Genomic DNA, 120,783 nt, shown 5'->3' with positions numbered 1-120,783 from the left:
ACTCTCTCACTTTGTCCCAGCTTACCCTTCCCCCTCCCAGTGTCCTCAAGTCCATTCTCTAGTAGGTCTGTGTCTTTATTCCCATCTTGCCCCAGGTTCTTCATGACCTTTTTTTTGATTCCATATATATGTGTTAGCATATGGTATTTTTCTCTTTCTGACTTACTTCACTCTGTACGACAGACTCTAGGTACATCCACCTCACTACAAATAACTCAATTTCGTTCCTTTTTACGGCTGAGTAATATTCCATTGTATACATGTGCTACATCTTCTTTATCCATTCATCTGTCCATGGACACTTAGGTTGCTTCCATGTCCTGGCTATTGTAAATAGATCTGCAATGAACATTGTGGTACATGACTAAAAATATGGAACGCTTCACGAATTTGCGTGTGATCCTTGCACAGGGGTCATGGTAATCTTCTCTGCATCGTTCCAATTTTAGTATATGTGCTGCCGAAGCGAGCACAAAAATGAATTATTTTTTAAAAAGAGAGCACACACACATAGTAAAAATGAGAAAGGTATAAAAGTACACAGTAAAGTTTACCTGCCATTCCTGTCCTTGAGCCATCAAGTCTGCCTCCCTGAAGGCAGCTACTCTTATGGGTTTCCTGGGTATCTTTCCAGAGACATTATAAAGTTATTTTTTATTTTCATATGTTGGCTTCAGTTAAGAATCTTTACTTCTGTAACTCTCTTTTTTTTTTTTTTTTTTTTTTGCGGTATGCGGGCCTCTCACTGTTGTGGCCTCTCCCGTTGCGGAGCACAGGCTCCGGGTGCGTAGGCTCAGCGGCCATGGCTCACGGGCCCAGCCGCTCCGCGGCATGTGAGATCTTCCCGGATCGGGGCACGAACCCGTGTCCCCTGCATTGGCAGGCGGACTCTCAACCACTGCGCCACCAGGGAAGCCCCTGTCACTATCTTTTTTTGACAGATCCTTCAATATTTCCTTAAGAGCAAAGGTGCTAAGGTTAGAGGGGGGAAAGAACGATCCACTGTGAGAGTGTTAGAACTTGAAAGGATCTCAGAGATCATCCTGCCCTCTGCTATTCCAAGTGTGGCTCCTGGATTAACAGGGACTTCACCTGGGGGCTTGTCAGAAATGCAGAATCTCAGACCTCACCTAGACATCCTGACGCAGATGTTTTATCTTCACCAAATCACCAGGTGATTCGTGTGCAGTTTTAAGTTTGAGAATCATTGCTCTGATCTGACATCCTCCTTCTCAAATCAAGGAAGTGTGGGTCAACAAGGAGCCAGTAGAGAGCTGATACGACAAATCAGGTCTCTTAACAGCCTTGTCAAGTGCATTTTCTGAAATGCCTAAATTCTGGCCAGATAATCTGGTGCAGTGTTTTAATGCATTTTATTCACTATGAGCTTTGGAGTCAGACACAGCACGGTTCAAATGCTAGCTTTACCAATGGAACAGAGTAGGAGCTCAATAATGGTGATTATACTTCCTGTTATTACCATTATTTTTAAAAAATAAAGAATTTTTCAGAGCAGTTTTAGGTTCACAGCCAAACTAAGCAGAGTTCCCATTTACTCCCGTCCCCCACTATCGCTATTCGCACACATTAACAAGTGAATTACTAGCATTTGTCATTGCACTTTGCACTTGATTAAAACCGCAAAGCAATGTTTCGACAGCCTTTAACGAATCATTTACAGATTCTATGTCTGACTTAACAGAAAGACTTTTTAAAAAAATTTTAAATATATCCTGTTCTTGTCTCAGAATGCTGTTTTACTCTGGCAGTCAGGGAGGGATTTTATCAGGCAGCCTAATAAAATGCAGGGACTAAAACATAGGGAGGCTAAGGTCCTGGCAGGTTCCGTTTTCTTTCCACTGGATCTTATGTTGGAACAGAGCAGCAGGTTCTGAGGAAAAGATGTTGGGAGGTAGGAGCTAAATCGGAAACTAGGCCTTTTTATCAGAGAGCTCAGCTGGTGTCCAAAATCCCAGCCTGAGCCGGGAGCTGGGAAATCAGAACGAATGGTTGCAGGTACTTTCTGGAACTTGGGGTTTGGCGCCTTGGAAGCTCAGGTTCCGAAGAACCTCAAGGGAAAAGTGCCGATTTTGCCCTGCACGACAGAACTTAGCGTGAGGCTGGAAGGAAAAGGGAGAAGCAGGAGGAGAGCTGCACATCTGAGAACGACTCTGGTAGCTAGCCGCGCAGAGCTCACCTATGGGCTGACTAATTTCTGTCCTCGTTCGGAGCTTCTAGAGCTTGTAAACTCTTACCTTCCAGCCTTTCTCCTTTACTTTTGAGCAGTTAGCTTTCTTCTTCCCACTTAAAGCCTACGACTTGTGACGTTAAAAAAAAAAAAAAAGCACTTCCGGAGGGACGTTTCCTGGAGACCAGAAGTAACTGGGCTGTCTCCTGTCGCTCCTTTATACGCAGTTTTCGCGATGCCTTGTGGGAGTTGTAGGCCAGGGGCCGAGGAGATTGGGCGGTTTTTCTGGTCCTGAGGTTAGGGCCCTGACGCTGCGCGTCTTGAGGTGCAAAGAACTTCAGCGATGTTAAAAAGTTCTATGAGATTTCTATGCTATATTTTGTACTATGTATTTTTAAAGTTTTTTTTTAAAACCAGCATTTGTAAGTTAAATTATATTTGCTCTTTTAAAAAGCATACCAACAAAGCATAAAGAAGAAAACAAAAGTGGTGAGATGACTATATCGACTTCGTACAAACAGTTCAGAAAGATGTTAGCTGAAGTTAAAAGCCTTTCTTCTGTACCTGCCCAGCTCCCTCTCTGAAAAAGAATCCACATATATGATTTTTAAAGAAAAAAATCAGGTGCAAATGTACATACAGTTGACCCTTGAACAAAACGGATTTGAAATGCAGGGGTCCACTTTTGCAGGGATTTTTTTCCAATAAATATATGAATTATGAAAAAGTGCCCAGAAGAGATAATGCTATCATACTCTTCTCAACCTTCCTTTTTCCTGTGATAATCCATCATAGAGATCTCTCCATACTGCACAAAAACAGTTATCTTACTCTTTTTTTAATGGCTTTATAGTAGTAGTTCATAACACAAATACCGTACTTTATTCATCCACTGATCTCTTCTTCTCCATCCCATTGAGGGACATTTTGGTTGTTTCCAATTTTTTTCTGTTGCAAAGAATTTTGCAATGACCTCCTTGAACATATTTTGGTGTACATCACAGGGTAAATTTGTAGAGAAAAATTGTCCAGTCAACAAGGTACAAGTTTTATAAAAGTTGATAAATACCACCAAATTGCTAAATTGTACCAATTTACACTCATATCCGACAATGTATGAAGGTGTTTACTTTCTCACTTCTGCTCTAGCACCGGGTATTATCAAACTTTAGACATTTTGCTTATCTGAGAGGTGAACAATTTATCTTCCTTTGAGTGATTAGCAGTTTCATAATTATGACTGAGGTTGCACTTATATGTTTATGGTTATTTATGTTTCTGAAAGTAGTCATATTCTTGACCCAATTTTCTGTTGGGTTAATTTTTTTTTTAAATAAATTTATTTATTTATTTTTGGCTGCATTGGGTCTTCGTTGCTGCACTCAGGCTTTCCCTAGCTGTGGCGAGTGGGGGCTACTCTTAGTTGTGGTGCATGGCTTCTCATTGTGGTGGATTCTATTGTTGCAGAGCACGAGCTCTAGGTGCACAGGCTTCAGTAGTTGTGGTACGTGGGCTCTAGAGAGCAGGCTCAGTCGTTGTGGAACATGGGCTTAGTTGCTCCACGGTATGTGGGATCTTCCAGGACCAGGGCTCGAACCCGTGCCCCTTCATTGGCAGGTGGATTCTTTTATTTTTGGCAGGTGGATTCTTAACCACTGTGCCACAGAGGAAGTCCTGTTAATCTTTTACTTACTGATTTGTTTGCACTTTTTTTAAACTGGGGAAGTCAGCCTTTTGTCTGTTACGGGAATTGTGAAATTGTTTTCCTTGTACATTATTTATCTCCTGATTTTGCTTTTGTATTTTTATGCCACACACATGTGCTTAATTTTTTTTTAGAGAAAATCCTTTCTTTATTATTATTATTTTTAAAATATTTATTTATTTATTTGGCTGTGTCAGGTCTTAGTTGCGGCACACGGGATCTTTTGTTGCGGCGCACGGTCTCTCTGGTTGTGGCGCATGGGCTCTAGAGTGTGTGGTCTTAGTTGCTCCTTGGCATGTGGGATATTAATACGACCAGGGATCGAGCCCACGTCCCCTGCATTGGAAGGGGGATTCTTAACCACTGAATCACCAGGGAAGTCCTTTTTCTTTTTCTTTTAAGGTAAGAAGTGGATTTATTTAGACAGAAACACTCCACAGAGAGAGTGTAGGCCATCTCAGAAGGTGAGAGGCCCACATGTGCTTAATTTTTGCATAGTCATGTTTATTAATTTTTTTCTATGGCTTCTGAGTTATTTGGTTATCTGTAATTTATTTTGATATAAGGAGGAATGGCTGTAGCTTTATCATTTATCATTTCTTCAAAATACTAGACAGTGGTCCCAACATGATTTTTATTACCTTTACCATAAGAGGGAAAAACCCAGTGAACATTAAAAATACACCCTATCATAAGGTGCTGCAACAAGTTTAAATTTTTTAAATTAATTAATTAATTATTTATTTTTGGCTGCGTTGGGCCTTCGTTTCTGCGCGTGGGCTTTCTCTAGTTGTGGGGAGCGGGGGCTTCTCTTGTTGCAGAGCACGGGCTCTAGGTGCGTGGGCTTCAGTAGTTGTAGCACGCGGGTTTCAGTAGTTGTGGCTCGTGGGCTCTAGAGCACAGGCTCAGTAGTCGTGGTGCATGGGCTTAGTTGTTCTGAGGCATGTGGTATCTTCCTGGACCAGGGATCAAACCCGTGTCCCCTGCATTGCCAGGCGTATTCTTAACCACTGCACCACCAGGGAAGTCCTGCAGCAAGTTTAAAGGTTAGTTTTGGGGAAAAGAGTAGAAATAAATAAGTGCACTCTACTTTTCTCAAAACACGTGCTTACCTGTATTAAATAATACTCCAAAAAGGTGCTAATATTTATTAAAATAAGTAATGAAGACTTTTCTAATCAATATACAACTTAAAAAAGAGAATAAATTGTGAAAATGATTTAAAAAATTAAAATGATTGAAGAATTCCCAAATTGAGGAAGTGTTATGTATGTTCAAATATAAAGCAAAGTTTTTCCCCAGATCATCCTTTAGAAAAAATGTAGATGCCTCATACTTGTAACCTTACAAAGTTTCTCATACAATGGAAGAATAGCACTATTCTTAATACAGTTTTTCATAATATAGTATTTTAAATATGTATAAGTAAATTTAAAAAGTTGAATATTACATGTCGTTTGATCATTTTATATATAACTAAATAATGAAATTTAAGTATTACATGTAGGCATTTGACTATTTTATATATAATATATATACTATATTCATATGTAATATGTACAAATATGGCCCTAAACTCATTTTTTGTTTTTGTTTTTGCATTGTCTCATTGGTGAAACTTAGACTTGGCTTTTATTCAGGCCTGGATGATGTATTCTTGCCATTTTGTTATTGTTTGATCAAGGCTTTAGTGCGGATACAGCGGTGCAATATATTAACCTTAAAAGAAGTTCTGAAGTAGAAACATCATTTAGAAAAATGGTGAAAAATACAAGAAAAAATAGCTAAATGTTTTACCATATTTGCCTCTAGGCAGAGGGAGGTATGAGGCAAGTCTTCCACTTTTTTGTTAAAAACTTGGAATACTATGTCCTTTAAAAAACCCAAAACTCATGAGGATGTACAACACTGATGTAAATAAAAATTAATTTGAAAACAAGAATGTGAAGTTTGTGTTAGTTTTTATAATAAGAAAAACATGAAGATGTTTGGTTGGGCACTTCCTTTTAAGATTTTCTTTTTCTCTGATTATAAAATCACACTGTAAGCATTTTCATCAAGGGCTTATCAAATTCAACGTTTTATGTAAATATATATAAATATATTTAAATATATATAATTAAGTTATATGTAACATACAATAATACATTAGTTTCAAGTGTAAAACATAGTGATTCAATTTTTTTTTTTTTCCTGCACCACATGGCTTGCGGCATCTCAGTTCCTCAACCAGGGATTGAACCTGGGCCAAGGCACTGAAAGCACTGAATTCTAACCACTAGACCACCAGGGAACTCCCATGATTCGATATACATATATATATTTTTAAATGCCAGGTGCTACTATTTTTTTTTAATATTTATTTACTTATTTTTATTTGGTTGCGCCGAGTCTTAGTTGCAGCACGTGTGTTCCTTAGTTGCGGCTTGGGGGCTCCTTAGTTGTGGCAGGCAAACTATCAGTTGTGGCATGCATGTGGGATCTAGTTCCTTGACCAGGGATCAAACCTAGGCTCCCTGCATTGGGAGAACGGAGTCCTACCTACTGCACCACCAGAGAAGTCCCTCGATATTTTTATACATTATAAAATAATCACCACAATAAGTCAAGTTACCATCCATTACCATGCAAAGTTGTTACAATTTATATTTTTATTTGGGGGATGTGATCTTGTAAGTAAGCCAGTCAGTACTATTATTAAAAAATAACAAAACCTCAAAGGCTTAAAACAAGTTGAGAAGGAGATTTTTACTGAATTCTGATAGTGACAATAAATATGGAGATATCAAAATGAGGAAACTAATCAGTAATGCTGTGTAAACCTGTAACATCACAATATAAAGGACACCTTCAACTGGGTGCTTATTGAATTGGGGACACTAAGGAGGGAGGAGCCATTCAGAGCCAAGGTGTCAGATATGTAAGCCACAGTTTAGTAAATAATATGATAGATAATACAATATGATGCAGGTGTAGTCTATTACTAGAATTGCCTAATTCCAGATTTTTGAGGAAAGGAACAAAACCTTTAGTCGATTTTATTCTGTCACATACATTATGCCTACATGGAATAATAACATTGGTAAACCTCAGTTACAAGATGTAGGGGGAGCAAAGGAAATTATCAGAATTCTTTATTTTTTTAAAGAAGCAAAAACTACAGGTACTTTGTGAGTATATATTCAATAGGCTCTCAGTAAATCTCTACTGACTTACACATGTTAAGTTTCTTTTCTAAAACATGTGCCAACATGAGTGAAAGACCATAAGAACAAGAGGATTCAGTGCAGTATTCTCTGTAAGAGCTGATGATTGGAAGTGTCTGACACTAAGGAACTGAGATATACACACACACACACACACACACACACACACACATATATATATGTAAATATATTTGTAAATGCAATGACTGCAAAAATGAAACTCTGTTAGCAGTGGTTACCTCAGTTACCTTGGGAAGAAAACTGGGGGCTGGAAGACCAAGGGTGGAGGGACACTTACCTTTCATGCCTACCATTTTGTACCCTTAAAATTTTGTTCTGACTACAGTCCTGAAGCCTGTGGGGAAAAATCCACATTCACAGAAATGTAGACAAGATGAAAAGGCAGAGGGCTATGTACCAGGTGAAGGAACGAGATAAAACCGCAGAAAAACAACTAAATGAAGTGGAGATAGGCAGTCTTCCAGAAAAAGAATTCAGAATAATGATAGTGAAGATGATCTAGGACCTCGGAAAAAGAATGGAGGCAAAGACCGAGAAGACGCAAGAAATGTTTAACAAAGACCTAGAAGAATTAAAGAACAAACAAACAGAGATGAACAATACAATAACTGAAATGAAAACTACACTAGAAGGAATCAATAGAAGAAAAACTGAGGCAGAAGAACGGATAAGTGACCTGGAAGACAGAATGGTGGAATTCACTGCTGCAGAACAGACTAAAGAAAAAAGAATAAAAAGAAATGAAGACAGCCTAAGAGACCTCTGGGACAACATTAAACGCAACAACATTCGCATTACAGGGGTCCCAGGAGGAGAAGAGAGAAAGGACTAGAGAAAATATTTGAAGAGATTATAGTCGAAAATTTCCCTAACATGGGAAAGGATATAGCCACCCAAGTCCGGGAAGCACAGCGAGACCCATACAGGAAAAATCCAAAGAGAAACATGCCGAGACACATAATAATCAAATTGGCAAAAATTAAAGACAAGGAAAAATTATTAAAAGCAGCAAGGGAAAAATGACAAATAACATACAAGGGAATTCCCATAAGGTTAACAGCTGATTTCTCAGCAGAAACTCTACAAGCCAGAAGGGAGTGGCATGATATACTTAAAGTGATGAAAGGAAAGAACCTACAACCAAGATTACTCTACCTGGCAAGAATCTCATTCAGATTCGATGGAGAAATCAAAAGCTTTACAGACAAGCAAAAGACGAGAATTCAGCACCGCCAAACCAGCTCTACAGCAAATGCTAAAGGAATTTCTCTAAGTGGGACACACAAGAAAGGAAAAGGGGGCTTCCCTGGTGGTGCAGTGGTTGAGAGTCCACCTGCCGATGCAGGGGACACGGGTTTGTGCCCCAGTCTGGGAGGATCCCGCGTGCCGTGGAGCGGCTGGGCCCGTGAGCCATGGCTGCTGAGCCTGCGCGTCTGGAGCAGGAGAGGCCACAACAGTGAGAGGCCCGCATACCGCAAAAAAAAAAAAAAAAGAAAGGAAAAGGACCTACAAAAACAAACCCAAAACAATTAAGAAAATGGTCATAGGAACATACATATCGATAATTACCTTAAACGTGAATGGATTAAATGCTCCAACCAAAAGACACAGGTTTGCTGAATGGATACAAAAACAAGACCCATATATATGCTGTCTACAAGAGACCCACTTTAGACCTAGAGACACATACAGACTGAAAGTGAGGGAATGGAAAAAGATATTCCATGCAAATGTAAATCAAAAGAAAGCTGGAGTAGCAATATTCATATCAGATAAAATAGACTTTAAAATAAAGAATGCTACAAGAGACAAGAAAGGACACTATGTAATGATCAAGGGATCAATCCAAGAAGAAGATATAACAATTATAAATATATATGCACCCAACATAGGTGCACCTCAATACATAAGGCAACTGCTAGCAGCTATAAAAGAGAAAATCGACAGTAACACAATAAGAGTGGGGGACTTTAACACCACACTTACACCAATGAAGAGATCATCCAAAATGAAAATAAATAAGGAAGCACAAGCTTTAAATGACACAATAGACCAGATATATTTAATTGATATTTATAGGACATTCCATCCAAAACCAGCAGATTACACTTTCTTCTCAAGTGCACATGGAACACTCTCCAGGATAGATCACATCTTGGGGCACAAATCAAGCCTCAGTAAATTTAACAAAATTGAAATCATATCAAGCATCTTTTCTGACCACAATGCTATGAGATTAGAAATGAATTACAGGGAAAAAAAACGTAAAAAACACAAACACATGGAGGCTAAACAATACGTTGCTAAATAACCAAGAGATCACTGAAGAAATCAAAGAGGAAATCAAAAAATACATAGAGACAAATGACAATGAAAACACGATGATCCAAAACCTATGGAATGCAGCAAAAGCAGTTCTAAGAGGGAAGTTTATAGCTATACAAGCCTACCTCAAGAAACAAGAAAAATCTCAATTAAACAATTTAACCTTACACCTAAAGGAACTAGAGAAAGAAGAACAAGCAAAACCCAAAGTTAGCAGAAGGAAAGAAATCATAAAGATCAGAGCAGAAATAAATGAAATATAAACAAAGAAAACAATAGCAAAGATCAATAAAACTAAAAGCTGGTTCTTGGAGAAGATAAACAAAATTGATAAACCATTAGCCAGACCCGTCAAGAAAAAGAGGGAGAGAACTCAAATCAATAAAATTAGAAATGAAAAAGGAGAAGTTACAACAGACACTGCAGAAATACAGACCATCCTAAGATACTACTACAAACAACTCTATGCCAATAAAATGGACAACCAGGAAGAAATGGACAAATTCTTAGAAAGGTATAACCTTCCAAGACTGAACCAGGAAGAAACAGAAAATATGAACAGACCAATCACAAGGAATGAAATTGAAACTGTGATTAAAAATCTTCCAACAAACAAAAGTCCAGGACCAGATGGATTCACAGGTGAATTCTATCAAACATTTAGAGAAGAGTTAACACTCAGCCTTCTGAAACTCTTCCAAAAAATTATGGAGGAAGGAACACTCCCAAACTCATTCTATGAGGCCACCATCACCCTGATACCAAAACCAGACAAAGACACTACAAAAAAAAATTGCAGACCAATATCACTGATGAATATAGATGCAAAAATCCTCAACAAAATACTAGCAAACAGAATCCAACAACACATTAAAAGGATCATACACCATGATCAAGTGGGATTTATCCCAGGGATGCAAGGATTCTTCAATATACGCAAATCAATCAATGTGATACACCATATTAACAAATTGAAGAATGAAAACCATATGATCATCTCAGTAGATGCAGAAAAAGCTTTTGACAAAATTCAACACCCATTTATGATAAAAACTCTCCAGAAAGTAGGCATAGAGGGAACCTACCTCAACATAATAAAGGCCATATATGACAAACCCACAGCAAACATCATTCTCAATGGTGAAAAACTGAAAGCATTTCCTCTAAGATTAGGAGGAAGACAAGGATGTCCACTCTTGCCACTATTATTCAACATAGTTTTGGAAGTCCTAGCCACAGCAATCAGAGAAGCAAAAGAAATAAAAGGAATACAAATCGGAAAAGAAGAAGTAACATGTCACTCTTTGCAGATGACATGATACTACACGTAGAGAATCCTAAAGATGCCACCAGAAAACTACTAGAGCTAATCAATGAATTTGGTAAAGTTGCAGGATACAAAATTAATGCACAGAAATCTCTTGCATTCCTATACACTAATGATGACAAATTTGAAAGAGAAATTAAGGAAACACTCCCATTTACCACTGCAAAAAAAAAAAGAATAAAATACCTAGGAATAAAAAAACCTAGGGAGACAAATGATCTGTATGCAGAAAACTATAAGACAGTGATGAAAGAAATGAAAGATGATACAAACAGATGGAGAGATATACCATATTCTTGGATTGGAAGAATCAATATTGTGGAAATGACTATACTACCCAAAGCAATCTACAGATTCAATGCAATCCCTATCAAATTACCAATGGCATTTTTTACGGAACTAGAACAAAAAATCTTAAAATTTGTATGGAGACACAAAAGACCCCGAGTAGCCAAAGAAGTCTTGAGGGAAAAAAACAGAGCTGGAGGAATCAGACTCCCTGACTTCAGGCTATAGTATAAAGCTACAGTAATCAAGACAATATGGTCCTGGCACAAAAACAGAAACATAGATCAATGGCACAAGATAGAAAGCCCAGAGATAAACTCATGCACCTATGGTCAACTAATCTATGACAAAGGAGGCAGGGATATACAATGGAGAAAAGACAGTCTCTTCAATAAGTGGTGCTGGGAAAACTGGACAGCTACATGTAAAAGAATGAAATTAGAACACTCCCTAACACCATACGCAAAAATAAACTCAAAATGGATTAGAGACCTAAATGTTAGACCGGACACTATAAAACTCTTGGAGGAAAACATAGGAAGAACACTCTTTGACATAGATCACAGCAAGATCTTTTTTGATCCACCTCCTAGAGTAATGGAAATAAAAACAAAAATAAACAAATGGGCCCTAATGAAACTTCAAAGCTTTTGCACAGCAAAGGAAACCATAAACAAGACGAAAAGACAACCCTCAGAATGGGAGAAAATATTTGCCAACGAATCAATGCACAAAGGATTAATCTCCAAAATACATAAACAGCTCATGCAGCTCAATATTAAAAAAACAAACAACCCAATCCAAAAATGGGCAGAAGATGTAAACAGAGATTTCTCCAAAGAAGACATACAGATGGCCAAGAAGCACATGAAAAGCTGCTCAACATCACTAATTATTAGAGAAATGCAAATCAAAACTACAAAGAGGTATCACCTCACGCCAGTTAGAATGGGCATCATCAGGGCTTCGCTGGTGGCGCAGTGGTTGAGAGTCTGCCTGCCGATGCAGGGGACACGGGTTCATGCCCCGGTCCGGGAAGATCCCACATCCCACGGAGCGGCTAGGCCCGTAAGCCATGGCCACTGAGCCTGCGCGTCTGGAGCCTGTGCTCCTCAACGGGAGAGGCCACAACAGTGAGAAGCCCGCGTACTGCAAAAAAAAAAAAAAAAAAAAAAAAAAGAATGGGCATCATCAGAAAATCTACAAATGCTGGAGAGCGTGTGGAGAAAAGGGAACCCTCTTACACTGTTGGTGGGAATGTAAATTGATACAGCCACTATGGAGAACAGTATGGAGGTTCCTTAAAAAACTAAAAATAGAATTACCATATGATCCAGCAATCCCACTATGAGCATATACCCAGAGGAAACCATAATTCAAAAAGACACATGCACCCCAATATTCATTTCAGCACTATTTACAATAGCCAGGTCATGGAAGCAACCTAAATGTCCATTGACAGACGAATGGATAAAGAAGAAGTGGTACATGTATACAATGGAATATTATTCAGCCATAAAAAGGAACGAAATTGGGTCATTTGTTGAGTCCTGAATGGATCTAGAGACTGTCATACAGAGTGAAGTAAGTCAGAAAGAGAAAAACGAATATCGTATATTAACGCATATATATGTGGAACTTAGAAAAATGGTACAGATGAACTGGTTTTTAGGGCAGAAATTGAGACACAGATGTAGAGAACAAACGTATGGACACCAAGGGGGGAAGGCGGTGGGGTGGTGGGTATGGTGGTGTGATGAACTGGGAGATTGGGATTGACATTTATACACTGATGTGTATAAAATGGAAGACTAATAAGAACGTGCTGTATAAAAAAATAAATAAAATAAAATTCAAAAATTCAAAAAAAAAAAAAGAGCGACAGTATAACATGGGAAGTCTACTCAACACTCTGTAATAACCTAAATGGGAAGAGGATCTGTAGATGAATAGATATGTATATGTACAAATGAATCAGATTGTATATTCCTAGAACAAGCAATATTGTAATCAAATTACTCTGATAAAAAATTAAAAATAAAAAAAGCGAAAAATAAGTCATGAGACATAAAAAAAAAAAAGAATTACACGTGTATTAGTCAGGGTTCTCCAGAGAAACCGAACCAATAAGATTTGTGTGTGGATAGAGACAGAGATAGAGATAGAGATAGAGAGAGAGAGAGAGAGAGAGAGAGAAAACAAAAAAATTTTTTTGTTCTATGTGAATGTAGTGCAAATTAAAAAATAAAATTTTAAATAAAATTCAAATTCAGGGTTAAACCACATTTGTCATTGTTTTCCAGCTATTCCTTCCTTCAAATGCACACAGCCACCAGATTTAATCTTCATAAAACTTCACTTTTAACATGTCAGATGCTTGAGAAACTACAGCAGTTCCCTGTTACCTCCACACTCGCTCAGTGTTCTTGGCCTGATCATCAAGGCTCTCAACATTCTGGCCCAGGGCTCATCTTCAACACTAGTCTTAAAGGCTTTTCAACACATTCTGCTGTAAAGTTGTTTTCCTCACCTTTCCCTGAACATGCTATGGACATTTTCAACTCTCTTCGACAGCTTTTGCATTTTGCCCCTTCCTCCTTTTTTCCATGTAATTTGTGAATGCATCTATGAATTTCTTTTAAATTTTCCCTCAAAACCACACAATTTAGCATTTGATTATGTAATGTGCTAAAGCTTAATTTGAGTTAATCTTATGTTCTCAACGAAATTAATTTTCTGGTATGTGAGGTGTGGTGATTAAAGCATAGTCCTATTCAAGGAATAAGGAGCAGGGTTCAGCATCGTTTCCATTGCACTGTGATTCCTGTAAGCAAGGGATCACTCAGAAGAGACAACAATTGGACCTGCAAGTGGCCAAGACCCCTGTGAGAGGGGAAGCTCTGCGATGGCAGGATTCATTTCGTTCTTCTTTGTTCAACCCACTGCACAGTGTTAGCTGCTTCGAAGGGTGAATAAATTGGCTTATTACATGCAGTAGAGCATGCAACAAACCAAAGCAACTGAAGAACAAATTCTTGAATAGTGCCCTCTGAATTGTCATCTCTACTAAGTCAGTAAATAGCCATGTGATGTTTGGTGTTTTGTAGTTTTTACTGACTTATTTTTTTATATCTTTATTGGATTATAATTGCTTTACAGTGTTGTTAGTTTCTGCTTTATAACAAAGTGAATCAGCTGTATGTATACATATATCCCCATATACCCTCCCTCTTGCGTCTCTCTCCCACCCTCCCTATCCCACCCCTCTAGGTGATCACAAAGCATCAAGCTGATCTCCCTGTGCTATGCAGCAGCTTCCCACTAGCCGTCCATTTTACATTTGGTAGTGTATACATGAACTGACTTGTTTTTTATTGCTTTTTTCTTATTACTCGAATATTATATGTTTATCTTAGCAAATGTAGATGAGCAAAAAGAATGAAATATAAACATAGGTGACCCTGTTACCTAGTGACAATTGGTCTCTTTTGGTGTATATGCTTCTGCATATTTTATAAATATACATACCATATACAGATGGTCCCTGACTTACAATGGTTTAGGATTTTTCAAGTTAACAATGGTGTAAAAGAGATACGCGTACAGTAGAAACCGTACTTTGAACTTTGAATTTGGATCTTTTCCCAGGCTAGCGACATGTGGTATGATACTCAATAAGTATTTAATAAGTTACATGAAATATTCAACACTTTATTATAAAATAGGCTTCTGTTAGGTGATTTTTCCCAACTGTAGGCTAATGTAAGTGTTTTGAGCATATTTAAGGTAGGCTAGGCTAAGTTATGGTGTTCAGCAATTTAGGTGGGTTAAACGCATTTTTGACTTAGGAGGGGTTTATTGTGTTGTAACCCCACGGTAAGGGGTCAAGGAAGATCTGTATATAAAACAGGACTCATACCATACTTCTAAAACTTAACTTCTATATTTTTTTCCTTTTTAAATTATACCCAATAATGTGCATAAGTCTCAACACTCAGTGAACGTTTACAATGATGCATATTGTTTGTAACCTTTTTATCCATCTGACAATGTGTGAACGTTTCCCAGGCATTAAATATTTTTCTATATCATTTAAGATGACTACACGGTGTACTACTGTGGATCATTATTTAAATGATTGTTGGACATTTAATTTTCCTAAAAAATTTTCATTATTGTAACTGTGTTTTGGTAAAGATAACCAGCTGTATCTTTGTACACATTCTTGATTACAATCTTTGCGTAAATTCCTAGGTATGGAATTGCCTAGACAATATTATGTAAAATTCTGACTTTTGAAATGCCAATTTCCATTTCACAAAGGATGTACCAATTTCTTCTGCTGCCAGTAGATTTTTCTTTTAAATATTCATTTATTTATTTGTCTGTGCCTGTTCTTAGTTGCAGCACATGTGATCTTCGTTTCGGCATGCGGGATCTTAGTTGAGGAATGTGGGATCTAGCTCCCTGACCAGGGATCAGACCCAGGCTCCCTGCATTGGGAGTGTGGAGACTTAGTCACTGAACCACCAGGGAAGTCCCCTGTTGCCAGCAGATGTTGAATGTGTCTAGGACTCTTTACTAACTTTAATATGCAGAAGGTGAGAACAATATTGGTCTAGGAAAAGAGCCTTCCATTGCATTTAATAAAACATGAGTGGCTGCTTTACCAAAATTCCTTTCTTAGTCATCTTTTCTCTTTGTTCTTTAGAGCAACATCAAAGCATTGTCCTGCCTGTTCTCAGGATAGAGAGTAATGGCAGCAAACTTTTTTTTCTGGGCAAGGTTGTCTAGTGTTCGAGGGATATAACTTTTCTTTTTGATTGTGGTAAAGTATATATAACATAAAATGTACCATTTTAAGCGTACAGTTCAATGGCATTAAGAACATTCACACTGTTGTGCAACCATCATCCCCATCCAACTCCAGGACTTCTTTCATCTTCCCAAACTGAAACTCCATACCCATTAAACAGTAACTCCCCATTTGTCCCTCCCCCCAGCCTCCTGGTAACCTCTCTTTTTCTTTTTGTCTCTATGAATTTGACTACTCTAGGTATCTCATATAAGTGAAACCATACAGAATTTGTCTTTTGTGATTGGTTTATTTCACTTAGCATGTCTTCAAGGTTCATCCATGTAGCATGTGTCAGAATTTCCTTCCCTTTTAAGGCTGAATAATATCCCATTGTATGTATATACCACATTTTGTTTATCCTTCTGTTAATGGACACTTGGGTTGCTTCTACGTCTTGGCTATCGTGAATAGTGATGCTATGATCATGGGTGTACAAATATCTGTTTGAGTTCCTTTTTTCAATTCTTTTGGGTATACCAGAAGTGGAATTGCTGGATCATATGGTAATTCTATGTTTAATTTGTTGAGGAATCACCACTGTTTTTCACAGCTGTAACTTCATATCCTTTTAAGACCATTTGTTAGTTATTTTGGTCAGGATTTTGTGATGCCCAAATGGGCCTCCAAATACCTCAAGGGTTGTGAAATTTCCAAAACAAAATTTGTACTTCGTTTTAAAATTCCACACCAAACTTTCAGCAAGAAATGATATATAATGAAGGATTAGTAAAAATGGGACTTCAGTGATTTCTCTTTAGAAATAAACCTTAAAAAATGTATATTGGTGAGCTCAATGAAAAAGTATTTTTTTAAGGCAATAGTTTATGGAGGCATTTAAAGGGTTAAGGCAGTTAAAATGTATCCCTGACCACTCACTTTCTTCTCTAAATCCTGCATTTATTAGGGCCACAGTGAGCTGAAATACAGGCACCCTGGACCCACCCTAGGCCAGACACACTCCTGAGTGTGGAGACAGCCAGCCCAGGAGAAATGGCCCAGTGATCAGACCCCAGTCATCATACAGTTCTCCTTCTCACTGGCATATTTTATTTCCTTTGTGACACAAATCACTATTTTAAATAATCCTCTTTGTTTGCATGTGTCTTGTCTGCCTCCCTCTGTCAGAATGTAAGCTCCCTAAAAACAGAGACTTGTTTACCACACCTTTTTCTACAATTGTGCTGAACATAAAATAGGTCCTCAATAAATATTTATTGAATGAATAGATTTTCAAATGAATACAAATTTGCCTTCTTAGTCTATTTCTTTCTACTCTTAAACTATTTAAAAACTTATGAAATACTGTAAAAACACTCAGAAAAGCGCCTACTACTCATATTTAACAAACCCTAAGATTTTACCATAATGCTTCAATTCTTTTTCTATCCTTTAAAAAAAATGGAAAAAGATAAAAATATATAGGAGATGAAGAGATGGCCAATTTGGGGAGTGTGTAAAAATGGACAGTCTTTGTCGACTCATGAGAGGAATGGTTCATCTACGTCGCTTACATAAATTCAAACTACAGATCCCAGGCAGCACTGCAACAGTTCTGCTCGTGGGCTATTCTTTTCTCTTGTATAAACAGCCAATGAAAGGTAGAGTTTACAAAGGTCTAGGATGACATCTGGTGTGTTGACTGTGGCCAGACTTAAATCTAGTTATTGTCGTTTGGAACGCGCAGCTGTAAACCAGACCTCATAAGGCTTTTCCTGTTAATTCGCAGCTCATTGTGCCTCTTGTTTCAGAGGGAAGAAAAGCTGATTTAGTAATCTAAATGGACGCGATACTGAATTACAGGTCGGAAGATACTGAAGATTACTACACGTTACTGGGATGTGATGAACTGTCTTCGGTAAGGCAGTGAATAATGCCGTTCTTTTTCACAACAGTATTTCAAGTTTTTATTTAAGGTTTTAATTTGGAACTTGCGTTGCCTAAAAATCTAATCTTGTATTATTTTAAAGCACTTTTGGCTCAGAGAAAGTTAAGGACTTAAATATGTGCTGGGTCTTTACTTGAATAATGTCCTTTTTCAGTTTTATGGAAGCTTCTGATTGAATATGTGTATTCTGTCACATGGCCATAGACTATTTCAAATATACTAAAAATACATATTTGAAATTTAATTGTAATTGCTATTGGCAGTGTTTCATAGTATACATAAGCTATTTCATTATGGTAATTTACACTGTAATTTAGATGAGATGTAATTTTCTAGTAATTAGTGATTTTAAAATTTTTTATTAAAATATGTAGTTTTATGTGAGCAGTTAAATTATATAAACCAAGAAACATCGTTTTATGTTAATATTTCAAATTGTGTGAGAGAAATTACTTCTTTAAAGTCTGGCTTCTGAAACAAAATGTGTGAAAACTCTGTAATTGTTCACTTGATCTATAATGGAACAATGTTTTTAAAAGTCCCCATAGATAATTATAAAGGTTGTAAAAGTTTTTTAAATTATGGAAAGCTCATTTATAATTCTACCTCCCAAGGGTAACACTATTAATGTCTGGTATATTAATCATCAGTCTTTTTCCTATATATGTATTTTTGAAGACAAGTTCGCTTTTTATCTGTTAACATTATAACAAGGATTTCTCCAGGCTACTAAAGATTCTTCACATATATGTTAATGATTGCATATTTCATTTTACTATTGTACCACAATTGGTTATTCTCTTATTGTTAAACATTTCATTTATTTACAGTTTTTTAATATTTTAAGTATTGAGATGAATATGAAATATATTTCAATTATATTATTAAATATGTTCATATTATTTTATATTTATATAACAAGTATTAAAATATTTATTTTATTTTATTACTAAAATATAGCTATTAATATTAAAATATTTTAAAGCAAATTATTTTTCTATTCATCTTTGCTTCATAAGGCTGGAGTTAAGTAATAAAATGTACTTCATTTTGTTTGGAGAATAGAATAATATTGGACACAAAGGATTATCTCTAATTTCGTCACCCTGAGGAAGTTATCTTAGGTACCTTGTAGTTAAACACACTTAGAGCAACTGAGAAAGCTTATTATGTGTTATTCATACTTTGGATTATACTCTTGCCAGATAATTTTTGAAGGAATTATTTGAATCAAAGGAACATAATTTAATTTGAAAAGTTTCACGATTTGGATTTATGAAAAATATTGTCATGCTAGGTTATAAAGTAAAGGTTGTAATATCCCCTTAATAAATCTCTTGACCCTTTAGTCAGTCTTTTGTAGTTTTGTTATTGTCTTTTCAATCTTTCTACGAAGAAAGATTAGTCTTGAATAGACTACGGTGTATACCGTAGCATATATTAAAAGGAGAATAAAAGCATTGTCTTGACATTCCTTCTTCTGGATGTATTTTACTAATTCTGTCAATGGCATAGCATGTGTAGGTAACAGTCATTTATTTAAAATGCAATGACCTGTCACAATTTTGTCGATTCTTTTTATATATATCTTCCCCCCCGCCCCGCCTTTTTGTTTTGTTTTGTTTTGGCCACACCGCTCAGTTTGCGGGATCTTAGTTCCCTGATCAGGGATCAAACCTGTGGCCCCTGCAGTGGAAGGGTGGAGTCCTGACCACTGGACTGCCAGGGAATTCCCCTCTCCCCTCTTTTTATATGTATCCTTCTCACTGAAAAATATTTTAATGCCTTTTTTTGAGTATTACTATGACATTTCCTTTACTTAAATTGTGTTGCATGGATTTTCTTTACTTCAAATATTCCTTGATCTGATGCTCTAAAAAATTAACCAGAACTGTTCCTATCCAAGAGCAATTTAGCAGTTATAATTTCAAAGCAGCTTGATATTTTGATTCCACTTACAACAGTTGAGTTAGATACACACATAATTCTTTGCTTTAGTATACAGTTGTTACACTTTAAAGTGTGTGTTGGAAATTAATTAAATGACATATATGAGGCCACGGGAGGATTTCCATGCTGTTGAGTAGGAAACAAATACCCCCTGTTCAAAAACATTTACTGAAATTTGAGCCCAAATCAGTTAGCTTTTTCTCCCTATGTCAGATTTTACATAGACACATGCTATGAAATCTTCTGAAGTCCTTATTGATGCATATACCACACACTACCGGTGTAAGGCATCCTCTTGGGTGTGGATCTTAACTGATTTTTTAATATCTGGTCAACATTTCAGTAGTAATAAGACTTTCTCATTTCAAGATTTCATGGACTTGAAAACTGAGCATAAACTCAATAAATAGAAACACCTATTTTTTTTCTAGTTCTCTTTCTTATTGACTTCAGACCACCTGGGTTTAAATCTTAACAATTTATTGGCTATGTGACCTTGGGAAAATTATTTAACTTTTCTATGGCTGGGTTTCCTAATATGCAAATGGGGATAATAATAGTACTCACCTCATGGAGGTGTTGTTGGGATCAAATGAGACATGATACATAAGGTGCTTAGAATAGTGCCTGGCATATAGTAAGTTGTCGTGGTTGAGGGAGTTGTTTTGGCCTCACGGTAACACTGTACACTTGGAACTTCATAAATTCATTCTATTCTTTTAAAATCACTTAATTAATTTATTTTTGGCTGCGTTGGGTCTTCGTTGCTGCGCATGGGCTCTCTCTAGTTGCTGCAGGAGGGGGCTACTCTTCCTTGTGGTGCACGAGCTTCTCATTGCAGTGGCTTCTCTTGTTGTGGAGCACGGGCTCTAGGTGTGCAGGCTTCAGTAGTTGTAGCTCGCGGGCTATAGAGCACAAGCTCAGTAGTTGTGGTGCACGGGCTTAGTTGCTCCGTGGGATGTGGGATCTTCCAGGGCTCGAACCTGTGTCCCCTGCATTGGCAGGTGGATTCTTAACCACTGCACCACCAGGGAAGTCCCCATTCTATTCTATAATTCACATTATTTTAAAAATATTTTATTTTGAAATGATTTTTAATAGAAGTTTTTGAAGAGGAATTTTAGGTTCATAGCAAAATGGAAGGCAAGATACAGAGGTTTCCCATATACCTGCCCCCTCCACTGATGCATAGCTTCTCCCATTATCCACATTCCCACCAGAGTTACAACTGATGAACCTACATTGACACATCATTATCACCCAAAGTCTATAGTTTACATTATGGTTCACTCTTGGGTTTGTACTTTCTGTGGGTTTGGACAAGTGTACAATGACATTTATCCACCTTATCATAGTGTATCATAGAGAGTAGTTTCTCTGCTCTAAAAATCTTCTGTGTTCCATCTATGTTGGAATAATTTTTGGCTTACAGAAAAGTTGCAAACATAATAGAGTTCTTGTATACACTTCACCCAGCTTCCTTAATGTTAACATCATATTTAATGGTAGTACCATTATCAAAATCAGAAAATTAACATTGGTACAATAGTATTAACTCAACCAGTGGTCATCAAGCATTTTTTGTAAAGGACCAGATAGACAGGGTCAGCACTAGGGTGAGGCAAGCAGAGTGCTTATGATACAAAAATTTAAGGAGGCACTAATTCTCAGGGTTTCTGCAAGTGCAGAGACCTGAGAGAGAGTGAGTACTTCCTTAAACCCAGGTGTCCTGCTTGTCTCTCTTTTTTTTGGCGTGTGCGGCGAGCGGGATCTTAGCTCCCTGACCAGGGATCGAACCCGTGTCCTCTGCATTGGGAACGCAGAGTCTTAACTGCTGGACCGCCACGGAAGTCCCTGCGTGTGTCATCTTGGTGCTGATGCTGAGATGGCAAATATTTTAGATTTTGCAGGATTTATGGTCTCTGACACAACCACTCAATTCGGCCATTGTGAGAAAGTAGCTAAAGATAACATGTAAATGAATGACCATGGCTGTCTTCCAATAAAACTTTATTTTAAAAACAGGTGGGGGCTTCCCTGGTGGTGCAGTGGTTGAGAGTCCGCCTGCCGATGACGTGGGTTCGTGCCCCAATCTGGGAAGATCTCAATAAATCTTAGCAATTATTATCATTATCTTTATTTTACATATTCACATGTTACATAATTCCTTTTGAGAAAACATTAAGGTTTTATATCGTACATAATACTTTGTAGCTTATCTTTTCTCATAGAATGCATTATATAAAATTTTTCAGATTATTGTCTTCTACTAAAAGATGATTTTTTTAATGACTGCAAAGTATCCCATCTTAAAGCTATATTACAATTAACTGTAACAAATATCCTATTACGAGGCACATAGGTTTTTGTTTAAAATGTATAACTTTTTAATTTAATTAATTACTTAATGAATTTATTTTTGGCTGCACTGGGTCTTTGTTGCTGCGTGTGGGCTTTCTCTAGTTGCGGCAAACGGGGGCTACTCTTTGTTGCGGTGCGCAGGTTTCTCATTGCGGTGGCTTCTCTTGTTGCAGAGCATGGGCTCTAGGTGCACAGGTTTCCGTATTTGTGGCACGTGGGTTCAGTAGTTGTGGCTCGCCGGCTCTAGAGTGCAGGCTCAGTAGTTGTGGCGCATGGGCTTAGTTGCTCCGTGGCATGTGGGATCTTCCTGGACCAGGGCACGAACCTGTGTCCCCTGCATTGGCAGGTGGATTCTTTTTTTTTTTTTTTTTTGCGGTACGCGGGCCTTTCACTGTTGTGGCCTCTCCTGTTGCAGAGCACAGGCTCTGGACGCGCAGGCTCAGCGGCCATGGCTCACAGGCCTAGCCGCTCCGCGGCATGTGGGATCTTCCCAGACCGGGGCACGAACCCGTGTCCCCTGCATCGGCAGGCGGACTCTCAACCACTGAGCCACCAGGGAAGCCCTGACAGGTGTATTCTTAACCACTGCGTCACCAGGGAAGCCCTAAAGTGTATAACTTTTAATTCATTGAACTTTCTTATAACTAAATCCATTTCCTACCTCTGATTATCCTCTTAGCCAAATTCCTAGAATTGAAATTGTTGAATCAAAGAGTATGAAAAGGGCTTCCCTGGTGGCGCAGTGGTTGAGAGTCTGCCTGCCGATGCAGGGGACACGGGTTCGTGCCCCGGTCTGGGAGGATCCCACATGCCGCGGAGCGGCTGGGCCCGTGAGCCATGGCCGCTGGGCCTGCGCGTCCGGAGCCTGTCCTCCGCAACGGGAGGGGCCACAGCAGTGAGAGGCCCGCGTAACGCATAAAAAAAAAAAAAAAAAAAAAAAAGAGTATGAAAAAATTACAGGATTAAAAATTTTTTTTTAATTTATTTTGTTGGCCATGCTACCTGTCTTGTGGGATCTTAGTTCCCTGTCCTGGGATCGAACCTGGGCCCTCGGCAGTGAAAGCGTGGAGTCCTAACCACTGGACCACCAGGGAATTCCCAAGGATTTTTATATATGTGTATATCCCAATTGATTTCCAGAAAATCTGCACCATTTACGTCCTCACCAGGAAAGCATGAGAGAGTTCATTTCTTTGCACCCTCAGTGACACTGGTCATGATCATCCCGTGGATGTTTTGATTTATTTAATTATGAGTAAAGTTGAACCTTTTTTTATGTTTATTGGCCGATAGGGTAGACAGCTTTCCAGACCATTGGATATTGGGTCTGGAAGGCAAGATTCAGTGGACCTTGACATGGAGGGCCTCACTTGTCCATGGGCCACACTTGGCACCAGGCACGTGGGGTGGTGATGCCAGGAGATAAATAGAACATGCCCAAGACAAACTAAGCCTCTTTACTGGTTAGTTTACCCAGAACCAGCCGTACATAGGAGATTTGTGATAAACTTTGTGACAGTAAAACTATGAAAAGTAATGAAAGACAGATATGGATTATTCTTAATTTTTAAAGATGGGATAGGAATTAAAAAATAAAACAACAACAAAAACTCCAAACTTTCTACCTTTGATAGATAGGTATAATTTTATCCATTTGTGTTGTTAAATTCCCCCAAAATATATACATAAATATGTATATAAGTGTGTAAAAATGTGTCTTGAAGGATTCTGTTATCTTAGGGGAAAAGAAGTAAAGGTTTTTAAAAAAAAACCTGTATTGATAGAAATTTTTTCAAAGAGAGTTCGTGAGTATTCACAAATTACTTGTTAATTAAAAATGCTTACTACTAGGGTTTCCCTGGTGGCGCAGTGGTTGAGAGTCCACCTGCCGATGCAGGGGACACGGGTTCGTGCCCCAGTCTGGAAAGATCCCACATGCCGTGGAGTGGCTGGGCCCGTGAGCCATGGCCACTGAGCCTGCGCGTCTGGAGCCTGTGCTCCACAACGGGAGAGGCCACGACAGTGAGAGACCCGTGTACTGCAAAAAAAAAAAAAAAAAAAAATGCTTACTACTAGATTCTTTAAAATATTTAATATTTAAATTTTAAAAACAAGTCCCAGTCTCAATTTTCTTCATTCTATTAGCAGGTTATGGTGACTAAGGGGTAAAGGGAGCACCCAGGAAGAGGAAACATAATTAATTACAGTTCTTACTAGGAAATCTATCTCTTCCTGTTATTCCAAGTGTTTCCCAGTACATGCTTAACATGGAAACGAGTAGAGATATCAGTCTGGGCTTTAAACATACTCATATCTAATACAGCCTGTCTTTGATTGTAAAAGTGAAGATATTTTAACGAGAATTGATTAAGGATGACGTGGAGCTGATAAAAATGTTTCTCCCATGAATCTTCTGACAATACTGAGCTGAACTGCTTGAGAATTCATTTCTCAAACAAGAGGCAATTTGCTTTCATTAATTCATGTATAGTAAATATAGTATTTGATAATAGGTCCCTAAGTCTGAAGAATTTGGCCACGTAAAACAGTGGTTACAATTATTGGATTTGAATTCCATCTGCTTAGTTAACAAAAAACTCAGCTTTTATAGTAATAAGCTAAATGAGTTCAAGTTACTTAACCACTGACATTTAATAATAGCTACTATTATTGAGTTCTTACTGTGATTGGGCTTTGTGTTAAGTGCTCGACTTATTCATGAAACGTAAAGATGAGAGAACCTAGGCACATAGAAATTACACAACTTGCCTAAAGTCTCAGGGCAGAACTGGGATTTAAAACAAAGTAATCAGAATCCAAGAGCCACATAACCACTGTTGTACCCTGCTGTTGACATTGCAATTATAATTAATGAAGCCAAGTCTTGATAATTCATGATAATAAGGATTAGATGGGTGAGTGAAATCAAATAAAATCATAAATGGCTCTCAAACCTCATTTTAGTTTGGGTTGAAGTTTCTGTTTTCCCAATCAAAATCTCTAACCAAACTTTATTGGTAACAGAATTATCAGGTTTATCCTTTTTTTTTGAATTGTGAAAAATTTTTCCTTCCAATTTTATTGAGATATAATTGACATATAGCACTGTATGAGTTTGAAGTGTACAGCATAATCATTTGACTTACATACATCATGAAATGATTACCACAGAAAGCTTATTAAACATCCATCATCTACATAAATATGAAATAAAGAAATAGAAATTTTTTTTCCTTCTGATGAGAACTCTTAGGATTTACTTTCTTAACACTACTTAACATACAGTAGTGTTAATTATATTTATCATGTTGTACATTGCATCTCTAGTACTTATTTATTTTATAACTGGAAGTTTGTACCTTTTAAAAATTTATTTATTTATTTATTTTTGTGGTACGCAGGCCTCTCACTGTTGTGGCCTCTCCTGTTGCGGAGCACAGGCTCCGGACATGCAGGCTCAGTGGCCATGGCTCACGGGCCCAGCTGCTCCGCGGCATGTGGGATCCTCCCGGACCGGGGCACGAACCCGTGTCCCCTGCATTGGCAGGAGGACTCTCAACCACTGCGCCACCAGGGGAGCCCTGGATTCCTTATTTTAAACATTGATTTTTGTTTTAGGCTGAACAAATCCTGGCAGAATTTAAGGTCAGGGCCCTGGAATGTCACCCTGACAAGCATCCTGAAAACTCCAAAGCTGGTAAGTATTTAATAATGGCTGTTTCTCATGAAAATGTAGAGCATAGAGATCTAAAAAGGCTTTAATAGTAACTTCATTTTCTTTTATCTATTTACACTCAAAATTATTCTTTCATTCAATGCCAAAGAATGATTTTGCACTATCAGATGGAAGGAGAGGAGGGAATTGGGTAGGGTTTTTTTCTAACAGTAGTCATTTGATACTCATTTATCTTTCTGCTATAATGTTCTGCTTCATGGTTTCAAATCTGTCCAGTTTATGCTTTATTTCACCATTTCTCAAATGTTGACATGACTTAAATATGTTTGTAACCAGGTGGCTGTCTTGATGAGAACCTTGCTGTGTTTTCTTCATTTTGAAGACCTGAATAGGTCCATATATATTATATAATAATATATTCGTACATTTGTTTTTTCTTTATCATAATTTACATTTCATGATCATAAATTTATGCATAAATGCTTTTGTGTATCTCAGCTTGAAAAAATACAAGCAAACCAATAATCCTTCCTTAACCTGTCGCCCTCCTGCTCCTTCCCTATCTCTTGCCTTCCCTTTAGAGCCAAACTTCCTGAAAGAGAAGTCCACAGTTGGTATCTCTACTTCCCTTTTGCCATTTTCAATTTATCCCAGTCTGACTTCCTCCTCACCTTTTTAGGAAACAGTTCTTGTAATAGTCACCAAGGACTTCCTGGCTGCCAAATTCAATGGTCCACATTGTAGTCCTTACCTTCCCTGAGCTTGCATCAGAATTTGGCACTACTGACCATGCTCACCTTCTTTTTTTTTTTGCGGTACGCAGGCCTCACACTATTGTGGCCTCTCCCATTGCGGAGCACAGGCTCCGGGCGTGCAGGCCCAGCGCCCATGGCTCACGGGCCCAGCCACTCCGAGGCATGTGGGATCTTCCTGGACCGGGGCACGAACCCGTGTCCCCTGCATTGGCAGGCAGACTCTCAGCCACTGCGCCTCTAGGAAAGCCCCATGCTCACCTTCTTGACACTCCTTTTTCTTAGCTACCAGCATACGTACACCCTTATGCTTTTCCTACTTCTTGGGCTGCTCTTTCTGTCTCCTTTGTGACTTCCTTCCCTTCTGTCCTAAGGTTCCCTTCTAAACTCTCTTCTGGGTTTACTCCCCATTTTTTCTCTGGAGTTTTGTCCAAGTCTGTGGTTTCAATCATCAGCTATTTGTTGATGGCTCTCCAATCTATCCTTAACTCAGTTCTCATTCCTCAGTTTCAGACTGTAGCTTCAACTGCTTCTTGGAAATCTCCTTTTGGAGACAATTCAGAGTCACTCTGTCAAAAACTGGACTCGTTATTCATCCTCCTCTCACCTCTTAAAATCATGCCCATTTTTCTATGTTTCCCCATCTCAATAAACGGCACCACCATTCATTCAGTTGGTCAGGCTGCAGTAGGTAAGCCACTATCATTTCATGCCTGAATCCTTACAGGACTCCTTTAATTGCTTCACACTGCAAATAGTGGTCTTTCTTTCTAGTTATGGAAAGAAATAAAAGATTTAATATGTACAAAACAGTACAAAGAATACCATAACAAATGCCCATGTATGTATCACACAGCTTAAAACTTTACCAGTGCAGTTGAAATCTCTTGTGTATTCCTACCCTGATTTTACCCTCAGGGTAGATAATACTATCTTAAATTTGATGACTATGTTTACTATATGTGTATACTATAGGTATGTGTATAGTATGTGTATACATATGATTTTTCTATAAGGAAAATATTATGATTAAGACCTGTCTATAACTCCATATTTCACAAATGGTAAGACCTAACCCCTCTTCATTAAAAAAATTTTTTACCTTATCGTATATCTCTTAATTAATTTTCTATAGAAATCATCGATCCCTTTGATTTGTATAAACAAGTCATTTTCCAATGTATGAAGTCATCTTTTGTTAGATACTTAACTATTATTTCTGCTCATTTGACCCTCCTCCTTTTTCTTGGCCACGACACATGGCTTTCAGGATCTTAGTTCCCTGACCAGGGATTGAAGCCAGGCCCCCTGCAGTGGAAGCATGGACTCCTAATCACTGGGCCACCAGGGAAGTCCCTCCCCTTTTTCATTAAGGCAATATGAACAAATCATAAGTGTAAACCTGATAAATTTTTGTCCACATATAACCAGTTTAACCACTGCCCAGATGAAGATGTAGAACATTTCCACCACCCCAGGGAAAGTCCCTTTTCATGTCCTGTTCAATGTCAGCACCCTCTCCCATTTTTGGATCTTATCATCATTGATTAGTTTTGCCTAGTTTTGAATTTCATGTAAATGGAATCATACAGTATGCATTCTTTTGCGTGCAGCTTCTTTCGCTTTACCTTATGTCTGTGATATTTACCCGTATTGTACATGTAGCGACAGCTCATTCTTTGCCATTGCTGGGCCTTTAGGTACAAGCCCCTTCATGCTGTGTTCCCCCCACTTATCTCTCTATCCTCATTTTCTCTCCACCACCATGCTTACAACCCCATGTTTCAGCCACTCAAAACTACCTTGGTTCCTTGATGTGCCCTGCTCTCCACTCTTTAGACCTTTATACCTATTGCTTTCTCTGCCTGGAACATCCCCAAGGCCTGCCCACCTCCCTGCCCTGCTTTTGATTGGTTGCGTCTTACTCCTGAGTCAGGTCTCAGCCTAGCCATCACTTCCTCTGGGATTTATGTGTGCCCCAGCTACCCAGAGCACCCTACGTATATGTCAGGTGGCCAACTGTGTATCATATTGTCCTCTTGTTGACAATTTGCTTATTAGTCGTACTGGAAGCTCAGTGAGCCTGGCTTCCTGCTTGTCTCATTCAAAGTGGTATGCCTTGCACCTAGCACAGCACCTGCAGTGGAGGACAGCTACTTTGTGCACATAATTTCTTGAATGAGTGAAAGAATGAATTCGTGAACATTTCTGTAGGAGACATATGAATTACCTCTCTAAACTAGAGTTAATATTAAGATAGATGTCCTAGCATAAAAGTATAAAAATTTGATAAACACTTAAAAAACCCACCACCACAGATTATTCTTTAACTGGGTTCCTCTCCAGTGAAGCATGGCTTTGAGTTGTTTTTCTGTCCCCAGCCAACAATTTCTATTCAAGATGCATGATGAATCACTGTGCAATCATTGCCATTCTAGTTGCCATAGTGTTGGGAGTTTTCATGTATGTGCTACCGCAAGACTTCTTGTTTAGAGAAACGCTGGACTGTGTAAATATTGTTTAAAATGAAAAGGTACACAGACATCAATATCTTCCCTTGTAAGGCTTGCAGTAGATAGATGATTCAACCTTTGGGTAGAAATTGCTTTGAAATCTGTTTAAGCATCCATTTACTTAATTTGGATTAATATGGCTTTCTGAAAATTTAAGTGGTTCTTTACACACTTGGAGAAGGGTTAAGGTTACTGATAAAAATATTTTAAAATGTGAAACAAAAATTCACCCTGATGCTGATTTTAGCTTGACTGAAATCCAGAATATATTGGACAGATTTTGAAACATATTTCATTAAGGTGAAAGGCTAAGCCTTTAGAACAACTGCAGGTAGAAGAAATTAAACTTGTATATACACTTTTTTGGTTTGCTAAATGTAGTCTCAACCGCTGCCACTGAAATGACTGATTTGGTAGCATGACAGAGTAGTAGATATGAACACAGGTTTGTCTGTCTAGATTGCTCCTAGCTCCCACTTATGAGCTAGTTGATTTTGGTCAACCTCTTTGAGCCTCAACATACTCCTAGGTAGAATGGGTAGACTAATAGCATATTATTACTTCATGTGTCTGCTGTGAGGATTAAATGATGTATCTTTCATGTAGGAAGAACTCAATGAATGTTGGCAATTACGAGTCAGTGGACTTTCTTTTCTTGTTTTTATGCAGCATTCCAAGATAAAAATTTAACAAAATGGGATAGTTTTCTCTTTGTAAGTAAACATCAGATTGTTCTCACTCTCATTAAAAAAAAATCTAAATCTAAGGCTTTTAGAGATCTTTGCTCTGCAGTTGTGGGTGATGTATGCAGGACTGGTTGTGCTATAGAAATTGTGTCACTGAGATCAAAAGCCTCTGGCTGGTACTCATGCCAGTCCTATGTGCACATAACAGTAATGGTTTCAGGCCAATGCTTTATTAACTTCTCTTTGAGCCTGAAGAAAGGGATTTCAAACTAAATTAAGGACCCGTGAAATGGTATTTTTGTTATTGATTTGCAGGCTTCAAAGACATTTGAATATTTGAAGAAGGGGAACTCTTTGTCTCTTACTGACTGAAATATTTCGATGTTTCAATGTTTTCGTACGTTAAAATCTCTTTATTGCTTTTTCCCCCTTGGAATAAAAATAACATACAGTGTTAAATAATGTTGTAAGTGAAAGTCTGCTCTTATCTCTTTTTGCTAGAGAACCACTATTAACAGTTGGTGTATTTTCCTCCAGATTGTTTTCAAAGCATGTCCTGATATCATATTATTATTATTATTATTTCTCAAGTAATTGTAAGTGGTCTACATTTAAATTGTGGCTATACTAATAATAATACAAATTATACTATGAAATATGAATTAAAAGAACCTCGTATTTTCAAAGTAGACCTAGGAGTTAAATCAGAATGTCTCTTAAAGGTTCCATCATCATTTGCTTGTATAAGCTTATAAAATGAGATCTCTCTTCCCAGAACTGGTATATGTTTATCTTGTATGATTCATTTGATTAGTGGATATATTAAAGGACAAATATAAATCCAAACTCACTTTTATTAAATGTGGTGAAGGCTATGGAACAAGGAAAAGGCCACCTAACAGGAAAGGTAAGGTCTCTTTTGCTTTCTGCTTATCAACTGCTGTTGAGGGATTGATATTAGAATAATTCTTTCATTCCGGAAACTCTGGAAAATGAGGCCAAGAATAATGTGCAAACAGAAGGTAAATCATAGATAAAAATGTAAACCTTTAAAGCCTCTGCACTAGTAGTAACTGGCATGTGCATCCATGGTGATAATTTAATGAGCTTTTTATCCTGTTGGAAAAAGTGACACGTCATTTATACATCGGGACATTTACACTGTCGTCAGCAACAGGAAGGATTTTACTCACTGGAGCTAGCAGCTATTGCAAGATGTTTTTTATGTGTTTGTTTTCCTCAGCTTTTTTTTTTTTTTTTTTTGCGGTACGCAGGCCTCTCACTGCTGTGGCCTCTCCCATTGCGGAGCACAGGCTCCGGCCGCGCAGGCTCAGTGGCCATGGCTCACGGGCCCAGCCGCTCCACGGCATGTGGGATCTTCCCGGAACGGGGCACGAACCCGCGACCCCTGAATCGGCAGGTGGACTCTCAACCACTGTGCCACCGGGGAAGTCCCTTCCTTAGCTTTTAATAACCCCATCTTTAGGGTCTTCCCTTTAATCTATTAATTGCTACTACCTCCAGCAGTGATATTAAATATTCAATGACCTATTACGTACCTGTGCTGCCCAGCTTTGGACAGGGTCCTGGAGGTGCCCTGCCATGGTTGGCAGTACCTCTGGCTGCTGGAGGAATACTTGAAGTGGTGGTGTTTGGGGGATTAAAGCTCAGGAACAGCAGCTCTGTACCAACTGAGGTACAGAAGTATTTCAGTAGTTTCACAATTGGTATGGTGGTACCATCAGTATTGACTGTACATTTGCCCTAACATCTTCTGTACCAGAGGATATTGACTACTTCCCGTGAGGTATTTTTAAGCACCATCAGGATAATTTTAATTATTTTTCCCAGTTATACTATTAAACGTGCCTAATTCACAAAATGTTTTAAGGGCATGTGTCATTTCTTTGGTGCTTAGAGCTCAGGGAATAGCATTATATGAATATCTTTATATTCACATCCAAATTGGAAGCATTCACTCATTCATTCATTGAACAAATACTTTTTGAGCACCTACGACACTGCTCTAGTACAAGGGATGCAGCAGAAACAAGACAAAGTCTCTGCCTTCATGGGGTTTGTATCCTCATGGAGGAGATAGATCATAAACAAATAACTATATATAATGTCAGGGGGTACTATGAAGAAAAGTAAAGCAGGGCAACGGAGATAAAGGAATGGGGCTGATGGAGTGGGCAGTTATTTTATGTAGCATGGTCAGAGAAAACTCCATCGACAAGACAACATCTGACCAGACATTTGGAGGAAGTAAGTCATGTGAGTGCTTGGGGTGAAAGTCTTCTTGGTAGAAAGGACAGCAAGTGCCAAGTCCTGGGGCTGGAGTGTGTCTGGTGTACTCAAGGAACATCAGGGAACCTACTATGGCTGTAGCAAGGGAGATGGGAAAAATAGGAGAAATAGGAGGGGACTTTCCTGGTGGTCCAGTGGTTAAGAATCTGCCTTCCAATGCAGGGCACGCAGGTTAGATCCCTGGTTGGGGAACTAAGATCCCACATGCTGTGGGGCAACTAAGCCCACGTGCCACAACCACTGAGCCCGTGCACCACAACTAGAGAGCCTGAGTGCCACAACTACTGAGCCCATGTCCCACAACTAGAGAGAAGCCTGAGCACTGCAATGAAGAGCCCGTGTGCTGCAATGAAAGATCCCGCATGCCGCAACTAAGACCCGACACAGCCGAAAATAAATAAATATAAAAAAAACTGAGGTCAGAGAAGGAAGAGAGGGGCAGAGGGCAGGCAGAGCATGTCAGACCTAGTAGCCACGGTAAGAATTTTCAATTTAATTCTAAGAGAAATTAAAAGTCAAAATGGAAGTAATTTTGAGCAGAAGAGTGACATTATGTGACTTTTTTTTTTTTTTTTGGGCCATGTGGCTTGTGGGATCAGCTTCTGGGATCTTAGTTCCCCGACCAGGGATTGAATCCACACCCCCTGCAGTGAAAGTAGAGTCCTAACCACTGGACCGCCAGGGAATTCCCTATGTGACTTATTTTTAAAAAGATCACTCTGACTGCTGTGTAGAACACAGACTGAGGCAAAGGCAGGGAGATCAGTTGAGAAGCTAGTATAATAATCCAGCCAAGAGAGGATGGTGGCTTGGACCAGAGTGATGGCAGTGGAGGCGGGGACAAGAGGTCAGGTCTCGGATACATTTGAAAGTAGAGCCAACAGGATTTTCTAATGAATTAGAAATGAAATGTAAGAGAAAGAGAAGAGTCAAGGATGACTCCAAGTGTTTAGAAAACTAGTACAGTATGTCCTGACTCCCCATGCAGAACCAGTCTTGCTTCTATATTTCTCTTTATCACACTGTATTGAAATGATTTGCTTATATGTCTGCTTCCTTACTAGACTCTGAGTTTCTCAAGGGTACAACGTGGATCTTAGTGATGAACAAGGAAGATTTTTATTATCCCTGGAGATTAAGGAGAAAGTGGAGATTAGAGGGCCATATGCATTGCAGGAAAATGGAAGGGGCAGGAAGGTAGTCAAGTGTAGCCTTCCCAGCTGGGGAGCCTGGCAGGCTTGGGTTTGAATTGTGGCTCCATCACTTGTAGCTTAGGGACTTGAGGCAAGTTATATGAACCTCCTTCAGCCTTAGACTATGTAAAATGTGAATAATACTAATAATATCCACCTCATAAAATGGTTGTGAACACAAAAGAAACTCTGTATTCATTAGCAATCACTTCCCATTTCCCCCTGCCCAGCCCCTGGCAATCACGAATCTAATTACCGTATAGATTTGTCTATTCTGCCTATTTCATATAAATGGCATCACACAGTAAGTGGCCTTTTGTGACTATCTATCTTCTTTCATTTAGCATAATGTTTTCAAGGTTCATCCATGTTGTAGCATATACCACATTTTGTTTATCCACCTGTTGGCTGACAGACATTTGAGTTGTTTCCACTTTTTAGCTAGTATGAATAAAGCTGCTATGGGCATTCATATACAAGTTTTTATATGTGTGGACTTATGTTTTCAGTTCTCTTGAGTATATACTTAGGGTTGAAATTCTTGGGTCAAATGGTAATTCTATGTTTAACATTTTGAGGAACTACCAAACTGTAGTTCAAAGGAGGAACATTGTTTTACATTCCCACCTGTATGAGGCTTCCAATTTTTCCACATTCTCACCGACACTTGTTATTATCTATCTTTCTTTTTTTTTTTTTTTTTCGGTACGCGGGCCTCTCACTGTTGTGGCCTCTCCCATTGCGGAGCGCAGGCTCCAGACGCGCAGGCTCAGAGGCCACGGCTCACGGGCCCAGCCGCTCCGCGGCATGTGGGATCTTCCTGGACTGAGGCACGAACCCGTGTCCCCTGCATCGGCAGGCGGACTCTCAACCACTGTGCCACCAGGGAAGCCCATATTTTATTTTTTTGATGCTATTGTAAATGGAATTGTTTCCTTAATTTCATTTTCAGATTGTTCATTGCTAATGTATAGAAACACAATTGAGTTTTGTATATTGGTCTTGTATCCTGCTCTATAGAAAGTTTTAACTTCACTGAGGAGCAGAAGACATATTGGAAGTGTTTCCAACAGGTCTTGAAAAGTTCCTATTATATGCCATCTGGTCAAATAGATCAGTGACAAAGCTACTATTTATCAACCACCTACCATGTTATTTCCTGTGTTTAAAAACTCCCAGGAGCTTCCCATTGCTCTTACAAGAAAAAACAGACCAGAATCCTTAGCATAACCTCTAAGGTCCTGGGTGACCGGCCCTTGTCTACTCTACAGGCCCACTCCTCATTGTTCTTCCCCTGACCCGTGTCTTCCTGCCAAATTGGCATCCTCTGCTTCCTCTAAATAAACATGCTTTTTTTTTTTTTGCCTTAGAGTCTTCATTTACACTGTTCCTCTAGCCTGTTCATTACCCTCTATCACACTACCAACTAGAAAAGGTAGTTTTCTTCCTAGTAGACAAGATTGTAATTTTCCCAATGTTTATAAACGTCTATCCCGTGAGGTAGATTATGTCTATTGTTCACATCTGTGTCATCAGCACCTGGGAGAGCACCTGGCACATCACTGGAGCTCAGTAAAGGGAGTGGATAAACGGTGAGCCAGGTACATTACGTACAAAATCTCACTTGTCCTTATGATGCACTTTACAAATGAGGAAACTAAAGCTTGATGAAGTGAACTGGCCCAAGGTTACACAGCTGGTAAATAACAGAGACATATTTCAGTGAGATCAGTTGGATTGTATGGGAGTTTAAAAATAACTCCTCCGGGAAAGTAGTGCTCATTTTAAAATTTGTTTTCTAGTGGAGACTTTTCAGAAACTGCAGAAGGCAAAGGAGATTTTGACTAATGGAGCAAGTCGAGCCCGCTATGACCACTGGCGAAGGAGCCAGATATCGATGCCATTCCAGCAGTGGGAAGCTTTCAGTGACTCGGTGAAAACGGTAGGTTTCTCTCTGGGATTAACTGAATTTATGAAGCTCAGGCTGCCCCTGGATTAGACTCACATAGTAGCTTAAAGAGTCGGCAGACAAGAGGAGAGAGAAGAAGACCAAGAGGCTGGTAGTATCTAGATATAACACAGTGTCCACAAAATCCTGTGAAGGGAAAGTCAGTACATCAGGGCCAGAAGAGCCTCTGACTACATTTGTCAGTCTCTTTGGCTGTTTGATTCAGTATATGTATATGCTCCCCGTTATCATTTACTGTTTTATACATTCTGATAACTGTGCTTCTCAAGTTGCTCATATAATACTGCCGAACCTTGAACCATTGCAAATTCATATTCTCCATCTTTTTAGTTCATATGAGCCTGTTCTCTTCTCAAGGCTTAATAAATTCAATAAAAAATAGGACCTGGGCTTCCCTGGTGGTGCAGTGGTTGGGAGTCCGCCTGCCGATGCAGGGGACACGGGTTCGTGCCCCGGTCTGGGAAGATCCCACATGCCGCTGAGCGGCTGAGCCCGTGAGCCATGGCCGCTGAGCCTGCGCGTCCAGAGCCTGTGCTCCACAACAGGAGAGGCCACGACAGTGAGAGGCCCGCGTACCGAAAAAAAAGAAAAGACCTAATTAATCAAAGAAAGCTGTAAGTTATTTGTAAATTATTCCCATTATTAATTCTGGTGAAAGAATTGTTGGATAGATGCAGAGAGACTTTTTAAACCATTGTGTTATTTTCCTTCATGGCATTAGAAAAGCTAAATACAAAATAATCTCTGTAATTACTGTGTTATGTATTTATTTTGTTCTTCCATGGGCCTTTGTAGATTGTAGAGAAAATATAATTTTAAAGGTTTTTACATTCTTTTTTGTGTGTGTGTGTGGTACGCGGGCCTCTCACTGCCGTGGCCTCTCCTACTGCAGAGCACAGACTCCGAACGCGCAGGCTCAGCGGCCATGGCTCACGGGCCCAGCCGCTCCGAGGCATGTGGGATCTTCCCGGACCGGGGCACGAACCCGCGTCCCCTGCATCGGAAGGCGGACTCTCAACCTCTGTGCCACCAGGGAAGCCCAGTTTTTACATTCTTAGACATGATTTATTTTCTGGCTTTTTTTTTTTACAGGGACATTTTTCAATAACATGAGACATAGAATGCATAAGTTACCTTATAAGGAAGTCTTAAGGGACATACTAGAATTAGTGTATAAAGTGATTCACATCTCTTGAATTATAGCTCTTCAAGGTTACATTTAGATTCCTTCTGGATAGTTTTTATTTTAAGGAGACTTGAGCAAATTGTTTTGTCACTGATAAAAAACCTGCAACAATGAGTGAGGGTCTTTGAAGTAATGGGGAAGAACAATGAAAAACTCTCAAAGAATGTAGTTAAAGCCACTCTACATAACATGTAAACTGTTTTCTTAATCTCATTTTGGAATGCAGTGTATATTCAAATGGTTTAAGGTGGATTAAGTATTTATGAAGGACTAACCATAAGATGGTTGAATATATACACAAAATAACTAGAGAGAATCTCTAAAAAAATAGTGACAGCTTCACATACACAAAAGTAAGATTTTTTTCTTTTACATTGTGTATATCCAAAATTCCTTGTTAACACTGACTATTTAAACGTTGTTCTGCCACCTCTACATAACTATTTCTAGTCTCTTGAGTGCTACACACTGTAACTGCTACTGAATTAGTGACCCTTGTTATTTTAATGCCTTTTGATTTATAGTTTATTTTGCTTGATGATCCACTGAACTCTATTACTTAACTTTAACTGCTAATATCAAGTTAGCTGTGGATTTTTCAAAAACTCTTCTCCAAGCCCCTGCTCTAATTTATATTGCAGACCTCTTTCCATTAAATACTAATGTCCTGTCTCCAAACACATCGTTTCTGCTTAGAATTTAGCTTAACTATGAACTCTTTGAGGTCTTACAATAATTACATATCAGATCTTACTGGCTGCATCATTAGTCTTGTCAGCAAACTTGAAATATTATGCTGGGCTAGCATTTGGTTCAGGATTTATTTTTATTAGTGGTACAAAAATGATGAGATGCATATCCTCCTATTTTAAATCAGCAGTGATATTTTTCCTTGCGCAGTCTTCTTTGGGCTCAACCTTGTCGTTTCTGACTTACTTTTGTTCTATTCCTCAGTGAACTTTGAAACCGCTATACCAAATTTCATGTGTTTTGTACCTCATTCGATAGATTTTCTGAAACTTCCGTTCATTCCTTTCCGTTCTAATCCTCACATTGACTTCTGCATGTGAAAACCTCACCTCTCTCTATAACATTTTAGTTGTTTTTTTGTGTGTGTGCATTTCATTTGTCCATCCTTTCACACTCACTACTCTAGAGAAATTAATAACAATTGCCATACCTAGTATTGCTCATCACCTATTAGATCACCATCTTTTTGTAGATAAACATCACCATTAGGGTGTTTGGATTAGGTATATTACATAGGTCATTCTGACAATAAAATGGTTATAATTTAGGATTATAGGTGAAATTTTAGGTGATGTTTATCTAAAACACATCTGCATGTTCTCTTGCCCTAAAAGTGCAGGACAAATCACAATGTACTTTGCAGCGTCACACAGGTTCATATTACAGGAATCTCCTTGGGAGAATTCCTCAAATGAACCATAGCTTCAGGTGGACACATTTCTATCATCCAAGAGTGATGAAACTCTAACTGGTATTTTTTTTTCCTCACACAAGTCCCTGTCACTTCACTAGCTATTAAGTTTTCTTTTCCATTTTAGAAGTTCCTCCTGATAGTCTAATTTGTAAAAATATTTTAAGAATTCATTCAGGTCAGTGAATATGCTGGAAATTTAAGTCTAGATATGTGATGTTGGTTTAAAAAAAGGGACTATGAAGTGAGGACTTCAGTAACTGTGGCCTTTGGGATCTTGGAATAACTTGAAAACAGACACCTTTCCAGCTTAAAGAATCTTAGCGAAATCATCGTTGTCTTGCTAAATGGTTTTACCCCAAGGGATCCAGGGTATGAATGGCTCTCCCTCTTGCTCCAAAATATATGGCTTTAGGATGGTTGTGGGAAAATGGTTGCAGTCAAAATAAAATTCTGAGAAAAAATTCTCATAAGCCGTTAAAAATGTCCCATGCTGTACCAATTGCTACAAATGCTTTCAAAGTGTTTACTATAGGTCAGTCATTAACCCTCACCACCCATCTAAGGCAGACTGTAGGCACTTTTATTCCAAAAGAAAAGTACTGAGGCAAGAGTTGAGGGCTTCCCTGCTGGTACGGTGGTTTAGAGAACGCCTGCTGATGCAGGGGACACGGGTTCGTGCCCCGGTCCAGGAAGATCCCACGTGCCGTGAAGCGGTTGCGCCCGTGAGCCATGGCCGCTGAGCCTGTGCTCCGCAACGGGAGAGGTCACAACAGTGAGAGGCTCGCGTACCGCAAAAAAAAAAAAAAAAAAAAAAAAAGAGTTGATACATTGTATACAGGCCACCTAGCTGACCTGTGATACATACATCCAACGTTTTCAGCTCTTGATACATTGTATACAGGCCACCTAGCTGACCTGTGATACACACATCTAACGTTTTCAGCTCTTTTCACTAACTTTCTCAATATCTTTCCCCCTCCACAAACGAAGCCACTGGCCAGCCTCCTCTATTCCGCTCACATGCAAAAAACCCAAGAAACTAAGCAAACAAAACAACAAACCAAACCAAGCAGATTATATTTTACACTAGCTGAGGCCATTGCCTCTTTTTAAAATTAACATTTTTACTTTGATATAAAACCTACAGAAAAAAAAATGCTTAAAACCTGCATTTACAGTTTAGCAAGTGGCTGTGAAGTGTATACTCTGTATACACCACCCCTCACCCCAACACACATATTACTGGCACCGAGAAGCTCCCTCCTTATATTGATATATTTTGGCAACCATACCTCAATCTAATTTTTAAACTCTAGTTGTACATATGTATAATCTTGTCATAGAAAATTTAGAACACACCAAAAAATAAAAAGAAAGAAAAGAAAAAATAACTTCACAATGCTGCCATGCAAAGATAACCCCATTTGTATTTTGGTACATTTCCTTCCAGTGTTTTCTGTCCTTCATTTGTTAGTGTGAGAGCCGGTTACACTGAATGGTGGCAGTAACTGCTTTATGGGGTCTTTTTTTGGGGAAGAGGATTCAGGATGACGCTCCTTTGCAGTTGGGGAGAGATAGGTTGAATGTGGGAAGAAGTGAGTTTTCAGGTTGGATTAGGGCAGAAGGCTTGAATATACTTAAGGTTTTAGGCTGTGTACAGGCTATATTGCCCTCCAGTCTGTATATTTTATGTATATGTATCTATCTATATATTTATCTATCTATATTTGAATATATATATATATATATATATATAGATGAATATATTTGAATATATATCTTTCCAGCTTTTAATTTAGTTGAGATCATGCTATTTGTGATCATATTGGCTATTATTTATAAACACGTCATTAACATTTCCCAATTCTCTTAAAAAACGATGATGAACAGATTTATTTAAAAGAGTCCAAGAAGGCATTTCACCCCTTTGTACTTTCTTTGCACCCCTTTCTTCATGGTGAGGTACTCCTCCTGGCTCCCGCCTGTGTGCACAGTGTTAATGCTCCTGAGACAGCTGGTAAGAAATTGTGGTATCTCTCTAAGCTCTTTAAGGTGCTAGTGATCTCTGCCCCTTCCCCGCCACCCCCCACTTCCCACCTCCCTCCACTCCACGTAGCGAACTTGGCCAAATACACACATAATGGGCCACCGCCTGCCTACGTTGATTTGTTTAAACTAGCAAATAAAGTGGTGCTCTGGGGAGAAGCTGGCAACCACAGTATTTTGAGATAGTTCAGACCTCAGTGCGCTAAAGATGAAAAGCCCGATGCCCCTTGCAACATGGGGCACGTGTGTAGCAGAGGCAGTGGCCCCTGCCATGGTTTGTGGCACAGTTTTGTTTTTTTTTTTTTGTGGCAGTTTTTAAATGTCACAACTTCTGAGCTTATTCGCTAAGCCTTGGACTTTAGAAAAATCAATGTTTTATTTGGTTTGGTTTCTTTGCTTTGCTTTTATTCTGTTTTTTTTTTGCAGCACAGGAAAAGAATATCCTGGATATTAGGAGGATAATATATTCTGGGTTTTAAAGTTGCCCAAATATGTGGCTTATGGGTTCTTCTTGGGCTTCTGAGCAACAGAGGTAGTATGTTACTGTTCAGCAGTGCTTCAGAAATAGCATCCCACAATATCCAGATGAGGTTTCAAGAAACAGTTATGTTTATTATTTTGGTTGATGTCAGGGCTAATTATTCTACTTGAAATATTCTTGACACAGCAAACTCTCACTCTTTCTTACTCTGTATTCATCTATTTGTCTTTTCATTTATCTACCCATCCATCCAATTTTAAACATTTTAATAGGAAACACAGGGAGTTTCCTGACGGTCCAGTGGTTACGAGTGGTGCTTTCACTGTTGTGGCCCAGGTTCAATCCCTGGTCAGGGAACTAAGATTCTGCAAGCTGCACAGTGCAGCCAAAAAAAAAAAAAGACAAAGGAAATACATATACAGGACACACATGAAAAAGGTACAAAAGGATGTACGGGGAAAAGTAATTGTCTTGTGCTTTTGCTCCATTTTGAAGATCCATTTTTCATTTTTTCCTCACTCCTGACACTACCATCAGAAGCCAGAGCTAGGCTGGAAAAATTACACCATTAAGTTACTTGGCAAAGGACCACCACCCAAGTATATTGGACGCAGTTCTAGGATGTCAGGTTTCTGGGGGGTGTTTTCAAGTGTTTTGGATCTTGTGTTTGTCTAAAAATATAAAAGTTTTACCAGAAGTTAGTGGGCAATGCCCAACACTTGATTTATGGTCCCTGATTTTTTAAAATTGTAAATTAAAAAAATATAATAAAACAACACTTTTGTTAAAAAAATCAAAATAGTACAATAGGATATGTAATAAAAAGTGAGTCCATCCTTATTCCAGACTCCAGTTCTACTCCCCTCTCTCAGAAAGCCACCATTGCAGTTTCTTGTGTTTCCTTCCGGAAACCTTCCATACAGTATACACATACACATTCATATTATTATTAAAAAATGGAAAGATATTTAGAAAGTTCTCATTATTTTGATGATAACTGGACTTTAAGTGAATCCACTTAAAATTAGGACAAATATTTCACAGTAAATATTGATTGACTTTCTGCTTTGTGCCATGAGTTCTCTTAAAGAGAAGATGTATAACCCAGAATTCTAATATTTGCCAACTCTTCATTGATCATGGCTGGATGGAAGGTCACAATAGTAGAGTGGGGATAGTAGTTACAACAGTAGTTAGGTTTAATCTCTGGCATGGCTCAAGGTACACAGCCCAATTGTCTGTTTCTTGAGAGTAAAATACACAGAAAACTTACCATTTTAACCATTTTAAAGTGTACATTTCAGTGGCATTAAGTACCTTCCCAATGTTGTTTACCCATCATCACTATCTAGTTCCAGAACTTTTTCACCACCCCAAAAGGAAACCCTGTACCTGTTAGCAATCACTCCCTATTCCCCTCTCTCCAGCTTCTGGTAATCACTAATCTGCTTTCTATCTGTATGGATCTGTCTATTCTGGAATTATACAATATGTGCATTTTATTTCTGGCTTCTCTTACTAAAGCATAATGTTTTCAAGGTTTATCCACTTTGTAGTACTTTCCTCCTTTTTTATGGCCAAATAATATTCCATTGTATGAATATGCCACATTTTTGTTTATTCATTCACAAATTGATGGACATTTGGACTGTTTCCACCTTTTGGCTCTTGTGACTAGTGCTGCTATGAACACTTGTGTTTAAGTTTTTCTTTGAACACTTGTTTTCAATTCTTTTGTGTCTAGGAATTGAATTGCTGGGTCATATGGTAATTTTATGCCTAATTTTCTAAGAAAACCTCTCATTCTTTGAATCTCTCTGATGCTGGTCCCTTTGCTTTCTACCAGGATATGGATTTCTCCTTATATCATTAGTTTTCCAAATCAGTGAGGATTAATTGATTAACATCTGAATTAATTGATTAATATCTGGCTAATAGTCAAGTCTAACATTTTGTTAATCAGCACTATAATAGTAGGTTAGGTGTTACCACATATTGAACTTCAAATATAGAAACTATATAATATTGATTTTATATTATACATCTGCTTTCAATTAATGTAGTCAATGCACTGGGCTGCCAGAGGTAAAAAAGATCTGATGTTGGAAGAATCTGACCAGACTCATACTGATAAAATTGAAAATGAGGAACGGAATGAGCAAAAAGAGATAAAGAATGACGAGTTCGGTCCAACCACAGACAAAATGGAGCAAAAAGAATCCAAATCCATGGAGAAGTCATTCTCCTCACAAAATCCAGATTCTCCAGGTAAGTCATGTCATGTAGCTTTGCAGAACAGAGAAGGTGTGAAATTAAAAGGCTCGTTTTATATTGTATTTATTCTCAACCTTTCCAGCTACATAGTAGTGCCAAATATAAGGGTTGGTTTAGCACCTTAAAAGATACTTACCTAGCATTGACACAGAAACTAGAAGATATATTCCTTAATACATTCCTTGCAAGGGAAAACTTGAGACATTTCTGGGATCGTCATCTGCTTTACTAAAACAGTACTAGCTAACACGTGTTGGGAATTTACTATGTGTAGTTCTTTACATACATTACTTTACATCTATTATCTTGTTTAATATTAATTTTACATATATTAATTTATTTAATCCTCATTACAAGTTTGTGAAGTTGGTACCAATATTATAAATTTATTTATTTGTTTTTATTTTTGGCCGTGTTGGGTCTTCGTTGCTGTGCGTGGGCCCTCTCCAGTTGTGACCAGTGGTGGCCACTCTTCGTTGTGGTGAGCGGGCCCCTCACTGCGGTGGCCTCTCTTGTTGCGGAGCACGGGCTCCAGGCGTGCAGGCCTCAGCAGGTTCTGGAGCGCAGGCTCAGTAGCCATAGCGCACGGGCCCAGTTGCTCCATGGCATGTGGGATTTTCCCGGGCCAGGGATCAAACCCATGTCCCCTGCACTGGCAGGCAGACTCCCAACCGCTGCACCAGCAGGGAAGCCCAGGTTGGTACCAATATTATTCTCATTGTATAGATGAAAAAACTGAAGCCTAGAGAGGTTGAAAAATTTTCTCAAGGTTATCCAGCTTGTATGTGGCAGGGAAGGGGTCTGAACTGAGGCAGTTTGGTTGCAGAATCTGCATTCTAAGGCATTGCACTATCCTGAGAAGATACCTTACCTGTAAGTAGATTTATAGACATCTGACCCATGTATATATCCACTGAAGCAGGGAATTACAGAGGTTAAACTCTCGGCTCCCCAGCTATACTACCTGGGTTCATATCCTAGCTCTACCATTTATTATCTGTATTACCTGGTAAAAGTTACTTAACTTCTCTACACTTCAGTTTTCTCATCTACAAAATAGAGATCAGAATGGTACCTTCTCATAAAGTTACCAAGAGGATTAAATGAGACGATCCATGCAAAATGCTTAGCACAGTGATTTGCCTACAGCAGGCCCTGGATAACTGTTAGCTATTGTTATCATTTCTTTGTCTATCTGGCCATCCCACTGTATTTATCTTGTACAGGTGTGTTATGTACACACACGTTAACTGTCCTCCAAATTCTTGATTCTCATGGTTGTGATACAACACCCCACTAGAATTTAGCCTTTAAGTAAAAGGTTCCTGAATGTTCTCGAACACTTCTTACAAAAAAGAAGATAATTCGATAGTTTGTGGTGAACTATTGTCTTTCTAGAGACAGTCACTTCAAAACTCTCTTTGGGGAGAACTTTTACATGCTCACTACTTGTTGGGAATAAAGATTCTTAGAGCTTCATTCAGGTGCCTCTGCTGGTTACCCAAGAGATCCTTTCATAGAGCCTGCAGTTGACTGCATCAGCCGCATAACTGGCAGTGGTTATAATATAACAAACCAATCAAAGCAGAAGCTCGAATGTCCCAAAAACAGTGTTTTAGGCAAACATACACATACAAACACCCACCCACAGGCATTCACAGGCAAACACGTGAATATTTCTCCATTTAGCCTTGGAATGTTCAGATGTGGGCTTCCGGAACCCTTGGGGCCTCCCTGTGACTATATGTTTCAGATTCAGGCCTATTCTGAGTTCACCAGAGTTGAGGGGGTTGATCACGTCAGATTCTCACACTGAGGCCCCACTTAAATCCCTTTCATAAGATTCTATAAAATTTTCTCTTTCTTTTCAAAAAAAGTTATTTAGATATTTAAAAACCCCAAAGTAATATGAGCTTATCATTAAAAATTCAAAGAATCACATATAGATAACAATTTAGTGTCTACCCTAGTCTCATCCTTCTCTGCTTCTACTTCCTGAAGTAACCAATGCAGATGCCCAGGTGTGTCTCCTTCCATAGCCTTTGTTTGTCTATGCTACCAAAGGCATGTATAAGCATACGTTCGTTTGTGAGGGCTTTACAAATAAAGAATGGGGTTATACTGTGCACATTCCTCTCTGTTATACAGTAGCTAAGAGCACAGACTCTGGAACCAGAGCCTAGCTTTTCCCACTGATGAGTTGTGTGACCTTGGGCAAGTGAGATAACCTCTCTGTATTTGCATTTTCTTATCTCTATATATTGGTTAAAATGTTTGTGTCTACCTCTACCTTGTAAAGTCTTTTTTTTTTTGGCTGGGCTGGATCTTTGTTGCTGTGCGTGGGCTTTCTCTGGTTGCGGTGCGCGGGCTTCTCATTGCGGTGGCTTCTCTTGTTGCAGAGCACGGCCTCTAGGCATGCTGGCTTCAGTAGTTGTGGTGTGCGGGCTTCAGTAGTTGTGGCTCATGGGCTCTAGAGCGCAGGCTCAGTAGTTGTGGCGCACGGGATTAGTTGCTTGGCGGCATGTGGGGTCTTCCTGGACCAGGGATCGAACCCGTGTGCCCTGCATTGGCAGGCGGATTCTTAACCACTGCGCCACCAGGGAAGCCTTTTTTTTTTTTTTTTTTTGTAAGGTCTTTTTGAGAAGTAAATAACGTATGTAAAATATTTAGACCTGGTACATGGCCATTGCTTTTTTTTTTTTTGCGGTATGCAGGCCTTTCACTGTTGTGGCCTCTCCCGTTGTGGAGCACAGGCTCCAGACGCGCAGGCTCAGCAGCCATGGCTCACGGGCCCAGCCTCTCCATGGCACGTGAGATCTTCCCAGATCGGGGCACGAACCCGTGTCCCCTGCATCGACAGGCGGACTCTCAACCACTGTGGCACCAGGGAAGCCAGGCCATTGCTTTTTTAATGTTAGCTTTTATTACTATGGGACTCCTCCTTAGACCCTTATATTTAGAATGAACTCATTAGAATGAACAGCTGATAAATATTCCACAGTGTAGATATATTGTAATTTACTCAGAACAAATTGTGATGCCAGTTTTGATACCCTCACATTGTGAAATGTATTCTCTTACTGTGGCTGAGGAATGAAGCAGAGGGGGTGAGAGGAGGGAGGATCACTGTTTTGAAAGCTGTTGTTGGAGAATAAGAATTACGCAATTTTGCTGAAAGCTGCATTTACCAGTATTTTCTTAATGTTGTTTAAGAGATTATTGGCTGTTTTGAGTAGTGCCTTAAAGTTGGGGTTTCATATGTCAAAGCACAGTTGCCTGATTATTTATAATTTCATTTGACTGCAGTGTAAATTTTTATAACATCAGCATTTAAGAAATATTATTCATGTCAGCTTTACCAAGCCCTGAGTGGCTTCCCACATAACTTTTCAGCATTTTTGTTAATTTACTCAAGCAGTGCTTGATATTTACTTTGAAGTTTGCCTTTTGATGCCTCTTCTGTGATTAGCTTCTATTAAATAGTCCCCATGATTTTCTGATTCATTGCAACCAGGAAAATAAGGAGAACAGCATCTGAAAACCCATGTGCGAGACAATCTTACTTTTACTTTCTTTTCATTTAAATATGCAATAAATGTGCCTTCTGATGAATATAATTCTAGAATCAAACATCCTGGAGTAAAAAAAAAAACAAATGTAGCAGATGCTGTTGATGTGCTAACATATCCTCTGGGCATTGCCAACCCTACGGCTCCCACCAGAGTGCTTTCTCTGGCAGTGGGTCCGGCTTGGCAGCAGTGAGCGGGCAGTTAAGTACCAGGGAGTAAACACGCTGTGGGTGTAGCCATCAGATGATAATGAATGGGAGTGGGAGGCTAAATTCCCCAGCGCCTTCAAGTGGAATAACTCAACTGGAATAACTCTCAGGGGTCTTTACAAACTTGGTTCCTTTCCCTACCAGGGTCTCCTGGGATCAACTCCCCAAGTTAGCCACTTGAATTCAAGTTCTTGTCTGGGGTCTACTTCTAGGGGGACCCAAACTCGAAAACATCTTTTCAAACTACAGAAATAACATGTATTTAGTGTAGAAATGTGAGAAACTATGGTCAAGCAAAAGGAAGAAAATACAATAACTTGTAGTCTTACCACTTAGGGAAATATGTATTATTGTTATTTTGGTATATTTTAAGATATGTTAGTGTACCTAAAATGAAAAGGATATTACTGTACATATTTTGTGTGTGTGTTTCAATTACAGGTTGTCAGAAACAATTTCCTTTTTGCTTTTTCCCCAAATGGCAATTCTTTAGATTTTTTTCTCCGATAGTTCTAAAGAAAGTGCAGATCCTATTTTCCTGGGATAATCACTGTCAACTATTCTGTGTATATTTTTCCTACCACATATGTAGATAATATTTCAAATATTGATGGAGGCATATTTAATATATTATTTTGTAACCTGCTTTTTCATTAGCAATATTATAAAAGTAAAAAATGATACAAGGCATACTTGTTCATTGCAGAAAAATAAGAAAATACAGATAAACAAAAAAAGAGTATAAAAAATGAAAATCATATCTATTCCAACTCTTCAGGAATAGTTACTGTTAACATTTAGGGGTAACTACTTAGAGACTTAAAAAAATTTTATATAAATACCCATGTAAATATGAATTTATGAATGAGATCATGCTGTCTAAACTGTTTCGTAACTACCAGTTACTTAGCAATATGTTACGAACATTTTTCTATGATGATAAATATTAAAACATTGTTAATGACTGTATCAAAGCCTTTTAACCAATTTTCTATTACTGAGATTTAGACTCTTTCTTTACATTTACAAATGGTATCATAATAAACATCCTTAGAGTTAAGCCCTTGAGCACATCATGATTATTTCATTAGGATAAATTTCTAGAAGTAGAATTATTGGCTTAAAGGTTTATACATTTCAATGAGTTTGATAAATATTGCCAAATTGCCTGCTAGAAGTTTTGCCAGTTTACACTTCCTCCAGTAGAGAATGAAAATGACCTTTTCTCTAATTTTCCACAAAGTTGTTTATTAGAATTAAAAAAAAATCTTACTACTGTGGAATAAATTATTTGTATTTCCAGGGATCCTTTCCATTGACCTTCTACTTTTGACAGCTGTTTGAAAGTAGTTTCTAATTTGCTTGCAGATAAATTGTCAAAATTCCCACCACTGGAAGTATCTATAAATATCTTTTTATTAATAAGCATTTAAACACGTAAGGCCCTCTCATCCATATAAACCAATTCCTGTTCATAAGGATTCAATAGTCTGCTTATCCATTTCTGTAAGATATTAATAATTCACACCAAAGACTTACCCTTACATTTCACTTATTGCAATGAAATCTAATCAACAAGCTGTTTTACTATTATAAATAAGCTTGACTTTTCCTACCTCTGATTTTAAAATATTCTCTTCTCTCTTCTATAGGTTTTTCAGATGTGAACTTTTGGCACCTTCGTTTCCGCTGGTCTGGGGATGCTCCTTCAGAACTCCTGAGGAAATTCAGAAACTATGAAATATGAAATGTCCTTGCTCCACAGGGGGGAGAGGGGGAGGGAGAGAGAGGGGGGAGGGAGAGAGAGAGGGAGGGAGGGGAGAGAGACAAAGAGAGAGAGAGAGAGAGAGAGAGAGAGATCATTCCCTGCGCTGCCAACATACAGCCTTTGTTCAAATCTTAAAAATGTCATGTTTGTGAATTGCTGAGTACCAATTAATTCCTCCATCCTTGATCCTGTTCTCTCAATATGTTTTCTAAACAAGAAAAATTTCAGCCTAGCTTCTTTCAATATTTGAGTAAATTACAGCTCTTAGATCCAGAGTAGATTGTATTATGTGCGTTTTCCTGTTAATGTTATTTATAGAAATCCATTAAAAATCGATCTCTGTATTTAAATATTTCATTGATATACCATGATCTTTATGAGTGCTAGATGTACAAGAAATGTTTTCTGACTCTGGATTTAAAATGAAATGTGAAATTACTTGTCTAAACTCCATTGAATGAAATAAATAATTTTCCCAAACTTCATAATGAATTTATAATTCAACTGTATTTTGAAAATAATTTGAATAAGTATTTCTACTTCAATCTTAATAATTATAAATTTAAAAGCTTATTATTCATTTGAGAAAATGTTTTTACAAGATTTCTTTTATTATATAGCAGGTGATAAACTTATAAACTATGTTCTAACTATTAAAATGGGCCTGTTACGTAACACATCCATTTTAGGTTGGAATTACTAGGTTTGCCATGTGTAGTCTATGGTTATTTTTTGTTTGGAAACAAGTGAATGAAAAATTAAGAAGAAAGATGATTTTAGACCAGGGGTTCCTTGGTCAAAACAGAGTTTTCACTGGTCTATAGCAAAATGAAAAAAATACAAATATAGGAAGTTTTTTTAAAAAATAAATCTATTTATTTATTTATTTATTGGCTGCGTTGGGTCTTCGCTGCTGTGCGTGGGTTTTCTCTAGTTGTGGTGAGCGTGGGCTACTCTGTCGTGGTGCGTGGCTTCTCATTGTGGTGGCTTCTTTTGTTGCAGTGCACGGGCTTTAGGAGTGCAGGCATCAGTAGTTGTGGCGTATGGGCTTAGTTGCTCCACGGCATGTGGGATCTTCCCAAACCAGGGCTCGAACTCGTGTCCCCTGCACTGGCAGGCGGATTCTCAACCACTGCGCCACCAGGGAAGTCCCAGGAAGTTTCTTTAAAAAGCAAAATTATTCAAAAATTATGTCCTTCCTACCTTTGTGGTTTAAAATGTGTTTTTTTAAAAAAATTATTTATTTTTGGCTGTGTTGGGTCTTTGTTGCTGTGCGCGGGCTTTCTTTAGTTGCAGTGAGCGGTGGCTACACTTTGTTGTGGTGCACAGGCTTCTCATTGCGGTGGCCTCTCTTGTTGCGGAGCACAGGCTCTAGGCACGTGGGCTTCAGAAGTTGTGGCTTGTGGGCTCAGTAGTTGTGGCTCATGGGCTCTAGAGCATAGGCTCAGTAGTTGTGGCACATGGGCTTAGTTGCTCCGCGGCATGTGGGATCTTCCCGGACCAGGGCTCGAACTCGTGTCCCCTGCAGTGGCAGTCAGATTCTTAACCTCTGCACCACCAGGGAAGTCCCTTTTTTTAAAAAAAAAAAAACTATTTATTTATTTTTGGCTTTGTCGGGTCTTCATTGCTGCGTGCGGGCTTTCTCTAGTTGCAGCAAGCAGGGGCTACTCTTCAACGCAGTGCATGTGCTTCTCATTGCAGTGGTTTCTCTTGTTGCAGAGCACACGCTCTAGGTGCGCGGGCTTCAGTAGTTGTGGCACATGGGCTCAGTAGCTGTGGCTCACGGGCTTAGTTGCCCCGCGGCATGTGGGATCCTCCTGGACCGGGCTCAAACCTGTGTTCCCTGCACTGGCAGGCAGATTCTTAACCACTTCGCCACCAGGGAAGTCCCCCAAAATGTGCTTCCTTTTATGAAATAGTATCATAGTAGATTGTAGTGGTTTGTTGGGCTGCCATAGCAAAATACCACAGACTGGGTGCCTTAAACAATATTTCTCATGGTTCTGGAGGCTAGAAGTCCAAGATCAAGGTGTGTGCATATTTGGTTTCTTTTGAGGCCTCTCTCCTTGCTTTGCAGATGGCCACTTTTTCCTCACAAAGTCCTTTCTTCTTATAAGGACATCAGTCACATTGGATTAGGCCCCCACCCTAAAAGCCTCCTTTAACTTCATCTCTTTAAAGACCTTATCTCCAAATAAGGTTACATTCTGAGGTACTGGGAGTTGGGACTTCAATAAATGAATTTTGGGGGAACACAATTCAGTCCATAAAATAGATGAAAACTTTTTTTTTAACAAATACAACCCTGTATTGGTTCCCTTAATATTATTATTATTATTGTTATTATTTTGCGGTATGCGGGCCTCTCACTGTTGTGGCCTCTCCCGTTGAGGAGCACAGGCTCCAGACACGCAGGCTCAGCGGCCATGGCTCACGGGCCAAGGCGCTCTGCGGCATGTGGGATCTTCCCGGACCGGGGCATGAACCCGTGTCCCCTGCATCGGCAGGCGGACTCTCAACCACTGCACCACCAGGGAAGCCCCCCTTAATATTATTTGAAGTTCTGCTGTTTTGTCAAATCCAAAAGTCAGGGCCAGACATTTAGAGAATTTTTCTACCACCATTTTACTACTTCAGTAAAATGGGATTTATTACTATATCTGCAAATTTTATTTCAAAGATAGAAAGTAAATGCAAAAGAGATAGCACATTAAATGAATAAAATGAGCTTTAGGACTACAGTTGCCTGTCATAATGCCTGCCTGACCCAAGTGGGCACTCAAATAAATACCAGATTGAATAAGTGAATTTTTCAATCTAAGAATCAAGGTTTTAATTTTTTTCTCTTTTTTTCCCCAGTCTGTCTGATTTACAGCACTGATGACTTCTAATGACTTGTCAAGGGGAAAAACACTCCCACTCCCATGATCTGCTCTGCTTTTGTCGCAGACATATTTCCCAATTGTTGACAAGACTGAGCGCTCGCTCTTGTTTACTTTCCTCTCCCATGATGTTTGAAGCCTCCACATAAGAAATAAGAAATAGTGTCACTTGAATAGGGGTTTCTGATGGGTCAGGCTTGCGCTAAGCACTTTATTTACTTGATCCCGTCTAACTTAGTAGACCTTTCATTCTTAAATACTCTCCTGAACTCAGTTTAAAAAGGGAGGGGACTGTGCTTTGATAATAGTGTTTCTCTTTGAATGAAAAGTAAGAAGAAAACTGGACAACTTTTCCTCAGTAATTTGTTTGAATGCCCCAGTGTGTCCAGCACAACCACAATTGTATGTATGTGTAATAGCACATTTTCAAAGCCATTTATTTTTGGATTACGGCTTGACTTCATGGCATAGCAAACTGATTATGAAAAGATAATTTTATATAAAGGTGATTAAACTCTTGAGTCAGCTTTAAATGGTAAAGATAATTAGTTTCTCTCATATTTGATGTTGAGTGAGTGAATGAATGAAGCATATATTTCTTGAGAACATTATTATGTGATATATATCATACCAGTGTTTGTGTAGGATATAAAAAATGCTTAAGTCAAGTTTACGCTCTCAAGTAGTTGATAATTTAGTGAAATAAGACAGGTATCTGAATATCTTATAGTTTAAAAGGAGCACTTTAAAAAAAAAAAAAAGGAGCACTTTGCATTAGTTTAAGTATGTAATGTGCTTAGAACATGCTGGGCACATAGTAAGCACTATGTGTACTAGTTACTATTCTTATGTGTTAAACCTTGTGATAATCAATTAACAGAATTGTGGCCTCCCTCCCTCCTCAATCCCTTTCCTCCAGTTCTCCATCTCAGAGGCACTGTTTCTTGCCTATCCTTCCATAGATATCCTGTGCTTTACACACGTACATGTGTTTCTGTTCTTTTCTTTACCCAAATGGGAACAGTACCCTGCTGCGCATTGCCCATTTATTCAGTTACTATGTACTGGAGATTTTTCCATTTTTAATATGGAAGTGCTACCTTGTTCTTTTTATCTGCTACATGGCTTTCCATTGTGTGGATGAACCATAATTTACTTAATTTGTCTTCTATTGAAGCCTTTCCAGGTTATTTACAGGCATTTTTTTTTCAAACACAAATAGCAATGTAGTGAATAGCTTTACACACAGTATTCTTATATATGAAGTATACCTGTAAGATAAATACCTCTTACTGGAATGAATCAAAGAGCATGTATGTACATTTAGAATTTGATTACCATATTCTTAAGCAAACAACAGATGCAATTTGGCAAGTTTCAGAGATCTTAGGGCCATTGGATTGGAAAACCCAGAAAACAGTGTGCGTTCATTGGGATTCTTGTCTTTAGTCTTTTTCACTCTAGGATAGACTCTGTTGAGTGGCTCAGTTTGAAGCACTATGCTTATGGAAAAATTTACCCAGCTGGCCCCCCACTGCCGTCTTCCCAGGGAGTGCCCAAGATATAAAGCAATAATAAAATCAGAGTATACTTTTCTTCTGGTACCTTCCACAGAGACAGGACGAGACCAGGGTGTTTTTTCAGTGTTATGGCTTCTTGTCTTCTGGGTGTCCCGAAATGTTGAAACACAATTCTAAAACATTTTTTGCTCTTTTAAGTTAAGGGCAACTCAGTAGAGCAACTCTGGAAAACCCAGGCAGAATTCACAATTTCCTATGATCCCAAACAGTTTCCAGTCTCCCATGGACATATACCAGCCTGTCAAAAACATGTCCTTTGATGAGCAAATTAGAAATGCAAAAAAGACTTTGCAGATATTTCTTGTAAAGAGAGGGCTGCATCAGGGGAAGATAAGGTTGTTTTCCCGCTTGTGAATTTTCATATCCTTTCCGTGCCCAGATCTGATGGTGGTTACAAGATCAATCACAGCGGCAAGTGTCAATGACTAATGCAGTTATTGAGAGGGGTCTTTAATTTCCTGGAGGCAAACACCATCACCTACCACGTCCACATCACAGACGAGAAGATGCCAGGGCTACTGCGCAGTCAGTGATGGAAGAAATTACAAAACTGATGCAATTACTGAGAAAATGATGAAATGTCTCACAAAGAAAGGCTTCAATTTCCTTCAATTTCAGGTTTTGTGATATGCATCAGTGTGGCTGTGTCTCTAGTATTATTCTCAGCTCCCTGTGTAGTCTTACCCTCATGGTGGGAGAACATTTTGTAACAGGAAGATCATCCTCACCCTTTCTCCTCCCACCCTGGCTCTTTCATTTCTTCCAGTGTTTTTTGCTATGATGATTTCTTTTATTAATTAGCAGCCAAGAGTAAATGTTTTCACAGTGGAATCTAGGTTAGGTTTATGGAGAACTAGATCTTTTTCTGTTTTTTTTTTTTTTTTCAGTTCTAACTGATGGTGGGATTTAGGGCAAATCACTTGAATTCTCTGATTCACTTTCTTGTACCTGTGGCTGAAATTAAGAATCTTCTCTTCAGAGAACATAGGCTCTTGGCTCAGGACCAGGTCCAGAGCTGGCATGTTTAGGGCCTTGGGTGGGAGCCAGGAGAGCATGGAAACTGATAAGGAGTATGTAGTCCAGAAGTAGAAGTCAAGGGTTAGTGACGACAGAGAAGGCAGAGAAAGCAGACGTGTATTTTCCCATCATTCTTTCTAATAACTCTTCTTTTCTTACTGTTCTTTTAAGTAAAAGGGCTGAGATAGAAAACGAGAGATTACAATTAAGTATGTATACCTAGGGCTTCCCTGGTGGCGCAGTGGTTGAGAGTCCGCCTGCCGATGCAGGGGACACGGGTTCGTGCCCTGGTCCGGGAAGATCCCACATGCCGCGGAGCGGCTGGGCCCGTGAGCCATGGCCGCTGAGCCTGTGCATCCGGAGCCTGTGCTCTGCAACGGGAGAGGCCACAACAGTGAGAGGCCCGTGTACCGTAAAAAAAAAAAAAAAAAAAAAAGTATATATACCTAGATGCACAGCCTTAAACACCTCAATTATCTTTTTTACATTCAGCTGAGTTCGATATCATTCTTGATAGCATCCCGCCTCTGAAGACAATGGTGATTTGTTTTCGGAGTATAGTACAATATTTAAATACTTTCCAGCTTGTTAGACTATCAGGGGAGGCTCTAAAACAGGGATAATAAATAACAACAACAACAACAACTCCTACCTTTACCAGTTTCCAAAGCATTTTCTCATGTATCTTGTTGTCCAAAGCATTTTCTCATGTATCTTGTTGTCACAACTAACTCCATTTTCTTGAGGAATTTGTACCTTTTGCTACATCCTAAAACCCACAATAGAATGGAAAACAGACTTTAAAATTTAATTAAGAAAAAACACTTTTTTAAAACCAGTGTTCTCAATCTTGGAATCCACCTGGGGAACATGAAACCCCTGATACCTGGGTCCCAAACCCAGAGGTTCTGATTTAATTGGTCTCTGTGTCAATCCCAAGGGCGTTGGGTTTTCACAGCTCCAGGTAACACTAAAGTGCCATGTGGTGGAGGACCACGTGGCTTAAACAAATAGGTTATACGTGAAACGGTTAACGTCTTGATGTCTCTACCTGTATGTAGGAGGCCAGAGCTCTCCCTTCCTGCCACCAGTTATTTCTGGGGCTCCCCACGGCCCCAGAAGAACCTCATTTGGGCTCCCAAACAGGTTTATGAGTGGCAGCCACCGCCTTGCCTTCCCCAGGGTTCTCTCTGGCTCTCATCTCCAGCCCACGAGGCCGCTTGGAGCGCCCCCTGCTGCCGCTGACGGGCGCTGAGCGTCTGTCGGCGGGAAGAAAGGCCTCCTCCGGGTCCTGTTTCCGAGGCTGGTTCTCACGGTTTTCAACAGTTCCCCAGCGGCTAGGACTCGCCCCCTAACCTAGTGGTCAAAGATCCTGACTTCCCGGCTTGACTGGGAGCACCGACCTACCTCTCTCCTCCCGTCCACCTACTCTCTCACTTTGGCCTCACCCCAACGCCTTTCTTCTGCCAACTGGGGGCGGGTTGGAGGGGCGGGGCGGCGGAGGAACACTTGGACTGTTGACGCACAGGATTCTGGGGGTTGAGTGTGTGGAGGGGGGTGATGTGTCTGCACTAGTAGCGACTAGCTAAAAGCGCTCAGTTTTAGGAATTCCATCTGTGTTAAAGCAATAGACATGTGGTATAGAGACGTTTAGAAATAGAAGCCCAGCAGTGGGCCCTGAGGTCCGCGGATGTGTCGCTTGCTTCAACAGTGTTTGGACTGAACCGACCCGGTGACGCCCCTTGCTCCAGGCCCCAACCACGCTCTAAACTTTTTTCCAGTTGCAGCCTTCAGAATCAGCCCTCAGCTATCCTCGGCCACCGGGATTGGCCAACACCATTTTTTGAGCTTAACTCCTTATTACTGATCAACCATGAGCGCCCATATTCTTCAGAATTATTCCGCGGAGGTAGAGGCTGTAGTCAACCGCCTGGTCAACATGCATCTGCGTGCCTCCTACGCCTACCTCTCTCTGGGCTATTTCCACCTCCACCATGTGGCTCTGGAGGGCGTGGGACACCTTTTCCAGGAATTGGCTGAGGAGAAGCGTGAGGTATCAAGCCTCTCTTGAAAATACAAAACTAGTGCGGCTGCCGCAAGCCCTTCCAGGATGTGCAGAAGCCATCTCAAGATGAATGGGGTAAAACCCAGGACGCTATGGAAGCCACCATACTCATGGTCTGCCCGCGCAGACTTCCACCTCTGTGACTTCCTGGAGAGCCGCCTCCTAGATGGGCAAGTGAAACTCATCAAGAAGATGGCAGCCACCTGACCAGCCTCTGCAGGGTGGCTGGTCCCCAGGCGGGGCTAGGGGAGTATCTCTTCCAAAGGCTCACCCTCAAGCACCACTAGGAGCCTCCGAAGCCCAGCGGCCTTTGAGGAGTCCCTCTGGTGTCAGGGCTTCTCTCTGAAGCCCCTCTCTAGAACCACTGGACAGCTTTTTAAACACCCTGCAGCCCTCTCCGAAGCCTTCGACCAAATGGAAACAATAAAGCTTTTTGCAGGGGGTGGGGGGGGGAGGGGAAGAAGCCCACGTGAAGGTCCTTTACCAGATAATACTTAAAGTGAAATGATTAGCTATGTGGCCTCAGGCAAGTCCTTTACTTCTACTTCTCTGAACCCATTTCCTGCCTTGTAAAATGAGGAGATGTGAAACAAAAGCAGGAAAATTGGGACTCAAAAGCAGACTGCTCTGGATTTGATTCTTCTCTTCTGGTTTAAATTCAAGGAATTAGGGAGTCTTTGCATCAAGGCAAGGACAGTACACTGGCAGACATCCATGGTGACATCTTCCATGGTGTGAAGTGTGTGGTTAAGAAGGTGGCTCTGGAGACAGCAATTACCATCAGGGTAACCTTAGGTAAGTTCATTAATCCCCCTGTGCCTCAGTTTCCTCATCAGTAAAATGGGATAGTAACTACCTTTATTAAAGGACACAAATATTAACTATTAATAGTAACGATTGGGAAAGAAAATCAGAGGGTGAATAAAAAGATTTTTTTCCAACAGCATCCCATTCTCTAAAATGGTACTCCAGCATCACCCAGGTGCTTGTTACAAATTATTGGACCCCACCCCAAACCTACTCAATCAGAAACTATGAGGGGCAAGGCCCAGGAATCTGTTTTGGAATCTTTCTGGAATCTCTAGGGGATTCTTATGCATGCTAAAGTTTGAGCAGCACCGTTCTAGAATCTTCCTCCCCAAAGTGTGGTCCAAACCCCAGAATCATCAGCATCTCCTGGGAATTTGTTAAGACATTCAGAATCTTGGGCCTCACTCTGGATGTGCTAAATTGTAATCTGTGTCTTAACAAGATCCCCAGGTATTTCTATGTATGTTAAATCTTGAGGAGCACTGCCCTAGAACTGCATCTTTAATTTAGTAGCCACTAGCCATGTGTGGCTATTAAAATTAAAACTAAATTAATTAAAATGAAATAACATTAGAAATTCAGTTCTTCAGTCACACTAGCTGTATTTCAAGAGCTCAAGAGTCACATGTGGCTAGTGGTTACAGTATTGGACACTGCAGATTACAGAACATTTCTGCCATCTCAGAAGGTTCTATTGGACAGTACAGCTCTAGAATAATTATTACTATAATTATTTTTTTGTGACCACAGAGCATCTAGATGAAGCAGATTACCTGGGACAAGGTTGACAGACTCTAATGTTTAAATGAGCCAAGCAGGCGAAGTAAGTGAATGAAGTAGACCAGTTATAAGAGAATCAAAAGCACGAGGGCAATGGTAAGTGGCCAGTGATACTCCATATCCATGCTGGGACTACAACTGGGAGTGCTGGTGACTGTGGTAATCTGAGAAAAGCATGTTTAGATACAGCCAATGTTACCATGGAGGAGGCTAAGCCCAGGCTAGGATAGATTGTTCTATTTTTGTTTAAGAAGCTAGACATCTGGATTTTTATGTGATTCTTAAATTTTGATTACTAAGTCAAAATTTAAAAAATGCTGTGCTAGCCAAGGAAACATTCATGAAAGCCTCGTTTGGCCTTGATGTTGTGACCTTGAAATCAAGCTGTCTAGTTCTGCCTTGCAAGGTCAGTTGTTTGCCTTGTGCATGTCCTCCTTTCTTGCCTCTGTTTCTTCTTTCTTCTCTTCTTTTGATCTTTTCTTTGCTTTCCCTTCCCTTTTTTCTTTTCTCTCTCCTCCTTTAATTTTTCTTTCATTCAGTAAGCATTTATTGAATGCTGTCTTTGTGCCAGGCATGGTGCTAGAGACTCAGGATACAAAGATGAATCAACATTGCCAGTCCACTCAAAGAGCCCACAGTTTCGTGGGAGACTCAGCTATGAGCATAGATAATGACAGTGCAATTTGAGGAGTGTTGTAGTAGAGGTATGTCCAAAGCCTTATGGAGTGGTAAATAATGGAGTAAGCCAACTTTGAGGGGGAGGGATCAGAGAGGTCTTCAAACATGTGGGATATCTGAGCTGAGTGTTGAAGGATGTGCAGGAGTTTTCCAGGTTGAAGGGCTGGGATAGAAGTGGGAGAGGGTATTTTTAGTGGAAGAAACAGCTTGGAGGCTTGACAGTACTTTGTGTATTTAGCAAGAAAATTTCTGGGTGGCTGATGTGTAAAGTATTATATATAAAGTGATTTACTAGACCTCCTTGTTCTTAAAAGTTTGTCTGCTAGCCACTCTCTGCCACTATTTGAGCCACTTCCTCCTACACCCCAGGCTCCTTTCACCCCAGCCTTGTACCCCTGAATCTACAACCTGCTTCTAGAACCTCACCCTCCACCTTTCCCCTCCCCTGCTGTCTTTCTACTCCCTTCTCCCTCCTGCCAACATCTTTCTCCATCCACTTAAAATTCAGAGTGCCCTTTACATATTCAAAACCATCTGGTGCTCAACCAACCAGAGGGAGAATAAAGATGCTGAGATTGTTAATCCATTTAAATGTCAATGACTCTGAGGTTTTTATTTGGATCCTGATTAAACAAAGTGTTAGAAACCTAAGACAATTTTTTTGAAGTATAGTTGATTTACGATGTTGAGTTAATTTCTGCTGTATAGAAAATTGACTCAATTATACACACATATATATATGTTCTTTTTATATTCTTTTCCATTATGGTTTATCTCAGGATATTGAATATAGTTCTCTGTGCTGTACAGTAGGACCTTGTTGTTTATCCAACCTGAGGCAATTTATGAGATGATTGGAAATTTGAACACTAACTGGATATTAATGATTGACATTTTTAGGTGTAATAATGGTATTGTGGTCATGTTAAAATGAAAGTCTTAATCTTTAGAGATGCATCGGATATTTATAGATGAATTGATATGAAGTCTGGGATTTGCTTCAAAATTACATAGGAGTGAGGGGAATTGAGGTACAGATGAAACAAGATTGGCTATGAATTGGTTATTGTTGAACCTGGGTGATAGGTACATAAGGGTTCATTATGTTAGACTCTCTAATTCTCTGTATGCTTGCATATATATAATATTCAAAATACTCCATGCTATTTGTTGAATTGTGTCTTTCAAAAAGATATGCTGAAGTCCTAACTCCTGGTACCTCTGAATGTGACCTTATTTGGAAATAGGGTCTTTTCAAATGATTTTCAAATGTAATCAAGATGAGGTTATTAGGGTGGGCCCTAATCCAGTATGACTGGTGTTTTTATAAGAAGGGGGAAATTTAAACAGTCAACTAATATTTGACAAGGGAGCCAAGAATACTCAACAGGGAAAGGATAGTCTTATCTATTGAAATAAATCGTGTTGGGAAAACTAGCTAACCACATGCAGAATACAATTGGACCTGTATTTTAGACTGCTTAAACGATTAATTTAAAATGGATTAAAGACTAAAACATAAGACCTGAAACCATAAAACTCCTAGGAGAAAACATAGGAGGTAAGCTCCTTGACATTGGTCTTGGCAATAATTTTTTGAATATGACACCAAAAGAACAAGTGGGACAACAACAAACTTAAAAGCTTATGCACAGCAAAAGAAACAATCAACAAGATTAAAAGGCAACCTATGGAGTGGGTGAAAAATATTTGTAAATAATATACCTGATAAGGGGTTAATATCCAAAATATATAAAAAATTCATACAACTCAATAGCAGAAAACCAAATAATCCCATTAAAAAATGGTCAGATGATCAGAATAGACATTTTTCCAAAGAAGACATGAAGATGGCCAACTGGTACATGAAAAGATGCTCAACATCACTAATCATCAGGGAAATGCAAATCAAAACCACAACGAGATACCACCTTACACCTCTTAGAATGAGTATCATCAAAAAACAAACAAAACCCCGAGATAACTTCACCAACAACTGTTGGTGAAGATGCAGAGAAAAGGGAACCCTTGTGCACTGTAGATGGAATGCAAATTTGTGCAGCCACGGTGGAAAACAGTATGGGGTTCCTCAAAAAATTAAAAATAGAACTGCCATATAATCTAGCAATCTCACTTCTGGGTATATATCCAAAGGAAATGAAAACAGGATCTTGAAGAAATATCTGCACTCCCATGTTCATTACCTCTTTATTCATAATAGCCGAGATGTGGAAACAATCTAAGTGTCTGTCAACAGATGAATGGATAAAGTAGATGTGGTACATATACACAGTGGAATACTATTCAGCCACGAGAAAGAAGGAAATCCTGTCATTTGTGTCAACATGGATGCATCTTGAGGGCATTATGCTAAGCGACATAAATCAGACAGAGGAAGACAAATGCTGTATGGTATCACTTTTATATGGAACCCCCAAAAGCCAAAAATCATAGAACAGAGAATAGAATAGTGGTTTACCAGGATAGGGGAAATAGGGAAATGTTGGTCAAAGGGTACAAACTTCCAGCTATACGACAAATAAGTTCTGAGGACCCAAGGTATAGCGTGGTGATTATAGTTAATAATACTGTATTATATACTTGAAAGTATATAAAAGTAGATCTTAAATGTTCTCACCACAAAAAAGAAATGGCAAGTATGTGAGGCAATGGAGGTATCAATATTAGCTAATATTGATTAGCTAATCAATATTAGCTAATCATTTTGCAGCATATAAGTGTATCAAATCAACATGTTGTACACCTTAAACTTTCATAGTGTTATATGTCAGTTATGTATCACTGAAGGTGGAATAAAACAGGAAGGGGGGAATTTGGATGGAGACACACAGGGGAAGTTCCATGTGACTCGTGGAGGCAGAGACTAGAGTGGTTAGCTGCCAAGAAACCCAAGGATTGATGGCTACCGCCAGACTAGTAAGAGGCGAGGAAGGATTCTCCTCTTGAGTCTTCACAGGGAGCATGATCCTAACAAGACCTTGATTTCTAGCCTCCGGAACTGTGGGGCAATAAATATTTGTTGGTCAAGTTACCCGGTTTGTGGTTCTTTGTTTCAGCAGCCCTAGGAAACTAATGCACTCCATAATAAAAAGTTAAAATAGTAACTACATAACTTAAATTCTTTTTTTCTTTGCTTCCTCTTCTGCCACATCATAATCTAAACATCTTCAGGTAGGTCCATCGTGGACATGATATTCTGTTACTTTGAATAAGGACAATGACAGAGAAGTGAAAATCTAAATAAGAGGGAGAGGTTGAGGTAGAAGTAAAGAAGGTGGGATTAGAAGAAAACTAGACAAATGCATAAACCACCGCACAAAACTACACAGCCCCACAAGACCCCTAGAATTTCCTGAATAAGCCAAGCTCTTCTGGACCTCTGTTAGTTCCTTCCTGGGGTCACAGACTTGGCTTTTGGTCTTGGATCTGCCATTTTCTAACTCAGAGACATTGGGCAAGCCATTCAATACAAAAGATTTATTTTCTCCTCAGTAAAGTGAGGGGGTTGGGTTACACCAGGAAGCCTTCCTTGCTTGCCCTACATTGGCTCAGGTGCTCCTACATCATCTGAACCAATCTGTGCCTACTGTAGCGTGCATCACCTGCTTGTTATTGGTTACTGTTTATCGCTACTACAAGACTGTGAACTTCTTGAAACAGGACCTGTCTTGTTCACCACTGGATCCCCTCACTGAGTCCCTGACCTCATGCACAGTAGACCAACAAAAGTAGCTTGGTACAACGACACTGTATTTGTGATAATCTTATACAAATCTATGATAAAAATTCTCTTTCAGAGAGCTAGAGAAAAAGCCATTTGTTTGCATGTAACTCTTTAACTCTTTACTCTGAGTTCTGCTAGGGACTGATCTTCTATTTTCTATTTGGCAGTCAGTCTCTGAGAGCCTCCCTCCCCACCGGGGCTTCCACTTCACTGAGCTCTGACATTGCTTGTGCATTTGGTACAATGCCCAAAACTGTGCTGAGGACAACTAAAGTGCTTGCCCAGGGTAGATTTTTTTTTTTTTAACTTTTTGGTTATGCTGGGTCTTTGTTGCTACATGCAGGCTTTCTCTAGTTGCGGCGAGCAGGGGCTACTCTTCGTTGCAGTGCGCGGGCTTCTCATTGCGGTGGCTTCTCTTGTTGCGGAGCACGGGCTCTAGGTGCACACGCTCAGTAGTTGTGGCACACGGGCTTAGTTGCTCCGCAGCATGTTGGATCTTCCCGGACCAGGGATCGAACCTGCGTCCCCTGCATTGGCAGGCAGATTCTTAACCACTGCGCCACCAGGGTAGATATCTTTTGGGTTGAAGTTTTGTGCTTTTCAATGATGAGAGTTAAGGCTTACAACTAGTTTCAGAGAGGAAACAAGAAAGTGACACAGTACTGTAGGTGTTTAACAAGGGCTTGGAAAGAAGGACATTTGTTTGCTTAAGGGAAGACATCAGAACTGCAGATATGCATGTATTGTTGAAGCCCTGAAGAAAAATGAGTCAGGGAGAGCACTTCAAACACAGGCAGGTTGGTTTCTGCAATGAGTATCAAATGAGATCTTTCTTTAGGAGTGGTTTCATTTCAGGATAAAGGGGAATTTCACAGTGCACAGTTACTGTGTGAAAAATGTGTAATCTGGTTTCTAGCAATTTTGGCAGAGTGATAGATACGTCAAGACTTTGGCATTTTGGTGAACTAGTTTTACAAAAAGTGTGGCTATTTCTTTATAAGGTGATTTCTAAGATCTTTTCTATTCTAAATTTCTGTGCGTCTCTGAGTAGAATTTTTTTCTATTCAATTTTCAAAATTATCCAAAGTAAGTTCTAGCTAAGCTAAAAATTGATGGAAGGTATGACAAGAAAGTGTTAAGACTTTTCTTCCATCAATATATTCACATGGTTCCCTTAAAAAAAGTTCTTAAAATCTGCAAGCTTGTGTCACCATTCCTCAGATGGCCACAAGATGGCAGCCTTGGGCTAGTAGTAGGAGAAGGGTTCCCCCCACCCCCCGACCCCCCCAAAAAAGCACTTGTTAGTTGCTGTGATGTTGCAAAAAGAATCCAGATCTGGTTGTTTCTTTGCCTCTGCACCTCTACAGTGCGGTCGGCTGGTATCCTTGTCCACCACAGACATTTCATGAATAAAACCTAGGAGAAATCTTAAGCAATCCAGCAATTCTGAAAGTTGCTCAGGCCAGTATGCTGATGTCAATGCTGTGTGGAAGAGAAACACTTTGCTCACAAAGGGAATGTGTGTGTGTGTGTGTGTGTGTGTGTGCGCGCGCCTGTGCGCGCACGCCAAGGACCACTGGTTATCTGAAACTCTGTGGTCATAGGTAGGATTGATGCAGAAGCTTAGAGATACATTTTAGCATGATATGAAATAGGGTGTAGGGAGGAGTAATACTGAAAATATAATTAAATATCACCAAATGATGTTAATAATGAATTAAGTGTCACTGTATGGTAACCTTCAACAGGATAGGGACAGGTTGTTTTGTTGACCACTGAATCCCTTGAATATAAAAAAGTTGCCACACTTTGACTACCTTCTCCACCCAATTCTGGTCTTATTTGAACTGTTTCCTCCACAATGACACTTTTGGAGAATGGACCCAGAAGGACCTCTTACTGGACTACATTCCCCCTCCTCCCCATTTCCAGACTCTTTTCTGCCTCTATCTTGACTATTTTCAGTACAGATACACTTCCTATCCCAAGGATCTGTACCAGTGTTTTATTTACAAAGTGTGGTCCTTAGACACCCCTGCATCTCAATCATTTAAAAAATTGTAGATTCCTGGGCTCACCTCATATTTATTGAATCTGAATCTCCAACATTGAGGTGCAGGGATTGTGTTTTTACTGATCTGTCATAGGTGATTCTTCTAATGTTTGAGAATCTCTGACATAAAAAGAACCCCTCACTGCCCTGGATTTTGGTGGGTCAAGGAAGATACTTCCTCAAATAGCCTGTAAAGTAAGGAAAGAGAGAAGATGATGATGATTGATTGTGATGATGGTCTATACCATAATAGACCCACATGTATCTCAGAATCAGTCAGTCAAGGCCAGCTACCCCCAATATCTCCCAGGAGAGATGCTGGATCATCATATTGCCAATAAAACCAGAAAGTAACATGATTAATTACTGCAGTCATTCAGGCTGAATTTAGTTTTGCAAAAAAAGTTCTTTTAAATGGTGGAACACAGGGCAAGGAGGATACTAGGGGAGGGGTGGATAAATCTTATTATCTAATAGAGTTACCCCAAAGGTAGATGTTAAGACGATAACCCTTCGCTTGAAATTCATTAGCCTCTATCCTTTGAAATTGCTGTCTTTTCACCATGATGCTCAACTGTTTTCAGTAGAGATTCCCCTAAGGGTCAATTTCAGCAGCAGTTTTAGGGACCAGTAGCTGATTCACTAGAAAGCCAGAAATTGGGCAGCAAGTACAACTAGTAAACAAATATATGGTAAAACATAGAAACTGTAATAGTAATCAAAGAAAAACAGATCAAATAAAAATGAGGAGTGTGCGTACCTGTTAAATTAGCAAAATAAAAGTTGCAAGTGAAAATATTCAATGTATATAAGGGTTTTGTGATTCCAGCTCTCTTATGCATTATTGGTGGCACTATACATTGGCACAGCTCTTTAGCAATGCAGTTTAGGAATATGTATTTAGAGACACAAAAATGTTCATATTCTTTGCCTCAATATTCTCATTCTTGGAGATGTAGATCCTAAAGAAATAACATAAAACATGGAAAAAAGCTTATATCTCAGAGATGTACATCACATCATTACTTAACATTATTGTTTAGCAAAAACAAAAAAGAAAGCAGCCTCAGTGTACAACAATTGCTTCGTTAAATTTGATGTAGTTACTGTTTAGTTTGTTAGAGAGACATTAAAAATCATGATTATGAAGACAAGAGCAAAAACCTTATGAAATAATTTTAATGAAAAATATAAATTATACTATATATGATTGTTAAAAAAAGAGGCAACAGGCCACAAATTGAGTCACCTGTGCTAAGCCTACATCATCAAACTGAAACTTAATACCTAACCTAGTTGCAGATTCAATCTCTCCCCAGAATGTAGTTTTAACTAGTCAGTTCGGAATTCTCTGGTCAGCAAGAATGAGGTAATCAGCCACATAACCCTTTTCCATCCCCCAAAGGAAGATGGGGTCATCTACTCTTTTCTCATCCCTTCCCCCTTTGCCTATAAAAACCTTCCATTTTGTACAGCTCCTCAGAGCTCCTTTCTACTTGCTAGATGAGGTGCCGCCCAATTCATGAATTGTGCAATAAAGCCAATTAAATCTTTAAAATCTACTCAGTTGAATTTTGTTTTTTAATACTGTATTATTTCCTGTGTATCTGTCTGTGTTTGAAATAGTGATTTAATTTTAAATGCAACTATGTATTAAACTATATACATATAGAACAGGAAAGAAATAGATAAAGTGATAAAGTTGGTGTGTTAAGGTGCTCAGTTATGAATAATTATTTTTATTTTCTGTTTTCCAAGTTTTATGTAAGGCAGGGTCCTGGCTATCTCCATTTCCCCCTTCAGACCCACTCTCTGTCCTGTTTTCAGCTGCAGAGACTGATCAGTGGCGTTTGGCCAATGGGGAGGCCCAGTCAGAGAGTAGAGGGAGGGAGAAGAGTGAGCAGGTCCAGCCCTCTCCCTGCAGGATCACCGTGCACGACTCCTCTGGAGCAGCCCTCTCCTCAGAACTCTCTTCTGGGTTCCGGTGGCCACTCCGCCTCCTTATAAAAGGCACAACGTGAGAACTGTGAGTTTCAGTTTTACTTGGGGACTTACTGAGGACTACAGCCTGGGGGACAACCTGTCAGAGAGCTCTGAGGAACTGCTTTGAAGAGGTAAGGGGAGAGGCCAGTATATATGTGATTTTGGCTAAGGAGTAGGTACAACTCAGCACACATCTCAGTAGAAGGTTGCTGCTAGTCATGGGGAACAGATATCTCAGTTAATTATTTTTGTGCTTTTCTAAGTATGGGAAGATGCAAGAATCCGGGTTCATAAAATTTTTTCCTGAAATATAACTATCTAAGGGCCTGTTTTGCCTGTTTTCCCAAAGCACAGAGTGCCTCATCCTGTCCTGAGTCCTGAATTCCTTTCAGGGTGTCCTTGTAGGTCAGTGACTGCAGTGGCTACTGACTTAATCCTTGTAGAACGGGATGGCAAGGGACATTCTTTATTTGCACCACTTCGCTGTCCCTTGTGGTTTTTCTATACCCTCTCCATACCTTTGAAAATAGTCTTTTTTACTAAACCCATATAGAATTGCCATAAATTGAGTGTGCCTTCTGTTTCTTGCTGAGATACTTACTGATACTCTATTAAGCATGCCCTTTTATTTTCTGTATTTCTGAGGCTTTGACATCTACGACCTTACTAACCCTGGAGAGACTGTCCCTCCCAGGCTAGCCAATTCCTGGAGACAGTAAGCATCTCACCTGCAGGCATGCCTCTCACCTGCAGTTCATGCAAATGAACCAACCCTCAGCCCACACCCCTACCAACTCAGGGCCACTATTCCCAGGTCTTCATCACTCCAGGGCCAGATACCAGGCAACTAGGAACAACCCTTATATACCCAAGAGCCTGCTGAAATCATTCAAACTAGCCAATCCTAAACCTATTTACCCTGCCTCACCAGCTCCTTCTCACAGAAACCAAAGTAGAGACTAGCCCACATTTCCCCCTTGCTTCCTCTACTCTGGGCAGACCCAGAGCTTCCCAGCATTGCCCCACCCCCATCCCCAATGGCTTGGTATGACTCCTCCCTTTGGTGACTGTTGCCAACTAAAAATTGTCACTTGCCATCTGCCTTTGCAAGGATTAGGTCATAAGCCACTGCAATTGCTGAGCTTCAACATACCCTGAAAGGAGTTCAGGAATGAGGCACTCTGTGCTCTGGGAAAAACTGGCAGAATAGGCATGCAGATAGTTAGATATTTTCAGATTTTATGAGCCCAATTTCCTGCATCTTCTCAAATCTAGAAAAGCACTAAAATCATTAATGGAGACATTTGCTCCTCATAACTAGCAACAACCTTCTGCTTAGATGCGTGCTTGACTACACGTATCTCCCTTCACTAAACTCATGTATAATATTGATCTTCCCCTTGCCCTCTTTGGAGCCGTACCTCAGGGCTCTCTGAGAGGCTGTCTCCCAGCCCAGAGTCCTCATTTGGCCCCCAATAAAACAATTTCACGACTCTCACCTTGTGCATTTCTTTTCAGTCAACACTGCAAATAACAAATTATCTTTTCAGTGGTAATCTCCGGATCTGTTGTTCTCACCATACCTGAATAATAAAACCTACATTTTAGAACAGATATAAGCATTTTGATACTTTTATCATTTTTTTCAAATATAATACCCACCAGAACCTGTGACATTGCAGAAGAGTCATAACTGGGAAATGTTATAGCTATGTGGTGGGCTTTAGCAGAAAAGATGTGTTTAAAAAAAAGAGGCCCCTTGGGCTTCCCTGATGGCGCAGTGGTTGAGAGTCCGCCTGCCGATGCAGGGAACATGGGTTCGTGCCCCGGTCTGGGGAGATCCCACATGCCGTAGAGCGGCTGGGCCCGTGAGCCATGGCCGCTGAGCCTGCGTGTCCGGAGCCTGTGCTCCTCAACGGGAGAGGCCATAACAGTGAGAGGCCCGTGTACCGCAAAAAAAAAAAAAAAAAAAAAGGCTCTAAATGAAGTCATTTGCCCCTGAAACAGCAAGACTTAATTGCAGTTTCAACTCCTCCCAGAAATGTGTCCTTTTAAACAGTCAATCTGAAATTTCCTCATCAGCCGTACTGAGGTAACCTGTGTGACAAAGACTCCTACCGTTCCCTTCCCCGCAAAGAAGTCAGCCTGGACTGAAACAATCTTTTCTTTTGCTATTACCTTTTTGTCCCACCCCATTCTGCCTGTAAAAACCTTCCATTTTTGTACAACGTCTCAGAGCCTTTCTATTTACTAGATGGGATGCTGCCTGATTCAAGAATTGTTGAAGAAAGCCACTTAGATCTTCAAATTTACGCAGTTGAATTTTTTTTTTTTTTTTGCGGTGCGCGGGCCTCTCACTGCTGCGGCCCCTCCCGTTGCGGAGCACAGGCTTCAGACGCGCAGGCTCAGTGGCCATGGCTCACGGGCCCAGCCGCTCTGCGGCACGTGGGATCTTCGCGGACCGGGGCACGAACCCGTGTGCCCTGCATTGGCAGGCGGACCCTCAACCACTGCGCTACCAGGGAAGCCCGAATTTTGGTTTTTGACAGATGAAAACCTCTCCTTATTTCCTCAATAGCCAAATATTCCCCTCAATGAGAATGCTATAGTAATAGTAACAGATAATAAAAAAGAGCAACTAAAAAATTGAAATATGAAGATATAGCCTAGTCAGTGGCAGGTTGGGTGTTTTATAGAGACAATCTTGAGGAAAATGGTTAGAGGTTTTTTTTTTTAACGAAGCTTAAAAAGCATTGGGGATAAAAACAAAGAATAATTTAGAAAGATGTACTACTTGAAGGTGGTGCGGATGTATTAATACATGTTAGAAACGAGTGGCCGGGAAGCATCAATCTGCCTGAACTGTGGTCGTTTTTCAAGCCTGGATGAACGTGAAGCAAAATCAAATTGTCACAAGTAGATTTGAACGATATATTGGCAAATTTTCATGGCCAAAGCAAGAACAGGAAAAGCAATAGATAAGAGTGTCTCTGAACCTCTTTGCCAGCATTTAAGGAATAAATTTGTTTCTACAGTGAATCCACCCTCAAGTCAGTCTTGCAAAGTAGTTGGGACTGTGCCATGATATTAATGTAGGTACTGAAAAAAATTCCTCAAGTCATCCATCTTACCCCTGAAAGTTTCTACAAGTAGAAACAGGAGCTGAGAGTGGGTCTGGTGGACCTCTCATCACTCCCTTGCTGTACAAATAACCATGGTCATTCTGTAGGGAAGGTTCAGACCTGCATTCTTTGTAACTCCAGACTTTATTGTCCTTTTTATGAGCCAGAGGCAGTGAGCACTGTCCCCAGAGAGCACTGAGTTAGCAGAGACTGTGGTCACAGAAATTACTCTTGGAGCATCTTGAATTGTTAATAAAAATTCCAGGAAGCCCAGTAATTACTGGGTACAGTATGGAGCTAAGCAGAGGAGAGGGGAAACAGAAGGGGGAAGGGAAGGGAAAATTTCCAAGAATTGACTCATTTGAGATGTCAGAAGATAAATGAGTACTTTTACTTCTAGCCCTTCCTTTCCCCTGGAAATGGAATAGATTAGCAGAGTGGAGGCTTCCCCTTTCTTTCTAGGGTATTTGTGTAGACTATACCTTTTTTTTTAAAATTTATTTTTCAACTTTATTGAGGTTAGACTATGTTTTTAGAACTGTTTGATTTCTTGAAGCCAATTCCTGTTACTTGCACAAAGGGCTGATCGCTTTCTCTCAATTGTACATGAAAATGGATAACTGGGATTAAGATCCCTCCTTTAGAAAATGTCATATATACAAGATTTTCTTCGAAGCACTCTTTTCTTTTTTTATTTGGCAAAATCAAAAGATTGGAAACAACTTTAATGGTCATCACTAAGGATTTGGCACAGATGTAAAAAACAAACTTATGGTTACCAGAGGGGAAAGGGCAGGGGGAGGGGTAAACTGGGAGACTGGGATTGACATATAGCACTACTATATAGAAAATAGATAACGAAAAAAGACCTACTGTATAGCACAGGGAACTCTACTCAATACTCTATAATGACCTATATAGAAAAAGAATCTAAAGAAGAGTGGGTATATGTATATGTATAACTGATTCACTTTGCTGTGAAGGTTCTGGGTCATTCTGATGTATTGAGAGGAAATGATCTTAAAAAGCATTCACTCCCAATTTTGTCTCATGCATATATTACTGATGTCCTTTCTTGATATCTTTATGTTAATGGAAATTGCAAGATATCATAGATACGTATAAACTGGAAAGAACGAGTAAAATGTTAACCAGCCTCTTAACAATGTCCCAAATAATTGTATCTTAACAATTATAACTTGGAAAAACTTTTTTTTATTATACTGGGAAGAGTCCTGTAGAACAGGGATTGGTGAACTACAGCCCGTGGGCCAAATCCAGCCTTCTGCCTGCTTGTGTAAATAAAGTTTTGTTGGAACTTGGCCACACTCATTTGTTTATGGCTTCTTTCATGTTACAAAGGCAAAGTTGAGTAGTTGCAACAGAAACCACATGACCTGCAAAGCCTGAAATATCTACTAGCTGACCTTTCATAGAAAATGTTTGCTGATCTCTGTAGTAGAGGTGTGTACCAAAAAGTATGGCATTTCTGTGCTCCAACATCCTAATACACGTTATTTCAAAACACTGACAGTCTTCCTCCACTGATGTATGTATCTTAACATCTGGAAGATAAATACTTTTTGGATGGACACTGTGTATACTTATCTTATGTGGTGTCAGGTGAAATATGTCTACAAGTCCCTCGCTGGACAAATACTCTGAGAATCTTGTCTCAAATGAATATGTTTGGGAGGGAAACATATCCCCCAAAAGTGTTTGGGAATAAATGTGATATGAAAGAACAAAGGGCTCTGAGATCCCTGGAATGGGACCTGGGATTGATGAACTGACCAGGCGGGGGCTGTGCCCTACCTCAGTACCTCAGTGAGAATCTTACCAATCCCTGACTCTTCTCTTTCCCTGACCTCAGGCAGCAGAAAGCGTCAAGAGCATGAAGCCCATGGGCCACGTTCTCTGTCACTGGAGTCTTCGGAATGGCCTAGAGATACCAATGGAGACCTGGCTTTGCTCACTCATGCCTCCCCTGGCAGCCCAGTACCAGGCAAAGCAACTAAGGTAAATCTAAGTCCATCCCATCCACTCTTCTAGGCCTCAGAATCTAGTCCATGAAAGAGTGTCCCCAGACCTAGGACTAATGAGTAGAAGTGGGAGAGAGTGGGAAGGAAAAAGAAATAACTAATTTCCTGTGACATCCAGTTTACTAGCTTGGGTGAGCTTGTCTGATTAACTTCATGTAGATTGGGAAGAAAAGTAGTCATTAGAACAAGAGCTGAAAGTTCTAAGTTTTCTCCATCAGTGCTTCAGACAGAAAAAAGTCATCTGTTTTGTCTGAAAATTACAGTGTCAGAGGGTCTGTCACTCTAACCCCTGCAGGAGCTAAGACTTAGGTATCATCGTTAGTTGTTTGCATTCTAGCATTTAGAGAGAGCCTAAGACCATGTTCTTGGGGACATGGGCACACTGGGGAGCAGTTTCTCCAAAGGTGGGCATGGGGGGCTTGTGAAGGCATAACAGCCGATGTGAAGGATTACTTATGAAAGAAGTTTTGTCTTAAAACAAGTGTGACATGAGAGGTGATGTTGATTTAGACTGGGTGGTGGTGGTAGATTTGGAACAAAGTGGATTCTGAGAATATTTAGGGGTAAACTCAGTGGCACTTGGGTTGGATAGGAAATGAGGTGAGGAACAGCAAGTATCAGGATGATTCCAAGTGGGTGTGTCCTGCTCTGTGGCAGGAGATGCTACAAACTGGAAGAACATGGAGAAGGACTTGGATTTGGAAGGGAGGGATGGTTACGAGTTCAGTATTTGCCTTCAGATCAACTGATTACAATTTACAAAAAATTCCCTTCGGTCCATCTACACTGAAAACCTTTTTGAACCCTGATTGGGAAGTTGCAGGATTAATCCTTTATTAATAGAAGTGGGTAGAGAAATATTTGGTGGGGCAGGAGACTTTGGTATCACATTTATAACCTCCTCTGCCTTCTAAGGGTAGCTCTTTGATTGCTGGGCACACTGATGCCAATGCACAGGGACATGGCTGAATTACTCTGTATCCTAAAAGAATGAAAAAGCTGGGGTCTTGAGGGAAAATCCTCAAGGTCATGCACCATGTGCAGTTGGGTTGGAAAAGGCAGGCTCCAGGGGATGTACAGGAGAGTGAAGGGGCTGGGGGACTTGGATGAAGAGAAATGTTGAGGTTGTTTCCTCTGAGGAGTGCACTGCAGAACCTCTTCCATATCTCCTCTCTAAAGTCTTTGGTGGATGTTCCTTTGCTCCCCATGGAGAGAGCTGACATTCAGGTTACACGGCAGCCAGGGTGAAAGTGAACCACTCTCAGGGAGATGGGCATGGGGGGTGACCAGAGAGACGGAGGTCTGTATGCACTTACCTCCTGGTTCAATCTGCTCTTTCAGTGCTAGAAGACAAGGGAACAGAAGAAAAATAAAAAGAACGCAAGGAAAAAATAAGGAAAGGGAAGGCAATGGAAAGGGAAGGAGAAGAGGATATTGTATATTAAATTAACTCATGCTAAGGGCAAAGGTTAGTGACTTTCAAAAGGAGGATAGCAAGTTGGCTTCCTCCCCCGCCCATTTTCTGGGGGTATTCTAGGGATTGAGTGTGGATTTGTGTGCTGATTCAGGTATTTATTCATTCCTTCGTTAAAGATTTATCGAGTACCTTTTCTATGTGAGGCAGGGGTACAAAGATAAGAGACACGGTCCCTTTTTATGTTTGCAGGAAATTTACTATTTAGCGGGAAGAGAGGCAAACAGGCAGAAATAGATCAATGTGAGCCTTGCTACAATAAGTAGCAAGAATAAAAGAATAAAAATGGGGCTTCTGGGTCAACCCTGGAAATTGCAGGAACGCTTTACTGAGAAGGTGGAAGAAAGGACATGAATTTTCCCAGCAGGTGATAGTGGGGTGAAGAGGGAAGCTATATCTGATATTTGGAAGAAAATAAATTGACTGGGGCTGATTTAAGCAGAATAATTACTGGAAGGATATTAAATAGTTCACAGAATTGCCAGGAGGGCTGAAGCCACTTTTGGAAAATGGGACAGGAGTAAGTTAGGCTAGGCAAAGCCCAAGATCAAGGCAGAATGACGCCACAGAGCAAGTTGGGTACAAACACTACTGTCGCCGCTGCTGAACAATTGTAAACCCCAGTTGCAGCCCTGGTGCTGCTGCCCTTAGCAATCCCTGCAGCTGCCACTATGGCCTCTGCTCACCACCAGGGTGGATCCTTACCCTCCCTGCTTCTTTGCATTAATCTCTCTGATTGAAAGTTGCGGGTGGGCACATCTGATTGATTGGGCCTAGGTCACATGCTGCCTCCCTAGTGGCAAGGGAGTCTGGGAAGCTAATAAGTGGCTTTTTTCAGCTTCTGTGATGGAGATGGGGGAAGGGGGAGCAAGGATGAATTAGAGTCTTACATGTAGATTCAAAAAGAGAGCCAGTCCTCTAACTAGGAAGGGAATTCAAATGATAGGCAGTCCTCTTCTCCAAAGGAAGGGAGAAAGTGTTAAGGCAAAAGAAGGATTACGTACAGGTAATTGTATGTGAACGTGTAAAAAGGTTCAAAGGCATGAGCCATCATACAGTGCTGGGAGGCCTTCTAATAAAATGAGATGGGAGAGAAGAAAGGGAAGGCTGGGAAGGTAGACAGGGGACTTATTTTGAAGACCTTTTGACTTTCCTGTGAGAAGAGTGTGGAAGATACATTTGGTTGCCCACTCAGTACCCATCCATCTTTCTTCCTTACCAGTGGAATTCTAATTTTGACTTAGGTAGCAATACACTCAGCTAAAAACACTTACTTCACTAGAATTCCTTGTAGCTAGTGGTAGCCATGTTACACAGTGCACGTAAATGACATATAAACTGAGGGGTATTGTCTCTCCCCTTTCGAGCTGAATACTGATGTGAGGTCTGGAGATTTGGCAACCATCTTAGGACAATGAGACAACAAGCAGGGGATGAGGCCTATGCATTAAAAATGGCAAGCAGAAAGCTGGAAAGAGCCCTGTTCCCTGTTCCATCTGAGAATTGCCTGTTCCCAGATTTCTTGAGACAAACCCCTTATGTATTTAAGCCACTAGAGTTAGATTTTTCTGTTAATTACTGCTGAATGTGATCCTGACTGAAAAAGGGAAGGAAATCAGCTACGAAACTAGTACAGTCATTTATAAGTGACTTGAATGGGGGCAGAAGAGGAGGGGATTGGGCAGAGAGGAGGGACTGAAGATGTGAATGTGGTGAATGTGTATGCTCAGTCAAGTCTCAAATGGGATGGGGGCTGTGTGGATGGAATCTACTTCAGGTACCACAGAAAGCTATCCATAGCCTTAAGGTGTTAGGGAGCTCCATAAGAACACCTGGAAAGCATGGAGTGGGAGGGAGATTGTGAAAGTGGGCGAAGGGAGCAGAAAGGGGATGTGCAGGGTCTCAAAGACTAACCTCATGATTTCCTTTTATTACTAAAAAAAATACTGGATCAATATACACATTTTAGAAAACTCAGTTAAGCAAAAAACTATCTGTTAAGAAAATTAAAATCCCCCAAATCCCACCACCCAGAGTTAATAATTACTGCTAACATTTTGGTTATTTCTTTCCAGCCCCCATTCACTCTCTCTTTTTTTCTGCCATTGTTGCCACATAAACGGTTATATAACTGAATTGTTTAACAAAAATGTGATCATAATATATACTGTTTTCCAACCTGTTCGACTTTTTGCATTTAGCAATGTATTGGGAAAGTCTTCCCATGTCATTAATATCATTTTAGTGGTTACATGCAGTGTTCCATCATGTGGATCTACCTATCATACTTTAGAAGTTGAACTTTTAAAAGTTTTTATTATCTCCCATTTCACACCACTTTTGGATGTGGTGGGGGAACCGTTGAAGGTGATTCTGGGATGGAAGGAGAGGTAGCATTAGCCTTGCCATCAGTTTTAATGAGATGATATCTTGTTCTGGCTGTGATAGCCTGAAAATTCCCGCCAATATTTATCTTCATTTTATTTTTATTTTGTGAACAAGGAACAAGATTCTAAAACCGTTAGTTACTATTTAGTATAAAGGGAATAAAGGCTATTCCCACTAGCGTAAACAGTGTATGTTTACAGCACTGACATTTACTGGCTTTTCTTTGAGACATTTAACTTCTCTGCAGTCGGGCCATTTAGCGGGCAGATAGGGGAAATACAGGCGTAAGAGTACGGATTATCGTATGACAGCATCTGTTGGAAGTGGGTAAAAAAAGCTTCATCCTTTTCCGCAGCGAGCAGGGTTCGAACCTGCGCGGGGAGACCCCATTGGATTTCAAGTCCAACGCCTTAACCACTCGGCCATCGCTGCCACGGGGTGGAACAGAAGGCGGAAATACTTTAGTGTTAAAACAACTGGGCACATGCGCACCAGCCTCACAAGTGGGCGGGGCTTACAACCTCCGCGAGCTCTGCTGTGTGAGAGGTGGCTGAGGCTGACTGCCCAAATTGCGGGAATTACCTTGTGAACTGCGAGGAAATAATAGAAACTCCCTTAAGTAGTTTAAGTAAACGCCTTTAAAGGCGAGTCTTAGAAGCCCTTCCGTGCGCTCGGAAAATCGAAAGTCGCAACCCTGCTTGGCTTCTGGTCTCTGACCTGGTTTTTGCTCTCCCGCTTCCTCACTACGTCACCGAGAAAACTGTGAAACAAAGATTCGTCTCGCTCAGTGCTCCGGGCCCGCGCCCTGGAAAGTTTCTGCGTCTCCAGCTGCGTTTGCCGCGTAGGTCGCGTCGAGCTCTCCTCCGAGAGGGAGGTGTGAGTGAAGGCGTGAGGAGTCGGCCGCTGCCCGTGGGCTCGCTTCTCGCAGGCTCCTGCTCATTCAGTCTTTCATTCTTCTCCCCACGATGACTCCCTCGTTGCTGAGCCCTACTGGAAGAAATCGTGTCCCGAGTGTTTCCCAAGCTTTCTCAAGTGATGGGGAGACTTGCAGGTGGTTTGAGAACAAAGTTCTGTGCATTAGGTCTGCATTTTACCTTTAAATGACATTAATTTCCTCCCTTGTTAAGTGTAGCTACTGCGCTAGGTGCTTTATTTACGTTATTTCGTTAAAGTTCTCAGAACCGGGTAGGTCTGTACTATGGTCGCTCACCTCAGAGAATGAGGCGGGGAACGAGGCACGAGAATTGGCGCCGGTGATAACCAGGGCGCACGCGCAGCTCCGCAGCACGTGGCGCCCCGAGAGCTGCAAGTTGTTTGTTGATTGGAAGATTTCCAGAAAACAGTAGGGGCCTTTTACTATTTAAGTATTTGTAACTGTTCAGTGGGAACTTCTCCATCTTTCTCATAATGTTACATTTCATATTAAGGCAGGAAGGCAAATCCTTGCCCTTGGGAGGCCAGATGTTAAGTGACCTCACTTGATATTTGGGTGAATTTCTTGAGACTTTTAAGTACCGTTTCTCTTAACTAAATAAAGGTGCTAAGTGTCTAGATCCATTTAATTCTGGAAGGAGAGCAAAATACCTGGAATTTTAAGAATAAGTTTTATCTAATTTGAGATTTTGCTTTTAGAAATTTTCTCTCTTTGTTTTTAATTTGGCAGAGCTACACATGTGGTCTCCATTTCTCTATGAATATTATATGGGAGCAATGTTATTCCTGACATTCCCAGGCATAAATTTTATCTATATGAACATTACTTGCACTTTTCCAATAGAAAACTATCCAAGAAGAAGTAAAGTTTTGTCTTTTTTCTTTTATCTCTTAGATTCTATGTGTGTTGAGATAACCTATAATTAATCTTACTATTTTATTAGTTGTATCTTGAAGTCTTTTAAAAATTCCTATCTTCTGTGCAGTTGAAGGATAATATTTAACGGAAAGTTCTATTACTCTTCCTTAACTTCTCCTTCCTCTTTTAAGAATTTTCTTCACTTGCCTAAAAGCTTGACAGTAATGGGAATTGATTACGGTTAAAATAGTCAATCAGAAATTCTACTGAGTGTGTTTTTTTTTTTTGGTGAGGGGAAAGGAAGACAGCAAAGGAAAAGAATATATTACAAAGTTAATGTGTATTTGGTAAGAACAATTGTGATTAATTTTTCTTTGCAGCGCTTCAAAAGTGAAATGCCTAGATTTAACATTTAACTTTCAGCTTATTTGAGTTATTGTAGGCTTTAAAAAAAATCAAATTGCCTTTTTTTTTTTTTTTTTTGTGGTACGCAGGCCTCTCACTGTTGTGGCCTCTCCTGTTGAGGAGCGCAGGCTCCGGACGCGCAGGCTCAGCGGCCATGGCTCACGGGCCCAGCCACTCCGCGGCATGTGGGATCTTCCCGGACTGGGGCACAAACCCGTGTCCCCTGCATCGGCAGGCAGACTCTCTCAACCACTGCGCCACCAGGGAAGCCCTCCCCTAGAATTTTAATAAATCAGAATTTTAATGCTGGAAGAAACATTAAAGCTAGTCCAATCCTTTTATTTACAGATAGGAAACTGTGGCCCATGAGTGGTTGCCCAAGGTCACATAGCTAATTAGTGGCAGATTCAAGACTATAATTTGTTGTATTAGCCTAGTGTTCATGCTAGATTTTGTTGCCCTCATGTATTCTTTGTTAGTCTCTGGCTCAGTGGCATGTAGATCTAGAAGTGTGTATATGGCAGTAGAGAGAGCCAACGGTAGGGGAGCATTGTGAGTTGAATGTTGAAAGCCTATGAGATGTCAGATGCTGAATATATTGTGGTGGATGATTTTTGTTTTTTTTTTCCAGTATCCATCCTCCCAATGGGTAATGACACTTCAATTGCACTTAAGGAGGACCACCCCTCCCCACTGGATGCAAACTTACTTCGCCTGTTTATCAAGGTATCCCACCCTGCTCTGGATAAGGGGTGGGCATGTGACTTATATTGATTTTCTGTTGTTACATAATAAATTACCACAAACTTAGTGGCATAAAACAACATGAATTTATTATCTTACAGTTTCTGTGGTTCAGGAGTGTTGTCGTGGGTTGACTGTGTCCTCTGCTCAGGGTCTTTTACCAGTTTTCAAGGGGCTGACTGGGACTTTGGTCTCATGTAAGGCTTGGGGGTCTCTTCGAAGATCACTACTTGTTACCAGAATTCAGTTCTTGTGGTTGTAGGACTTGTTGGCTGTCAGTGGAGGACCTTTTTGAGTTCCTAGAGGCTTCCCATTGTACCTTGCCATGTGGCCTTCTCTACAGCATGGTAGTTGGCTTCTTCAAGGCAGCAGGAGAATTGCTCTCTAGTCTACTACAGTAGAGTTTTATATAATATGATGTAATCACAGCGGTGACTATTCATCATATCACAAATCCTGCTCAAGTGAGGAGGATTATGTAGGCTGTGTACAGGATGGGCAGGGATCTTGGGGGTTATCTTTGAATCCTGCCCACCACACACCTCAAGCTGGGCCAGTCAGAGTCTCTCAGAATCCCTGTTCTTGCCATTACACGATTGTATTTTTATGGGCACCTCCCTACACAACACACTCACATAGTAACCAGTGAGAGGTGATCAGAGTGTGGAAATTTAAACTTAGCTGCCTTGTATGCTTTTGTACTTGATTTGGAAGGAGTAGAGTTGGCAACAACTGCAGAGTTTGAGAGGCTTAGCCACCATTGATGATTCTTGATTTTAATTCTATATTGATTGGAGAATAACTCTAGCTGTACATTTGTGACAACATATATAAGGGGCTTAGTTCAGGTTAGACAAAAAAAATTACTAAGTTATTGGCAACAAAACCCTCATGAAGATTTAGTTGTTAAATTACAGGCATCATGAAAGGCGATGGAAATGATTATCATGGAATTACTACTTTGCAAATGACCGTACTTTTGAAGTCTAAGTAATTAGTTGTGGATTGCATTTTGGTCATTATATTGCTTATACATACATGTTTTAAGAAGACTGGAGATTTATCCTAGTCAGGACTAGAGCAGCTTATTTATAGGATTTTCCTACCTAATCAGTCCTCTAATGCCATGACCAATTAAGAAATACAATCAAGATTGATGGAATCCTCTTTCCTTAAAGGATATGATGCCGGTGTGATATTCAGCCTTGAGTTCTCCAAGGTAGTATCCACTGATTTTGGAACAGCAGAGATCCGGACCTACCAAAGACATCTTAATATACTGCCCAGTTAAATATCAAAAGGGCAGAATAAATTTATTAAGGATGAGATCTTATACCCAGCTTATTTTTAAGAACTGAATTGATGCCTTATAAAACTCTCTGAACTGGTTCTATCTATAGAATTGATGGTTCTGGGGTTTCCAGGTGGTTTATTTATAAAGACAACTGAAATTATAAACAGAGATCATATAAATAATTTTAAGAATTATATCAAAATACAGGTATGATCATTGGATTATGGTTAAAATTGACTGGGAAACAACTAGACTCACAGACCAGTTTTCTTATAACTTTAAGGAATTATAACTATAACACTGTCCTGCTTCTTTATAAAAGAATGCTCTCTGTTATTAATTCTGATTTCTCTTTGGGGCTATTAAATTATATAGGAAAATCAAGTGTTGACCTTAGGGAGTTCATCTATGCTCACGCATTAAATATACAAACATGTCTCCTAAAGCCATGTTTTGGGAGTTTTTGTTGAATAGCAATACATAACTAATGAATTCAGTCCCCCCACCCCATAACTAGATTCCTTTGCTCTCCCTTCCATGTTTCTATCAAATGTTTCCTGTTCACCCAGCATGTGGGAGAGTACTCATGATTCATGAAAATGCCTAGTACAGTGCTTAATTTTTTAGTAGGTACTTGATACTTGATAGTTCTCTTTTTATTATGAAAACAATATAATAATGTTGATAAAAAGTTTGAAAAAATAGAAAAAACTCAACCTGACCCACCTAAGCCTTCTTTTTGTTTTGTATTTCTACTTTGTCTTTCTCCTTATACTTACATATGTTTTTGCATAGTTTTTTTTTTTAAAGGAATTTTGCCTTTTTAAAAAAATTATTTATTTATTTATTTATGGCTGTGTTGGCTCTTCGTTTCTGTGCGAGGGCTTTCTCTAGCTGTGGCAAGTGGGGGCCACTCCTCAACGCGGTGTGCGGGCCTCTCACTATCGCGGCCTCTCTTGTTGCAGAGCACAGGCTCCAGATGCGCAGGCTCAGTAATTGTGGCTCACGGGGCTAGTTGCTCCGCGGCATGTGGGATCCTCCCAGACCAGGGCTCGAAACCATGTCCCCTGCATTGGCAGGCAGACTCTTAACCACTGCGCCACCAGGGAAGCCCTTTGCATAGTTCTAATTGTGTGTGTTTGATGGTTTTTCTGCTTTTCTTTTATAGATTCATGTAACATAAAATTGACCATTTTAACCGTTAAAGTGTACACTGCAGGGGCTTCCAGTACATTCATGATGTGCAGCCATCACCATTATCTACTACAGAACATTTTCATCATTCTAGAAGGAAACCCTGTACCCATTAAGCACTCATCCCCCACTTCTCCACTCTCTCCATTCTCTGGCAATCACTAATCTGTTTTCTGCCTCTGTGGGTTTGCCTGCTCTGTACATTGCATATAAATGGAATCATATGATATGTGGATTTTTGTGTCCAGGTTTTTACTTAGCATGATGTTTTCAAGGTTCATATGTGGTTATACAATGTATCACTACTTCATTTCTTTATTTTTGTGTGTTTGTTTTGACAATAATTTACTGTGTTGCCTTTAAAAATTGTGATGAAATATGCATAACATAAAATATGCCATTTTAACTATTTTTAAGTGTACAATTGAGGGGCATTGAGTACAATTACAGTGTTGTACAACCATCACCACTATCCATTTCCAGAACTTTTTTATCATTCCAAATGGAAATTCAGTACCTATTAAATATTCTTCCCTCCCTCCAGCCCCTGGTAACCTCTGTTCTCCTTTCTGTCTGTATAGGTATCTCGTATAAGTAGAATCATACCATATTTATCCTTTTGTGTCTGGCTTATTTCACTTAATATTTCCAAGGTTTATCCATCTTGCAGCATGTATCATAATTTCCTTTCTTTTTTGGCAGAATAATATTCCATTGTATGTGTATAGCACCACATTTTGTTTATCCGTTTGTCTAATGATGGATACTTGGGTTGTTTCTATCTTTTGCTTGTTGTGAATAACGCTGCTGTCAACATTGGTGTATAAGTATCACTTAATTTCTTTTTAAGGTTGAATAATATTCCATTGAATAGGTATACTGCATCTCACCATTGGGTTGTTTCTACTTTTGGGCTATAATTATGAATAATGCTGCTATGAGCATTCATGTACAAGAATTTGAACATCTGTTTTCAGTTCTCATGGGTAGATACCTAGGATTGGAATTGTGGGGTCATCGGGTACTTTTATTTTTAACTCTTTGAGGAACTGCCAAACTGTTTTCCAGTGCCTGCATCATTTTACACTCCCATCAGCAATGTATGAGGGTTCCAATTTTTCTACATTCTAACCAACACTTACTTTCCATTTTTAAAAACGATAGCATCTTAGTAGGTATGAAGTGGTATCTCGCTGTAGGTTAGATTTGTGTTTTCCTAATGACTAATGATGTTGAGCTATTTCCATGTGCTTATTGGCCATTAGTACATCTCCTTTGAAGAAATGTCTATGTAACTCCTTTGCCTATTTTTTAAAATCAAAAAATTAATTGATATATAACATTGTGTAGGTTTAAGGTATACAATGTGTTGATTTGATACATTTATATATTGCAATATGATTACCATCATAGCATTAACTTACATCTCTATAACATCACATAATTATTATTTCATTTTTTATGGTGGGAAAAATTAAGATCTAGTCCCTTTGAAATCTGTAATACAGCGTGTTTCCTATAGTCACTATGTTGTGCATTAGATCTTCAGGACTTATTTATCTACTAGTTGCAAGTTTGTTCCCTTAAATAACATCTCCCCAATTTCCCTACCCCCAGCCCCTGGTAACAACTATTCTAGTCTCTATTTTCATGAATACAGCTTTAAAAATATTCCACATATTAGTGATATCATACAGTATTTGTCTTTCTCTGTCTGAGAAAGACATTACTTAACATTGTGCCCTCAAGGGCCATCTGTGTTGTCACAGATTCCTTTGCCCATTTTTGAACTAGATTTTTGTGGGGTTCCTTTTTTTGGTGTTAACATAACTTAAAAATATATCATATTCTCTGTTTGTGTCACCGTGGTTTTTGTTTTAATGGTTGCATGATAGTCCGACTGGATGTATTATATTTCATTTTCTTATTCTTTTGTCTCTTACTCTTCCTAATTCAACATCAGTTCCAGACTGTAGATTCTTATATTATCGTGTTTCTATTTTGCACACACACTCTTTCCCAAATTTGAGATATGTTAATGCACCATTTTTCAGAGGGCCCTCTGCAGAACACCTGCACCAGGATTACCCAGGTGAATGTGTGCATGTATGTATCTGTGTGTGCATGGGGGGAGCATGTTGAAAATTCACATTTCCAGGCCTTGTTCTAGGCCTTTCATATTAGAATGTATGGGGACATTGCTCGTCTTTATTTATTTTTTTAAATTTTTAAAATTTTAACTTAAGTTTTAATTTTTTTTGGGGGGACATTGCTTGTCTTTAGAAACAGTGATACATATTACTTGGAGAAATACTACGTACTTTTAATAAAGCTACATTTTTCCATTTACCCTACCTTAAAGATATTTCCATGTTGATATGGTTAGCCAGCTACATCATCACTTTAATGTCCATATCGTAGGACATTTAGATTATTTGTAGTTATTCATGGTTGCAAGCCATGTTGCTTGCTTCCTTGTACACATGCATCTTTAAATACTAGACTGGTTATTTCTTTCGGAAAAATCCCTAGATATGCAATTTCTGGTCAAAAGTATGTATTTTTAAAAAGGTATTGGTACTTGTTGTCAAATTGCCCTTCAGAGATGTTTTCCCAATTTGTTTTCACACCAAAAGTGTCTTAGTGTGTGTTTCTCTGCACTCTTGATTTTCTTGTGCCCACACTCTTACCATTCTGCTAAATTTTGATAATAAACAATAAAAAGTATCTTCTTGTTGTTTTGATTAATTAAGTGAATTCTCCTTTATGCAGTAGGTAAAATCCTTCATATTATTTTCTTCTGCTAGATTATTCACTTTTTCACGATCAGATATGTTTTTGAGTCTTATGTTTCTTTGTATGTGTCCTTACTGGAGGCTTGTCCTAGGTAAGCACTCAATAAATTTTTATCTGTTTGATTTGAATTCCCAGCAACAGCAGATTCTTCAACTCTCGCTTCCAGATTCAGCACATGTTATACGATTGTTGATCTTTCAGTCCCATCTGCACACTGATTCTGACCATAGTCGTGGTCCATCTTCACACAGTTCTTAGGTTAATATTTTTTAAAAAAAGACAATTAATTTGAATTAATTAAAATGTAGCATTAATATCTGAACAAAGGTTAAAGGAAGTTTAATTGACTGGCCAGAAAAAGAGAAAGGGAAAGAGTTATTTAATAAGATCTCAAGTCTATAAGTGGGTATTACATAAATGATAGAAGGAGCTGAAACTGCTCCTGGAAGAGTTTAGGCTGGATATAATGAAAACAATCCTAGTGTGGTTGTTCTGAGACAAAATAAATTCCCTGGTGGAGGGTAAGTGTTTTCTGAAAATCTGTCTCCTTCTTAATGGTCCAGGTGCAGCCTTTTCATGGAAAGGGAAACTTTTAGTCTGAAGGATAGGGACTGTGGCTTCTGCTTTTGTTTTTTAATCTCTTAAGGCCAGTGTCAAATTTAGGTTCTGGCCATGAGGGAGCTCCCAGAATGTTCACTTATAAGTGTTGCTAAAACATCAATGGCAAGTAATGGGATGGAGAAGGTGTTTTCCTGAATGGCTCTCAGGAAGAAAAGTAAATATGGTAGGAAGGAGTAAAACACTTGGAGTGATGGGAAGAGCTAATCATGGTGTATTTGTGGGCAACATGCTCCAGTAATGAAAGATGTTGCTGAGATTGGTTCAAGATGGTGGAGTAGAAGGAGGTGCTCTCACTCCCTCTTGCGAGAGCACTGGAATCACAACTAACTGCTGAACAATCATTGACAGGAAGACACTGGAACTCACCAGAAAAGATACCCCACATCCAAAGACAAAGGAGAAGCCACAATGAGATGGTAGGAATGGCACAATCACAATAAAATCAAATCCCATAACTCCTGGGTGGGTGACGCACGAACTGGAGAACACTTATACCACAGAAGTCCACCCAGTGGAGTGAAGGTTCTGAGCCCCACGTCAGGCTTCCCAACCTGGGGATCCAGCAATGGGAGGAGGAATTCCTAGAGAATCAGACTTTGAAGGCTAGCGGGATTTGATTGCAGGACTTTGACAGGACTGGGGGAAAGAGAGACTCCACTCTTGGAGGGCACACACAAAGTAGTGTGTGCATTGGGACCCAGGGGAAGAAGCAGTGACCCCATAGGAGACTGAACTAAATCTACCTGCTAGCGTTGGAGGGTCTCCTGAAGAGGCAGGGGGTGGCTGTGTCTTGCCGTGAGGACAAGGACACTAGCAGCAGAAGTTCTGGGAGGTACTCCTTGGCATGAGCCTTCCCAGAGTCCGCCATTAGCTCCACCAAAGAACCCGGGTAGGATCAGTGTTGGGTCACATCAGGCCAAACAAGCAACAGGGAGGGAACCCAGCCCCACCCATCAGAGGAGAAGCGGATTAAAGTTTTACTGAGTTTTGCCCACCAGAGCAACAGCCAGCTCTACCCACCACCAGTCCCTTCCATCAGGAAACTTGCACGAGCCTCTTAGATAGCCTCATTCACCAGAGGGCAGACAGCAGAAGCAAGAAGTCCTGCAGCCTGTGGAACAAAAATCACATTCACAGAAAGATAGACAGGATGAAAAGGCAGAGGGCTATGTACCAGATGAAGGAACAAGATAAAACTCCAGAAAAACAACTAAATGAAGTGGAAATAGGCAAGCTTCCAGAAAAAGGATTCAGAATAATGACAGTGAAGATGATCCAGGACCTCAGGAAAAAAATGGAGGCAAAGATCGAGAAGATGCAAGAAATGTTTAACAAAGACCTAGAAGAATTAAAGGACAAACACAGAAGAACAATACAATAACTGAAATGAAAATTACACTAGAAGGAATCAATAGCAGAATAACCGAGGCAGAAGAACAAATAAGTGACCTGGAAGACAGAATGGTGGAATTCACTGCCATGGAACAGAATAAAGAAAAAAGAATGTAAAGAAATGAAGACAGCCCATGAGACCTCTGGGACAACATTAAACGCAACAACATTCACATTATAGGGATCTCAGAAGGAGAAGAGAGAGAGAAAGGACCCGAGAAGATATTTGAAAAGATTATAGTCGACAACTTCCCTAACATGGGAAAGGAAATAGCCACCCCAGTCCAGGGGGCACAGAGAATCCCATACAGGATAAACCCAAGGAGAAACATGCCGAGACACATAGTAATCAAATTGGCAAAAATTAAAGAAAAAGAAAAATTATTGAAAGCAGCAAGGGAAAAATGACAAATGACATACAGGGAACTCCCATAAGGTTAACAGCTGATTTCTCAGCAGAAACTCTACAAGCCAGAAGGGAGTGGCATGACATTTAAAGTGATGAAAGGGAAGAAGCTACAACGAAGATTACTCTAGCCGGCAAGGATCTCATTCCGATTCAACAGAGAAATCAAAAGCTTTACAGACAAGCAAAAGCTAAGAGAATTCAGCACCACCAAACCAGCTCTACAACAAATGTTAAAGGAACTTCTGTAAGTGGGAAACACGAGAAGAAAAGGACCTACAAAATCAAACTCAAAACAATTAAGAAAATGGTCATAGAAACATACATATCGATAATTACCTTAAATGTGAATGCATTAAACGCTCCAACCAAAAGGCACATGCTTGCTGAATGGATACAAAAACAAGACCCATATGTATGCTGTCTACAAGAGACCCACATCAGACTTAGGGCCACATACAGACTGAAAGTGAGGGGTGGAAAAAGATATTCCATGCAAATGGAAATCAAAAGAAAGCTGTAGTAGCAATACTCATATCAGATAAAATAGACTTTAAAATAAAGAATGTTACAAGGGAGAAGGAAGGACACTACATAATGATCAAGGGATCAATCCAAGAAGAAGATATAACAATTATAAATATATATGCATCCAACATAGGAGCACCTCAATATATAAGGCAACTACTAACAGCTATAAAATAGGAAATCAACAGTAACACAATACTAATGGGGGACTTTAACACCTCGCGCCAATGGACAGATCATCCAAACAGAAAATTAATGAGGAAACACAAGCTTTAAATGACACAATAGACCAGATAGATTTAATTGATATTTACAGGACATTCCATCCAAAAACAGCAGGTTACATTTTCTTCTCAAGTGTGCATGGAAGATTCTCCAGGATAGATCACATCTTGGGTCACAAGCCTCAGTAAAGTTAAGAAAATTGAAATCCTATCAGTCATCTTTTCTGACCACAATGCTATGAGATTAGAAATGAATTACGGGAAAAAAAGGTAAAAAATACAAACACATGGAGGCTAAACAATACGTTACTAAATAAACAAGAGATCACTGAAGAAGTCAAAGGGGAAATCAAAAAATACATAGAGACAAATGCCAATGAAAACACAACGATCCAAAACCTATGGGATGCAGCAAAAGCAGTTCTAAGAGGGAAGTTTATAGCATTACAAGCCTACCTCAAGAAACAAGAAAAATCTCAAATAAACAATCTAACCTTACACCTAAAGAAACTAGAGAAAGAAGAACAAACAAAACCAAAAGTTAGCAGAAGGAAAGAAATCATAAACATCAGAGCAGAAACAAATGAAATAGAAACAAAGAAAACAATAGCAAAGATCAATAAAACTAAAAGCTGGTTCTTTGAGAAGATAAACAAAATTGATAAACCATTAGCTAGACTCATCAAGAAAAAGAGGGAGAGAACTCAAATCAATAAAATTAGAAATGAAAAAGGCAAAGTTACAACAGTCACCGCAGAAATACAAAGCATCCTGAGACTACTACAAACAACTCTATGCCAATAAAATGGACAACCTGGAAGAAATGGACAAAGTCTTAGAAAGGTATGACCTTCCAAGACTGAACCTGGAAGAAATAGAAAATATGAACAGACCAATCACAAGGAATGAAATTGAAACTGTGATTAAAAATCTTCCAACAAAAGTTCAGGACCAGATGGCTTCACAGGCAAATTCTATCAAACATTTCGAGAAGAGCTAACACCCATCCTTCTCAAGCTCTTCCAAAAGATTGCAGAGGAAGGAACACCCCCAAACTCATTCTGTGAGGCCACCATCACCCTGATATCAAAACCAGATAAAGAGGGTACAAAAAAAGAAAATTCCAGACCAATATCACTGATGAATATAGTTGCAAAAATTCTCAACAAAATACTAGCAAACAGAATCCAACAACACATTAAAAAGATCATACACCATGATCAAGTGGAATTGATCCCAGGGATGCAAGGATTCTTCAATATAGGCATATCAATCAATGTGATACACCATATTAACAAATTGAAGAATAAAAACCTTATGATTATCTCAATAGATGCAGAAAAATGTTTTGACAAAATTTATCACCATTTATGGTAAAAACCCTCCAGAAAGTAGGCATAGAGGGAAGTTACCTAAACATAATAAAGGCCATATATGACAAACCCACAGTGAACATCATTCTCAATGGTGAAACACGAAGCCATTTCTTCTAAGATCTGGAATAAGACAAGGATGTCCACTCTCACCACTCTTATTCAACATAGTTTTGGAAGTCCTAGCTACGGCAATCAGAGAAGCAAAAGAAATAAAAGGAATACAAATTGGAAAAGAAGAAGTAAAACTGTCACTGTTTGCAGATGACATGATACTATACATAGAGAATCCTAAAGATGCCACCAAAAAACTACTAGAGCTAATCAATGAATTTGGTAAAGTTGCAGATACAAAATTAATGCACAGAAATCTCTTGCATTCCTATACACTAATGATGAAAAATCTGAAAGAGAAATTAAGGAAACACTGCCATTTACCATTGCAACAAAAAGAATAAAATACCTAGGAATAAACCTACCTAGGTAGACATAAGACCTGTATGCAGAAAACTATAAGACACTGATGGCAGAAATTAAAGATGATACAAATAGATGGAGAGATATACCATGTTCTTGGATTGGAAGAATCAATATTGTGAAAATGACTATACTACCCAAAGCAATCTACAAATTCAATACAATCCCTATTAAATTACCAGTGGCATTTTTTACAGAACTAGAACAAAAAATCTTAAAATTTGTATGGAGACACAAAAGACCCCAAATAGCTAAAGCAGTCTGGAGAGAAAAAAATATCACTGGAGGAATCAGACTCTCTGACTTCAGTCTATACTACAAAGCTACAGTAATCAAGACAATATGGTACTGGCACAAAAACATATATATCAATGGAACAGGATAGAAAGCCCAGAGATAAACGCACGTACCTATGGTCAACTAATCTATGACAAAGAGGCAAGGATATACAATGGAGAAAAGACAGTGTCTTCAATAAATGGTGCTGGGAATACTGGACAGCCACATGTAAAAGAATGAAATTAGAACACTCCCTAACACAAAGCACAAAAATAAACTCAAAATGGATTAGAGAGCTAAATGTAAGACACTATAAAACTCTTAGAGGAAAACATAGGAAGAACACTCTTTGACATAAATCACAACCAGATTTTTTGGGTCCACTTCCTAGATTAATGGAAATAAAAACAAAAATAAACAAATGGGACCTAATGAAACTTAAAAGCTTTTGCAAAGCAAAGGAAACTACCAACAAGATGAAAAGACAGCCCTCAGAATGGGAGAAAATATTTGCAAACGAATCAATGGACAAAGGATTAATCTCCAAAATATATAAACAGCTCAATATTAAAAAAACAAACAACCCAATCCAAGAATGGGCAGAAGACCTAAATAGACATTTCTCCAAAGAAGACATACAGATGGCCAAGAAGCACATGAAAAGCTGCTCAACATCACTAATTATTAGAGAAATGCAAATCAAAACTACAATGAGGTATCACCTCACACCCGTTAGAATGGGCATCATCAGAAAATCTACAAACAACAAATGCTATAGAGGGTGTGGAGAAAAGCGAACCCTCTTGCACTGTTGATGGGAATGTAACTTGATATAGCAACTATGGAGAACAGTATGGAGGTTCCTTAAAAAACAAAATAGAATTATCATATGACCCAGCAATCCCACAACTGGGCATATACCCAGGGAAAACCATAATTCAAAAAGACACAAGCACCCCAGTGTTCATCGCAGCACTGTTTACAATAGCTAGGTCATGGAAGCAATCTAAATGCCCATTGACAGGTGAATAGATAAAGAAGAAGTGGTACATATATACAATGGAATATTACTCATCCATAAAAAGGAACGAAACTGGGTCATTTGTAGAGATGTGGATGAATCTAGAGACTCATACAGAACGAAGTAAGTCAGAAAGAGAGAAATAAATATCGTATATTAACATATATATGTGGAACCTAGAAAAATGGTACAGATGAACTGGTTTGCAGGGCAGAAATTGAGACACAGATGTAGAGAACAAATGCAAGGACATCAAGGGGGTGGTGGTGGTGATGTGATGAATTGTGAGATTGGGATTGACATATATACACTAATGTATAAAATGGATAAGTAATAAGAGCCTGCTGTTTAAAAAAATAAATAAAATTCAAAAAGAAAAAAAATTATGTTGCTAAACTACTTTCTAAGGAAGGTGTGTCCAGTAGGTACTTTTCAAGCAAGGTGAGTCCAACTCTCCCTTTGCTAAGGGGCAAGTACAAGTTTAGGACCAGTACTGAATTGTTTCTAGCAATAGAAGAGAATACACATCACCAGAAGTCCTCCTTGTGGCCCTTCTCCAAGCAGAGAACAGCCTCTTCCCTAAATGTTGAATAAAGGCACTGAGGTGGGATATGGATGTGATCTCAGGAATGGAGAGCAGGTTGAGGGTGAGTGTTGAGGGATACAGAATTCCACTGTAGATGTATATTATATTTGAAATGCCTTTGACACATTCAAATAGATTTATCATGATTTGACTTGGTACCCTTTCAGGAAAAATCAAATCTTTTGAACTGGAAGTATAATAGCAACTTGTCATAGAAAATTTGTGTGGGCCAGTTCATTTTTTAATCTCAGCTTTTTCAAAACTGAATTTTACTGATTTTTAAATTAAAAATTTAAATAAATACATGTAATACAGGTACATGTGTAACTCATTACAATTTCTACTGCAATATTATTTTTTATTTTTGAGCAAGTATCTGTATTACATAGCTAACCATTTATATTTTTAGCTATGTAATAGGCAACAGGGGACTGTGAACCCACTATTGTTCCCATCTTGGTGCGTTTCTCCCATAAACACTCTCCCAGGTTTGGTGTGTTTGCTGTCTGATCATTTAGGAGCTGGACTTGTTTGCTCAACTGTACAATTTTAATGGAGTCTTGAGAGGGAGAGAAGATAAGGGTGTGATCAATTTGCCATCCTTAACCTATTTCTTAATATTTTCTTTATAAGTTACAATGCACAGTTTTAATACTCAGGTCTTATAGAGTTACATGGACAAATGAAAAGATAATGAGAAACTAACATGTTGTGAGAGAGACTGTAAGTTAGAAGAAATTTTATCTAATTTTATACTCTGTGAGAATATCTCAATTACAAAAGTGCTGCCCAAATTTTGTGTTGTTGGCTTATTATTCGAGTAAATATGTAATAAGAAGTAAGGCCATTGTATCACTGATGGGCTCTTATTTATTTATTTATTTTTATCTTAAAGCAGAGTACATTTTTAATTAGGAAGTTGTATCAATAATAAGTGCTTAGAACACATAAAGTGGATTCTCAGTTTGGGTGAAATTAGTAACATAAGGTTTTTACTCATCAAGAAGATAAAGTAAACAATGGTTGTAAAAATTATGATTTTTGAGATTTTATGACACTTTCTTTTCTAAGACTATGTACCACTCAGATATATGCGTAAAGTTTTACTCAGAAATTTTTGAAAATTTCTCTAGAATTATGAATACTGTGCGAAGACAGACTGGGACTGTCCCTCCAAGAGAGAAGGGAGAGTAGATGAAGAAACAGGTGGGTGGGAGACACCAATCAAATTAAATACTTTTGCGAGGTTAGCATTCAAGATTATTTGGCCATAGGGTTATACATAAGAAAGCTAACATTTTCCTTTTAAAAGTTTTTTTCGTCTTCTAATATGTCAGGAGAAAGAATCTTAAAAGGGCTTGGAAATTGTGAAAGTTGTGCTGATTTTTGGTTTTGCTTTTACATATTGTTTTAATTGACGTGAAATTGACAAAACAAAAATTAACCATTTTAAAGTGAACAATTTGGTGCATTTAGTACACTCACAGTGTTGTGCAACCATCACCACTATCCAGTTCCAAAACAGTTTTATCATCCCCAAAAGATTACCAAATCTTGATACTGATTCTTTTCTTAGGACATAAACTTGTACATTGGCTTCAAAATTTGGCCTAATATATCAGCCACTGTGGAAACCAGCCAATTTATTATATTCTGACCATTCAGTTCCTTCAGAACTGCACTGTACACAGTTTATATTTTCTTATCAGAAAATCATAAAAGAATATTAATGTCCTTCCTTCCTATTGTGTTCTTTGAATCTAGCAATGTAGAAATTAAACTAGAACATAGTGTTCAAAAATTAGATTATCATTGTCTTTATTGTTTTTTGTTTTAGTATATTTAGAAGTGTACTGCTACAGGACTTTGAAAACGTAGGCTACAGAGTAGGCATATCTCATAAAGAAATGGTTCATTTAACAAATAAGTTAATGGATCTGTAAATGTTTCTGCTTTTTTTTTTTTTAAACCAGCACATTATACTCTCATTTGTCACATGCTATAGGATGATCATCATTGTCATTCCATGATGGAGATTCTCCTTTGAACAGGGCTTAAAGTGGGTGGCATTTCATGGAGAATAATTTCTGGTACCATTGGTTGGGGTGGGGGTGGGGAGTAGAAGAAAAGGGAGTAGGGAAGGGGGGGTGGAGTAGGGAAGGGAGTAGGGAGACTGCTTTTATCTTTTCATTTTCTCCTAAAGCTCTATTTTTAAAAATTAGATTGCCTTCAAATTCCTGCTTTTCTTATTAACAGCTGTTTGTTTATTTTGTAAATGAGATTTAGAAATTAATAAGGAAGCTTCAAAGGAAGCAACGTTCTCTCTGGAAAGCAGATTCTCGCCAGCTTTGGTTAGTTGTGGGTAGCAGTTAAGCCAAATTTGTTGTCTTATTCTGTCAATCAAATATACAGATTGTATACTTCTACAAATTTTAGAAAATACGATCTATACAGTTTTAAACATTGGTCTTTTTTGGACTTAACATTATGGAATAAGCATTATTCCATAAAAGTACTTCATAAATGTCATTAAAAGTATGTTGCTGCTTAAAAGTTCATAATATCATTCTGTTTATTTTCCACATTTGTACTGTGGAAGGTTATCTTTTTAGAAGGAGAGAGGAGGGAGCAGTTCCTTGCCTGCAATATTATTTTTGAAAATACTTACTAATATCTTCTCATGTTGTCAAAGAGGCATAGACAAATTTGGTAAAACTGTGAAGCAGGCAATTGTTGGTGTTTTAAAATGATAATTAATTACAATTTTGTGTTTTTCATTTCACGTCTTTTCCTTTTGTGACCTCCTTTTAGGTGTGTGTACTTCCCATCTCCTCAGTTTACTGACCCTTTTGCTGCTCAGTGTCTCATTCTTCTGGTCTGGTCCTTTTTGATTCACTTCTTCCATTAAATATTTTCACAGTGTTTTCAGGTCCTATCTTAAAGCCTTTAAAGGCAGGAATTTGGAGACTATGATAAATAATTGAAGAAGGTATTTTCCTTTTCCTTGCCTTTAATCTCAGCATAGAGGTGCTTGCTTACTTGAGTTTAGGGGTTAATAGAGGGCCTGTGGAATCCGATAAACCATCTCTCCACTTATTAGCTTTCTGTCTTTGCCAAACAAATACCTTTGAGCTTAGATTAGCTAATCTAACAGCCTAATAATCTAACAGTATCTAATTTAGAAATGTGAGCATTACATTATATCTAAATTATAATTTATAGATGTGAACATTACTTTATATCTAAAGTGCTAGGATAATGTCTGACATAATACATCTTCAATAACTGTTAGATATTACTTTTAGAGGTGCTATTAGTGTTTGTTTAACTCTAGAGCCATCTTTGTACAGTTTGCTGAGATTCCTGGTTTTAGCTCTTCATTTTTGTGACTAATAATGCTTAAATTGTTTATATTTCATGTTAATGGAAAACTGGCTCTACTTTTCCCTACATTTACATTTAAACTTTAAAATTTTATGGAAAAGATGTTTTAAGAAGGCATTATCTCAGATTCCTGTTTAATTTTTCTTTTTTAAAACTCAAACGTATAAAAAACTGTCTTTCAGACGAAATTATCTTTGGTAATTTAATTTAATTTAATTTTTTTGCGGTACGCGGGCGTCTCACTGCTGTGGCCTCTCCCGCCACGGAGCACAGGCTCCGGACGCGCAGGCTCAGCGACCACGGCCCACGGGCCCAGCCGCTCTGCGGCATGCGGGATCTTCCTGGACTGGGGCACGAACCCGCGTCGCCTGCATCGGCAGGCGGACTCTCAACCACTGCGCCACCAGGGAAGCCCAAAATATGTCCTTTTTTGCAGTCTGTTTAATGCCATATTTTCTGCATTTTTGTGCTTTCTGATAGTGATTTCACTGTCTAAAATGACTCCTGCATATGTATAGTGCTGAAGTGCTCTCTAGTGTTCTTAAGTGCAAGGAGGCTGTGATGTTCTTTATGGAGAAAATATTTATGTTACATAAGCTTTGTTCAGACATGAGTTATAGGGCTGGTGGTCAAGAGTTCAATGTTCATGAATTAAGAATATATTAAGTAAGATGTTTTTAAACAGAAACACACATAAAACAAGGCTAAGTATTGATTGTAGGGGAAATATTGTGACCACAGACTCACAGAAACTGTATTTCTTGTAGGAGCAATGGTTCAGTAGTCACTAATTCAGTGTTTATGGTGACTTTATAGAATAATTAACGAGAATCAACTGTATATGTATATCAGAGTCTAGTCAAGAAATCAAAAACCATTCTGGGAGGTTTAGTAAAAATAATTCACTTTTGGGAAATGGCTAAATAGGTGTTGGAGGGCTGAAAAACAGGAAACCAGAGGGAATACAGGAAACAGCTATCACCCTTGGGAGAACAAATGCAAGAATTAGGGTTCTTAGAATCTTCAAGCATAGAGCAGCGTCCAGTGGAGCTGGGACTCAGTTGTCTGAGGAGAGGGTACTGTCAGGATGAGGGCATACAGACAGGTCACTTCTGGTCTGTGAAGGAGCTGACACTGGAAACAGCTATTGGTAGTTCATGGGATGAAGAAATGTTGCTGGGTTAAGCTTTATGAATAGCAAGGAAATAGGAAGAAGCAAATTCCATTTACTCTCTTTCCTTCTAGTGTCCTTAGAAGAAACTAACAGTAAACCAGCTAGCAAAGGAGAGAGTGCTGAGCTCCAGCTCCACAATCAAAAAGCAATAGTAGATTTGGAGCCAAGAGACAGCACTAAAATTACAGGTTAGTTTGTTACAGTAAGTAACATTATCCTAACTATTACTACAGGAGTGTTTTATTTATTTATTAATTATTTTATTTTTGGTTGTGTTGGGTCCTTGTTGCTGCCTGTGGGATTTTCTCTAGTTGCGATGAGTAGGGGCTACTCTTTGTTGTAGTGCGGGCTTCCCAGTGCGGTGGCTTCTCTTGTTGTGGAGCATGGGCTCCAGGTGCGTGGGCTCCAGTAGTCATGGCACGCAGGCTCAGTAGTTGTGGCTCATGGGCTTAGTTGCTCTGTGACGTGTGGTATCTTCTCGGATCAAACCTGTATCACCAGCATTGGCAGGCAGATTCTTAACCACTGAGCCACCAGGGAAGTCCCTACAGTAGTGTTTGTTGTAGTGCTTTTATTGTGGGGAATTGGAGATAAGCCTAGTGTCTATCACTATGAAAGTAAATAGGTTATATGCCAAACAACTAGTAAGACAGGAACACAACCCCATCCATTAGCAGAGAGACTGCCTAAAATCATAATAAGGCCACATACACCCCAAAACACACACCACCAGACGTGGACCTTCCCACCATGAAGACAAGATCCAGCCTCATCCACCAGAACACAGGCACTAGTCCCCTCCACCAGGAAGCCTACACAACCCACTGAACCAACCTTAGCTACTGGGGACAGACACCAAAAACAACAGGAATACGAACCTGCAGCCTGGGTAAAGGAGACCCCAAACACAGTAAGTTAAGCAAAATGAGAAGACAGAGAAACACACAGAAGATGAAGGAGAAAGGCAAAAACCCACCAGACCTAACAAATGAAGAGGAAATAGGCAGTCTACCTGAAAAAGAATTCAGAATAATGATAGTAAAGAAATAGAATAGAGAAAATACAAGAAAAGTTTAACAAGGACCTAGAAGAACTAAAGAGCAAACAGTGATGAACAACACAATAAATAAAACTAAAAATACTCTAGAAGGGATCAATAGCAGAATAACTGAGGCAGAAGAACGGATAACTGACCTGGAAGATAAAATAGTGGAAATAACTACTGAAGAGCAGAATAAAGAAAAAAGAATGAAAAGAATTGAGGACAGTCTCAGAGACCTCTGGGACAACATTAAACGCACCAACATTTGAATTTTAGGGGTCCCAGAAGAAGAAGAGAAAAAGAAAAGGACTGAGAAAATATTTGAAGAGATTATAATTGAAAACTTCCCTAATATGGGAAAGGAAATAGTTAATCAAGTCTAGGAAGCACAGGGAGTACCATACAGGATAAATCCAAGGAGAAACACACCAAGACACATATTAGTCAAACTATCAAAAATTAAATACAAAGAAAACATATTAAAAGCATCAAGGGAAAAACAATAAGTAACTCACAAGGGAATCCCCATAAGGTTAACAGCTGATCTGTCAGCAGAAACTCTGCAAGCCAGAAGAGAGTGGCAGGACATATTTAAAGTGATGAAGGAGAAAAGCCTACACCCAAGATTACTCTACCCAGCAAGGATCTCATTCAGATTTGATGGAGCAAGTAAAAAATTTACAGACAAGCAAAAGCTAAGAGAGTTCAGCACCACCAAACCAGCTTTACAACAAATGCTAAAGGAACTTCTCTAGGCAGGAAACACAAGAAAAGGAAAAGACCTACAATAACAAACCCCCCAAAATTAAGAAAATGGTAATAGGAACATACATATTGATAATTACCTTAAATGTAAATGGATTAAATGCTCCAACCAAAAGACATAGACTGGCTGAATGGATAAAAACACAAGAGCCATATATATGCTGTCTACAAGAGACCCACTTCAGACCTAGGGACACATACAGACTGAAAGTGAAGGGTGGAAAAAGATATTCCATGCAAATGGAAATCAAAAGAAAGCTGGAGTAGCAATCCTCGTATCAGGTAATATAGACTTTAAAATAAAGACTATTACAATAGACAAAAAAGGACACTACATAATGATCAAGGGATCAATCCAAGAAGAAGATATAACAATTGTAAATATTCATGCACCCAACATAGGAGCACCTCAATACATAAGGCAAATACTAACAGCCATAAAAGGGGAAATTGACAGTAACACAATCATAGTAGGGGACTTTAACACCCCACTTTCACCAATGGACAGATCATCCAAAATGAAAATAAATAAGGAAACAAAAGCTTTAAATGATACATTAAACAAGATGGACTTAATTGATATTTATAGGACATTCCATCCAAAAACAACAGAATACACATTCTTCTCAAGTACTCATGGAACATTCTCCAGGATAGATCATATCTTGGGTCACAAATCAAGCCTTGGTAAATTTAAGAAAATTGAAATTGTATCAAGTATCTTTTCTGACCACAATGCTATGAGAGTAGATATCAGTTACAGGAAAAAGTCTGTGAAAAATACAAACACATGGAGGCTAAACAATACACTAGTAAAGAACCAATAGATCACTGAGGAAATCAAAGAGGAAATCAAAAAGTACCTAGAAACAAATGACGATGAAAACACGATGACCCAAAACCTATGGAATGCAGCAAAAGCAGTTCTAAGAGGGAAGTTTATAGCAATGGAATCCTACCTTAAGAAACAAGAAACATCTCAAATAAACAACCTAACCTTACACCTAAAGCAATTAGAGAAAGAAGAACAAAAAACCCCCAAAGGTAGCAGAAGAAAAGAAATCATAAAGATCAGGTCAGAAATAAATGAAAAAGAAATGAAGGAAACGGTAGCAAAGATCAATAAAACTAAAAGCTGGTTCTTTGAGAAGATAAACAAAATTGATAAAGCATTAGCCAGACTCAACAAACAAAAGCCCAGGGCCAGATGGCTTCACAGGTGAATTCTATCAAACATTTCGAGAAGAGCTAACACCTATCCTTCGCAAACTCTTCCAAAATATAGCAGAGGGAGGAACACTCCCAAACTCCTTCTACAAGGCCACCATCACCCTGATACCAAAACCAGACAAAGATGTCACAAAGAAAGAAAACTACAGGCCGGTATCACTGATGAAGGTAGATGCAAAAATCCTCAACAAAATACTAGCAAACAGAATCCAACAGCACATTAAAAGAATCATACACCATGATCAAGTGGGTTTATCCCCGGAATGCAAGGATTCCTCAATATATGCAAATCCATCAATGTGATACACCATATTAACAAATTGAAGAATAAAAACCTTATGATCATCTGAATAGATGCAGAGAAAGCTTTTGACAAAATTCAACACCCATTTATGATAAAAACCCTGCAGAAAGTAGGCACAGTGGGAACTTTCCTCAACATAGTAATGGCCATATATGACAAACCCACAGCCAACATCGTCCTCAATGGTGAAAAACTGAAACCATTTCCACTAAGATCAGGAACAAGACAAGGTTGCCCACTCTCACCACTATTATTCAACATAGTTTTGGAAGTTTTAGCCACAGCAATCAGAGAAGAAAAAGAAATAAAAGGAATCCAAATTGGAAAAGAAGTAAAGCTGTCACTGTTTGCAGATGACATGATACTATACATAGAGAATCCTAAAGATGCTACCAGAAAACTACTAGAGCTAATCAATGAATTTGGTAAAGTAGCAGGATACAAAATTAATGCACAGAAATCTCTTGCATTCTTATACACTAATGATGAAAAATCTGAAAGTGAAATTAAGAAAACACTCCCATTTACCATTGCGAGCAAAAGAATAAAATATCTAGGAATAAACCTACCTAAGGTTTATTCCTGTATGCAGAAGACCTGTATGCAGAAAATTATAAGACACTGATGAAAGAAATTAAAGATGATACAAATAGATGGAGAGATATACCATGTTCTTGGATTGGAAGAATCAACATTGTGAAAATGACTATACTACCCAAAGCAATCTACAGGTTCAATGCAATCCCTATCAAACTACCACTGACATTTTTCACAGAAGTAGAACAAAAAATTTCACAATTTGTGTGGAAACACAAAAGACCCTGAATAGCCAAAGCAATCTTGAGAGAGAAAAACAGAGCCGGAGGAATCAGGCTCCCTGACATCAGACTATACTACAAAGCTACAGTAATCAAGACAGTATGGTACTGCCACAAAAACAGAAATATAGATCAATGGAACAGGATAGAAAGCTCAGAGATAAACCCATGCACATATGGTCACTTTATCTTTCATAAATGAGGGAAGACTATATAGTGGAGAAAAGACAGCCTGTTCAATAAGTGGTGCTGGGAAAACTGGGCAGCTACATGTAAAAGAATGAAATTAGAACACTCCCTAACACCAAACACAAAATAAACTCAAATGGATTAAAGACCTAAATGTAAGGCCAGACACTATCAAACTCTTAGAGGAAAACATAGGCAAAACACTCTATGACATAAATCACAGCAAGATCCTTTTTGACCCACCTCCTAGAGAAATGGAAATAAAAACAAAAATAAACAAATGGGACCTAATGAAACTTCAAAGGTTTTACACAGCAAAGGAAACCATAACCAGGACCAAAAGACAACCCTCAGAATGGGAGAAAATATTTGCAAATGAAGTAACTGACAAAGGATTAATCTCCAAAATATACAAGCAGCTCATGCAGCTCAATATCAAAAAAACAAACAACCTAATCCAAAAATGGGCAGAAGACCTAAATAGACATTTCTCCAAAGAAGATATACAGATTGCCAACAAATCCATGAAAGGATGCTCAGCATCATTAATCATTAGAGAAATGCAAATCAAAACTACAATGAGATATCATTTCACCCCGTTCAGAATGGCCATCATCAAAAAATGTATAAACAATAAATGCTGGAGAGGGTGTGGAGAAAAGGGTACCCTATTGCACTGTTGGTGAGAATGTAAATTGATAGAGCCACTATGGAGAACAGTATGGAGATTCCTTAAAAAACTAAAAGTAGAACTACCATACGACCCAGCAATCTCACTACTGGGCATATACGCTGAGAAAACCATAATTCAAAAAGACACATGCACCCCAATGTTCATTGCAGCACTATTTACAATAGCCAGGACCTGGAAGCAATCTAAATGTCCATCAACAGATGAATGGATAAAGAAGGTGTGGCACATACATACAATGGAATATTAGCCATAAAAAGAAACGAAATTGAGTTATTTGTAGTGAGGTGGATGGACCTATAATCTCTCATAGAGAGTGAGGTAAGGTGGATGGACCTATAATCTGTCATAGAGAGTGAAGTAAGTCAGAAAGAGAAAAAATACTGTATGCTAACACATATATATGGAATCTAAAAAAAAATAGGTCATGAAGAACCTAGGGGCAAGACAGGAATAAAGACACAGACCTACTAGGGAATGGACTTGAGGATATGGGGAGGGGGAACGGTAAGCTGGGACAAAGCGAGAGAGTGGCATGGACATATATACACTACCAAACGTAAAATAGATAGCTAGTGGGAAGCAGCCGCATAGCACAGGGAGATCAGCTACATGCTTTGTGACCACCTAGAGGGGTGGGACAGGGAGTGTGGGAGGGAGGGAGATGCAAGAGGGAAGAGATATGGGGACATATGTATATGTATAACTGATTCACTTTGTTATAAAGCAGAAATTAACACACCATTGTAAAGCGATTATAGTCCAAGAAAGATGTTAAAAAAAATAATCTTGTCAATCAACATTCTATATAACTTTTCCCTTCAAACATCATTACACATTTAATACATTTTAAGATTTTTTGATGGAAGTCGTTATAAAATATATACTTCTCAGACTTTAATAAAAGGATAATTTAACTTAGGAAAAAAGGAAAGTAAATATGTTAATTATGGTGTATGCAAAGCATGGAGATTTATACAGTAATTAGAAGTGAGAAATACATATACATGAATGAATTGTAAAATCATGGTGCTGAGTGGAAAAATGAACCAGAATGAGATATATAACACTAATACCATTTATGTGAATTACAAATAAATGGACACAAAACAACACACATTTCCCTGAACAAATATAAACATAAAGATACACTTTGGGCATATTAGAATAGTTGCTTCTGAAGATGTGGGGAAAGAGGCGGGGCTCAAGGTATAAAAGAATACAGTAACAAAAGGGGGCCTTGCGTAGACCAATAGTGACAATTGTAAACTGAGGGGAATATGATTTGCTCAATCTTCTTTTACCTAAGAGTGAAAGGAAGAAAGACCAAGATCAAATCTATAATAACAAAAGAGAAAATAAATGGGAATGAATTTAATGAGAAATGTAGAGCACAAATAGGAAGAAAACTCTAAAACTCTACTGAGGTGAATAAAAGATGACGTATAAATGGAAATACAGTCCTTGTTCTTGTGGAGTTCAGTTTTTCCTAAATTGTTCCATATATGTGGTGCAATCTTGAAGTATTAGTAGGATTTTTGGGGAGCTGAATAAGCTGATTCTAAAGGGCATGTGAAAAATAAATATGTATGAATAGCTGATAAAATTGTGAAAAGGAAGAGTAATAATGAGTGACCAGTCCTAACATATTCAAATGGGGGAGATATAAAAGGAACTTTTATAGAGCTACAGTTTTTGAAAAACTTTAATACTGGCCTATGAATCAACAGAATAGACGCCCCCCTCCAAATAGACCTTTATATATATAGGAAATGAGTGTACAATCAAATTCATTTAAAATTAATGAGGAAAAGATGAATTGTTCAGAAAATGATGTTGGGACACCTAACTATTCATTTGGAGGAAGAAAAATTGGGTTCTGCCTCTTTTCTTTTTTTTATAAATTTATTTATTTTTTTATGGCTGTGCTGGGTCTTTGTTGCTGTGCGTGGGCTTTCTCTAGTTGCGGTTAGCGGGGGGCTACTCTTCGTTGCTGTGCGAGGGCTTCTTAGTGTCGTGGCTTCTCTTATTGCGGAGCACGGGCTCTAGGTGCAGAGACTTCAGTAGTTGTGGCACGTGGGCTCAGTAGTTGTGGCTTGTGGGCTCTAGAGCTCAGGCTCAGTAGTTGTGGCGCACAGGCTTAGTTGCTCTGCGGCATGTGGGATCTTCCTGGACCAGGGCTCGAACCCGCGTCCCCTGCATTGGCAGGTGAATTCTTAACCATTGAGCCACCAGGGAAGCCCCGTCTGCCTCTTTTCTTTCATCAGAATCAATTGCAGATGGATCAAATTTAAACATACAAAACTAGAAATACTGGAAGAAGATATGAGTACATTCATAAATTAGAAGTATTAGATGATTGGATAGTTCACATTGTTATCATTATCATCTTCTTCATCATCTTGGAGTAGGAAATGTTATTTTAAGTAAGAAACAAAACCCAGATCCAACAGGGGCAAAGATTTGTCTATTACGATTGCAAGGAAAATGTAAATTTCTGCTTAGTAAGAAATACCTAAGCAAAATCAAAGAATGGGTGACAGATTGGTAAGAAAAGATTGGCAACAACTGTGTGAGATGAACTAATTTCCTTAATATATAAAGTTGTCTTACAGTTAAATATGAAAGCATTCAGTGGAAAAATAACAGAGCACAACAGGCCATATATGGGAAATGATATACAGATGGCTTGACTACAAATGAAATGATTACTAATATTAATATTACTCACAATTAAAGAAATACAAATTTTAGTTTGTATTTCAAACTAAATGCAAACCACTAAAAGTGGTCTCAAAAGAGACCACTTTTCATCCACCACATTGGCAGAAATAAAATGTTTGGTAATTCAGAGGGCTGGTTAGGGTGTGGGGAAACGGACAGTCTTAAGGATTGGTTGGAAGGTGTTTTGAGGGAAGCTCACTGCAGAGAGAAGAGCATGGTTTGTGTAGAGATTGGCAAGTACTCTATGTATCTATATGCTTTTACCACTGAAAGATAACCACTCAGAGAAAGAAAAATTTCTTGTCCTTAGTATATTTGTATGCTTTTAATTAGGGACTGGTATTTGGAAAGATAGGGAAAGCCCAGATGGTAAAGGGCTTTGAATGCCAAACTAAAGAGTTTGTATTTTTATTATGGGAGTGCGCCAAAGACTTTGTGTGCAGGGTCATGAAATAATCAGGCTGAATTTTAGAAAGAAGTCTGTGATACTAAAGTGGAGAATGGATTGGTGGAGTTATGGTGTGGTGGAGGTAGTAATACTGAGAATGATAACAGTTGAGAAATCACTTAGAAAGCTATTGCAGTAGTTCAGAGAATTTAGAATCATTAGGATTTGAGGACTGATTGGGTAGGAGGGGAGAGGGAATAGTTGACTCTCTTCCTAAGGTAAGAAAGAAACTGGAAGTTGTTTTAGGGGTTTTCTAAAAGTAATTTTACTTACTTTAGATCTTCTAAGGATAATTCTACTCACTGTGGAGTAAGGTGCACCTTATGGATCTACAATAAGACCTAAACACTCTAAGTTTTTGGGAGTTAGGAGTGGCATAGGGAAGGGTTTAACTTTCTTGAGCCTTTTGCATTTCCTAGAACCGATCTCCAGTGTTGGTTTTGGAGCAAGCTCTTCTTCTTACCTTCTCTATCTTTATCTCTATCTCCATCTCTATCATTTTTTCTCCCTTGGTTATCTTAGCTTGTTACAATATTGATCATTACTGTTCTGTTCTGGATTTGGTCAGGGCACTCTGATGTGTGACAAAAGATAACACTGGGAGAAATAAAAGTCTATCCTCCTTAGAGTATACTAGACAGGGAGATCTTACTATATAAAAGCAATATAATAAATTAATATTTCTATTAGGTTAGTACATAGTTAAATCACTCATGCAGAGACTGTAGACCCATTGTCTTATCAAATAGCATGTGCCCCAAGTATGAAAAAGTTTGAAAATAAATTGTTGTGAGAGTACAAATGATATAATTTTATAAAAAATAGAAGATGACTAACATGTATTACCTGTTTATGGAATCTTTAACCTGAGCACTGGCAAACCGCAATATACTATATAGAAATTTTCCCAAACCTCACTATTAAAAGATTTTTTAATTGCTAAAAATAGACTTCCTGCACTTGGATAAAGGCTGACCATAGTGGAAGCAGCTGATTTATGCCATGGATAGGAGTAGCCTTGGGATTTGGTGATTTATGACATAAATCCTGGAAAACATACTGGGTACCACTTCAAATGGGGTATGGGAAGAAGGAAGCTGAAAACTGGAGTGTTGGCCAAACTTCTGTATATGAAGGAGTCTCATAGCCCCTTCCCAATCATATAGTCCTCTCAATAGAATGATGGGGAATGGGGAAGCCCTGATTTGTAGTGTTTGCCAATTTTTGTGGTGTGAATACTCCTAACCATGGCCATTTTCAGATTACCTGCATGATGGCACTGAATGCAGAATTGGGAATAGATGCTCACAATCAGCGCTTTCACCTGTACTTCATCTCACCCCACAGTAGGTGAGATGCCACTTGCAACTCACCAGCAATGGGCTCTCATTTCTGTCTGGCCTGTGAGTGATCCGGTTCATGAGTACCATTCCAAGGGTCTGCTTTCTAGGCCCACTCCTGGTATAAATAGTCTTGGCTTGGATTCTCCCTGAAAGCAAGAACCTGAGACAGGGACTTGTGTCTAGGTAGTTTATTTGATGGCAGCACCATGGAGCAGGGGTGAGGTACTGGGCAGAGTGAGGAAAACAGAAAAGGATAATATAAGATAAGCTTGTGTTTTCAGAGTCACTGCTGAGCCCAGCTGGGACTTGATGCCACCAAGAACCTTCCGAGGATTGTGTAGAATGCCACTTAGAATTCTCTACCTGGGGGCCAATTGGAAGGAGCAGTTGTCTACCAGTTCCTTACCTCACTCGTTGTGTGTTAATCTTGGACACTCACTCCTGGGAACTTCTGTGGATATACACATACTGAGTGGTCTCCCCGTGTCGTCTGTGGTATAGGAGAAGCCTCCCAGTGGACAGTGAAAGACATGAGGTGTGACACTGACAGTGTGAGGGTGTTGTGGCCTGCCAGGAACTAGCTTCCACAGGTGTGATGGGAATCAGAGGTGAGGCTAACCAGAAGTTTCTGTTACAGCTGATACTTGGTTTCTAATGTTCTGAGAGGTGGACTAAACATTTTTTCACAGTGAAGTTACTACTTAGGATCATGGGTCTTGTGGGATTAAATTGCTTATCAGAGAACTGAAAAAATTTTGGGGGCAAATGTGGTTGTTTTTTTCCCTTCTCTTTCCTCTTCCTTAAGTAAAACTCTGTGTTGTGCAGTGTTTCTGTGTCATAAGAAACCCATAGAAAGGATTTAATCAAGTTCGTAAACATTGAAAGTACATGGGCAAATTCACTTAATTAATATTTAATATTAGAAATGTGAAAATATAAACAATTTATGAAACCATGAAGTCATTTAAAGGGTCTTTTTTAAAAAAAATATTTATTTATTTATGGCTGCGTTGGGTCTTCATTGCTGCACGCAGGCTTTCTCTAGTTGCTGAGAGTGGGGGGTACTCTTCATTGTGGTGCGCGGGCTTCTCATTGCGGTGGCTTCTCTTGTTGTGGAGTATGGGCTCCAGGCGTGCCGGCTTCAGTAGTTGTGGCGCAAGGGCTTAGTTGCTTCATGGCATGTGGGATCTTCCCTGACCAGGGATTGAACCTGTGTCCCCTGCATTGGCAGGCAGGTTCTTAACCGCTGCACCACCAGGGAAGTCCTTAAACGGTCTTCTAGGTGTTTTATAAGGGATAAGGGATGATATAAAACAACTTTGATGAGATTTAGGCCTTATTTCTGTTTTGTTTCTTTTAGATAATATTTTTAGAAGTTTTAACACTTCTACTACTTAATTGTACGTCTTTGTGTGATTTCTTTCCATTTAGTAAATGAATAAAGACAAAATAACAGTATAGTTTCATAGCTAAATCTCTAATTAAACCTTTTCCTCCCTGACAGTTTATTTTGGGGTATCATCCTTATGTTATTTCCTCTCTTTGAGGTTAGTATCTGTGAATTATTTGTGTATTTGATTGCCTTTAGGTGTTTGTAAAAATTCAAGGAGAGCAAGGAGGATAGTGAAAACTACGTGACATGATTCATGCTTTGCCTTAGCTATTTTTTAGAAAAAGAGGAACAAAAGCTAGAGCTGGCCTAGTCTTACTAGAAAAGAATCCTCTCATAACCTCTTTTATCGATTACTCACCTTCCTTTGTCTCTTTGTCTTTGAACATTTCCCAAACTAGTAAATAGTTTGAGATCTTGTGAAATTCTGCTCGATGTAAAGCCCAGTACTGAATTTTAAAAATTTAGTTCTTAGTGTTTGTACTAGTTTCTGAGGTAAAATACCGATTTTGTGTATGAACAAGAGGAAACAGTTGAGATTGTTAATAGAAGTTTTAACTTATTTAAATTCACAGAATTAGAAAGTGTCTGTGAGTCATGGTCTAATTTTTTATATTTTTTAATTTACTTTTTATTTTTTTGTGGTACGCGGGCCTCTCACTGTTGTGGCCTCTCCCGTTGCAGAGCACAGGCTCCGGACGCGCAGGCTCAGCGGCCATGGCTCACAGGCCCAGCCGCTCTGTGGCATGTGGGATCTTCCCAGACCGGGGCACGAACCCCTGTCCCCTGCATCGGCAGGCGGACTCTCAACCACTGCGCCACCAGGGAAGCCCCATGGTCTAGTTTTTAAGCTACTGAGATTTACCTTATTTTTGAATCAGTGGTTTTAATTAGGTCCCTAATTTCAAAGTACCTTAAAATCTCTAATACCTAGATTTTTTGCATAATTTCTGAGATGTAAATTCCTGCTTTGCACATAGTAAGTGTTAATATTCCTATATTTGATAATATGAATTCTGATAACACATTAAACTCCTATGTTTGTATTATTGAAAGGAGTAGCCCACCCAAACAAGGATCATTCATACCTAGGTGCCATATAGTAAGGGTTCTGCTTATCTAGCTGACTATTGGCAGTCAGTTAAGATACTTCCTCTTAAGAGTACGTATATGAAAAGAGTTCTTACAACTCAGGACATGATAAGCATTTGCATTGATTATTTGAGAAGAACTAAACCTGCATTATGTAAAGAATGCCTACCCCAAACTTTTTCACCTGTGTTGTTAGTAATGTTTGCAATCTACAGCCTTTGTTAGATCCAGTTCCTAAACAAATCCACCTTGTAGATGGAAGCTGGAAATTTAGTCCCATATCTGGTGCGCCTGGGTGAAGCCTGGGCAATTTTGTGTCCATTGAATCATAGCCTTTCATCTAACTCTCCACCATGTTTGTTTAATCTAGGTAACTGGGTTTCTGCCCAGTGCACTTGGCTGGGGCTCTAACTTCCTGCCTTAGGCTGGGCGTTTCTAATTGAACCACCTGAAACAGGGCATCACCACCACCTAACATAGAGTGACACTGCTGGGAGGAGACTCCTGCTGCAGTGCCCCACTCACTAGATTGTTGGTTCTTGGACATTGGAACTGGTCCTAATTAAATACAAGTTTGCTGTATTAGGCCACCAAGCCACTTTGATTGGGCTGCCATCAAAGTCTCTTTGGGGTTTAGCCCTATCATTTGGTCAGTTCTCTAGCCATATTCTTGCTCAGCTCTTTATTGTTGCTTGGTTCTTTCTCTTGTACTTGCTCACTGCTTAAACTGAGCCTGCCTAAAATGCAGTGTGAAGTATATACCATATACTAAGTAGTTTACATGATTAAAAATAGCTACCACTTATTTGAAGACTTTACTACATGTCATTCAAATTTGAGTCTGAACACCTGTATTATAAAATAAGGTCGCATATTCTTTTAGATCTCTAGATTCCAGTAGCTTAAATTCCTACCGTCTTAGTGCCAGAAATCAGCCCCTTACAGTGTTTCTGGGCTATTTCTAAGTCATGCCCAGAGCTCTCTCAGTTGTGTTTAGGAAGAGGTCCATCATGCTTTCCTGTTTTGGATGCCGTGTCATGCTGCTGCGCTGCTGACTTTGCTCTTGTCCTTCAGGTTGATATTCCATCCAAATCAAGAAACAGACCCTTTCCTTAATTTTCCACAGGATAGCATTTTAACCAGCGTTTATAGAAAGAGACGGGATAAAGAAAAGACAGTACATAATAATTACGACAGTAACTGTGGCCATGCTCAGAATCCCCTGGTCCAAGTTCTGCTTGGCTTTCAAAACTTCCTTGAAAAGTGCTCCTCTAACTTGTTTTCGTCTACCACTATTATGAACATGCCAACTTGCTCTCCACTGTGGGAACTCTCTGGCTTGTCTCTTCTATTTGGAGTCTAGGCTCCCAAACCTTGGGACTTCAGAGAGAAAAGGGACTCTCCCCTTTCCAGCTAAAAATCTGGCTGGCCACTTCTCATTCTTGTCCTGGAATCAACTTCTTCCCCAGGATAAATAACAGTGGGAATATCCATTCTTTTCAGGGGAAACCTCACTCCCTCACTTGTAGGATATGGTCTGGTCCTGTGGGTGCTGCCCATCTTCACTTCTCCTTTAGGCAATTACCATAGCTGTCTTTTAATACATTTCCTAGAGATCTGAATTATTCTCTAAATGGGACTTCTGTAGTTCATTCCAGGATGTTCTATGCCATTCCAGTTAGAGCCTGTTACAGAATTTTCCCTCCCCTTCATCCTCCCTCCCTTCCCTCCCCTCCTTCCTTCCTCCCATCCATCCATCCATCCATACATCATCTATATATCTTCTTCATTTCAGCCTTGGGGCTCTTGTAAACGTGCATTGTTTTACATTAGTGGTTCTCAAGTCCCCACTCTCTCTCCTTGCTCCAGGGTCAGGCAGTTCTGGTTGCCATAGTAGCTGTAGGGCATATTTGTCATTTAGTTGACTTGAGGCAAAGAAGCTTAAAGGTTTTGCAATGTTTGAAACTCTCCCCTAAAATGAATAGTCCCACATCCTGTACAACTTTCAAATATCTCACTGGACATTCATGTAGGTCCTGTTTATAATTTTCTAAGCCTTGAAACGAATTCTGATTTTACTTATAAACAAAGTATTTTTTGCACAGTTTTAATATACACTGAATTTTTCAGGACTGCAACCAATTGGGTATATTAAAGGAAGATTGTTCTTTTGTTCTGTATCGTTCACCATTTCAGAAAAAGCACCTCACTATTTCAATGCTGCTTGTGGTATTTGAACTGCCAATACAATACGTCCTCATCAATCTATATTTGTCACTGTCACATTCACAGTGATTCTATATGCATAAGGAGAAAAGTGACTCTTTCATTATGTGTTCCCATGTAAGTGTGCCTGAGTATTTGCATAATGAAATGCAAATATATAATTTCTGTAAAATACATATAATATATAAACATTTATATATAAAATATATATAAATTTTTAAAGACTCAGTATAGTCAGTGTGTAGTTATTAAGTATGAATTTCATTTCAGGATGTTAAAAAAAAGACATTGGAAAATATTTTTTAATAAAGGGGGTGTAATTCTGATGGGTTTGAGGGCCATGTAAATTTATACAGGGAAAAGAAATGGTTCTCTTTAAGAAGCAATAAAATTCTGCAGAGGCATGCCTCACTGAATTTCTCTGAGTGAAATGACAGTCATTTCCTTCCTTACATTTAAGTGAAATTTGCTTTAACATTTACACAACTAGAAAATCTACTATATTTGTTTTCTTAGAACCAAGAGACAATTTGTTTCAAAGGTAAATTTAACCTCAAACTCTTAGGAGGCCAAAAGTGATTCTGACATTTTTTTTTGATTCTGACTTTTAAATGATATCAATACTACCACACCCCTTTCCGAGTGCCTCTAGTTTAGGATGCTATATTACTTGTTTACATCATTTATAACTAGCTTTTGAGGTTAGAATCACAAATACAAGATAATTTCTTTAAAATTTTAAAAGCTGTATCAATTAAAAATGAAGTATCTTAATCCTTCAGAAGTAATATAATACATCTGTTGTTTAAATAATTTGAAATAAAAAGGCAGGTTCAATGACAGTAAATATTGATTTTGTTCTAGGTGTTCTGTATCTCTGAAAATGATTTTCAAAGCTGCAAGAGCAAGTTGTTTTTAGAACCATCAATACAAGATGCTCTGTTTTTTTAATATATTCAAGGGACTGATAGGGTAGTTAATAAAAGAAATGTTACCCAAGAGGTCTGTGCTGGGAATTTTCATTAACAAGTTGAAAAAGAAGTAACAAAGTAATCAATGAACTAAAGCAGACATGATTGACTGTAATTACTGTGCTTGTTAAGGTTATTGACTAACTGCAAGATGAGCTGTCAAGAGTTGAGGCATGGCACTCTGAGAAGATTAAATGAGAAAAATTAATGAGAAGAACATTCATTTTAGCCTTTCTGTTGTCACCAAGGCAATGAAGTTAACGTGTCAATTTTAGTAGTTCTGAAATAGTTAAATTGAGATTTTAAAATTTAGCATAAATGTATTCTGACTAGCATTTAAATACTGTATTTGGGTTTACACAAAGTGAAATAGAGGGAGAGGGAGAAATTAGGTGATAAGTATATAAAGACAACAAGCAAGACAACTGTAGTTTGTATCAGGGTAATAGCTGTGAAGATGGAGAGGCAATGGATTTGAAGGATATTTGAGAAATAAAATTAATAGAATATTCTGTTATGACTCTGACATCTTTCATTTCTGTATCAAGGCAAATATAACTCCCTCCAAGAAATTTTCTTGGATTACCCCCTCATTCTAGAGCTCTCTCTCATTCCTTTGAAATCCTATAGCTATTGATGCTTTATCTTGTATAGTTAATTTTCATATGCCATGCTGTTAAAGATACTACCATTGCCCCTGGCTTTCATTCCAGTGGTGAAGACACAAAAAGTAAACATGTAAGTAAATATGCAAGGTTGTGATAAGTGACTGGGGGCAGTGAGATAAGGTAATCAGGTAATACTTCTTTGAGGGATTATATCAAGGATGAGAATGAGCCAGACATGTAAACAGCTAGGAGAAAATGATTTCAGGCAAAAGAACAGCAAGTGCCATGGCCCTAAGGGAATAAGCTTGGATGTTTTCTGAACAGAAAGTGTAATCGAAGTCAATGAACTAGGGGGAAGTGTGCTGTGAGTCTCGGTGGGAGAGGTTGACAGGAGCCAGATCATGCAGGGCTTATAGATTTGGTAAATAATTTGGATTTTGTGCTATGAGTAATAAGAAGCCATTGGATGATTTTAAGCAGGAGAATAACATGAGCTAAACTCTATTCTGAAATATTTAGATGCTATGTAGAGAATGGATTGCAGATACCTCAGAAGAGTTGGGGTAGGGGAGATAGAGACAAGTGGATGTATTCAAGATAACTTTTGGAAATAGAATTAATGGAAATTCTTGATGATTGTGAGGGAAAAGAATGAATGAAGGATGACTACTAGGTTTTGGCTTAAGGAACTAGGTGATGGTACCGATTACTAGACTATGAGTGACAGAAATAGGGTTTTTCCCCCCTTCCATCCCTTAATTTTTTAAATTATTATTTTTTAATTGAGATATAATTGACCTACAACACTGTTAGTTCCAGGTACACAACATATTGATTTGATATTTCTATTATAAAATGATCACGATGAAAGAAATAGGTTTGAGAGGGAAAATCAAGAACTCTTTTTTGGGACAAATTAAGTTTGAAATGCATATTTGTTACCCAAATGGAGACAGTAGTTGGATATATGCCTCTGGGGCTCATGAGAGAGGTCTGGGTTTGGGATACAAGTTTGAGAATCATTAGCATGTGAAGGTGTGACTGGTTTATTGAGTGAACAAGTTTCTTCAATCCTTGCGTTTCACTTTGCTGTGCTGCATCTCCCTTTCTCATTCCTAAATGATACATTGGGTGGGCTCCATAATTTTGCTGCCATTTTCAGTTCTTTAAGGCCTGCTTAGTCCAATTTAAAACTCCTATCTGATTCCAGTTTAAATCTCATCTCCTCCCTTTCCTCCAGCGCTGACCAGATGTCCTCTTGAGGGACTTGAAATGGGGAAGGGGCAAGATTGACTTTTCTACCACTTTTACTGCTCTGGTATCTTTGAGAGAAGAGTAGTTGGCCTAGTTCCTCTAATTTTTCAAGTCCCCTAACTTTTCCTCTATTGTTGGGGCTAGGAGAGGGAATAGGAGAGGAAGAGCATAAAGCTCTTTTCTTAAATGATTTTTAGTAAGCCCTGGAGTGAGATGTCTGCCCTCAGATACTGGAAATTCCTTAGCGTGCAATGTACACAGATGGATTCTTTTTCTTTCATTTTGAGCCTTAGTTGCCAATCCTGAGCAACAAGAAAAATCCCACTCAGCGTCCTATTAAAGATCTCATTTAAAGCCATAGGATTGGATGATGTATTCCCTGAGGTAACAGTATGGATTTGGCCACGTGGAAGTTGTTGGTAGACTTAAAAATGGCCCTTATGGCGGTGGAGGTGATAGAAGTCACATGGAATGGGTTGTGGAGTAAATGAGAAGTGAAAACACAGGGAAGGCAAGCAACTCATTAGGGAAGTGTTGTGATGAAGGCAGCAGAGAACTTGGAGGAGCAGCTGGAGGGAGCTGTAAGGTGAAGCTAATGTTTGTTTGTTCATATTTTTAATGTAGAGTTGGTGCCGATCATTAGAAAAGGGGTTATAATGTAGTACATGAGATGATAATGAAGGAGCAGAGCCCTTGAGAAGGCGGGAGAAGAAGGAATCCAGAGCAGAAGAGAGATTAGCTTTTGGTAGGAGCAAGGGTACAACTTGAATTGTAATAGGAGAGAAGGCAGAGAAGATAAGGCTTGTGCTGGTGGTTTTGTAGATTTGATGATGAGAAGGTAAGGGACATTTCCCAAGATGGCTTCTGTTTTTGTGAATGAGGCAGGAGAGTTGATTAGTAGCTAATAACAGGGTGGGTGGGAAGGGAGAGTGGGGAACATCTTTTTGCTACAGTACACAAACCTTGAAATAGGGGCAGATTGATTTAGATTGACCTAAAACAGCCAGCAAAGTGCTGGAACTATTTATCACATAGTATTGGAATAAAATAATTTTAATTATCGCAAACTGAAAGTATTCTTTGCTTTAAATCTTATCTTAAAGAGGTGTTATAGCTGTTCAGAAAATTATATATATATTTTTAGGCCCCAACCTGAAATTGTGAATATTTTGAGGTGTAATGTATAGAATAAAATGGACTTATGGTTCATGCAAAAGCTACTTTCATTTTTTAAGGGATTTTAATGAAAAGAAGAAACTGTATTCCATTCTGATTAAAGAACTGATTGTACCCCAAAGGGCTTATTTTCCAGGAGGGAATGTTGATAGGGATAAAATTGTTTTCTTTCAGGAGGCCTCCCTTCTGTGCCTGTAATCTAGCTGGCTCCTAAAACAGGGCTCTGCATCAAGGGGCTCCTCAGTGCATGTGGTTGAGTGAGTTTGTCTGGGACCAGCCCTGATACCTAGAGCCAAAGAACCCTTGATTACCTCGGGAGGATTTCTACAACGTCTCTGATTTATTCTTTTTTCTCTTTTTTTCTAGCTCCTCTATCCCTAACTTTCGTTTGCTTGCAAGAAGAATGTGAGCCAAAATTTTAAAGTTTCAAAAGTATAAAGAAAGGAAACAAGTAAATAGGGAAGGAGAATAAATACTGAACAAGACTGGGCAAGGTGACAAGACGGAATTACTGTGCAAATCTGGAAGGCGGCCAGGGTGCAAAATGCAGCGGCTGTGTAGTTTACAGGAACTATTTAGTGTTCAGCATGCTTCAGTGATCACCCAGAGAAAGCCAGATTTTTCCGGTTTTGTTTGCTACCCTATAGTTAGCTATGGAAATCTGACATAGGTGATCTGTGTTTTCTGTCAGCCAACCGATGTAAATACAGACTATGGGGCCTCTGCTCATCAAATCCGACGTGATTTGAATTGCTAGGAGGAGGACCTCTTGTGGCTATAGTGGGGAATACTTCAGCTAAAACTGCTCTTGGAGGCTGCAGACATTTTTATGAGGGAATTAAAAAAAAACCCAACTGTTTAGAGCTCTTTAAAATTGTATTTCATATATTTATAATATTCAGTTGGTTTGATAACACCAAGTACTGTAATTGCATCTGTATTGCATCTCTGAGGAGTTCAATGTAATTTGAAGCACTTCAGATTTTATCCATTTAATTCGCATATCCCTTGAAAAGTAGATAGGAAGAATAGGGGTTTTCATCTCCATTTTGCAGATGGAAAGGAGAGGTACAGAGCAGGTAAATAACTTATTTGTGCCTTTAAAGTGGGGGCAGGCTGGCTCATAATAGAATTTGGATATCTAATCTTGGACTCAATTCAACAGTCTGTGTTTAGAAAACATTCATTATTAAAGCTCTAAAACAAAAACTTCTATTTTGCAAGTGTCAAGTGATTTCTTTATTCAAGAAAAGATAGAGTGAGAGACATAAAACTTACTCTTTGTTTTCACTGTGAAAAGAGGCTGTTCCTAGATTCTCCAGGGGGAAAAAGCTGCTTTAAAAAAATTTGGAGAGGACAGTGTGTTAGCAACTAAGAATCTTTAGATAAATGTAATGTCAATTACGCACATTTTAGAGGAAGCTACATAAAAATAGTTATTTCAAATATTTCCCTAGAAATCATATAAAATGAAACCTCTTTCATAATTGATTCTCTGACAATTTCCAGACCTTGCCTTTTCCTCTCAGTTCCCTCATATTTGTTCTAAGAGTGCCTGTAGAGCTAATAAATAAATGCCTTAAAATTTTTTTGAATTCAGTCTTTTAAGAACAGGAATGCCCAAACTCAGATGAGTAGTTCTGTTTTAGGGGCAGTTACCACCCGCTGTTTTTAGAAGCTATTGGAAGAAAGTCACAAAAGCAGTAATGCCTAAGGAAATATGGTACAAGTTCAAGTGGGGTGTCAAGGAATAGATGAAGTGATAAAGCTTAAGGCTATGCAAGATTGTTCCAGTGAATGGTAAGATGTTGATGGAGAGGAGATTAAAAAAAAGGAAAGAGGAAATATGAAAAAGAATAGCCATAGAAAAAAATTTTGTTGGAAAAATTTCTGGGTTTTTTTTGGTGACTTTAATAATGGTTCCATCTGTGGAGTTTTTGGTAAATCTTCACTTTACATTCTTTACTGATAATTATGTAGGTGCAAATAAATCCCAGAAGCAGAGAGTGTGATGCTTGGTGCAAGGGTATGAGACAGGTAAGATTTCAGAGGAAAGACACTGTCTCAGATGTGACACATAATTCTGTGGTACTGAAGACACTGAAGTTTACATAATTGATCTTTTGATGTGTGGATTTCCTGGACTATTCCTGCTTTATCATTTTTCACTCTTGATAATTCCAGCATTCAGCTTTAATTAGATGTAAGAGGTCCTTATTTTGGAAAGGGACTAGAGAAATGCAGATCTAACTTATTTAGAGCTTCCTGACAGCTTTGTTTGTAGATCTCTAGGCAAAGTATGTGTCTGGCCTTTTTCAACAAAGTATTTTCAGTAACAAGTTGTCAGTGAGGTCAGTGACTAGCAGTTCAGGATTAGATACCACCCACCCTGGTTTGTAACCTCCCCCTTCTTTCTCATCCTGGGTGAATGACGCTCAGCTGAAGTGACTGCCCCACTGTCACTGCCTCTCAATTTGGTACTCTGTAACTCTGTGACTAACCAAGAAGTCGTCTTTTTTTTTTTTCTCCCCCAAACTCTTTCTGGAAAATTTCCTACAAGAGCTGAAGTTTAAACACATTTACGTTATAGGAAGCAACAGAAAGGTAAGAGTCAAGTTTGTAAAAAGAGGAGCTGGACTTCAGTGCTTTTTTGTTTCTGTGTTGAAATTGCTCTGCCTTAGTTATATATTATAGGTTTAAAATGTGGGGTTTCTTTCTGAATTAAAGAACACATTATTATATAAAACGGGAATGTTTTGACTAGTTATGGTGAGAAATGTAGGCTTTCACGCTAAGTTTAAAGTTATAAATAACTTTCAAGCTAGTGCCAGGGGAAGCTAGTAGCCAAGGTCGTACTTTGCATTCAGAGAGTTTCTGGCTATAAAAAACCGATTGGGATCCTGTGCAGGAAAAGATAAGATGTTGTCTGGTTGCTTGTGCTTTGTCATGGGGCTGGGGCAAAATATTTGAAGGAATTTTACTTTCAACCCAAAGCTTGTTCACAGTAAATGGGAGATTTTTAAAATGAGATAGTGGCAAAAGCCTTAATTTTTGAATTTAATATTTGCCTTATATATTTGTTTTATAATTGGCAGTAACATTAAGAAATTGAGGAATCTCTCAGAACTGTTTTTACCACCATTTATAATCAAATGAAAATTACACTGTATGAGATGAATATGGGAAGTAATAATGTAAAGAGAAGGTCACTATCTGATGGTGTCTGAGTGACTGCGAGCAATTGCTCTCAGTTGCACTGAGGACAGAACTGGGAGGAATAAGTATGAATGGAAACAAGAAGAAATTTAGGTTAGATATCGGGTGGTTCATTAACTGTAGAGGTTTTGAGTCATGGATATGCACCACTGAGAAAGACAGTTGCAACATATCAGAAGATACAGGAGATCCAAAGATTTGCTTAAAACACACATGTGGGAAAAATAGGATTTCAGATAAGCCTTGGTCCTGGGTTTGTGGCTAGCTTTTTTAGACAGACTAAAGTGTCAGCATATATGAGAAAAATTGTGATTTGGAGATGTGGATTATCAGTAGTCAAATTCGAATGGCATATTTGGATGGACTATTATAATTTAATTACCCACCATAAAGAATTACCTTAATAGTAGCATAGGACACATTTGTTAAATGGAGAAGCCCAAAATGCCAACAGCATATATACAGCTATTTCTATTTGTTGTGTCCTATACATGGTCTGAGCCTTCCTTCTTAACTGAGTAAAATATTGGGATTTTTATAGTAAAACTTATTTTCTTTTCATTATAAAAGTAATATGAGCTTATTGTAGGAATTTTGAAAACACAGAGAAAAATTATCTGTAATCTCATTGATGCATGTTCTTTTAGTCTTTTTTATCTGTACAGCTTTAAAATGAATTGCAGTAATACTGTAGATAAAATTTGGAACCTTGCTTTTTCATTTAACCTTTACGAAAATATTTTCCATATAATATTACCTAATCTACATAGATGTTATTTTAGACTGCTGCCTAACATTCTTCCAAGTGAATGGATATATAATTTTTTTAAATCATTGTTGAACATCTAGGTGCTGTGGGGTGTGTGTGTGTGTGTGTGTGTGTGTGTGTGTGTGTGTGTGTGTATTTATTTATTTATTTTAAAGGTCATTTCTTTAAGCTCTGTTCTTAAATGTGTACTTGTCAGATTAGAGAACATTAGAGTTGAAGGCAAAGATTGTGATTTTTAAGAAGATGGGTTTTTACTGTTTGTAAGGCTTTGTAAAATTCCTTATCTCCCAAATGAAATATTTATTGAGTGTCCATGAGATGCAAAGCACAGTTTTCAGGCACATAGATAGCAATATACTTAGTACTTGGAAGGACAGAATCTCCTCTACTTACAAAATTTCAACTTATGGACTTTCACAGGTATCAACAAAGTTACATGTTAAAAATTCTTCATCTCTCCCTGAAACCGACAGACAGTATTATTGACTGCTTACATTATTTTGGACTTTAAATTTATAAATAACCTTCGTAGAGAATCATCTATATGTTGTTCTGATTTATATGAATTTTATGATCCAACTGTGGCAAAGAAATAGAATTAGGAAGAACAAATATTTTATAATAAAATTTTTTGGAAATTAGAATTATTTGGAGAAAATCTGTAGGCAGCAAAGTGGAAAGAAAAAGGATAGATGGTACATGCAAAAGCAGAGTTTCAGTTTTGGGATTTTCTGCTTAAGGAAACATGAGAATGGAATAAGGCATGGGTAGGGTGGGAGTTAGGGAAGATGTGAAATTTTAATTCTGTTATTGGTATTGAATTTGGGAATTATGGTTGTAGAAATATAATATATTGAAGTAAAAAAGCTAAGAAATTGGTGATAAATAAAATGATTTGAGTTTTGGAAGTAGTAGCTGGTACAGAAATCAAAGTGGAGAGAGTAGAGACATCAGTATTTGATGGGAGGTGAGGTAGAGGGTTGTGAATTCCTAAAGAATATATTCTGCCTGTATTAAAATTTTTTAAATTGTAGAATTTTATTTTTACAGTGATATTTAGAGAAATATCATAGGTATGGAAAGATGGAAGTTACATTCTTTATTCACTCTGAACTTCTGCTTGCATGTTTCTATTTTTTCTTTGGAATAGAAGGGATTAAGACTTAAGTAGAGAAGTTGGCAGCCCAATATTGCTTGAAGAGAAACTATGTGCTTCGTAATGAAGACTTAAAAATAGTGTTTATTTATGGATCATTGGCTCATGGGAATGTTAGTCTAGAGACTCAAAAAGCATGATTTTCTAAATCTTGCTAGGATACTGGATTTTAAGTGACATGATATTGTGGGGTGGAACTCCTGACTTTAGCCAAGTTGCAAACCTAATGGAAAGTGACAGATAATTGAGACTATAGAATTTTTGAAAAGGAACACGACTATTAACTGTTGCACCTGATTTTCACATGCTTAATTACTATGTTTAATTACATTATTGCTGTCTGGGACACAGCCAGTAATCTGCTACCAATTTAATCACTAACTTCCAGGGTCTGAGAAGTGACTAAGTTCCTATGTGCAAAATTGTAAATTAGGTCAAATTTATTTGTCACTGCCACTCCCTCACCTCTTTTTCCTGCTTTTCATTATCCTAATTGGTATTCTTGTGCTGCCCCAGGTCCCACCATTAACGGTGAAAAAGATTTGATGGAGAAGGCAATGTTTAGCACAAAGAAAGACTTTCAAGTACTGGAACTTGAAGACTTTAGACCCTATTTTGTATTAGCACCATTCAAAATGTGATCAACAGTTCTCAATCTGTTACTCGAAACAGATGAAAGGGAACATACAAGCATTTATCTTCCTTATTTATGGGCATATGGAGTAGAGAATTGGGATCGAGGTGTACAATTAACTAGATGATAAATGAATTACCAGGTCTCAGTTGATGAGGCTTCTGGAGGTAGTATCATTGCAAAAAGGCCCTAGGTTAGCTCACTGAGAACACATAGAATGACTGAGAGGCAGGATTCCTCAAAGGGCTACATTGGCTCTACTCCAACGCTGGCTTTGGATTATTTTACTCTTTCTAGATGACTTGTGTACCAGATATTATTCTTAGTTCTGGGGATAGATACTAGTGAACCAAATTAAAGCCCTGCCCATATGGTGTTTCCTTTCTAGTGTTTGTGTTTTTGTGGATAGGGATGAAGAGAGAGTGAGAAGTAAAACCTACCTCTCTGTGATTCTCCAGAAGTACCAGGGTCTGTCTTAGTCCAGGGCTGGAGCTCATAGATTATGTTTCCATGGAAATTTGCATGATTAACTAGCTTTTCTGTTAGAATCAGCAGTTCCTATTTCCCCAATATGGGGTACCAAAAGAATCCTAGTTTTAAGAATCAAATAATCTGTGATAGGCACTGCTGGTTGCCTGTGCAATATCTATGCATTCTGCTCTTCTTGCTAATTTACAGAACCCTGATTTAGGTCAAGAAAAAAGGGCTTAATGCTATGCATACTGATCTGCATCTTGCATCCCCACATTTTCCGTGAATTAGGACAGTTACATTTAGTTAAGACAGATGCATAGCAATTCATGTAGACCTACCTCATTCTTTTCAGTGGCTTCATGGTATTTTACAGCTGTATGTGAAACAGGAGGGAAGGGGGCAGGGCACAACCTTTAAAAGAATGACATAGCCACAGGACACGACATAAACTGTTTAAAACCAACTAGGTCCAAGATGGTGGAGAATTTGAGTTCCAGTGGAACTTGAGCCTCATTATATGCTCATTATCATACATTAACATGCTAAATGACACACCCACCAGCGCCATGACAGTTCTGAGGCTAACCATGAAAGGTCAAAAAGCGGGCAGTAGCCCAATTCCTGGAAATACCCACGCCTTCCCCAAAATAGTTGGAATAATCCTCCCGCTCATTATCCTATAAAATTACTCAGCCCGTAAAAACTAACCATCCCATATTTTGGGGCCTCTTGCCTTCTGAGATGGCTCATACTCTGTCTGTGGAGTTGTTTCTCCCAAGGCTGTTCTGGCCTTTTTTTTTTTTTTTTTTTTTTTTGGTACATGGGCCTCTCACTGTTGTGGCCTCTCCCGCTGTGGAGCACAGGCTCCGGACGCGCAGGCTCAGCGGCCGTGGCTTACAGGCGCAGCCGCTCCGCGGCATGTGGGATCTTCCCGGACCGGGGCACGAACCCACAGCCCCTGCATCGGCAGGCGGACTCTCAACCACTGCGCCACCAGGGAAGCCCCTGTTCTTGCCTTTTGAGACAGACCACGTTCTGTCTATGGAAGGTGTATCTCTCTAAATAAATTTGACTTACATATACAGTTGACCCTTGAACAACATGGGTTGAATGGCACAGGTCCACTTAGAAGTGAATTTTTTTCAATAGTAAATGCTATAGTATTACATGATCTGTGATTGGTTGAATCTTCGGATGTAGAACTGCAGATACGGAGGAACCGTGGATATGAACAGTGACTATAAACTATCTGTGGAGTTTTGACTGCTGGGAGGGTCAGTGCTCCTACTCCCCATGTTGTTCTAGGGTCAACTGTATTGTAAAATGATTATTGCAATAGGTTTAGTTAGCATCCATCATTTCATGTAGATACAATAAAAAGAAAAGGGAAAAAGAGAAACCAAATTTTTTTCCTTGTGATGAGAACTCTTAGGATTTACTCTCTTAATAACGTTCATGCATGTCATACAGCAGTGTTAACTATAATCATATGGTACATTACATCCCAAGTAGTTATGTATTTTATAACTGGAAATTTGTTCCTTTTTTACCACCTTCCTCCAATTCTCCTTTCACCCACCCCCATCTCTGGTAAGCACAAATATGATCTCTTTTTCCATGAGTTTAGTTTTTTTTTTGTTTTTAGATTCCACATACGAATGAGCTCATACAATATTTTTCTTTCTCTGTCTGCCTTATTTCACCTGGCATAATGCCCTCAAGTTCCATTCCTGTTGTTATAAATGACAGGACTTCCTCATTTTT

At 39.0% G+C, this 120,783-nt stretch overlaps 1 protein-coding gene and 2 non-coding genes across 3 annotated transcripts; 1 reads left to right on the top strand and 2 right to left on the bottom strand.

The window, feature by feature from the left end:
* Positions 1-366: 366 nt before the first annotated feature.
* Positions 367-473, bottom strand: LOC116742093. Its single transcript, XR_004346364.1, has one exon. It is a non-coding gene; the product is annotated as a U6 spliceosomal RNA (small nuclear RNA).
* A 17,130-nt stretch (positions 474-17,603) lies between these two features.
* Positions 17,604-48,184, top strand: DNAJC12 (DnaJ heat shock protein family (Hsp40) member C12). Its single transcript, XM_032609064.1, has 5 exons — positions 17,604-17,773; positions 25,733-25,811; positions 35,047-35,186; positions 42,434-42,638; positions 48,075-48,184. Exons 1-5 carry the CDS (start codon positions 17,696-17,698, stop codon positions 48,167-48,169), a joined length of 597 nt encoding a protein of 198 aa, XP_032464955.1. The 5' UTR covers positions 17,604-17,695; the 3' UTR covers positions 48,170-48,184.
* A 26,975-nt stretch (positions 48,185-75,159) lies between these two features.
* Positions 75,160-75,241, bottom strand: TRNAS-UGA. Its single transcript has one exon. It is a non-coding gene; the product is annotated as a tRNA-Ser (tRNA).
* Positions 75,242-120,783: the final 45,542 nt, after the last annotated feature.

This window comes from Phocoena sinus, chromosome 16 (assembly GCF_008692025.1).
Source record: "Phocoena sinus isolate mPhoSin1 chromosome 16, mPhoSin1.pri, whole genome shotgun sequence".
Lineage (NCBI taxonomy): Eukaryota > Metazoa > Chordata > Mammalia > Artiodactyla > Phocoenidae > Phocoena > Phocoena sinus.
This window is presented reverse-complemented; position numbering and strand designations above follow the sequence as displayed.

What these genes read in the sequence shown, in the direction of transcription:
- DNAJC12 (XM_032609064.1), top strand. Translation starts at nt 17,696, where the DNA reads ATGGACGCGATACTGAATTACAGGTCGGAAGATACTGAAGATTACTAC. An exon ending in TCCTGAAAACTCCAAAGCTG is followed by an intron (nt 25,812 to 35,046) that starts GTAAGTATTTAA and finishes TTTGTTTTCTAG; the next exon opens with TGGAGACTTTTCAGAAACTG. An exon ending in TCAGTGACTCGGTGAAAACG is followed by an intron (nt 35,187 to 42,433) that starts GTAGGTTTCTCT and finishes CAATTAATGTAG; the next exon opens with TCAATGCACTGGGCTGCCAG.